At 46.7% G+C, this 131802-nt stretch overlaps 2 protein-coding genes across 2 annotated transcripts; one reads left to right on the top strand and one right to left on the bottom strand.

Moving 5' to 3' along the window:
* The first annotated feature begins 10165 nt into the window (after positions 1 to 10165).
* Positions 10166 to 31090, top strand: LOC106857469 (potassium-transporting ATPase alpha chain 2). The gene is made up of 23 exons (XM_014883571.2): positions 10166 to 11749; positions 13503 to 13649; positions 14991 to 15050; positions 15845 to 16048; positions 16616 to 16729; positions 17251 to 17385; positions 17897 to 18014; positions 18526 to 18794; positions 19532 to 19730; positions 20146 to 20255; positions 20976 to 21110; positions 21427 to 21619; positions 21845 to 22020; positions 23023 to 23159; positions 23772 to 23922; positions 25759 to 25927; positions 26599 to 26753; positions 27334 to 27457; positions 27730 to 27875; positions 28479 to 28612; positions 29709 to 29810; positions 30345 to 30436; positions 30650 to 31090. The coding sequence occupies exons 1-23, from the start codon at positions 11741 to 11743 to the stop codon at positions 30676 to 30678; spliced, it is 3108 nt and encodes a 1035-aa protein (XP_014739057.1). The 5' UTR covers positions 10166 to 11740; the 3' UTR covers positions 30679 to 31090.
* Positions 31091 to 47833: 16743 nt separating this feature from the next.
* On the bottom strand, positions 47834 to 90554 carry LOC148221348 (uncharacterized). Its single transcript, XM_088177878.1, has 59 exons — positions 90387 to 90554; positions 90164 to 90304; positions 89383 to 89565; positions 88918 to 88989; positions 88442 to 88568; positions 88090 to 88229; positions 87134 to 87337; positions 86070 to 86219; positions 84004 to 84183; positions 83707 to 83823; positions 83255 to 83404; positions 82293 to 82508; positions 81279 to 81383; positions 81053 to 81197; positions 80754 to 80968; positions 80572 to 80671; positions 79388 to 79554; positions 78424 to 78657; positions 78008 to 78105; positions 77257 to 77434; positions 76386 to 76613; positions 76077 to 76169; positions 75723 to 75896; positions 74256 to 74411; positions 73887 to 74007; positions 73303 to 73517; positions 72496 to 72747; positions 72205 to 72396; positions 71133 to 71282; positions 70913 to 71016; positions 70088 to 70305; positions 68512 to 68732; positions 67900 to 68046; positions 66943 to 67107; positions 66636 to 66787; positions 65706 to 65874; positions 64966 to 65074; positions 64318 to 64463; positions 63856 to 63981; positions 63001 to 63180; positions 62222 to 62446; positions 61720 to 61846; positions 61222 to 61421; positions 60651 to 60863; positions 59164 to 59309; positions 57506 to 57633; positions 55286 to 55418; positions 54918 to 55050; positions 54344 to 54496; positions 53022 to 53148; positions 52649 to 52860; positions 51811 to 51973; positions 51606 to 51688; positions 50722 to 50882; positions 50038 to 50173; positions 49524 to 49702; positions 49322 to 49430; positions 48688 to 48825; positions 47834 to 48321 (listed from the first exon to the last, which is right to left on the bottom strand). Exons 1-59 carry the CDS (start codon positions 90514 to 90516, stop codon positions 48278 to 48280), a joined length of 9180 nt encoding a protein of 3059 aa, XP_088034004.1. The 5' UTR covers positions 90517 to 90554; the 3' UTR covers positions 47834 to 48277.
* Positions 90555 to 131802: the final 41248 nt, after the last annotated feature.

Raw genomic sequence — 131802 nt, 5'->3', positions numbered from 1 at the left:
CTGCCAGACCTTCAGGTGCCACCTGCTGCTGCAGAAAAGGGACTCATTAATGTGAGGGTTGGCAGGAGCTGATTTCCCTGGCTGGTTCTGTGTGGTTTGTGTGGACACCAAGGCTGCTGCTGTCCTGCAGGGGGCTGGAGAGCTGGAAAAGCTCCTGGCTTTTAATTTGAATCCACAGTTCAGTGCCTGAGGTAGCTGAGGTGATTTGGCATAAGCCAGGGACTTCTCCAGGGATAATCTCTCTCTCTCTCTCTGATGGATCAACATGAAACTGCTTCATTTCGGTGGCCCAGCTTCCTTTGGAACCACCCGAATTTCTGCCTCTTCCTCAGAGAAGCCAATTTCACCAAGGGCAGCTGCAGAAACACAGAGTTTTCATTTTTAGTGCTTACCTTGTGCTTAAACACGCTCCCTTAGGCAGAACCAGCCCATTCATCATCCTGATGAGAAGAAATACCCAGAATTACTTCTCAGAGTACAAGACAATTCCCACAGGACTGGTAATTTATTAAGCCCGATTTTCTTTATGATGCAATTTTCCTTTTCTGAACTTTGCAAAACTGTTTCACTGCTGTGTTCCAGCCTTTGTTTCCTGCTAGCATTGCATATAATTTCTCCTTTCTGCTGTTTGGTTTCACATGGTGGTAAAATTATGCTCATTTTGTAGTATCACTTCAGTAGCTGAATAAAATCCTTCAGGGTGATACTGCAAGACAGCAATATCTGAATGCAATGATGATTTTGTGCAATAACCTGATAAAACCAGACATTGTTCCAAGGAGCTGTTCTCTTGAATGGATGCCCAGGAACTTCTGAAATTATTAATCTTAAAATATATTATGTTAAAGAGTAATCTGCTTCCAAAAGATGCATCAGCCTAAACTCCTACATGTTGGGAAGCCAGTGCCAAGTAGTGTAAATTTTTAGGATTCTGAAACAGCTAAATTGAAAGTATTATTCTGTGCACATGAAATATTGAAGTATCTGACTTCCCTTCTAAGGAGGAAATGTATTTTCATTTGTTGTGATTACAGTTTTCATAGGAGAGAGGAATAATAATAATAATACACATTTTATATCTTTTTTAGTCATCCCACCACACTCTCTGTGCTGCTCTGCAATTTCAAGCAATCACAAGGAGATAAAGATGGAGTTTATCATTGCTGAGAAGTGCATGGTTTATATGCAATGAATCCCTGGGTCAGTAACTGAGCTGTGCACGTCCCCAAAATTAAATGGATGTCAAACTCCAACACTGCAACCCTCACAGCACAAGAGCTCACACAGAATTAACCACAGGCATGGCTCTTTCCGTGGCTTTTTGGGCACTTTGTGGAACCACGATCCCCAAATGCTGCACGTTCCTCTCCTCAGAGTTTTCCGAGCCCAGCTACTTCTGAAGGGGAACGAGCCCATCCAGCCAGACCCCGCTGTCACGTATTTCATCCAATCCCATATTTCCCACTCATCCCAAACGCCTTCCTGCCTCATTAGCAGAGAGGGCAGGCTCCAGAGGCAGGCTGGGATCCAGCCAATTTATCACTGGCATTTCAGCACTGCTGTCCAGTTTGCAGAGCAAACCCCGGTCAGTGCCGGGAGGCAGCGGGGCTGGTGAGGCTGGGGGAGCACATCCCCAAGCAGCTGCAGCTCCATCCCTGCCAGCAGCCAGCTGGCCCGGCCCTGTCACACCCCCAGCACCTCACACTGCCCCGGCAAGGGTCTGCACTCAGAGGATCTCAAAAATCATCCAAACTGGCATGCAGAAATGGCCCAGGCTGGATGGTGCAGCGCCCTGATGTCTGTGCTGCACTGGAGCTCTGCAGGACAGGCTGCAAAGCAGCAAGGGAAACACAGCACAGCTCATTTGACCACATAACTCAGTTATTCCCCCTTTTCCCATGTTTCCCTAGGATTATCAGGAACATAAACACCCTTTGCACCTTTGCCTTATTAAGCCCAGAGCATCTCCTGTGCTTTGGTTTTCTTTTGGCTCCTCTCCTCCACCTCCAAAGCCACGGAGCACCCGGGATTTGTCCCAGGAGAGGAGCAGCCTCCTGCACACTGGGAACCACCAAAAGGACTCTGCTTCTTTTCCCTCTTGTCAAAAGCCTTAAGCTGAAGGAGAGCAGATTGATTTTGGATATTCAGAAGAAATTCCTCCCTGTGTGGGTGGTGAGGCCCTGGCACAGAGTGCCCAGAGCAGCTGTGGCTGCCTCATCCCTGGAAGTGTCCAAGGGCAGGCTGGAACAGCCTGGGATAGTGGCAGGAGGTGGGGTGAGATGATTTTTGAGGTTCCTTCCCTCCTAAACCAGCCTGGGATTCTATTTTAGCTCGCAGCTCCCAACAGAGTCACTTACTCATCACAAACTTCGCACACGGAGATGGATTTGGTGACACACAGGGAGCCTCTCATTCACCCTTAGCTTTTCCACAAATCATCTCACCCCAGATGCACGCAAAATATTTTGACTCTTGGAGCAAAATTTGATGGGATTTACCAGATCCTCTTTCAGTAAAAGTCAGCATTAACTGCAAGTATTTCTGCAGCAAATCAGTGTGACCAACACAAGCTCAATTCCCAGAAAAAATGTGTTCCCAGGAAGCCCAGGGAGCACTCGTGCTCCTGTCTGGGGCTGGCTCAGACATGTCTGAACACAAAAACCAAATCAGAGCTCGTTTTAATATTGAAATGATGTCATCTGGGCTCATCCCTATGTATTTGTTCCTCAGGACAGGAGTGTCTGCCTGCCCTGAGAGCAGCTCTTTCATCTGCAGTGCTCTCCTTTACCCGGGCAGAGGACAGGATGCCTCCACAGGGTAATTATCATCTCATCTCTGCCTGCCACGCTGAGGAAGTGCTGGCTGGAGGTGCTGCTTTCTTCCTCTTGGCTACAGAGACAGCCTGAGTGATGAGTGCAGAGTTAAATGAGATGAGCTGCATCCCATCCCAGGCAGTTCTGTGCTCGTGTTTTGCAGCTCTTTAGCAAATTAAACAGGCAAGGGACACACAGAAATCGGGCAAGGAGGAGAGTCAGGGCTCATCCTTCCATGGCACCCTGCTGCTGAGGTGGAGGGGACACAATTCTCAACCTGGCTGATCCTGCACGGGTCCCTTTCTCTATCTGCAGGGTGGGGATGATGCTCCCAACATCCTCTGCCAATTCCTCATCAATCTACTGATGAAAAAAAAACCAATCTTAACACAGATGTTACTTCTCACTCACTAAGGGCATTTAAAGATGCTTTTATTAAAGCTTGACAATAAAAACCTGTGATCTTCCCTGAGTTGTGCATAATAAAAACAGATCTCACTGACATGATGTATATAAAAAAAGAGCTACAGGGAGAAAATCTAAACCCAGATAACTTTTTGTTTCTATTTAACGTTTCAGGGCTGCTCAACACAAAATGCTTCACTAAAACAAGGCTAGGAAAACATATTGCAGCTAAAAATTTTGCATTCTTTGTGGGTAGAAGAGCTTTACAAAACATTATCCACGCTATCCTGAGCCATTTCCAAGGCCAGGCCAACTGAAAATCAGAGAATTCAATGCTAGCCAGGCCCCAAGCCTGTAGCTTTATGTATTTCTTACTTAACTGTCTTTATTCTGGTGTGCATGGAGCAGGTGGTTGGACTGGTTCTCAGCAGCACTCAAACAATGCCCAGTGTAAATCACAGTCAAGGGCATTTTCCCAGGAGGAAAGGAGGGGAAAGGTGAGGTTGGATTTTCCTGCAGCACGAGGGGCCTCAGGATTGAAAGTGGGAGGTGAAAACTGCCCCTGGATGGGGCCAGTCCAGGTTGGCATTGCTGGGCAGGGCTGGGAGCTCTTCCTCTCTTCAAACACCTGGCTGGGGCACCCCTGCCACCTTCCAGGGCACTGGCAGGGAGCTGGCACTGCAAGGGAGTGGCATTCCCAGGGAATGGCAGCGTTAATCCCTTCAGCTCTGTGTGCAGGGACCCACAGCGCCTAAACCCCCTCCCTCCCTGAGTGCCAGGAGCTGTTCCGTGGTGATTCCTGCACCCTGGCACCACTTGGGGTGCCCAGCCAGAACGTTTGGCCTTGCAGAGGCAGGGGAGGATTTTCCCTGTGGATTTCTCACTCTCATGGCTCCAGCCTGTGGTCACTGCACTGCAAAGAGAGAGAAAGGACAGCAACACACACGGAATTATTTTGGGGGAGAAAAGGCCAATTTATTGTACAGACAGCCCGGATTTAAAGTGTGTAAGTGCAGCCAGGACAGGACAGGAGCTCATGGGACAATTGGGAAAAACATCCTTGGGACAGCACCTCAGGATGTGTCCCACGGGAAAGACACCAGGGGTTAATGTTGGTGATGAATTCCACTCTGTTTGTCACCGTGTTCTCACCCTGGGAGACTCCTCCCTAACTGAAGCTGCAGTCAGCTTGTCAGCCTGGGAATGGAGCTGAGAGTCAGGAGAAATCCAGGCCTGAAAGGAATTTCCAAGCTGTGATTCCCCAGCTCTCTCAATGTGTGTGTCCACGCCAGCCCTTTCTCCACATCCCCACTTCACCTTTAGCTGCTGCTGTCCCACCCCAGGCTGTGGCACCTGAGCCAGGCTGAACTGGGTTACAGCATGCTGTGGCACCTTTGGATGCCCTGGCAGCCACCATGGAGATGTGCCCAGCCCCTCCACGGCTTGGACAAACATGAAACAAGTTTTTCTTGACCCCAAGTATTTTCTGCAGCAGGCTGAGTGCAAGTGCAAGGTAGGATTTCACACTGAGCTGTGCAACGAGCCCATGTGATCCTCAAATTCCAGGCAAAATGCTGTTTGCAAGCTCAGATCACAGCCTAGTTGTGCAACACCTTGAACTATTTCAAGGCCATTTTCTCTGACCCCAAGAGCCTTTTCTGAATTTTGCTCAAGAGCACAAACGTGACCATTACAGTGATTTCTAGAGAACAGAATTTCTAAAGTTTCTAGAGGGTAGGGTTTCAGGAGGAAATACAAATGAAAAATAAAACCTAGATTGCCTGAAACACCTTCTCAGAAGGTATGAGGAGCTGAGTGGAGAATGTTGTCCTTCCGTTCCTTGGAAGCAGCCACAAGAATTCCTCTGTGATGATAATGCATCGAAATGAGAAAAATAAATAATAAAAAAAAGGAAAATGAAAGAGAAGGGGGAAACAGCCTCCTCTTGAAATGCCTTCCACACTGCCTGCTCCAGGAGCAGCTCCACAGAATCCACCCACTTTCCTGGGAATGCAAAACCACAAAAAATAGCTTTAAAGCAGTCATTCCTAAACGTGGCTCACTTCCTTCTCCCACTGAGCCACTGAAACCCACCGTCCTCAACACCCCTTTCAACTCCTGGCATTTTACCTTTGCTTCCTCCTGCAAAGCTGGCAGTGCCAGGGCTGGGGGTGGCACAGCATTGGCAGCTCCTGGGAGCCACGAGCCAGCCCTGGGCCAGTCCCAGCCTCTGCAAACCGTGACTAAAGCCCTGCCTGGCCCTGCCAGCGGCTGTTGCAAGCTGTGAGCCAGGATTTTGGCATTCCCAGCTGAAACCCTGGGCACCTGTGCCCTGACAAAGTGACAAGTTCAGCGGGGTGACACGGCAGGACGGCACAGGGGGGCAGGGGATGGTGCTGGGGTGACCCACATCCAACCCACTGAGTCAGGATTAATCCCTTTCCAGGTCATGCAGCTGGTAAACATCTGGCTCTGGCACCTCAGCCACTTCCAGGGGGAATTATCCTGCCAGTCTCGTCCTGCTGAAGCAGTTGGCAATTGTTTGTGCAGCCACATTGCTGCACTGACCTGCTTTCCATCACAAAAACACCCCCAGAAATCCACAGAACTGAGATTTCATGGCCAAATCCTTGTCAAATAACGCTCAGTTTGGTTCAATTGTTTCACCAATTGTTTGTGCAGCCACATTGCTGCACTGACCTGCTTTCCATCACAAAAACACCCCCAGAAATCCACAGAACTGAGATTTCATGGCCAAATCCTTGTCAAATAACGCTCAGTTTGGTTCAATTGTTTCACCAATTGTTTGTGCAGCCACATTGCTGCACTGACCTGCTTTCCATCACAAAAATACCCCAAAAATCCACAGAACTGAGATTTCATGGCCAAATCCTTGCCAAATAATGCCCAGTATGGTTCTACATGAAATTAGGAAGGAATTCTTGCCCACTCAAAGTGATTTTTGGTGAAAAATGGATGTGGTTCTTGCAGAGCCTGGATATGGAAAATTTGCTGAGCACTAACAGTTGTTTCTAGAGAGCACCTGGGACAGGGAAGTGTCCCTGCACATGGCAGGGTGCAATGGGATCAGCTCTCATGTCCCTTTAACCCCAAGGATCCCAGGATGCTGGGATAGCTCATCACACATACCAGGCCTTTTACAGCCTGGCCACTTCCTCCCCCGGATTTGCAGAGGTGCTTTGGGGTCACCACACCCCTGAAAAAAAAATATTTTCTCTTCCTGTGTGTCCAGATTCAGCTGCACAGAAGCCCAGACTCAAATCCTCTTTTTAAGCATCCCATTTTCCTGATTGCATCCCCAAGAATTCCTGCCTGTGCCACTCTCCAGGCTGTGATGCCTGTCAGGAATGAGGCTGGATGTGTTCTGGAGCAGCAGATTCTGACTCCCTGAGTTCCTTATCCTGCACATCAGATATATTTTTAAAGGAAATTTTATTTTTTTTTTCACCTGATAATGATCAAAGCATCAAGACAGCAGCTGTTTGAAAGTCTGGAATTTACAAATTCCTATAAATCATGAAGTGTTGGGAGTATCACCATATTTAAAGAAAGAAGTTCTGTGTTTTTGCACCAATTTCCAGTCCTGGCTGTTCCTGACAGCTCCAGGAAGTTATAAGGAGGAAAATCAATTTTCTTTACTGTTTTTTTAAACCAATACGAATCCAGTAATGGTTCATATTTAGGAGCACAAGGAAGAAGGAAGATAAAATATTAAGAAGATTAAGTCTTGGATGCTGGGACTTCCTTGTGATTTGTTTTTCTTCCTCACAGACAGAAAACATCGACAGAAAATTGATTCTCAGTGATATTCCTTCTAACAAGAACTGTGCAAATTCTGACTTTTGAGCTGTCTTTGGGCAGGCAGCAGCGAGCTCAGCATCCTCTGATCTAAAAAATAAAGACAGCCATGGATTTTTGATGGCCCACATGAAAATGTTTGGAATGAGCAGCTTTCCACATCAAAAAAGTGACCAATATTGCCGTAAAGCAAAACCAAAAAAAACCCTCAGCAAAAAAGATGCAAAACCAGTCAGGATTCACCAGCTCTTCTTCAGCTGATGGGAAGAGATAAAGGATATAAGAAAAATATAAACATGAAATCCTGAATTCTACCTGTGCCACCTCTTTGTGAGTGTTCAGAACCCACCTCAGCTTCAAAGGCTGAGGGAGAGGCAAATCCATTTGGAAAATCAAAACCTTGCCCTGAATTGACCTAAAGCTGTGGTGGCTGTGCCAGGTCTGCAGGGACACCAAGCCATCATTTTTAGTGATGTTATAACATAGTTCAGCATTTCAAACGCCAGCCTAAAAGCTGGGAATGAACCTCTTTGCTCCTTAGCATTCCCTACTCATCTTTGATTAACAAGAATGGAGAAATTAGGAGGGGAGAAAAGGCCAGGAATTGAGGTTTTCACATGCAGCATGTAAAGCAGAATGTGCAATTCCCCCTCTGAGGAGGTGAATGCACAAGGAGTGGTTCACAGGCAATGTCTAAATTCCCACTGTCCAAATACCACTTAAGCTTTGTCTTAATTTGGCTCCTGGGAGGTTTTTACAGGTGCTTGGCTCGTTTAACATCTTAGGGTTAAATTAAGGGGAAAAACAGGTGAGATTTGGCATTGGCACTTAGAGGAAAGGGAGTTTTTGCTCTCCACTGAGCAGAAAAACAAGGAACCCTCAAAACTTCTCTCTTGGGTAGTGGATGCACCCAGAATAAATTCTTGTCTGACCCTGGAGAGCTCAGGGTTGATCTTATCCTCGGCCTTGAGGGAGGGAACAAACGAACAAACCCCAAACAAAACCAAACAAATCCTTTCTCGTAGAATCACAGAAGCCCAGGACGGTTTGGGTTGGAAGGGACCTTAAATCCCATTCAGTGATGGGATGACAGGGACACCTCTCACTGTCCCAGGTGGCTCCAAGCCCCAATGTCCAACCTGGCCTTGGGCACTTCCAAGGATCCAGGGGCAGCCACAGCTGCTCTGGGCACCCTGTGCCACCCACACAGGGAAGAATTTATTTATTTAAACCTTCCCTCTTTCAGTTTGAAGCCACTCCCCCGTGTCCTGCCAGTCCAGAGCATTGCAGAAATTCTCCTGCGGGCTCACTTCACGCACAGGAATGTCACAGTGATGTCACCCCTGGTCTCTTCTCCAGAAAGGCTGAATAATCCTAATTTTTCTCATCATCCTGGAGCCTCCTGTGGCTCCTCCACATCCCTCCCGTGCTGGGGCAGCACTGCCGGGATGTGGCAGGGATGTGCCGGCACACCCAGGCATAGTCGCGCTCGTTTCTGGGGAATTTTTCGGGAATTTTTCGGGAATTTTTCGGGAATTTTTCGGGAATTAGCGTGGGAACCGCTGAGCGCAGAGAGTCGTGCGCCCTCTCCCGACCAACCTCGGGAAAACCCCCGAGAAAAACAAATTTAAACAAACTGGAGCAAATTCAAACAAATTTGAGCAAATTCAAGCAAACTTTAGCAAAATTTGTCACCGATTTACCGCCTTCTCTGCGTCCCCAGGTCCCTCCACCGCTCATGCTCGTCCTGCTTCACCCAAGACCTGTAAAGAGCCCAGCTCAGCAGGCAGAGGCAGCGCATTCACCTTACCCCAAAATGCTTCACAAACATTCACACTTCCGAAACCTGAAGGAATTCGACAATCTGAGCGTTGGGATCAGCCCCCACGAGTTTAAAAATGTGGCTTTTCGTTGTTAAATAACATCCAAACACTCTCCCTGCTGTCACTTTTCACATAGGATCCAAACAGGTCTTAATTCCAGTGAGTAAATGTGAGATATTATAACGCAGAAGGGTCACATTATTTTTCTAGATTGATCTTTAGGAAGCAGCAGAGTGATAACTCGTTCTGCCTCCTCAGCAGGGCCCGGCTGTGGCTGTTGTGCCACACCAGGAGCACATGTGACAATCCCAGCCCTCAGGTATGTTCCTCTCAGGACATGCCACGTCTTGCCAAATCCTGCTTGCAACCAGGATTTGGTTGTGGAGCAGCCCTTGCCCAGAAATTCAGCCTGGGTTCACATCTCTGGGTTCTGCTCCTGGGACTTTTTCAGCACAGCCAAGTGACAAAACACAGATTTTGTCATGACAAGTGACCCCAGCTAACAAGGAGGATTCCTGTCCAGCCACCTTATGCTGGCTCATGAAAAACAAGAGATTTGTCTTTTTTACAGTGTTCCTCATCCTTGCTTTGTAACTCACTGAAAAAAAAAAAAAAAAAAAAAGAAAAAACAGCCCTTCAGCTGACAGACTGAATGGAATTTTGGCCACAGAACTTTAATATCAAATTTACCCTTTGAACTTGGCAGCTCCACACAGGTGCTTTGCCAGCAGCAAATTCTCTAAACCCTGAGCCACGGAACTGTCCAGAGAGACTTTTCCAGCTCAGTTCCTTGGCCACAGAGCACATGGTTCAGCAGGCAGATGTGTCAGGGTAAATATCCCGTGTGCAGCAGGGTTACCCGGTGCTCTGTTGCCAAACACTTCTCTCATTTGCATTTCTAACATTCGTCCCCAGGCAAAAGTCATCGAGGTTTGTAGAAGGCAAATGCAAAAAGTGCCCAAATGACCCAGATAAACGTCCTGAACCACAAACCATTGCTGAAAAGCACACGGTGGCTGCTTTGATGGAGCTGTGAATTGTAGGATGCAAATCCTTGTTTTCCATCCAGCACTGGGTTAGAGATCTCAGTGCCCAGTTCAAATCTGTAAAAGGGTGGCATGTGCTGGGTGACATGTGCCCACTGCTTTTACCCACAGAGCTGATGTCATGTGAGCACATCCCTGGAAGGCATTTGCCCATCTCCAAGGCCATTTCCCATCTCATATCCCCCAAATTCCAGCCTGAGCAGTCCAGCTGGATGCCAAATATGCTCCCATTGCCTCTCCATCACCCTGCTCTGGATCATTTCCAGAACAGAGGGGAGGATCTCAGTGCTGGGTATCACACAACACAGATTCCCTGGGCACAGCCAATACATCCCTGCTCTTGCTCACACTGGGAAACCTCCAGCACTCACAGACATAGGGAAAGGTTGATATTCCAGGACAAAACCCAGCTCTGAGTGGATCAAGCAGCAGAAACTGAACATGAAACCTTTCCAGACCCACTCCTGCACCTTGCACAACATTCCGGGTTAAAGAACGCCGTGGGAAAAGACCAACACACAGAAACTGTGAAGTGGGAGCAGCTTGAGGAGGGCTGACACTCACATTTCTGTGAACTTGGTTTCAATATAAATTATTCCTGCTCCTGTTGAGGTAATAGATGATGTCTTTTGGATTTTCCCTCCGCTAACAGCTTCTACCTATGGTTTGATAAAGTCGGCATTGATTATCTCCGTTAACACGTCATATCTCTGACCACAATTTGAGTCATTTGCTGGTGGCACCATACAGTATCTCCAATGGATTTAATGTTTTTTAATAGCATTAAATACTATTTATAATAGCAAAGAGTAAAGATTATAATATTAAAGGCCAAATGCTGTTGATCAGCAAGGTCAGATGGCTGGCAGACAAATCTTTCCCCAAATAATATTAAACTACAGGAAACCATTCCCCGTGTTTCACTCAGCTTTTCATCAGTTCAGTCTCAGAGGTGAAGAAGCAGCTTTAGTCCTTTGTGATGAGACCAAAAGTGTCACAAATCTCATTACCACTCCTACCTGGAAGCTGGCAATTGGTCCAAGACAAGCCAAGAACTGTTCAGGTAAATGCCCTGCTGGAAAAGCACCAGGAAGTTCAGTTCTCCCAGCTCAGCATGAAAGTGGAAAACACATGAAGTACATGGCAAGGATTAAGAGTGAAGTCCAAGTCGTGAAGTTCTAAAGAGAACCACTCCACTAAATCCCTGCCAGCACCCAGGTGAGGCAGGGTTTCACCTGTGAGGGACCTCAGGCAAAGAAAACATCACCTGGGCAGGTGAGACAAAATGTGCAGAGCCCTCCTTTAGCCCAGGACAGCTGGGATCCCCAGGGGAGCCTGGAGCTGGAAAATCTCTGGAGGAAACTCCTTGCTTCCAGCAAGATGAATAATACACCTGTTCCCTACTTGTGAGCAAACACTACAAAGGAATAATTAGAACCTATCTGACCTGAAACCCACATGCCCATTACTGTGGTATTTTTCCACCTACTCCAGGTGAAACAGAAGATGGGCTGGACCTGGAAGGGGAGGGGTGGAGTGGCAGCACAAGATGCTGATTTATAAAGCAGCAGCAAGCAGAGCTCTTTCTCCACAGGCTTGGGACAGGGAGCTCGTCCTGCCTGAAGGATGCCGAGGTGGGAGCAGCATTCCAGCTAACACCTGCTGGCCACACCACGGGGAGCCAGCACCTCGGGGAGCTTCTGCACTCCAGGGCTGCTCTGAGCCACCACAGTCCCAGCTGGGCTTGGGCTTTTCATCCAGAGATTTTGGCTTCTGATCCAGAGGCTTTGGCTTGGCTGCTTGTCTCCATCAGGAAAGGAATAAACTCACCAAGATGCTCAAGGTGGGTACAATGCCCAAGGAACTGCTCCTTGTGTTTCTTCTTAAGTTTTGTTTTGTGAATCTATGCTAAAAGTGCAGGCTGAGTGAAAAACTGAATTAATACCAGGCACTCTTGGGCATGAACAGTTTGGATTGGGAAAAATTCTTGGAGCGGCTGAGCCAAAAATCTCAGCCAAAATCTGGGATTTTCTGAAACTCTGAAGGTTAAAGGCTTACAAGTGAGCAATAGATTTTCCTAACTTCATCAATTTTCTTTATTTTTCTCTTCCATCTGCTAAGTTCCCCCAGTGGACAATTGTTGCCTTTCTCTCCTGGTTTCTGGGCTCTATAAGGATTTGAAAAGCTGAACAGATATTTTGGGTGGGGCAAGTTAAAGAGAGGAGGAGGAGGAAGGTGAAGAGAAAAAATCCCAAGAGATAAAACAGATTGTGAATCTTCAGCATGGCAGAAAAACAATCAGAACTTAAAACAGGCATGCCCTGTCTCTGGGATGTGCACCACTAAGCAAAATCAATTTAGGAATGGGATTTCAGTCTTTAAAGTCCTCAAACTGCTCAGCAGCTCTTTGCTTTCCCCTTCATCAAGTGGCAACATCAAGATTCAAATACTGCTTTAGTTACAGGACAGCTGAAGATAAGATTCCAGTTTTGAGTTCAGAACAGTGTTAAATAATAAGATTTATTTACTATTTAATAAATAATAATAATAATAAGAAATTAATAGTAATTTACAAAAAATACTACTTATTTTTGTTTAAAAACCCATTATTATTGTTTTTTTCTTGTTGTTTCTGCTATTTGAGCTTTCTTTATGTTATGGAGAGATCTTCCTTCATTCATGAGATCTCATAGGAAGCCAAGCACTGGCAGAGCCCTTTTGTGCTTTATCCCACCAGGGAACATCCAGGGGGGGCTCTGCTGAATTCCTGGGGTTTAATCCACAAGGAAAGCTCAGGAATGGGGTCACCCAATGGCTCTGGCACGTGGTTTCCTGGATAATTGGGAGCTGTGGTTATGCAGCTGATAAATCAGCAGCATGGGAAGGAAGTTTGCCCTGCTCAGTGCAGATTTACCCAGGGTTTGGAAACAGCACAGCTCCCGAGATATCACTGAAACAAAACATTCCCTGAGGTGCAGCAGCCTCCCTGGGTCAACAGCTCCCTGTGCCCGATATTCCACTGGCAAAAACCATTGGATTGATGGCAAATCCCTGCCAGCTCCGAGCTCTGTGTGAGCAGGAGCAGAGCAGCCTCTCCTTGGCTTTCAGTCTGGGGTTTGCCTCCATTCCTCGCTTTGATTCAGTGCAAATATGTATTTGTAGGTGTTAGTTGTAATTAGAATTTAAATTAAAATTAAATCTTGAAGTTATGGATCTGAAAAGCTCCGGGAACAAGCAAGTTCTCAATGGATAATTTTCCCCTCCCCTTTCCTTTCACGAATATTTTGCTTTTCCACTGATCTCTTCTTGGTGCTGATAAATAAGTTAATAATTTTCAATGCTGAGGTCCTGGGCAGTATTTTCCTACACTTGTTTTAGATCATAAACTGCTGGAAGTGTTGCACATCCCTAAAGGAATCCCTGTAATTTGCACCTGATGAAGTCCTGACCACAATCACAGGAACACAAACGGGATGGATTTCTGCATAAGACAGGAGAAAACACCTTAAGTAGCCAGGAGAAAGAGACAGCAGAAATTTGTAACTTGTCTAAAAAAGTAGATCTGCAAAATTTGACTTTCTTGTGGTGTTTTACAGAAAAAGTCTGATGTTTACTCGGTTGAGGTCTATGGGACAAAAGATCTGCATAAAACAGAGACTGAAGATGAAGAGGAAAAGCACAAAGACTTAAAAGGCAACAAGAAGAAAAAGAAGGCAGAAGAACTAAAGAAAGAACTGGACCTGGTGAGTGTTGCTGAGCTTCCATTAGATATTCCATGAAATCCTGCACTGAAAATCCTGGCACAGGGAAGGATTTGATTCCCCACACTCCTGGAGTGTGCCAGAAAAATGCTGTGCAAGATTAATATCTAAAGTTATTAACATCTAAAGTGAGAGGATAATTCTGGTGTGATTAAGCCACCAATGGTGCAGAACATGATCTGCCCAAAAAGGAACCATTCCCCAGCTGCAATCACTGCCATCAGTGGTTTTTCAGATATTTCCTGACAACTGGCACAGCCAGCCAGGAATCAGAGGGAGAGGCAGAACTAAATCCAGAGATTCCAGAGCTGAGAGCATTTCTCAGCTTCAAACACAGGGCTTTTCACCCAAACCAACTGCTCAAGAAATCCGTGTTTTCCTCCTGGCTCCCCACTGACCTGCTGGCTGCTCTTGGAAATGTTGCTTCCTCTCCACACATTCCAGTTTCCCAATCTGAACAGAGGGTAATTATGCTGACCTCTTTTTGGGATGGCTGTGAGAGCAGCTCAGAGGAGAGGCTATTTACAGGCTGGATGGCATTTCAGAGCTCCAAGAACACCAAAATAAGCTATTGATTCCGTGATTCTCTCATCCATTCACCCACCACATTGCCAAGATCAGCAGGTAAACATTTCTCAGTCGTGCTGTCCTTGCCACCGGGGGATGTAACTCCACTCCCTTGTTTCTAAAGAGAAACCAAAGCACAGACAGGAGAATTGACTCACCCAAGTACCCATGAATCACTCTGAGAAAACAATTGGGAGATCTCTTAAATTCTTGGCTTCTAAATCCCTGTTCAGCATAAGATATAATTAGGCCAGTGATACCACAGAGGTGTCACTGCAGGCCAAGGAGAAGAGCTTGGAGATTTCCCTCTCCCACACCCTTTTTAACTGTGCTTAGAACCTCTTTCCATCAGACTGAGGAGGATAATTCACATTCCCTAGCCTGGCAATCAAGGGCAGGGGTTGCTGTCACACACACTCTGAGCCCTGCAGTATGCAGAGGGAAATGATTTATCCAAAAGCAGCACAGCCCCTCGTGGCAAGCAGCAAAAACATGAACACACCACCCTGTTCTTGTGACAGATTTGCTGGAGGAGGGAGCTATTTACAAAAGCACTCTGCAAATCAAAAGGAAAAAAATATCATCTTCCACTGGAAGAGATTTTGCTTATCAATATGCAGATTTGTCTAATTAATGAAAGTGGGGTGTCATACAAGCAACTTCATCCATGCTCCCAGATCCAGGCAGTTTGGAAATAAAAATGTCAGCAGTCTGATGCTCTGCTCACTGTCATTTTCTGTCTCTCCTGGCATGCAGGATGACCACAGGCTCAGCACCTCGGAGCTGGAGAAGAAGTATGGCACCAGCATTGACAAAGTAAGTCCACAGGGCTTCCTTAAGGAGCTGCCTCAATCAGGTGCCTCTGGCCTCCCCAGAGCTCCCCAGGAGCAGGAATTTCATGATTTGATGTGTGTGGGTGCCTGCACTGATGCTCCCAGTAAAGCCTAAACCAGCAACCAACTGACCTGGATCTAAAGTGGAGTTTCTCTCCAGCCTGGAGAAGGCTGAGCTGCTGCTTTGAAATCAAAAATGGCACCTCAGGCTTTTGCACCAGGATCTCATTTTTTTCCTAAAGCTGTTATCTGATCTTTTGATTTCACCACAATTCACTTTTCACAATTTATAGCCAAAGACTGCACGGATTGAGCTCATTTTGAAGGAAAATCTAGACCTGAGAAACTACACCTGAGTCCCTTTGACACCTGACATTTGAATATCAAAGCACTGAAGGTGACCAGAGCACAGACAAGAATTTCAGAAGCCCCTGAGTTACAAACACCTCGTGGAAATGCAGAACCAGCAGCAAAAAATGTTTTTCCCTGGCTTTCCAAATACTTAGTCCAGGTCTATTTGATTGATAGCCAAGAGAATGGAAACTCCTGATGGATGTGGCCCCAAATTCAGTGCTCCAGTAAAGAAATTGCTATTTCTCCACAGCAAATAATGAATAACAGCCACTCTGAAATCAGGAGGTTTGGAAATGAGAGTTGCAGCTCGTTTGTGACACAGACACCCTTTAAAGGAGCAGCAGCAGGTGCATTCGGTTCTGAGCTGGGGTAAAAGCCTGTTTTATTGTGATTCCATTGCAAATGTGTCCCCTCCTCCTGCAGGGTCTCTCGAGTGCAAGAGCAGCAGAGATTTTGGCTCGGGACGGCCCCAACGCTCTCACTCCTCCCAAAGCCACCCCCGAAATCGTCAAGTTCCTCAGGCAGATGATCGGGGGCTTCTCCATCCTGCTGTGGATCGGGGCTGCCTTCTCCTGGATCTCCTTCGGCATCCAGCTGGCACAGGGGGTGGATTCAGCCTTTGACAACGTGAGTGGATGAGTAGCCACGCCATGGTCCGGCTGATCCAAATACTACACGGTTACTCAGTAACTACAAGAGGCCTCTCCTTCTCACGGGACTCTCCTGCTGCTGAGCACTTCTGATAAAAACTCGAACACCTCGGGCTTAAAGAGTGCCTGGGCAAAGGTTTTATAACCACGGGGCATAATCACAGTTCTTGAGTACTCTGGGAGCAGTACAAAAGTCTCAAGGCTGTAGACTCTGACTAAAGAGTCTCTGACTAATTCCCTTTGGAGTTATGCTCTTTTTTTTCTTTATTGTATTTGTTTGTTGCGCTCTAATTTGTTCAGGATTGTGGCACTTTAGAGAAGGATTTTAGATGGGAAAATCACTATTAAAAACCCTTTGTAATACACACACAAAAAAAAGCTTTAATTGGTCGTTTACAAGCCAGCACCTGAAAATTCTTTTCTTAGCCTGTCTTTTAACCTGGTCAACATCTCATTTTAAAACAACACAGAACTGATTTATTCTAACAGAGGAATTGCTGATAACCTGTCATAAATTAACCAGATTATATCTTTTATTAATCAGCTCTACCTCGGAGTGGTCCTGGCTCTGGTTGTCATCCTCACTGGTATCTTTGCTTATTATCAAGAAGCCAAAAGCACAAACATCATGGCCAGCTTCAGCAAGATGATCCCACAGGTGAGAACCAGCAGTGCCTTTCAAATGAGGCAAAAATTCATCCCAATAATGCAGGAGGGAAGCCCAGCAAGCCCAACTTGAATTTATCTCTTGGCAAATGACCCAGATAAACGTCCTGAACCACAAACCATTGCTGAAAAGCACACGGTGGCTGCTTTGATGGAGCTGTGAATTGTAGGAAGCAAATCCTTGTTTTCCATCCAGCACTGGGTTAGAGATCTCAGTGCCCAGTCCAAATCTGTAAAAGGGTGGCATGTGCTGGGTTTCACAGTTTGCAGCCCACTGCTTTTACCCACAGAGCTGATGTCATGTGAGCACATCCCTGGAAGGCATTTGCCCATCTCCAAGGCCATTTCCCATCTCATATTCCCCAAATTCCAGCCTGAGCAGTCCAGCTGGATGCCAAATATGCTCCCATTGCCTCTCCATCACCCTGCTCTGGATCATTTCCAGAACAGAGGGGAGGATCTCAGTTTAGAGAGTGGCACAAAGTTAATTTTTGTTCCATTTCTGTCTTCCAGCAAGCTCTTGTCCTCAGGGATGCCGAGAAGAAGGAGCTGCCAGCAGACCAGCTGGTGGTTGGGGACATTGTGGAGATCAAGGGTGGGGACAGGATCCCTGCAGACATTCGTCTCATCTTCACTCAGGGTTGCAAGGTAAACAGGGCTTGGAAGAGAAAAGGAATGAGGGAAAACATTTGGAGCAGTTTGGAGCAGTTTATTACATAGGAAGAATTTCTAAACATAACCAATATGGGTTATTAGAGCTTTGATTGGACAGAATTAATGAAGTCAGAGATCAGAAGCCTGAATGTGATGCTGAGCTCCTCTAGGACTGACACCTCTCTCCCTGAACACCCAAAAATCCATGTTCTGGCTCTGCTCTTTGCCAGCATAGGGCACATGCTCCAATACACAATTGAGAGTTTCCACTGGAGGCAGATCCTCAGAATTGTGGGGTTTTCTCAGCCTGCTGCTGAAAATCCCAGTGACAGACACACAGCATTGGCTGAGTTCCCACAGGAACAGGTTCTGTCAGGGACAGAGCAGCTCAGAGCACTGAGAGGTGTTGATGTCACTGATGATGGGAGAAGCCCCCTCCCCTCCCGGGCTGGACACCACTGTGCACTGCTGACTTTAATCTGGGCACGTCTCCCTTTCATTAAAGGTGGACAATTCTTCACTCACAGGGGAGTCAGAGCCACAGTCCCGCTCCTGTGACTTCACCCACGAGAACCCCCTGGAGACCAGGAACATTGCCTTCTACTCCACCACCTGCGTGGAAGGTGAGCTGATCCTGAAACTGGCCATGGAAATCCCATTTTATCCTCTTTATCTGTTTCTCTGCTGCCTCCAGCCACGTTTATCATCAGTGTGCACACCTTTACATCCTTTTATCTTTTTTCTAACTAATCTTTGACCTCTACTCATCAGCTTCAGGGGAACTGAACGTTCCTAGTTTTTATTATTTACCAGGGTGCAGAGAGAAGGGCCCCCAAAAAGGCATGTGCAGAGGTGCTGCTTGGTCCTGCTAACTCATTTGAACAATTCTGCTTTGAGGAACTTCAGAGAGGTTTAATTACTCACATGAATTTTGACCTGAGCCGATTAAAGCATGACCTTGGGGGTGGTCACACTTAGCATTTGTTCCAAGGCTCAGCGTGGTTATGGCTGCACCAATCCACGAACTGATCTGGATTTGAACTGACAGTGCTTTCCTGGCAGTTTTTCCATCCATACCTGCTGGGATGCGAGGCTGCAGCCGCCTCTGAGTGGTGACAGATGTTGTCCCTGCAGGCACCGCCACCGGCATTGTCATCAACACCGGGGACCGCACCATCATCGGCCGCATCGCCTCCCTCGCCTCGGGCGTGGGCAACGAGAAGACGCCCATCGCCATCGAGATCGAGCACTTCGTGTACCTGGTGGCAGGAGTGGCCATCTCCATCGGGGTCCTCTTCTTCATCATCTCCGTTTCCATGCGCTACAAGATCCTGGACTCCATCATCTTCCTCATCGGCATCATCGTGGCAAACGTGCCCGAGGGGCTGCTGGCCACGGTGACGGTGAGTCTGTGCCGGGTTCTCTGCTTGGGCTGGCTTTGGAGACGGGTGGGGGTTCTTATTCCGAGGATAAGCACTTTATTTGGAAATTCTGCTGTAACTGAGTCACTCATCTCAAACCCAAATCGGGTTTAAGTTCAAGTACTGCTCAATGGCTGCTGAGTGCAATGATTCATTTCATCACCACCCGTTCCCACTTGGAAGTGGGGACATTGTACCCTGAAAGTCACATGAAAACTCCATTGAATTCCACATGTCCAACACTGAAATCCCTGCCTGAGGAGCAGCACACCTGCTGGCTCCAAAGCACCCCAGCAGCAAACAAGGAAGGGAATCATTGCAGGATTCATGGGAGCTCCCTGCCCATTGCAGGCTCTTCCATCTCAAACAGCCTCTTGTTTAGAAATAAGACATCTTAGATTTACTTTCTAAGAAATAATAGAATTATTAAAATAATAGAATTCTTTTCTCTTAGAAATAAGACATCCTTATTTCTAGCAGCAGGTTCCTATCAGCAGCAAATCCACCTGTGCTAGTTACAGCCAAACCTCAGATTCTAAATTAAAATAGGGAGAAAAAAAATACATGGCGGCCAACAAACATTTAAAAATATTTAAAATATTCTCTTAAATAAACCAACCAAGCACACAACAAAGCCCAGAAAAGATCTCCCAGGAGAATGCAATCTCGTTCCACCTCACCACACCTTGGTGAGAGCTGGACCCCTTCCCTCCTGCCAGGTGAGCCTGTCCCTCACGGCCAAGCGCATGGCCAAGAAGAATTGCTTGGTGAAGAACCTGGAGGCCGTGGAAACCCTGGGCTCCACCTCCATCATCTGCTCTGACAAGACAGGAACCCTCACCCAGAACAGGATGACTGTTGCCCACCTCTGGTTTGACAACCAGATCTACTCAGCTGACACCAGTGAAGATCAGACAAGTAAATGGGAGAATGGGGGTGTGGGAAGGGGCAGGTCCTTGGAGCAGTCCTGGGATGTTCATTTTGATGGCTAAATCAGACCTGTCTTCCTTCTAATCCCTCTTTAGCTATGTGAAGAAGTGAAAAAAAAAGAATTAATACTCGAACTCCTCACAGGAAGTAAACTTGGAGGAGGTTCTACTCCAGAGCCTTTTGCCAAGAGTACATTTAATAGGGAATTAAGCAGAGAAACATCATCCAAACCCCTTTGCCAGCACTGCTAGAGGGAAAATTTATATCACTTTTTTCCATAAAAGAACCTGTCAAAAGAATAATTTTTTTCTGCAAATAAGTAAATTCTGTTTTTTCACTCTTAAGCTTTCACTTGTCTCATGCAATGGGCTAAAGGATGCAATGTGTGTTTTGCTTCTCTCAGCCCAGCCCTTTGATCAAACTTCCCCCTCATGGACAGCGTTATCAAAAATTGTCACTCTCTGCAACCGAGCAGAATTCCGGCCAGGACAGGAAAATCTCCCCATCATGAAGGTACTGCTGACTTCACACAGTTCCCTTCCTCTGAAAAGCAATTTTCTCTGTTTGTCTATAAAAATCTCCATTTCCTGTGCCAGCCCTCTAAGTTCTTACTGACAGTGGTTTTATTGCTGTACACTCACACAAAATCTAACACAGGATAAAAAAAACCTGCACAAAAGCATAGAAATGCAGATTATCCTGAATTGGAAGAGATCCACAATGCCAACTCCTGGTCCTGCACAGGACAGCCCCAAGAGTCTCTGTGCCTCAGAGCATTGTCCAAATCCAAGTGTGCTGCCAGGAAAAAGGCAACACAAATAGCAGGAATAGTAATTACTGCACTGTTAATTTATTATAGCAAAAGTAAACATGCCTTAATTGAAGTCTTTCCACATGACTGCTTGAAGGTAGTAAATTCTACTGGCTGGACTACCAGAACAAATCTGCTGATTACTCATCAATGCCATCCTCAAATTAATTTGGGTTTGTGCTTCAGCTCACCTGCAGTGACCTGAGTGTGACCCTAAATCTGCTTTACAGCAACAAATGCTCTTTGTCTCTGTTTGCTGTGCTCAGTTCTAACCCCAAGAGCAAAGCAGACATCCCCAAATTGTATTTCAATATTTTTCCAGGATTAGTTGAACATAAAAATGTAGATTCCTTGTTGCTGAGGTGTGCAGCATGTCATGGACTTGTGGAAAAGTAAAATGTTTTCTTCTTTTGTGCACACAGAGGGTCGTGGTTGGAGATGCCTCTGAAACAGCTCTGCTGAAATTCTCTGAGGTCATTCTGGGGGACGTGATGAGCATTAGAGCACAGAACAAGAAAGTGGCTGAAATTCCTTTCAACTCTACCAACAAATTCCAGGTGTGTTTCTTTTTTTTTTTTTTTTTTTTTGGGAATTGTGCCAGATTGATTGTTTCTGTCACTGGGCCTGATGAAACAATGAGTGACCTGGAAGCCTTAATGGGATAATTCAACAACAGAGGAAATTCAAGTTCTAATAAATACAGTTAATTCAAGTTCTAATAAATACAGTTATAATACAAGTTAAAGTTATAATAAATTTCCATTTGATGGAAATTACTGTTTCTTCATGGAAAAGAACATGAATTCCATGGAAAACTAGAAGCAGATGAGGACAATCTGAGCTCTCCCAACCCATTTCCTATTTGTGGCACAGCTCTCCATCCACGAGACCGACGACCCCCACGACAAACGCTTCCTGCTGGTGATGAAAGGAGCCCCAGAGAGGATTTTGGAGAGGTGCAGCACCATCATGATCAATGGCAAGGAGGAGCCTCTGGACAGTGAGAAGGCAGAAGCTTTCCAGACAGCCTACATGGAGCTGGGGGGCATGGGGGAGAGAGTGCTGGGTGAGTGCAGCTGCAGGGACTGCCTGGGAAAATGGGAGGGGAAAAATGAAAATCCAGCTGTAAAACCTGTGAAATGGGGTTTAAAGTCTTGGCACATCCAGCATGCCTGGAAAAATGGTTAAATGCTGGAGTTCCACGGGCAAGGGCAAACCCTGGTGTTTTATCAAGCTCTCCTCTTCCTCCCACATTTTCCTGCCCATCACACCAACCTAAACATCTTCCCAGGTTTCTGCCACTTGTACCTGCCTGAGAATGAGTTTCCAGAGACCTTCCAGTTTGACACAGATTCCATGAACTTCCCCACCTCCAACCTGTGCTTTGTGGGGCTCCTGTCCATGATTGACCCACCTCGTTCCACGGTGCCTGACGCTGTCTCCAAGTGCCGCAGTGCTGGCATCAAGGTGAGGATTTTACAGAGAAAAACACAGTGGAGCCACTACAGAAAGACTCCTTAGGATTATTTTAGGTATTATTTAAAGTATTTAAAATTTAAGATCTTCCACCACATAGTCATGGATTATCTTTCTTGCAACAGCTGCCAAAAATCTCAACCTTAGTTAAGACCATTCTGTGATTTCAATTTAAAGAGTACTCAGAGACAAAACATTCTCATTTAAGTGTGAATCAGACTATAGGAACTGCACAAAACCCTCAGACCTGGAAATCCAAATTTAACAAAAGCTCAGATACTCTCTCATCAAATCCATTTCTAGAATACAGAACCCACACCATCTGGAATTACTTGCTTGTAAACAGAGTAAGGTGATAAAACAATTCTAGAGAAGGAATCAGGTCTCTGTTTTGAACATTTATCCAAAGCAATCAGTACTCTCAAAATTACTCAAGTGGAACCTGAAGCAGTTATTCCCCTAATTGCACTCCCTGGGGACCCACAAGTAAACTTTCAACCCTAAGCAGAGGTGAAATCTATGTAAATCTAGGAAAATCATATTTGGGATTACAGATCTCAAACCCCAACCCTGATGAAATTTCCCATAGCCTGAAGACAGATCTGCCAACTTTTCTTCAAGAAAAGCAAGAAAAGGCTGTGCCTTATCTGTCAGGACACCTCAGTCACAAGGATCCATTTTAAGATGCAATATTCTAACAAACCCTCCCCACTGAACATACCTAATATAGATCCTTACATAAAGGCTCCTTTATTCTGCATTATTCTAATCTGGCTGCCTGTGACGAGTTCTTCCCTCAGAGTCCTGATCAAGCAGCCTCCAAAGGAGAGGCAGAGCCCAGATGTTGATACAGAGCTGGGCAATTACTGCCCCTAATCTCCCTGTGCTGTGTGCACAGCACTGCTCTGATCCCAAACTGCTGCCTGCTCCTCAGCAGTGCACATTGCCCCTTACCTCACTCCATCGTTTGTCCCTCACTTGTGCCTTGCCCAGGTCATTATGGTCACTGGTGACCATCCCATCACGGCCAAGGCCATTGCCAAGAGCGTGGGCATCATTTCAGCCACCAGTGAGACCGTGGAGGACATTGCCAAGCGCCTCAACATCCCTGTGGAGCAGGTCAACAGGAGGTGAGAGCCAGGCCAGCACCCTGGGCTTCATTTCCCTGCTCCATCCCCGCTGCTTTCTGCTTTTTCCATGACACATTCCCGTTCTTGAGTCATCTCCAGCTAAATGTGTTCCACTCACTGGCTTTCATCTTTGCTGCCCGTGAAGAAAATCTCACAAATTATCCTTTGCAGTTCATGTGGAAGTCGCTGTCACTGCCTGTTTGACAAAACACACGCACACACACAAAGTAAAATTCAGCATCACACGACCCAGCTTGGACCATCGCCCCAAATTCCTCCTTCACCTCTTAAATATGGAAAAAATAACATCACAAGGGAAGGATAAAACTCTTTGCAGAAGCGATGTCTTCCCCTGTCCCTCCCAATGAGAGACCTCTTTAAAATGCATTTTCTGAAGCTTCAATGAGACCCCTCTGTATCCAGCACTGCGATCCACTCTGGATCTCTGCAGCACCTTTCATCCAACTCCCGCTGATTAACAACAACTCCCTCCGCAATTAACCCCATTTCCCGCTTCCCCCCCGCCATCCAGCTGCACGCCCACCCCATGAGTGCCCCATTCCGCCCTTTTAACGTGACAATCCCCCCCGTGTCGGGCTGTGGCCGTGGCAGGGAGGCCACGGCAGCCGTGGTGAACGGGATGGAGCTGAAGGAGATGAGCCCCGAGCAGCTGGACCAGATCCTGCGCGAACACGCCGAGATCGTCTTCGCTCGCACGTCGCCCCAGCAGAAGCTGATCATCGTGGAGGGCTGCCAGAGACAGGTGAGGCACAGGTGGCAAAGGTCACACACACACACACACACACACCAGAGCCAATTTCCAGGCCTCCCGAAGCCCTGTTTATACTCTTTTCTACTCCCCGTGCCAGGACATTATCTAACAGATTGCCACAAACGCTGCCTGGACTCCGTCCAAGCCGAGCAAATTCCTGCTGCAGACACAGCTCCTGGAGCTGTAGCCAGGCCATGGATTGTCCCTGTCACTCTGAGAAGCACAAAAAGCCTCCTGTGCCCTGTCTGGGAAGGAGAATTCCCTCGGGAATTCTTTAAACCCAGATAAAAGCAACGGTGCTGCCACATCCTCTCCTCTTATCTCTTGTGGTAGAGCCGTGTCCTCCTGCTCACAGGAATATTTGGGAGTGGAATTGGTTAGTGCTGGGTGAGCAGGTGAACTCACAGCTCTTTTCCAGCCTAGACTATTTAGGATTCTGAGGTATGAACCCCCCAGAATGCCAGAGCATGATTTATGTACCACCAAGCCTTATCTGTGTTAACTTCCCAGGGCTGTAAATCAGGCAGCAGGATTTAAAGAGAGTTTGTCCCATCCATGGGCAATATTATGTAAAGCAGCCTGGAGTGCAGCCAGGAGGAGAAGAAAAAAAAAAAAAAAGACATTTACAAAGCTCTGTAAAAGATGAAAACTGCCATCAAAAGACTCTCCACTCAAAAATGACATCTTCCAAGTAGATTTTGTGAATTAAAGCCACACTAGTGCTGTGCCTGGATTTAGTAGAGGAGAAGATGTGGCACAAGATATTATTTTATCTTTGTAGTCGTGCCAGCACTAAGCTTCCCAATCAGCATTATCAGCTCGTTGGGTTTAACCAAAGGGCTCTCCAGAGAGTAAAAAAAAAGAGATAAATTTTTTTCAATTTCGTGTGGGTTTTTTATTTTTTGAATGGTCTCTGTCAGGCACACGGTGGGTAAACGTGCTCTGCACTGCTCAGACTCCCACACTCCTGGCAGATTTGGCTCTTCAGGGATGAAAGGAACACCCTCCCCCAGCCAGACTCCAGCTATGTTTAGCACTTAGAGCTTATAAGCCCTTCTGTACATGGCATTATTTATAGGTAGTGACACTGAGCTCAATCCCCCCAGGGACTGGAAATTCAGCATTTTATTAATCAGTTTGCCAGGCTTTGTCCCCACTCTGAACACCAGAAACTTCTGCATCAGCCAGAGCAGAGCCTGGAGCTGCAGGAGATGTTCAGGAAGATAACAAAGAAGCTGAGTTGGATAATCAGAGTTTCCCATCTTTTGGATTAGTAGAGAAATTCTGGCACAGGCTGAGGATGGCCAGAAGCTGTTGGGATAGGATGAGGATGGGCTCTAACTCAACAGTTACATAATTTATGATTCAGATGAAGCCTGGCTGTTTGTGTAGCACTTCATTAAACAAAGACAGGACATTTTGTGTTAATCAAACTTCCCCAGATGTCAGAGGTGAACCTGGATCTGCTCAGACGGGGATGAACACGTACACAGAGCAGAAAATCCATCATCCAAATCTTAAATCCTTTTTCTATCCAACTATCAGATTAATTGCATTTGAAATGCATCTAATTGAGATGTCCACTCTTTAGGATGCAGTGAATCACATCCCTGAATTTTCCTACTCCAAAGGGAACCACACCAAACTCTGAGGTTGCTCTCCCAGCCCTGCCCACCACCCTCCTGATCCCTGGCTGTGTTTGATGTGGGTACAGAGAGGATTCAGAACTTCCAGTCAGCATTTTCCTGCTGGAAATGCAGAGACTGGTGATGGCAGGGTTCTCCCTCTCCTCCCAAGCCCACACCTGGATGCTTTTGTGTGTTCCAGGGAGCAGTGGTCGCCGTGACTGGAGATGGAGTCAATGACTCCCCTGCCCTAAAAAAAGCAGATATTGGGATTGCTATGGGGATTGCTGGCTCTGACGCAGCCAAAAACGCAGCTGATATGGTCCTGCTGGATGATAACTTTGCTTCCATTGTCACAGGAGTGGAGGAAGGTAAAGATAATGTTGTTTCCCACTTTTTGAGCTGGAATCTGCTGGCAGGGCCTCCTGAGCCTTCCCTCCTCTCTTCTCTTTCTGGATTTGTGGATTTGATATTTGGGAAAGCTGGGAGTTAATTCCATTTCTACTCATGACAATCAGAGAATGAGGAAATCATCTCCCTCAGATGATTTATAAATGCAGATTTGCTGTCTCTGTTTGATCCAGCTTCAGGTAAAAGCACTTCCTGACTTATTCCAATGCAGTTTGAGGCCTCACAAAGATATAAATTATTTTCTCCACCTTTTCCCTCTCTTATTTTCTCACACATCACCTTCACTGTGCTCCACCTATGACAGGAACACTCATCCCAGTCTTCTTGCACTGTAAAGAGCTTGTGGTTTCCATTACAACCACAGCATTTTGGGGAACAGGACTTTTCCCCTCAAACTGTCCCATCAAAAGAAATGTTTTATTACACTTGAGTTTTCAGAGGTTTCTAAGGGAGGGTAGCTTAAAAAAACCCAAACCAACAACAAAATTACAAAATGCCTGAGGAAACACATGAGGAAAGTAGAAACAAGCAGTAAATATTTTTCACTTCATTTAGTTAAATTTGAATTTTTTTTCTTCTGGAAAACACAGAATAAAATTCCCTCTGACAGAAGTATTTTCTCTTCCCCCAGGCCGCCTGATCTTTGACAACCTGAAGAAAACAATTGCCTACACCCTGACCAAGAACATTGCTGAGCTCTGCCCCTTCCTCATCTACATCATTGCCAGCATCCCCATGCCCATTGGCACCATCACCATCCTCTTCATCGACCTGGGCACGGACATTGTGAGTTGGGAGCTCCAAAATCATTCCCTGCTGGAATTTCCTGCCAAGGAGAGGGGCTGGGGGCAAAGGCACAGCCAGAGCAGGGGGTTTTGTCAGCTTTATCCTGCAGCTGAGAAAGGCAGTGGAAAAAGGGAGAAAAAGCAGCCAGGTAGAGAGAAAAAAGAGTAGAAAACAACAACCTGCAGGGAGAGGAGGGGACAGAAAGCAAAGACATCTGATCCAGGCTAAAATCAGCAGTGAGCAATTATCAGTGTGTTTTAACCAACAGGTCACAGGGATTTCTGCAGTCACACCTGACATTCCATCCAGCCCAGCCCAGGGGACCTGAAACACCCTTTAATTTGAAATTAATGTTAAATTATTGTCACTCTCCTCTGGCCTTTTGTATTGATCACCAGATCCACTCAAGTTTCAGATTCCTCCCAAACCCCTCACGCATTAACAGGAATCCACAGAGATTCCCCCTCTCCTTTCCTGCCCACATCCACCAGAACCACTTGGGAACTGCAAATTGCTGCCAAACCTCTGAGAACCAGGCAAACGCTGCCCCCCAGCCCCTGAGGGCTCGTTTCTCTTGCAGATCCCCTCGGTGGCCCTGGCTTATGAGAAGGCTGAGAGTGACATCATGAACAGGAGACCTCGGAACAAGAGGAAGGACCGGCTGGTGAACGAGCAGCTGGCTGTGTACTCCTACCTGCAGATCGGTACGTGGCCCCCCAAACACTCTTTGTGTCAGCAAAGCAAGGCAGACTCAAGCTGATTCATTAAAAAAATTAATAAATTAGGAGATGAAACTCAGCCCCTTCCTCTGCAAACCCGCCAGCCCCCTCCTGTGTGTTGTTATTCAGCAATAAATGAGGTTTTATCTGCAGCGCCAAGAACTCCCAAGCTGCCTTTAGCACGTTTCATACACCCAGCACATCCAGTGCTCCTTAACTTTGGTTTTTCCTCATTCCTGCCCCTTTGGTTCCTGCAGGAATCATGCAGTCAGTGGGGGCCTTTGTCACCTATTTCACCGTCTATGCTGAGCAAGGGTTCCTCCCCTCCACGCTGCTGGGAGTGAGAGTGGACTGGGAGAGCAATGCCATCAACGACTTTGAGGATTCCTACGGACAGCAATGGGTAAAGCAGCCCTGAAAATTCCCTGCCTTGTCCCCCACCCACCTGCTTGCTTAAAAATTCTCCCGAAATAAAGGGACAGGGAATGCAAATGAGGTTTAAATGCAAATAAAATTAGTTTCCATCTGATGTTCCCTCAGGAGAGACTCTTTAGGGCTTCCTGCCACCCAGCTTTCATTCAGCCTCTGCTCTTTCATTCATTCTTTGACAATTTGCCACCTTCTCACTCACAGCCTCTGCAGATGCACCTTCCCCTCTGGTCTTGATGTTTAAACCTCTCAGAATGAGCCATCACCATCCTCTCCCAGCCCTGCTAATGCACAGCACCTCTGCCAAGCCCTTTGCAGCCTCCCCCTCCCTCACCCTGCAGAATCACATTGATAAATCCAAACAAACACCCCTCACCCCCAGCTCGTGCTGCAGCCTCGTGACTCAGTCACAGAATAAAACTGGGCCCAAATCTGATCATTCTGTGCCTAAATCTGGAGTAACTCTGCATTCACACCTTGGGAACTGAAATAAAGCCTCCCACCAAGGTTTGCAGTCGCCTGTGGGAGATGGGAGGGTCTGATTTTAAAACGTTTTGGCGTTTCCTTGGCTCTGCAGACCAAATACCAGCGCACATACCTGCAGTGGACAGGCTACACAGCGTTCTTTGTGAGCATCACCATCCAGCAGGTGGCTGATCTGATCATCAGGAAAACTCGGAGAAATTCCATTTTCCGCCAGGGCCTCTTCAGGTGAGTTTGGCAGATGCACAATCCCTGAATGGTTTGGGTTGGAAGAGACCTTAAAGCTCATCCCATCCATATTCCCATTCCCATCCCATATTCCCATCCCATCCCTGCCCAGGCAGGAACACCTCCCACTGTCCCAGGCTGCTCCAGCCTGGCCCTGGGCACTGCCAGGGATTCCAGGGGCAGCCACAGCTGCTCTGGGCACCCTGTGCCAGGGCCTCACCTGGGAAGAATTTCCCTCAGAGGGAAGAATTTTTTCCTATCTAATCTAAAGCTGCAGTTCAGGTTACCCTCCTGCCCTGCTCGGAAGCAGGTGAGCTCAGTGATTTGGCCCTCTCACTTTCAGTCTTTGCACAGAGATTAAGTCTGGCCTTAAACAATTACAAATCTCAGGCAAATATTTTATTACACCTCCCCTCAGCCCCTTTTCTACTTCAGGATAGGGATTTTCTTTAAAGACATTGTACTGGTTATTCTGAAAATGCACCAGCTTAAAACCGACTCTCCATTCATTAAAATGTTTACTAGGAAAAATAAAAAGGGGAGTTTCTCTTCCAGATTACTTTCTGAACTCCTTATCAAGAGATAGCAAGTCTGGACTTCCCTGAGATAACTTGAGGCTCTGAGAAGGGAGATACCAGCTGGCCAAACTCCCCCAGACACTGCTGGCCACCCTCTGCAAACCACCCTGCAGTCCCAGGAGAATTCCAAATATCAGCTGGCACAGAGGCCAGCAGCAGAGCTGGCCTTCACTGCCCGGGTTCCTGATAGCAGAGCAATTAGTTTTCCATCCTTTATCTGCTGGTACAGGGCCTACACCTATGTGTGCTTCCTCCTTGCATTAACACCTGAGTCACCCCCAGCACATTCCCAGTGCAACACCAGCCTGCAGGAAGTGGAACTGGTGCTGGGTGTCTCCCACAGCTGGATTTGGGCTGGGAGTGCTGCCAGGAAAGGCAGGAGCACGTGGGATCCAGGCCAGAGCTGCCCAGGGCTCACCTGGAGCAGGGAAGGCAGAAGGTTCCTGCAGCCACAGAGGGGTTGAACTCTGGGGTTAACTCTCTTGGGGTTTAACTCTTCCTCTTTGCTTTTCCTGCAGGAACAAAGTCATCTGGGTGGGGATATTCTCCCAGATAGGAATTGCTTTAATTCTCACCTATGGCCTTGGACATGTTACAGCCCTGAACTTCACTCCTCTCAGGTGAGCTCTGGTGCCACTGAGCTTCCCCTGCTCTCCTTGTGGACACAAAACAGGAGCAGGAGTCTGTGCAGCACCACTGCAGGATAAATATTTTAAAAAATTCATTATGTTCATCACTATTTCTTGGCCAAAAAGCCCATTATTGCCATAATTTCTACATTATCCTATTAGATTTCCTGCTGAGGATCCAAAAGCCCACTTGTGCAAAACCAACATTTAAATATTTCTTCCAGCCTCTCCAATGTTTTGATGAGCACAGACAGCATTTAACTTTTATTTTAAATAGATCAGTCAAGTGATTTATTGCTGTGATAACACCAGGCAAAATTTCCTTCTGAATAGGACCTGGAATTAATTAATCTGCTTAAGATTGGGAGGCTTTACATGCACATCATCAATTTGAGAGACTATTTAGGAAATAGTCAAGAGGCCCAAGGGGGGCAGGTTTGTTTTAGTGACATTGAAGAGCACAGACAGAGAGCCCAGAACTGCAGCTGAGTTGTTTTCAGAGGTTTCTTTTGCCCCCACCCCCAGGTTCCAGTACTGGTTTGTGGCTGTACCTTTTGCCATCCTGATTTGGGTCTATGATGAAATCCGAAAGCTGCTCATCAGGAGATACCCAGGAAGTGAGTGCATTGTTCTAATTAAATGTTAATTGAATATTTTAATTTCATGTGTCTTTTCCTACCCTTTCACTGCCACCCCCAACCTCAGCTGCCACCCCCAGGTGGCTGCTGAAAAATGAACCATTTTTCTCCAATGATCACTTTTCCTTTTTGAGGAAAAATAACCAATTTTTTTTTTTTTTTTTAATTATTATCCCCTCCCTTCTCCTGCAGGTTGGTGGGACAAGAACATGTATTACTGAACAGTCCTGAGCACAGGAGAGCTCCTTCCCCACCTGGCCCAGCCTCTGCTGCTTTCAAGTCCTGCCTGTGCAATATCAAGCATGGATCCACCCCGTGCTGGGGTGGAGAGATTTCATGAATTCAATGAAGAAATGAGGACTTTAGAGGCTGAGAAATTACCTCCCACTGTACTGTAAAGCCTGGAAATTGAACTACTACCTATTTTTGTAACTACTACAATTTTCCCTCCTTCAAAGATGGAGCTGGAGAGCACTCTGAGAGGGAAAGAATCCAAAGACAGGAACTCCACACAACCCAAGGCATTCATTTGCACTGAAGGAGTTGTTTGCTGATTTTTGTGCTGGTAGAACTGAATTCCAAGTGGGTGCATACCTAGTTCTGTTTTACCTTGCCACGGGTAATTGTGCTGTATAGGAATAATTTGATAATAAAACTTTTTTTTTTTCCAGAAAATTGTTCTCGATCTAATTTTTTTTTTTTTTTTTTAATAAAGACTGAGAGAAACTGAGTGGAATGGGGTCACAGAGGAAAGAAGTGCAGCCCTGCTTTTGTTACCCCCATTAACAGACCAAACACTCGACCCATTCTGATAAAGGTGTCTTGAAAACCAAGCCACAACCAGCAGATGTGAACACTTTGAAATTCGGTGCTCACTTCCCAAAGGTGACAATCTCCAGGGTGAAACAGATATTAGAGTCATTAATTTTAGGATTACTTAGGTATAGATAAAGTTCTTTTTGAAACCAGGCCTTTAATATGGTCATTTCAGCAAGAACCAGTAGGTCCCACTTCTTGTTTAGACAAAGGATTTCCCAATTTTAAAGCAAAAAAATAAATATTTTACTTTGCTTTTTCATTTTTAAATACAAGTTTAGACAAGTTTTACAAAAGAAATGGGGCAGAAGGAGAATTCCTGTGGCAGCAAAGAGAAATTATCCAGGAGAGAGAAACCACAGAGAGCTGAGGGAAGAGAAAAGAGGGATTTTTTCCAACCTAAAGCTGTTCCCTGAAGTGCACACCCTTCCCTGCTAGGAGACACTTTGCATTTCGTGACCTTCTTTCCCTGAAACCTCTCACTTTAGTGCCTGGCTGGGTGTTGCACACAGGTAGAAATATTATAAAAGAAATGTATGCTCTGCTGAATTACCAACCTGTAAATTCCCATAAGAAGAATGAGAAGCAGTTAGCACAATAAACTGCTCTTGTAGAGAAAAACAGTCTGCACCTGTAAAAAACAAAAAATCTGTCCCATGGGAATCAGGGAACAAAATATGTGAATTATCCAAGGACGGGAAGATTTGATGGACATGTAAAATGTAATTTACTAAGCAATGAATTGAAGAGCAAGTAAGTTATGAAGCAATTGGAGTTATACAGGGGGTCTGGGAAGCTGTGTAAAAATGGGCTGTAACATTAAAGATTGGACAAACTGAGCCCCATCTGCTTATTACTGCACCAGCTGGGCATTAATTAATAATTAATACCCCGAGTATCAATTATCCCGGGTATCAGAGACTCACGAAGAAGAGGAATTACCAAGGAAAGGAGGAGGCAGAAAAGGAGCCTGTAAACAACGGGCGGGCCCAAATTCCAGATAAATGTGGAATTTATCGCTGCTTATCGCTGGTGATGCAATCCTGGAGCAGGGCTGAGCTGCCAGCCTGACTCATTTCACACCTTGGCACTCGCCAGCAGCCAGCACTGATTTATTTTATCTTCTGTTAAATGATAGGAGAGATAGAGAAGCTGTAACACAACCTGCACCTGCGGCTTGGCCGAAATTCCTGCTCCAGCACGGGCAGGAAGAGGAAAGGAAAAAAGGAAATTCAGTAGGAGGGAGAATTTGCTGCACAGAGCCAGGAGAGAATGCAGCTGCTTTTGGTTTATTTCTAAACCAAAACACATTTTCTTGAAACAGCTCTTGGGAAAGATGCCTGGAGAGGTTTTGTGGAATACCCCTGGGGAGGTTGTGTGGAATATCCGAGATTAAAAGCACAGTGGCTGCTCTGCAAAATCATCTCTGGAGTCAAAATCTGGTTTTTTCCCCGCTGGCTGAAGACCGAATCTACAAAGAATTCTTACAAAAAGGACTTGCTTGTGTTGTGCTCTGTCTCCTGGCAGTTATCACCTCATGAGCACATCCCTGGGGAAGGACAGGACGGGTTTGGCTCCTGGTTCTCCCATTGTCACCTGGATAAAACCTCAGCGCTGCTGGCTGCAGCCACAGCCAACAGATTTTGCTGCCAAAACTAAAAAAAAAAACAAAAAAACCCAAAAACCAAACAAAAAAACAACAAAAAAAACCCCCCAACAACAAAAGAACCCCCAAAACCACAAACAAACAAAAAAGAACCCCACACAAAAAAAAAAAAATTAAAAAATCCAACATATTCAGGAGGTTCTGTCCTCAGGATCTCCCAACAGAGCAGGACAAAAGCCACAGGAAAGGGATTTGCCAGGATTTCAAGGCCAAGGGACAGCATTGCAGTTGTAACACTGGCAATAATCTGGCTTCATGGTTGTATTTCCAGGAATATTCTTTTCAATGCCACAAACCATTCAGTCCCTGGGAAATGCAGCATCAGAGAGAAGAATTTTGGCTTCTGTGGGCTTGAAGAAGAGTCAAATAAAGCAACAAGCAGAAACAAAGCAATTCAAGCTGGAAAAAACTCAGCAGCAGAAGAGGAGAAAAAAAGGAAATTTTGAGAGGAGAACTTAAACGATGGATGTGATCCATCCATTCAAACACCAACAGAAGTTCCTGAGAGGAGAGCAGAAGAATTCTGTCTCCTGTCATGGCACCTGGGAGCTGCCAAACGAGAGTCCCCATGTCCCCTCTGTGCAAGGGTGATGGGCAGGAACTGCAGGCTCACATTTCCCATATCTGTAACCATTCTGAGGGGGAAAAGCCACTTAGAAGAAAAGTAACAGCAAAAAAAAATAAAAAATTAAAAATAGTAATAAAAGGCAGGTGATTATCCGGAGTGAACACCTCAAACCCAGCAAATGCTCCTGAAATAGTTTGTACCTGTAGGGTCGGTTTTGTTTTTAACAAGGATTGACAACAGATGCTCCTTTGTGTTTCAAATGTTTCTGTGTCTCAGCTGTCTTCAAGGGCTGAGAGAAATCTGTATTCACCCTGAGAGATCTGAGTGCACCCCAAGGGCTCCGAATGCTCCCTGAGAGCTCCAGAGCTCGGCTGCCTGTGACTCAATCACACCAAAATCTCCCTGAGATGACAAAATGTTCTTTGCCATCTGCTTTACCCTGTCCACGCCTGAGCAGAAAGCTCAGATCAGAGGTTTGCAGAGAAATCAGAATATTTACATCATTTTCAACAAGGGCAGAGCCCGTGAACGCCTAAAGGCAGATTGGCTGTTTCTAAATCTCAGAGACTTTCCAGAATTACAAAAGGAGAATGGACAGGAAGGAACTTTCCAGAGTTACAAAAGGAAACCAGGCCATGGAAATGAACCCTGCACTTGCCCCTGGGGTTTTACTGGGAATTTCTGCCCAGCACAGGACAGGTCATTGCACGGCAGCACAACAGGGAACAGCAGCAGGACCTCCCTGCCCGGTGTTGACACGGGATTAGGGCAGGAGCTTGTGGGACCTGATGCAAGAGAATGTGGAACCAAACCCGGTTTTAACCCCATGAACTCAGGGAGCACTGAAATCCTCAGGTTAATCATGAGAAAAGTGCAGGAGAGGATCAAATCCAGCTGCAAACTCCAATACAGGAGACAAGGGAAGGTACAAAGGCACCTTTCCCCCCAGGCTCACGATGAGTTTTTAAGTAGCAGCATCACAAATCAATTCTCACACTTAGTGCTGCATCATTTATTCCCTTTAATCTGCTTTGCCTCCCATTTGTGAGAAGGTTAAAGATGCTCAGCGTGGCATCTTCACGTCCTGGTGGCTCCCAGATGAGAAATCTTAGAGAGGTTTAGTTAAATTCCAAATCTGGGCAGAATAAACACATTATAATCCAAAATCTGAATAAGTGAGCTGGCAAGCTCCTTATATGATAGCTGGGAAGGAAGAGAATTTGTTTTTCAGGTCAGGTTTTTCATTCAGCCTCACACAGAACATTCAACTTTAGATGGGATTTTTACTATGAGAGACATTTATTATTATTATTATTATTATTATTATTATTATTATTATTATTATTATTATTATTATTATTATTGTCATCATCATTCCAAGGGTGGGAAAATATGTATGAATCATATCTGAATGAATCATCATGTTCTAAATAATAATAAACAGAAAATGTAATTCCTCCACTCATCTCTTACTTGTAAACTCCTCAAATCAGTTCTGCAGCCTCAGCAGGAGCAGCCATTGCTCTCAGCCAGGTAAAAAATAATTTGTTATTAAGATGTGCAGTGGAGTACAGCAGATTTTGAACCCTTCAAGCAGGGTGAGGTTTTTTTTTTCTGCTACAATTGCACTCCAGGCACGCCAAGAGTTAATTCCCTACCTCATAAACTGAGAAATCTCTGCTGAGCAGAAATCCTCTCTTGCTCCAGCCTCAGCCAGACTGGGCAGGTCTGATGTCCCTGCTGATTGCCCTGAGCTTCACAGCTTTCCTTCACCTCCTTTTGCTGAACAACATTTTCCTGACACAGTTTCCTCCAGTCTGAACCAGCTCTCACCCTCTTCCCCCTCCCAGCTCCAAAAAAATCCCAGCACTTTCCCCTTTCACCTCTCTGTCACTGACAATTCCTGCGGGCTGCTCAGGAGAAAAGGGACAGCTGGCTAAGGGCAAAGGGAGAATCTGAGGCCAAAACTTTGTGCAATGCAGCTGTAAAATTCTGTGTAGGGTGGTGAGTTGTGCTCTGGCTACTCTCTCTCGACCCTCAAAAATCTATTTATAACAAGATTTCTTGCTGGAGTTGGTGAGATTTTGGGTCCTCCTTCCAAAAACAGATTTTGAGCGACTCAGAGTTGTTGAGCTGTGTGTCCTGGAGGGAGTCAAGCTCCAACAAAATAATTCCTGCCTCTGTCAGAGCTGGGGAAGGGCTGAATTCCCCGTGTGTGGCAGGGCCGGATTTCCCCCCGTGGTCAAACCCCAAACGGATTTTGGCAGCAGCAGCAGCAGCGCCTCGTGTGCTATCTCAGTGTGATGTGGAGAATTTTCAGTGGCATCTGCAGGGCACGTTCCCTTCCCTGGAAATCCTCCTGTGGGACACTGAAAACGACTAAAAACCAGGAATTCCCTGGATGGCATTTTTAACCCCGGAATATGATTCAAGAGATGAAGAGCTGAGAGAATTTGTGATGTTGAGACTACAGGAACACAGCCAAGGTTTGTGTTCTATAAAGTGAGAGTTTCTTCAATGTCACGAATTTGTAGGGAGGAGTTCCCCTTTGCAAATAAAAACTGCAGCCAAATTATACATTGAAAACTCTTCTTTTTTTTCTGATACATCACCCCCAGTGTAAGAAATCTCCTTGGCAGACACCAGGGCACTCCTGACCCCTGTTTATCTCTGCCAGGAGAGGAAGGAAAACACAGAAATTCACATTCTCATGCAAACGTTTGCAGACATCTGTTCTCACTGTGGTGACAGCAGGCACTGGAAAATAGAGCTGGACACAGGGATGCTAAAAAGTCACACCCAGCTCACAGCCTGGATTTATTCCTGCAGTTCAGGAGGTCACTGGGATGGCCCCTCCCGAGGGCAGCCCCTTCTCTGTGCAGCAAAGTAAAATCACACCAGCACGTGGGCAAACTGTGAGGAGAGAGACAACATTCCATGGAAAAAAAAAAAAAAAAAGGATTATTTTGCCACTCTCTAGCCTTCACACCTTGTCAGGAATTTTTTTAGCATCATATCCTGCTTTAGAGAGACCCCACTGAGCTGTTCCAGCCCCATCCTCTGGCAGCTCCCCCCAAACTTCTCCATTAATTTCTCCTGATTCCTTTCTCCAAGGGAAAACCTCTCCTCCTCAGCCATGCCCTATTTCACCTGCTCACACCAGTCATGTTCGTGAACTTTTCCCAAAACATTATTTTGCAATGAGTGAAAAACTGGTCCAGACCCACCAGCAGGAAGGACCTACCTCCCCAGGAGCAGGAATTTTCTGGCAGCTCTGCACACCCCATAATCACCCAGCCCATCACATTCCAGCAGTTAGTTTGCATTTGTAATAACTCTCGATTCCTTGCTCAGACCACGACTGAGCTGCCTGCAGCTCCACAGCATAAAACTCTTCTTTCAGCTTGAAAATGAATTTCCATCTGAAGGTGCAAAATATGAATGAAATTTAGAAATTCCAGATGTTTTCCCCCAGCAGACTCCCTGCATGAACCCCAATCCCCATAGCACAGTTAACTCTGTAACCTGAGAGATGCTATCTTCAAAGCTCATTTAAATGCTCACATTTCTAAAATGCTATTTAGGAAACAGAGCTCAGCTGGAATCAACTTCAGCTGGTTTGGTGCTGCTAAAAACCCTTGGGATGTTTTCCTAGGAATTTCAAGGAGAATGCCCATACAAAATGTTGCACTTAAGGACAAACGTGATTCTTTTTCTAGAAGACACATACAAAAAACCAGTCTAGAAATGTGTCTTTTATTTAACAACCTACTCTAAAACACCACTGTGGTTTTTAACTAACAACCCTTGAATTGGAAAATGAATTGCAGCAGGTGATGACTTTTTTTTTGCAAAGATTTGGAAGGCTGATTTCTTCTGTTTCATGAAAACTCCACGCCAAAAAAATCTAAAATGAACAAGAATTTTTTTTTTTCTCTGAAACAAAAGGAAGTATCTGGAAAAATAGCCAGGTGTCTACGAGAGGGAGTTTAGGAGCACAACTGCTGAAGGTTTAAGAGTCTGTGCCCAGTTTGGGTGGCCTGTGCTGCCCATCCCAGCCAGGACTTCCACCCCCTCACTCTGACAGGCTCCTGAGCCTTGTTTCCCTGAATAAACACCTTTTGGAATAGATACATTTCAGTATTTATCCTCCTAAACCCTCCATGCTAACAGGAAATTTTATAAAAGACACAAAAACCTTCCCAGGAGGAGGGGGCAGGACAGTAGAGCCCTTCCCAAAGAGCAGCAAAGGCTGCAGAGATGGGCAATGAGCAAATCCAGCCTCTAATTCTGTTTAACTCCCTGCCAGAACACAATCCCTGGAGCTTCCAGCAAGGCCAAAATCAGAATTCTTGCACCAGCAAGACTCAGTAGCCCTAAAGGAGAAGCTTTTCCTGTTGCCAAGGGGAATGGAATAAATATTCTTCAGGGCAAAGGATGTTCAATGAGGTGCAAAATAGGCAGAAAAAGAGAAAAAATTATAAAAGTAGTAAGAGATTTCTCTGCCAAAGGAAGGGGCTTGGGCAGCTGTGAAATCTCTGCACTGCAAGGCACCAAACTCAGGTGCTGGCACCACCCCTGGGGTGTGTGCAGCTGAGCTGGGCCTTTTTTAGCACCAAAACCCACAGATTTGGTAATGGCTCTGACAGAAACAGCAGGGCCTGCAGCTCCACACAGAGCTCAGTTTATTGCTGAGCCTCTGTCCCTGTAAATGTCACCCCAAAAAACCCCATAACTGCCCTTTCATAGATTATGGTGGAACCCCACTGTTAGATCTGTAAGCCAACCTCATTCCAGGCTCAGGGAGATAAAATAAATGTATTTTATCAGTCACCTGCTGCCAGCAGGCAAGAAATGCCCTAATCTTAAACTATCTTGGCAATAAAAATATTGGAAGTGGTTGCATTATTTATTTTTCCAAGCTCGGATTTCTTCAGCCATTCCAGCCCTGCATATTCTCCATGCTTCTGCAGCCACCACTCTCGTAAAACTGGAAAAAAAGGACAACTTTTGGGGCTGTGTAACTGAGAAAGGACAGGAAAAACCACATTGTTCTGTTGCTTCTAAAGCAGAAAATCCAACCCTGGCCAGGCCTGTGAGGTTGCTCCCCTCTCCCAGAGCAGGATTTCTGATGGAGCAGTGAAACTTATCCAGGTGTAAATTCAAAATCGCAACGATTTTCTCAGAGGTTTGTAAATCAGAGTGAGCATTTAAACAGCAACAGTCCTGAAGTGTGAATCCTAAATGAAGTCCAAAATGTCTAAAATGCATTTAGCTCAGCTGTGCCTGCAGGGAGGGCTGGCAGCAGCCAGGCAGCAGCAGCAATGCTTCTGTGGCACAAAGAGGAAGAAAAACACACAGACTGCTATTTTGGAAGATGCCTGCAGCACTGCAGCCTTCTCCTAATTTTTTTTTTTTTTTCCCCCTAGAAGAGGCTGCTAAGTGAGAATTTCAGTGTGTGAGACAAGAAATGTGAGCACAGCCTGACCAGGGTAATGCCAAAGCAGTGGCAGGCTGGGCCAGAACACAGAAATCACATCAAAACCTTGCAGAAAGCAAAGTGGAGACAGCAAAAGCTTTTGCAAACTCCCCTGGTCACAAGGAGCACAAGAATCAGGTCACTGATTTAACCAAAAAACCACAAAAACGACAGTGCAGGGCATCCTTTCAAATTATTCCAGTCTAAAACTGCCAATTCCTACATTAGAGCCATTTAGGACCTTCCCTTGGATCTCACTGGATCATTTCCACCATTTTCACTGTCCCTAGCAACCCAAACCTATCCAGTAAAACCATCTTTTCCCCCCATGCAGTGTTTTACTTTTCCCCTACAAACAAAGTCATCCCAGATGAGTGATTTAAGGGCAAAGTACACTTTAAATGTCATTTCCTATGGGATTATAACATGAGATAACTGAAGTCCAGACAGAGATTTTATAGCAGGAAAAATTATCTGTGTGTGCCTGGCACACAAAGAAGGTGCCTGTGAACTGAAAGGTCTAAAACAGCTTTTTTATGAGTCCTGGGAGTTGCAGTGCTGTCACACAGAGTTCACTGGGGGTGCTGGCAGGGACACTGATGGCTTGGAGATCCACCTGCACGGAGCCTTTCATCTGAGCTGTGCTTCCAGCACGGAATCCCTGCCAGCTTTGCAGCCACAGTGATGTCATGCTGGCACCTGGCTCCATTCACCTAAAAGCCAGCTGTGAACCTGTGCCAACAGTCCAAACAACCCAGTTCCAGATGCTTCCAAAGCACAAACAGGGACAGCTTTAGCAGCAGAACCAGAGAGAGCAGCTACCAGGAGCAGCTTCCCTCCTGCAGGTGCAGGTCCTGCACTGACCTTGATGCCTTAGGATTTTTATTTTTTTTTTTATATTTTTCATCCATTTGTAACCCTGCAGTTCTTTAGTGCAGAACTCTAAACTCCATATCCAGTGTGAGCTGCTGCTCTCCCATTTGGGGCACACACAACAATTCCTCTCCAGGCCTGGCAATCAAGGACACCTCACTGCCTCAGGCCTGAGAGATGGAAACAAAAGGGAGTTGGGGGCAGCAAACTTGGGGTAAATGACTTCATTACCTGGAGCTGGAATTGGAAGATGAACCCCCAAAATGCAAATGGCCCAAACTTATCAAAGTGTGCAAACCTGTGACCCATTGTCCATTTTGGTTTGTCTGCCCTAAATGTACCTGAAGGCCCTTCAATAAATAGAACTGCTTTTTATTCTCTTAATTTTGTCTTGTCTCTGTTTTTAGGTAAGCCCCAAAAGGCATCACCAGTTCCAGATGCTCCCAAAGCACAAACAGCTTTAGCAGCAGAACCAGAGAGAGCAGCAGCTTAGAGCAGCTTCCCTCTGCCCAGGTGCAGGGGGAGGTCAGAAGTGTAAAGATATTTAATTATTATTGCATTTCAGTCCAGCTCAGTCATTGTGGGAGAGCTGGGGAGCTCTCTGTGCTTTAAACCTTCACCAAGCTGGGAGCAGCACAGCCCTGGCCAGAACCAGTCCCTTCATTGTGGCTGAAAGGAATTTTGCCCTGAAATCCCAAAGGTCCAAACCAGCTCTTCCAGGTTAGTTTTGAATTTCCCCGTGTTTCTGTCAGGTCTGAGCTGCTTTGGAGCAGAGTTCATTCCCTCCTGAACACACAGAACGTTCCCAAGACCAATCTCCCAGTCCCCAGCTGCAACTGGGATTTCTTGACAGTTTTGTTCCTTGCCCCCAGCACCACCCAGCGAGGTTGAAGAATAACTCAGAGGGGAAGGAGCTGCTGGGTCCAGCTCACTGCTGAGATTAAACCTCTCCACAAGGTGAATTTCTCCTTGAGTGCAGAATGTCCTCAACCCAGCCCCAAATTTCCTCCCAGTGCAGAAGGTGAATGTGTCAGGAAGTGAAATAAAAAAGGTTCACAAAAGAATAAAACCCGAGAGAGGTGATTTCCTGCCCAAATACTTTATTTCTGAGCTTGGCTAAGGGGTTGGAACCTGCAGTTTGCTAAGAGCTTATGGAGAAGCCAAGGTAAGCAAAGGATTTAGAACACTACAAATTCTTCCTCATTCTTACTTACTGCTGACCTACAAAAAACAGGAAAATAGGCTCCAGGAAAGGTCCTTAGGGGGGTAAATCATTCATTGGAGACATTTGCTGATGGACTAATTCTGGATAAAATAACACTGACATCTTAAATTAAAAATTATTTCCCCAAGAAACAGGTAAAGGACTGTCTACTGAGCAAGCAACCCTCCTTTAGCTAAAGGAGTGAAAACTAAATCTGGAGCCTCTGACAGGGACCAAAAAACCTACACATGTGCTAACCTCATTTACAGTAAAATACATGTCAAAATTTCATGCCCGTGGAGTAAACCCAACTTCCCAACAACAATGAATGAGAGAAGGCCGTGTCTTTTTTAGCTCCAGTTCACAACTTCTGACCCTTTTCCCTGGGATACCTCCCTGAGCATCTAATCCTAACCCTAGCCCTAACCCTAACCCTAACCCTAACCCTAACCCTAACCCTAACCCTAACCCTAACCCTAACCCTAACCCTAACCCTAACCCTAACCCTAACCCTAACCCTAACCCTAACCCTAACCCTAACCCTAACCCTAACCCTAACCCTAACCCTAGCCCTAACCCTAACCCTAGCCCTAACCCTAACCCTAACCCTAACCCTAACCCTAACCCTAACCCTAACCCTAGCCCTAACCCTAACCCTAACCCTAACCCTAACCCTAGCCCTAACCCTAACCCTAACCCTAACCCTAACCCTAACCCTAGCCCTAACCCTAACCCTAACCCTAACCCTAACCCTAGGCCTAACCCTAACCCTAGCCCTAAGCCTAACTCTAAGAGAGAGCCATGTCTATTTTTAGCTCCAATTCCCAACTTCTTCCCCTTTTCCCTGTGACACTTCTCCAGCATCTAACCCGAAACAAAACCTAACTCTAAGAGAGAGTCATATCTTTTTTAGACACAATTTCCAAATTCTGCCCCTTTTCCCGGGGATCTCCTCCCTAGCCATCTAAACCTAACTGTAACTCAAACCCAACCCTGACCCAAACCTAAGCATAAGAGAAAGCCATGTCCTTTGTTAGCTCCAATTCCAAAATTCTGCCCCTTTTTCCTGTGATACCTCCCTGAGTATCTCATCCTAACCAAAACCTAACCCAAATCTAACTCGAATGAAAATCGAACCCTAAGAGAGAGCCATGTATTTTTTCAGCTCCAATTCTCAACCTCTGCCCCTTTTCCTGATACCTCCCCAGGCATCTAACCCTAACCCAAACTTAATCCTAAGAGAAGGCCGTGTGATCTAACCCTAACCCTAACCCTAACCCTAACCCTAACCCTAACCCTAAACCTAATCCTAACCGTAACCCTAATCGTAAAGCAAAACCTAACCCTAACCCTCACCCTAACCCTAAGAGACAGCCATGTCTTTTTTTAGCTTGAATTCCCAATTTCTCCCCCTTTTCCCTTGGATCCCTCCCTGCATATCTAATCCTAACCCAAACCTATCCCTAAGCAAAACCTAACCCTAACCCAAACCTAACCATGACCCATACCTAACCCTAACCCTAACCCTAACCCTAACCCTAACCCTAACCCTAACCCTAACCTTAACCCTATCCCCTAACCCTAACACTAACTCCTAACCCTAACCCAAACCTAATCCTAAGAGAAGGCCATGTCTTTTTTCGGCTCCAGTTCCCAATTTCTGACCCTTTTCTCCATGATACCTCCCTGGGTATCTAACCCTAATCTAAACCTAAGCCAAACCTAACCCTGACCCAAACCTAACCCAAACCCTAACACAAACCTAACCCTAAGAGAGGGCCATGTCTTTTTCCGGCTCCAATTCCCAGGTTCTGCCCCTTTTCCCTGTGACACGTCCCCAGGCATCTAACCCAAACTCTAAGAGAGAGCCATGTCTATTTTTAGCTCCAATTCCCAACTTCTTCCCCTTTTCCCTGAAATCCCTCCCCAGGCATCTAACCCTCACTTAAACCTAACCCCGACCCAAACCTAACCCGGACCAAAACCTGACCCTAAGTCTAACCTAACCCTAAGAGAAAGCCATGTCTTTTTTCAGCTCCAATTCCCAATTTCTCTCCCTTTTCCCTGGGATCCCTCCCTGGGCATCTTTGCTGAGCACATTCCCTTCTGTCGGGTCGAGGGCTGTGGCCACTCACCCTTCCTGCCCTTCACCTCACACCTGCAGCCTGGACAGTTTGGTGCTCCAGGCTTTGGGAAAACAATTCCAGCTGCCCAAAAGGGCCTGACCCGAGCTGCTGGAAGCCTTTGACCCACATTTTGATTTCCTTGTTGACCACAGCCCCGTTATCAGCTCGCACCTCCCTGGCGCCGCTGGCAAAGGTCATGCCCAACACCTGGGGCTCTGCAGGGGAATTCAGGAGGAGCTGGGCACACGGAGAACCTTTATCTGTGTTTGCCTTGTCAAGAAATTGGTTTATTGGCAGCTTTTCTGCCCGTCTGGCTCCTACAGGTGTGGGCTGGGGGATGGCAGGAAGGGTTCTCTGCTCTGGTTCTGGAGGAGGAGTGATGGGCTGCAGCAGATTCCTCCCAAGGAGAGTACAGATTTCCTTTGGAAGTATTTTTGGGCTTTGATTTGTCAGAACTTGCACTGGCTGACAGATGGGTGAGGGGGAGATTGGGAATAGAGGCCTGCTGCTTGTGGTGGATAAAAGGAATTTCCAGGCCTCTCTTTCTCAGCTTCTGATGCTCCCAAACAGCACAAGGCAACAAGGAAAACCAAGTTTCTTCTTCCTTAGTTTGTGTTTCTTCCAGTCCTTCTAATGATTGGACTGGAAACCTGATTTACTTTAAGACAAGATTTTCTCCTGCTTGATTTCTTCTTCTTTTACAAAATATGGACACCACTTTCCCAGGACGTGAACAGCTAAAAACTTCTAAGATTGCCCTGTAATTTTCACATAAACACAGAGAATTCTCACCAGCATGTGAATCTTACTGGGAAAACCCAACAGCCCTTTGCTTCTTTGGGTACCACAGTGATAAAACATATTTTGGGTAAGTTTTTGTTCAATTCAAAATGTTTACAGCAACAAAAGGGCCACAAAGAGCCAAGTGCTGCAACTTTAAAATTGCCTGTGAGTATTTCTGAGCTCAATGAACACCTGGGTGGTGTAGAGAGAAAATCTCTGCCCTTGATGATTATGTTTTATAGCCTTTCAGGAGAAGCCTTGAGGAAGAAAGGTTTTGCACCTTTACACACAGTTTTACACACATTTCTAATCGTGGTGGGTATTCAAGTGCCCAGCACAGCAAATCAGCAGGACTGATGAATCAACAGGTCTGTGAGTGCTGGGCCAGGGTTCATCCTGTGAAGATAGGAGCTATCTCAGGGGTTGTAAAGAGAATTAGAGAAGCTGATGGAGTAAGAGATAAAAGCACTATGAACCTGTTAATTAAACAGTGCCAGAAATAGAACTGCTGTGTTAAAGATGAATCAGCTCAGGGCTGCAGCTCGTCCTTGTGCCAGTGTCTGTTCACCAGACAGGCCCTGTGTCTGTGAGCCCCATGGGGAAGTCATCAGGGATATTCCTCCCTCCAGGCTGCTTTCCTGCTGCTCTGGCTCAGTGAGACCAGAAATGAGGCATTGGCTGTCTCAGGGTTCTGCCAGCTCCCCAATAAAGTCAGGGTGTCCCCACGGAATGAACCAACAAGGCTCCAAGCTCAGTCCCAGGCAGCCCCTTCCATGTGGCATTATCAGTGTTTCCCAGCTTCTTTGGAAATTTTATTCTTGCTGCCCCATGGACAGTGACTCTTTTTACCTGTGAGAGAAACACAGAGCACTCATGGACATGTGCTGGGAAAAGAAAATGTGAGCATTGATTTCACTCAGCTCAGGAGCTCACCTGCTGTGGATAGAGCTGACAAAATCAAGTTGGTTTTTATTGCTGTCTTTTCTGATTTTCCCTCTGGTCAGGGACACTTTGGAATCCTCTGACTTCCCCAGTTTAGCTGCAGGGGGCAGAGCAAAAGCAGCTGAAAGGGAAATCCAATGTAATTCTTGTGTCTCCATGGTTCACACCATGCCATCCACAGCTCCAGGACTTCACACACAATGGGAAGGGATTAAAAAGCAACTTTAGGAAGAAATTTCATCTCCAGTTTTTAATTCTGGAAATAAAGATTTCTCCTTTTGGCTGTAAATTGAAAACCATCTTTACTTCATGCTTTTATTTCTCCCACAGGAGCACAACTAAAAGGTTGTTCTTTCCTCTCATGTTTGAGAACAAAGTTGTGGAAACATTTATTTCAGGCTCATACCCAGGAATTTTGGAGTGACAATGCTCTGATTTTTCAGCAGTAGTGTAAAAACAGCTTCTTGGGAACCTTCTTGTCCTATGAGGGATAAAAGCATGATGTTAAAGCCAGAAACTTCCAAAACAACTTTTGCTGGAGGTACAAGTGGGGCCATCAGGAGATTTCTGCCCTGTGGGGAGGCAATTTAACTCCCAGCAGAGCAATTTCAAACCCAGCCTTGATTTCAGAGCCCACGTCCTGGTGTTTGGCTCTTTTTTCAGGAAGAGCATCAGGTCCTGAGTGGAGCTAAGGATGTTCAGATTGGGAATCCAGGACACAAATCCTCTTCAGTAACTTTCCTCCTTCCCCTGTGTGAGGGCATTTCTCGATTTACAAAGGCAAGAAAAGTGATTTTAGGGCAGAGATTGGCACACTGGCCTGTGTGACACTGAGGAGGACACAGAACTTCCTCCCCATCAGGAACTGCCACCCAAAGTGCTGCTGGTGCTGGAGCAAATCCTTCACCTGGCCACACTCATCTGCCAGCTCCATCTCACCTGTAAAACCCACAAATCCAGCTCAGGGGGCTCCAAAGTAATAAAATGAGACATTTCTCAGCCATACAGAATGACCCAAAACCCCAAACTCATGCAGCATTTTTGCTGACCAGCTCAGAATATCCTCACTGGAAATTTTTTTCAGGTGGATGCTTTCATTGGGTATTTTTATTAAACTTTTCCTTCTCACAGCATTTAAAACTCTTCACCTGCAGTACCCAGCCTTTAAGGCAGCACCAGGAGCTCTCTCTGGCAGAGGTGATGCTCTGCCAGGTGGGACAGCAGCTTCAGCCTGAAGGATAAATCGAGCAGCAGCTCATTGCACAGCCCAGAGCTCCCTCCCCAGGGAGCCCAGCCCTGCCTCCCTCCTCACAGTGCTTGATGCTCACCAGGAGAGGCTGAACTTGGCACTGGATGTTGAAAAGGGCTTTTCATTCTCTGTAAGAGAGGCACAACTCAAAGGAACCCAAGGAAAAGCCGTGAGCCCTTCTCCAAATGCCAGATTAATTGACCCTGCTCTCCATCTCTGTTATCAGCAGTCCCAGGGAACTCCTGATAACTTCACTGCTACTCCAGACTGTGCTGGACTTTCAGGAGCTTCCACAGCAGCCTGGGAACTGAGCTGTCAGCAGCAAATACTTCACCAGTGCAATAAACCCAGTGCTTGCTCCACTCCTCTTTTTATTAGATCTTAGCAAGGAACTGTTGAGAGAAACTCTGTGAAACTCTGCTCTTTGTATTGATATCCTTTGGGTTTGTGGTGGGGGAAAAAAGACCCAAAATATGATTTTTTTACTTACAACTGGAGCTAAGAGAACAAGAACAGGGGAAAAAAACCCCCTAAGAGCAAAATTCCACACGCATCTCTTCGGTTTGGTTTAAAACAAACCAATTTACTCACTGAAATATTGCTACAATAAAAATTTGACATATTTTGTTTACAGCTGCCTTCCACCCTGCCTTTTACCAATAGGATCTGGAGCCACAAGTCCCAGAGATAACTTTGTCACCTGTTGGGGCCCAGATTTCCCTTGGGTCTCAGAGAGATTCTTACCTCCATGGAGGGCTGTTATGAACATATCTGCTGAAAACCTAAAAAAACAAAGCAAGGATGGGTTTTTCCACTGCCACATTCCCAACAGGCAGCCACAGTGACCTGCAGGAGTTTTGCAGTGTTTGCCTGCCTGTTCCCATTCCCAAAAAATCCCTTGGAGCTGCCAGGAAGCCCCAAAATTCTCCCAGGGTGAAACTGTAAAGGAAGTTGAACAAACCTTTTGTTTTTTTGGGAGCAAGCTTGGAAAATATGGAACCACCAACAGGAGTGACAAAATCCTGGAGTTCCTCTGGATCCAGGAGTGGAAGCAGAGCTGAGAGCTTCTGTCCTGGCTCCTGGGGACCCAAATCTCATCATGCTGTGAACTCCCTTTGGGGTTATGCAAGGAGCAAACACAGGAACCAGCAAGGAGCTGGCTCAGCAAGCTCCTCACACAGAAACAAATCAGCAAATATTGCTCTGAGAGGAGAACTGGCTTTGCTGCTGCCTGGAGCCTCCCTGGGGGTTTGTGCTGCCTCCAATCTGGTGTTGTTTCCCTTCACCTGGAGATCAGGGATGTGGAGCAGGGGATTCTGCTCCTGGACCTTGGAACAATTCCCTCCTCACAGCCCTGCTCTCACAGACAGGACAAGAGGAGCAGAATGGTAGGAGGGATATTAAAGAATTAAAAATCAGGCTCACAGAGCACTGGACACCAGCAGCTACCCCTGCAGGAACAGTTTCAGTGTATCTTTGCTCAGAAAAATCACATTTGTAGAGACCTTTGAGGTCTCTGCCAGCAGAACTTACTGAGTGTGTTGGAAACATGCACAGCCCATGTAGGGGTGCTGGGCAAGGCTTGAAGGGATGGCTCTAAAATGCTTGAAAAACTCACAAATATCCTTCACATCAGAGATCAGAAAAGCTGCCCAGAACACATTGGTAAATTGAGGTTCCTATGCCACCTGTGGTCTTCTATTTATTGCTTTATTGACTTAACAACAAAACCCACAAAATTAGCAACACCAAGAACTTCAGCCTCATTCTCCAGCCTAGAAATTATTGATAATCCACAGCAAATATGAAAATACTTCAAGATTAAGCAAAAAGGATATGGATTCCTCATCAAATATTTGACCAAATACATCCTTAATTAAATCTGTGTGTGTTCTGATATTTCAGGTAAAGCTGCTCTGTCCCAGACACCCCCTCCCTCCCTCCCCAGTCCAACTTTATCCACTGCCCAGGATAAGTCCAGCTCCTCCAGGAATGAGTTGGTGACTATTTTACTGTGCAGAACATGAAATACTCCAGCTTCTGTCCCTTCAGTGCCCTGAGAATGCAGCTCCTCTTTTTTCCAGCTGCAGGCCTTCATCCCAGGAATCCAGCAGTCAGAAGAGGGCTGAGCTCCTCAGGCTGGTTGGTTGATTGCTGCCTGATAGAGAAATTCAGAATAAAAGCTGAGTGGAAATTCAGTGCACACCAAGAGCCACCAGTGCAGCCAAATCCGAGGAGAATAAACCAGGACAGGACCTGCAGCACTGCCCAGGGGCTGCAGCATCCAGGCAGGTTCAGGCCTTTGCAAATTTTCTGCATCTGAATTTCAAAGTAATGCAGATGATTCTCCCCTAATTACACCAAACCCACACCATTATTAATTTCAAACATTGAGCGTCACAGGCTGAAAAATTCATCAGCTGCTGGAGGAAAATGTTCAGTTCAGAAGAAATCCTGCTTATTTTAACTCCTGGTTTATTTACTGCTCTAAACCAGCACACATGAAGGAAAAGAGCTGAGTTACCTGAATTACCAGGGGCTGAGGGTTGCTGCAGATTCACCAAAGCTTCCTTGATCTCACACAGGGTCTTGACAAGGGGGGAAGCTGCCACCAGACCCTCCACCTCCAGCTCAGTCAGATAAACCAAATGGAGATCTGAACCTGGAACAAATGGGGACATTTTTGAGCCCAAAGAAAGAGACTCTTCATGGCTGCAAAAGGAAATATTGTCCTGGGCAGAGGGAATGCTGTGAAGATCACAGAATGATGGTGTAGAATCTTCCTGGATTCCCTAAATTAGCATTTAATTATTATAATGACATCCAGACTCTTCCCTACAGGTGGCCACTTAATATAAAAGTGTGAAGGGTCTCTAAGGATGGAAATTCCTTGACCTCTCTCCTATAGAGAAGGATGCAAAGGGATGGAAACTCCTTGATTTCTCTCTACAGGGGAATAGAGGAGGCAGAAGTGGCTGCCCTGAGCTGGCACCTCAGCAAAAAAAAAAAAAAAAAAAAAGTGAAAGTAAAAAATAGAATAAATGGGGAAAAGTAATTCTGCACTTGCTGCGTTAGCAAACAAAGACACCCCCTGTTATCCCCTTAGCACAGAATCAGCCTCCTCTAAAAGCTCCTCCCAGCTGTGGCACTGCCCTTACCATGCTCCTCGTGCCCAGGCAGGCTGGAAAAAGGCAGGCTGGAAAAAGGCAGGCTGGAAAAAGCATCTTTCCTGCTGAACAGCTCCCAGAGCTGAGGCAGCTCAGGATCCTGTGGGATAAAACACGCTCAGAAATTAAAGAAATAGAAAAAAAACTCCCAGAAAGGTGAGAGATGGCCTAAAACCAGAGACCTGCAGCTCACCTGTCCTTCTGATCTGTTTTCACTCTCCAGGCTGTGCTGGGAGGGTACAGCTCCCACTGCAGCCTGTGCCTGCATCCTGAGCTCCATCTCTGGGTTTGCAGCTCTGTTCCTGTCAGGAGTGTTCCCAAGCAGCACTTCCAGAGCTCTCATTAACTCTGTCACCTCTTGCCACGGGGCACCTGGTGAACCCAACACAACATTTCAGTGGGATTGCCCAGAACCGCTTGGAAAACTGATTAAATCCAGAACAGCACCAAGAGCAGGAGCCTTTCTGTGGAAATTTCTCAGGCTGCCTCATCTCATACAACATTTTTAAATAACTCCGTGCTCGCCCCTCGCTGAGCTGCCAGACCTCTCCTCTCACTGAGCCCAGGTGCAGACAGGCTGTCAGCTCTTACAGAACAATTTTTTGGGCTCTCTTGTGCAGATGAGTCAGGTCTTTTTTTGGCCTCTCCAGTGCTGCTGCTGCCCCCACGCTGCTCCTGTCCCTGGCTCTGCACCCTGCTCCTCTCACCTGGCTGGGAATTCCAGTGTGCATCCCCCAGCTCAGCACCCACTGCTGCCCAGCTCTGCTCTGTAGCTTCCTGCTCACAAACCCCTTGCCTGGAAAAGGTTTTCAGGGCTTCCCAGTCCAGAGCTTGCACCGTGTCCTGTTCACAGAAAGCAGCAGTGTTAGATTTTGCAAACCCCAGGATCCACATTCAGCCCCTCGTATAAAACCATAGAAAAATTTATTTTATGCCAAAACAAACCACTGAAAGGAGTCAGGAAAAGATGGAAATACCCATCCTTCTATAGACTTTTGTGGATGCTGGTGAGAGTCAGGGAAAAACAGCATTGTGATTTTCCCAAGGTACTCAAAGGAAAACAGAAGGGAAAGAATTAATAACAAAGGTTGCACTTGGTGTTGTTGACAGCAGGAGTGTGTGAGGAATGTAATGGTTTGGTAAAAGCATGTTTACAAGAGATGTTGCCCTCCTTGAACCAATGAGTTTATTTTATCCTTTGGTTCAGTGAACCAGTCTATAAAAATGTAACTACTTCTGCAATAAATCTCTTCTGCTGCTTTCAGAAAAGAATCTGTATTGCTGTGTTTCTTCGTTGCTCCCTCGCCTTACAGCAACTCCAGGGCAAGCATTTATCTTAAAATTTCCGTGGTTCCAAGGCTCCCTTTCCTCACATGCCTGTCCCCACTGACCATGAGGCTCTGGATGCTCTGGCTGACCCCGTTGTGGAACACCAGCACGTCCATCCTGTGCTTGGCCAGCTGAGAGGCCAGGTGCAAATTCTGATCCTCCAGCTTGTCATAGAGGGTCCGGACACTGAAATCCTCCAGCAGCCTGGGTGCAAAGCTGTGTTCTGAAAAACCAGGGGAAGGTTCACACTCAAACACTCAAATGAGCTTATTTGAGTTTATTTCCCACACAAGATGCTGCCTGTCCATAGGAATTTTGTGTTCTGTGAGGAAGGAAAATGGGTGAGGCAGGAGATGTGAGAGAAATCTCGTTCCCTAGAGAGGGGGAGGATGACAGAGCGTTACTATCACAGCTCCCGAATTGTCCAGAAATCTGCCGGGATGCTCCCAGAGCTGCTCCCTGAGCTGTTCCAGCATCACCACCTGCTGCCATCTGCTGGGCTGGGGCTCTGCCGTGCTCTGAGCATCCCGAAATTCCCGAGCCCAGCTCATTCCCAGAAAGCAAACGAGCCCCAGGAATCCCGTGCCTTCAGGGAACAGAATAACCAGGAGACAAAGCCAAGGAAAACACTCGTAAATCTTTATTTTCTTTACTCTTCACCTGGACTCGCTGCTGTTCTAAAGGGTTTGTCAAGGCTGGGAATTCACTCAACTCCTCAGGGAAAAAAACTTCAACCTATCCCAATGACAGGGGGTTAAATTCCCTGGAATAAACCCAGGGTGGAAGCGTGTGTGCCTGTGGAAATGCACACAGCAAAGGGCCTGTGTGGCCTCCTGAGAGTGCAGGAAATTCTGGATGAGCAGGTGTCAAAATATTGCACCAGAGAGAAGAAAATGGGGGGAAAAAAAACAATGGGAGAACACCTGGGGCTGGCCCAGCACTTCACCTGCACTGGGCACTGCTCCTTTCTCTCCAGAGCCAGCATCTTCTCCAGATCCACGAGGACCAAGCGTCTGATAGAACTGGAGGCTGGAGAGAATGGCAAAGAGGGTGAAGAGCTTCTCATCTTTCTCAATAAGATCAGAGCCCAGCCCAGCTCAAGCAGAGGATGGATTTCTTGGGTAGATTTTTTTGTAGAGGCTGGTCTTTACCTGTCCTTTAGGAGGATGTACTCTGGTGGGATGTGTGGCTCCCCCAGGCTCCTCCATCGTGGCTTCCAGCTCTTCAGGGGACTAATTTTGGGGTTAGCAGGCTGGAACACGATGGCCAGGGTGGTCAGCACCACCACAAGGAAGCCCAGGACAAAGAGGATTGCTGGGGAAGGCAGGAGGGAGGGAAAGAAGTGAGAAACACAAAAAAACCCATTCAGCACCTTTCTTACTCATTTCACTTCTGCTGCTTCTGGGAGAAGCTGGGGCAGGTGGATGAGGAGCAAAGTGATTTCAGGCCTGAAGGATCCAGTTTATAAATTTTATAGCTAATACATAAAATATATGTATTTTATAGAGCCAGGATCGTGCTTGCACACCACACTTTAATTTCTGCTGTTTCCTGGCTCCCACTGAAGGACTGGTGTGTGCACAGTGCTCACACCCTGGCTTGGAGCAGAGACTTTACCTGACCTTGTGTTTAGCTCTTAGTCAACTTTGAAATGATGGATTTAATTTCAGCTGGGTTTATCATGGAAATACATTGTCATTTTCTGCTCTCCAGCCAAGGAAAACAAAACCCTTGGTTACCTGAACTCTTCAAACAGGGTGTGGGGAGGAGCACGACTGCTCCTTCCCTCTCCTCCTGTGCAGGCAGGTCCTTGGCCAGAGAGCAAAGTGAACTTTGGGAAGCTCCACAGGAGCAAGGGGTTAAAGATGACAAAGCAGTGCTTGGGTGGCATTTCCAAAGAAAATGCTTGTTTAAACACACTTAGAGAGGACAAGACAGGTCAGGGTGAGAATCGAGGTTGAAGGTGGTGCCTGAGAGTTTTGGCTGTACCTGTGATAGCAGCCCAGTTGGGAGCCAAGTTCAGATCCCGCTGCTTCAAAATGCCATGTCTGGCCAGCTGGAACAGGGAGGAGGGCTGCAAGGACACGAACCCAGGGTCACAGCTCACGTTGGCTTCCTGCACTGTCACAATCAAGAAGTGTTCCTGAACGGAGCTGTCCCTGAAAACAAATGTCCCAGGCTCCAGGAAAACATGGGCAAACCTGCAAGAGAGAAGCGAGGAGGCACCAGCTGATCCGAGCTTCCTTCAGCTCCATCTGCGAGGATGGTTAAACACACCAAAATTTGGTGTTTTCACCACCGAGGACCTGCCGATTCTGTCAAAAACCCCCTCCCAGGTGCTGTTTCCCCCAGCAGGTGTTACCAGGAGATGTTGAGCTGGGTCTCCTGGACCAGGTGCTGCAGCCTCCGGAAGGCTCCGAAATCCCAGCCCGGGTTGCTGTTGTAGAGATGCTGCTTCTGGTACACGGGGAAATGGCTGGAGACACGGGCTGGGGGCAGGGCAGCACAGGGACACAGCTCTGAGCCAGCTGGGAAAGCTGGCACTGGGCTGGCACCGAGCTGTGCCACTGCTCTTACAGGGCCATGCAGAGAACATACATATATATATATATAAAAAATATATATATATAATATATATTTATTTTTATATAAAAAAATAAAAAATATATATTTATATATAGGATTAAAGTTATACAGAATATTAAAATTAAACAATCAGTATTAATCTTCATAGCAAAATTAAACATATAATGTCAATATTACTATTACTATCACTATTAATATTAATGATGTATTATAATATATTATACATATTAATGTGTTGTATAATACTAAAAATATATTATACATAAACATTATATATATAACACAATATATATAACATTATATCCATATATAACATTATATGTATAGATAATGTTATATATGTGTGACATTATATATAACATTTTATATGTAACATTATATGTATGTAACATTATATATGTGTGTAACATTATATATATATAACATATATATGTAACATTTTATATATATATGTAACATTACATATATATATATTTCTTCTCAGAAGAAAGAATCTAAGAATCTCAGGGACTTAACAGACTTTTTTTTATTTGTTAATTCAGCTGAGCAAGGTCTGATTTTATAAGGCCTTTCTTTCATAAGGCTTTACCTATATGCAACATCAGCTCATTTAATTGATTTTAATTACTGCCCCACAATGATTGATGCTAACACTGGACCAGTTTTATCTCACTCTACAGAAATTCAGTCAAAAAGTGAAAACCTGCAGGTAAGCCCCTGGCAGAGCCCAGCCTGCATTTCTGGGATGCAGGATGGGAAGGGATGGATCCATGCAGGATGGGAAGGGATGGATCCATGCAGGAGGAGAAGGGATGGATCCATGCAGGAGGGGAAGGGATGGATCCATGCAGGAGGAGAAGGGATGGATCCATGCAGGAGGGGAAGGGATGGATCCATGCAGGATGGGAGGGGATGGATCCATGCAGGATGAGAAGGGATGGATCCATGCAGGAGGAGAAGGGATGGATCCATGCAGGAGGGGAAGGGATGGATCCATGCAGGATGAGAAGGGATGGATCCATGCAGGATGCCCAGCATGGAGCCACTGCTCTGAACAGGTCTGGACACACAGATGTGCTCAGCTCCAGCCACACTCACCCTGGGAATTGATGCTGAGCTGGAAAAGGATGGTGTCCCCTGCTTGCAGACACACCACTGGGTTAGGGATGAGGGGCAAGGCCTGGCTGTCTTTGGGGGAACTCCTCTGGGCTCTGTGCCCTTTCTGCAGCAGCTGATCCCAGGAAAAATCTCCTTCCACAGGCAAGAGAAAAAACCAGAATGAGCTTTGCAAAGTGGGCAGTGTGTGGTAACACCCAACCCTCGGCAAGGAAGAATTATTTATTTTGGTTTTGTGGGTATTTACAGCTCACAAAGCCGAACCCATGCACCTGCCAACAGATTTGTCCCCAAATGGAGTTTCCTTCCAGTTCCCTGGAAATCCAAAATCCTGCAATCTCCATCTGACCCATTGCCAGGGAGTCACCCATGCAGTCAGTGAATTCCCCACTGTTTACTCCCAGACAGAGCAAGGTATTTCCCTTCTTTCTAAATAATTTGGGGCATCTAATAATGAATTCCCTCTGTGCCAGCCTGCTGTCCAGTGGCTGAACCAGCATGGGAGGAAATGGATGGCTTGGTGTGGCTGGAATTTGGGTTCTCTCTCAAGCCTTACCCGTGAGAAACACATCCAGAACTTCAGTGCTGGAGACAATGAAACCCAGCACTCCCTGGGGACTGAACAGCACCAAATGCACCCTCTGGCTGCTCTGCACGTGCTCATCTGGGCCCAGAACGTTTGACAGCTCCTGTGGGAAGCAGAGGGAACTCTGATCACTGGTTCAATCAGCCCTGGTTTGTGGTCAACCTTCAGTGCAGCTGTAAGAGGCTGCTCTAGGAGTTTCCCCCTATAATTCAGGAATTGTCGTTTCTCTGTAATGCAGCAACCCTTAACTCACCTGGAGGAGTCCCCTTACCCCACTGTGATTTCTGGGCTCTCCCAGACCTGCACGTTTAGGAAGCAACCCCTCCCTCCACACCTACCCTGACTTGCCCCTCGCTCGTCCTCAGCAGCAGCTCTCTGTGGCTGCCAAAGGCCAGGGAGATGCGTGGGGCTCTCAGCAGGCACAGCTGGTCACAGAGCTCCTCAGCAGAGATGTACTGCTTGCAGTGACATCTGCAAAAGGGACAAATGTGTAAGAGCCTGACAGAGAGATGGAGGCTTTCAGCCAGCTTTTATAATGCTGTTTATTGCACAGACGAGGTCACAGCAGCTGAGGGTGGTGGGTGAGCCCAGAGCTGCTGGCTGTGGCCAAGCTGTGTGTCCTGAAGCCCCTCTAGTTCTGGTTACAATGCATTATAAACTTTTCATTGCAGAGCATCTGAATACATGACTACCAATCAACATCATACACAATGCCTTTTACATTTACATATAACCCATCCAAACTTCTAAAATTACCGTATTATATCAGTGACTAGTCAATCATCAGAGTTAGTAGTCACATGTTAAACTTTGGGACTTGTTCTGCAGTGGAAATTTCTGAGATCTTTTCTCTACTTGCAACATTGGCTTTCTTGTTTGCCTGTGAAAATCCTTTTGTTTGGTAGAAACATCTTTTGTTGGAGGTGGGTTTATCCTTTGCTCAGAGTCATAAAATTCCCTTCCAATTCACTTGCTCTTTGCCTTCTAGTTACCCAGTCAGACTGGCTCAGCAATTCTGTTCTTCTATATCAAAACTTGCTTTTATTCCTATAGAACCTTCTGTACATCTGCAAAACTCCTCCATTAAATTATTGTCCTTTCCAACACAAATCCTTGGTCAGCCCTGACCCCTCAGCAAACAGCTACAACAGAGCCCTGCTCTCCCACAGCCCACAGGGTGGATGATCCTCCTCTGTATCCATGGAAAAAAGGATGGAGCAAACTCCCTGTCCATCAGCACCGTGCCTGCTCTTCAGGGCCAAAATGTCACACTTCAGTAACAGTGCTTGGTTGGTGTCTAGCAGAAACCACCTTCACTCCTGTAACAGAGCATTCCACCCCTCCCCAAAGCTCAGCTCCAGGAAAATGGTTGAAAGAATCAGAATACGATTTTGACACGCCAGATTTCTGTGCAACCCAAGCCAGGGGGAGGTTTTGCAACGCAGAAATTAATTCACAAAGAGGAAAAATGTAACATCATGTGACAAGAACTGGTTTCAGCATCTCCCTGCCCATGGCAGAGGCTTGGAACTAGAGGGTGTTTAAGGTCCTTTCCAACCCAAACCATTGAAGATGTGAAATGGGGGATAAGGATTGATTTCTAGTTGGAATTATTTTTAAGATCCCTTCCAACACATACCATTAAAGATGTCAAAGAGGGTGGGATAGGGGTTGATTTCTAGTTAGAAATAGATGATCTTTAAGGTCCCTCACAACCCAAACCATTCTATGATGATTAAAGGCGTGTGGGGAGGAACAAGGATTGATTTTCTCATTTCTGGCCTGAATCTAACAGAGCGACCATCCACGTTAGAGGGGCTCAGCCTGAGGTTTGTGGAAAAGTCACACACCTCAGAAAATGTGAGCTCTGTCCACCCTCCCCTTGTCACTGGGTGATTGTGGAGTCTCCACCCAAGACACAGAACCACCAGGTAATGTTGAAAATGCAAGAAAGATACAAATGTTGAAATCCAGGGAGATGAACAGCACCAGTGACTGAGGACTGAAAGCACGAACCTCCACAGACAGGAACTCAGACAGGGGGGAAATGATGCCTTAAGTTTTAACTTTCACATTTTCCAGATTCTCTACTGCATTGGTATATCACTCTGAACTTCATACAAAGCTCTCCTCAACAGCTCAGTCAGATAAAACAATCCTTTTCCAGCCACCTTTACATCTCCAGGCCCAAAAAGTGCAAACAGCACCGAATTGAGGAGAACAATCTGGGAGGATGGGACTGCAGAACCTGGAGCTGGAATTGGACAATGAACCCCAGGATGGAAATGGACCAAAACTGATAAAAGTGTGAAACGTTGTGGCTACACATCTTGGGTGTATTTGTACTGCCCAAGGTGAATCCTTTGATGGTATTTTAATAAATATCTGCTTTATTCCTTTAACACTGTCTAACCTCTGTTCAAGGCAGCCTCTTTAGGCATCACAATCTCCCAAAAGAAACCTCCCGCAGCCCAACCCTGCCACGACCTCATGGGATCAGCAGCTCAGGGCTGATCTGAGGGGTGTTTTTGGGGCGGGGCTGTGCCGGCAGGACTCACATGCCCAGCTGTGCGTGGAGCTGCCCTCCCGCTGGCCCGCAGGCGGGAGCGCAGTCGTGGCGCTCGGGGATGGCGCAGCGGCGTGTGGATGCCAGCCGGACCTGGCCAGGGGCACACAGCTCGTCCACCTGCAGGAAAACACACCCAGACAGGCTCCAGAGCTTCACATCCCTAAGTTTTCCTCCTCCCCACTGCTGGGCTTCACACATTCAATGTAAAGGCAATCCTGACGCCTTGAGTTTGAGCTTTCGGGTTTTCCAGATTCTGCACTGCATCGGTGTATAACTCTGAGAAACTCCATATCAAGTGTTCCCAGCTCTCCTCCCAGCTCAGGCACACCAAACAATCCTTTTCCAGCCCCACAACCAAGGACACGCTGCAGCTTCAGCCCCAAAAAGTGCAAACAGCAGAGAACTGAGGAGAGAATCTGGGAGGATGGGACTGCAGAGCCTGGAGCTGGGATTGGACAATGAACCCCAAGATGGGAAGGGACCAAAACTGATAAAAGTGTGAAAACTCCTGACCCAGGGTCCATCTTGGGTGTAGCCATGCCCAGGCTCTTACACTGCCCAAGGTGAATCCTTTGAAGGCTTTTAATAAATCCCTGCTTTATTCCTTTAACTCTGCCCAGCCTCTGTCCTAGGTAGCCTCTCCAGGCACCAATCCATCAAGGAAAACATTGAAGAAATCACACAACCATTCCACCTCCCAACCCTTCATGAGGTTCTAATTTTCTTCAACTGTAAGAAAATACTTGAAAGAACCAGGATAAAATTTTGAGCCTCTAGATTGCTGTGGAACCCATGCCAGGAAGGAGTTTTGCACTACAGAAGTTCTTTCAAAAAGAGGAAAAAAGTGGCATCATGTGAGATACAAACAAGAATTGGTTTTAGTGTCTCCCTGCCCATGGCAGTCTTAAAGAAGATCTTCATATTAAAGGAGATTTAAATTCCTACATCTGTCATCCATGTGAGACACTGTGCTCCTCCCATTGCCCTGGCATGGAAGGATCCTTTACCTCCATCCCTTATTAATTTAAATTTAACCTCACAAGGTCCTGATAAAGAAAACTCCTACAAGAAAGAGCAAAAAAAAAAGTCTATATTTGGGTTAGCTCCAATATAAATGTCAATGATCACAGCTTAAGGCTGTGGGAAAACCCTTTAATAGTGGTGAGTAAAAAATGACCCCCAGAATCCTCCAGTTCCAGTATGTTGATGATTGAAAGTTCTCTGCTTCCATTGTTATCATTGGTTCCTTTTTGCTGCAATAATTTTAATATTCCCAATCACCCTTCTTTATTGGAAACCCTCCCTAAACCCCACCCTAATTCCTCCCCTCCTCCAAGTTTATAAATACCCCTGCCATGCCCTAACATCTTTGGTTTTTTTACAATTTTGTCCTCATGCATGGATCAAGCCTCCCTGTACCATCTTTCCCAGGTCGTCCAGTACAAACTGCTTGACTTGCTGTTTGTTATTTTCTAGTATTAAAGTTTGTCAGATCACCGAGTTCAGTGAAGCCTGCAGCCCTAACAGCTGGGCTAGGAAGGACCAAAGGACCACCTAAAAAATTTTTTTTTTGGCTTAGCTTGAAGCCTGAGCACTCCCCCTATGCTGCACATCACAAAACACTTTTGGTTCAGAGCCTGATTTTACCTGAGGTCGGCAATCCTGATCGCTGTTGCTGTCGGGATCTTTCTTGCCTCTCTCATCATAATAAACATAACCAGCCTGGCAGATGCAGGAGGCATCTGAGGGCTGGAAAGCCCTGTTCAATCCATGGCAGCTACAGCTGGTGGCACCTGGGGGAACAGGATGGATTTGGGATGGGGAATACAGCCTGGAACAACTGTGCTGGAACCCTGGAAAACTGGGAATTTTAGGCTTTCTATGCTAACAGGCACTGATCCACAAAAAACCACAAGTTTTGACCTGAGGCTGTAGAAAATGTTCCAAAACTGAATAATAGAATCAGTATTCAAACTACACACTTGTGGTCCAAGTGTGTAATATCACATAGTAAAAACTTTAAAGTTTGAAGTTTTAGAATATAACAATATATATAAAGCAAGATAGAGGTTTTAAAACAGAAGTTTCCTTCTTTTTCACTTTCTTCTTCATGAGTCTAAATAGTATTTTTGTAATTAAATAGCAAAATCCACATTGCAAATCACGAGTAGTTAGTTATTAAATTAAAAGTAAAAATAATTTAAATGTTAATTCTTAATTTAACAGTTTAACCCTTAAAAGGTTCTGTAAAAAAAAATACATCTCCATTTTTAGCTTGTTAACTGAAAGTACTGTAAAACTCACTGTAATATAAACAAGAATTAATAAACATCTAAGTCCAAACAAAAAATACTGTCTCTCAGACATAAGAAAAAAAAAAAAGGCAATAGGAAAGGAGCAGCTCCTATGCTCAGAACTCTTTATCAAACCCCACAGCTCATTTCAGGCCACTGTGGAGTCTGTGCCCCTCTGCCAGGGCAGAGCTGAGCCAGCTGGGGCCAGCCTGCACCACCACAGCCTTAGAGCATCTCCTGCAGCACCCACTCAGGCAGAGATGCAGAAAGGCCTCGTTGGCAGCAGGGGTTTGACAAGGTCTCCATTAATTTGTAAATTAAGGCTCCGGATGGGGAAAGGACCCAGCCAGGCAGGGCTGCCCAGCCCCTCTCTTGTGCCCCAACAGCCTCAAATCCACCTGATTTGAAACACTGGCTGAGGAATAAGCACTCTCTACTTTCCCAGTTTCCAGCCTTATCCCACTTTATCATGCTCTCAGTGCCCAATGTTGGCTCAAAAGCACCCCTAGATTTAATTCAATATTTAATACAACCCCCCCAAATCGTGGCTAAAGTGATCTTGGTGAAACTCCACCACTTTCAAAGCCATGATAGAGCAAGAATTAGTAGAGCTGCTCAGCTCTCCTTTCCTTTAAGGAGATCAAACCCCCTTGGGTAAGAGGGGCAAACAGAGAGCTTTGGGATTGGAATTTGGAATTGGGATCCTCCTCCTGGGTGGGACAGGGGAAGAACAGCTGGGCATGGGCAGCACCCCCAGCTCCGGGAGGATCCCAGGGCTCGTGGAACATCGGGAAGCACATTGAACAGAGGGGAAAATCCCACTCACACACAAAAACTCACCTGGCTGAGAGGAAGAAGAGCTGCCACAGGGGAAGCAGGCAGCCTGGGCAGGGAGGTGGTTGAAGGTGCCAGCAGGACAGGCCTGGCAGTCCCCGGGGTGCTTGGCCAAGTGGCTGCTGCCGTGGGTGCCCGGGGGACAGGGCAGCGGGGCAGGGGACAGGGCAGGGCAGTAGTGGCCACGGGGACAGGGCTGCTCCTGGTAGCTGTCACTGCCTGGGGAAAAGGGTGGCATTAGGGACCCCAGAAAGTGCTGAGAGAGAGGCAGAGAGCACTTGCTTGTCCCAGTGATCCATCTACACACGTCTCTCTATACTTAGCCTCGAGTCTATATAAATACACACGTGTGCAGATCAGTGTTTTTCAGTCTAATTCATATTCAAATATAAATCTCAGTTTTTCTTTCCCTCAGCTCTTCCACCACCTAAATCAGCAGTGAACCCACGTGACAGCCCACACCAGGGTTTTATAACTGCAGAGGATTCAGAGCTTTGCCCACACAGAACTCAAAACTCTCTGCTCCAAACTGCAGCTGCTATTTGCTGCCCCACTCCCCCGTGGTGGCTGAATTTACCTGGTGGGCAGGTGAAGCCAGCTGGGCAGGGCTGGCAGGGCTCTGAAATGAGGGGGTCACTGCGGAACGTCCCTGCAGCACAAACCCTGCAGAATCTCTCGGCTGAGCCCCTCAGGCCAGGCAGGCTGAGGGCCATGTGCCCTCCTTCACAGGGCACCGGGTGGGCACTGCCCGGGGGGCAGTAGTATGGGAACACACACCTGGCAGTCACAACAGGGCAGGGAAAGGAAAAAAAATCTCTGAAAACGATTTCTGGTTCAATGGTCAGTGAAAACACAGAGCAAAACTGAAAGTGATTCTCATCTGATTTCAAGCTAAGCAGAAACTACAAATCCCTCTCCCTGTTCAGTCACCAAATCCGTGACTGCAGCCACCAAGATTCCTTTGCTTTAGCAGCATGCACAGAGGTCATGGTTTAGGTTGGATCCCAGGCACAATTCCCAATCCTGGGTGTTTTTAGGAACTGGAGGCTGGCTGTACCAAGCCCCAGGTACTCACAGCTGCTCGGGACTGGTGTAAGTCCAGGATCCCTCAGGGCAGTGGTAGCCAGCAGGACACAGGGGAGGCTCCCCTGTCACTGCACCACAGTAAGAGCCAGGCCTGCAGGGCTTGGGGTTTACTGACCCTGGGGAGAAATGGGGAACAGCATTGGTGTGGCATTCCCACAGCAGGAGAATCTGTGTTTGGGAGGCACAGAACAAGGAGGCTTTTCCAGAAACTCTGTTTTTCCTACAGCTCCCAGAAGGGCACAGAACTGTTGGGAACCAGTTTATTTTTCAGCATGGCATGCTGACACCTCAATGCCCAGCCCTGCATGAAAAGTTCTCCTTCTTTTCCAAGCCCAGACCACTTCCTTGGCAACCTCAGCGAAAATAAAACAGGGAGGGCTGAGAGGGATCATGGCCATGGAGAATGGGATAAGAGTCACTGCTAAATCCCTGCTGATCCATCATCTAGGCTCAGAAATGGCTGGGAATAAAGAAAACAAAGGTGGTGTCACCTGCTGGGCACTCATAGCCAGGTTTGCAAGGAATTCCCTGGGTGTTGGGGAGCCCTGTCTGTGCTGGATCCGGGCAGTAATATCCAGGTGAGCAGGGATCACACTCTTCCAAGGATTTTGCACCAGGCTGGATCCTGGAAGTGCCAGCTGGACAGAGGAAAGTGTCCCCTTTGCCAGGGCACCAGTAACCAGGGGGGCAGGGAAAATCCTCAAAGCTGGTCAGGCCTGTGGGGAAGAGAAGGGAGTGAGGAGAGGAAAGGAGGGAGGGTGGCCAGGGGGAATTTGGGAGAAAAACTCATAGGTGGCTGTGAGCAGGAATTCTCTCTCCCTTTTCCTATCTTATCCTGGGGAATTTTGTCACCCAGAGGAGGGAAAGGGAAGGAATTTTGTCACCCAGAGGCTTGAGAGGGAAGGAATTTTGTCACCCAGAGGGTGAAAGGGAGGGAATTTTGTCACCCAGAGAGGTTAAAAGGAAGGAATTTTGACACCCAGAGGCCTGAGAGAGAAGGAATTTTGTCACCCAGAGGTGGGAAAGGGAGGGGATTTTGTCACAGAGAGGAAGGAAAAGGAAGAGGAATTTTGTCACCCGGAGAGGTTAAAGGGAAGGAATTTTGCCACCCAGAGGGTGAAAGAGAAGGAATTTCTTCACCCAGAGCAGGGAAAAGGAATTTTGTCACAGAGAGGTGGGAAAGGGGAGGAGTTTTGTCATCCAGAGGGTGAGATGGAGGGAATTTTGTCACCCAGAGGAGGGAAAAGGGCTGGCTTTGCCCCCCACTCACCTGACAGGGGACAGTGGTACCCTGGCGGGCAGGGCTGGCACTCTGCCAGGCTCCGGGCTCCCAGGTGCCCACGGAAGGTGTGGGGAGGGCACTCCTGAGGTGCCAGCACACTGCTGTGGTCACTGCCATTGCTCCCAAAGCAGAAGTGTCCCAATGGGCAGGGATGGGCTTCAGAATCCCCTAAAAAACAGAAAAAAAGGGTTTGAGGGGTGTCCCCAGTGCCACTGGAAGATCTCTGCTCTGTGCCCTCCTGCACCATCCCAGCCCCTCCTCTGCCAGGTGGCACCCAGGGATGTCACTGCATTCACAGGTCACTGCCTCTCTTCTCTGCAGGACTCATCACTGCCACGACTGCCCCACAATTCCACATCTGACATCCAAGCCATCCTCTGGGACCGGGGGAAATGGGGTGGGAATGGGGGAAAATGGAATTGGATTGGGAAAAATGGGAGAAAAAGGGGATGGGATGTGGGGGAAACGGAGCTGGAATGGTGGAAAAGGGGATGGGATTGGGGAAAATGGGATGGGATGGGAGGAAATGTGGGGGAAACAGGGCTGGAAAAGGGAAAATGGGGCTGGGATGGGGAAAATGTGGGGAAAAAGGGGCTGGGAGGGGGAAAATTTGTGAAAATGTGTCAGAAGGGAGGAAAATTTGGGAAAATGAGGCTGGAATGGGGGAAAATTGGATGGGATCAGGAAAAATGGGATAAAAAGGGTCTGAGATGGGTGAAAAAAGGGGAAAAACAGGGCTGGAATGGAGGAAAATGAGGCTGGGAAATGAGGGATACACAAAACTCTCCCTAAAAGCAGCTCCCATCCCCTCCCCTCCCTTCCCTCAGTGTTTCCCACCCAAACCTGCTTTGCACCAGTGGCCTGGTGGGCAGGGCAGGCAATCCTCCCTCCTGCCAGCCCCTGGGAGAGCCCTGAGAGTGTTGGCAGGACACGGTGTGGGCACCTCAGAGCCCTCCAGGCAGTAGTAACCTACACAGATGGGTGGAAAAGGGAGAAAAGTAAAACGTGCAAATCCTCCAGTGGCAAAAACGACTGAGCCAGAGTCTGCTTTGCTGTGGGATGAACTTTTACAGCTGTTGGGAAGCCAAGAACCTTCAAACTCTTCTGGATTGGCAGCTCAACACCATAAATTCCTTTTTGATCTGGCTCACTTTGGTTGGAAAGAGGCGAAAATGAGGAAATCGATGAGCAGTGCTAATTTTAATTAGCTATAACGCAATAAACGATGCAATATATGATCTAATCCACGTGGTTAGCAGCAAGTCAATATTGTGAGCTGCAGATATGACTGAGCTCCTCACCCACCTGCAGGACACAGCCCTGCACACACCTGGCCCCAGCGGCAGCCGGCCAGGAAGCGCCAGGAGAAGGGGAGGCCTTGGGGAGCAGCCTGAGAGCTGCCAGCCAGGCAGAAATATCCAGCTGCACATTTCCCTTCCAGCTTCCCGTGCCTGCAGCAGAGAGGAGAACAAGGATTTGTGAACAATGGTCGGTGTAGCCTGAGCTGCTGCTGCTGCTGGGTCGGTGCAAAAGCAGAGCGTTGACGCTGTGTGAGGTTTGCAGTGAAAAATAACTTGTGGTGTGAGAGAGAAAATAGACACATTTTCCACGTAAAAAGTGGCTGAAGTGAGCCAGTTCAAACGTGAACGTGGCACATTGCTGTAGATGGAATTGTGGGTGATTTTCCACCAGGCTGGACTTTCTGCATTTCTGCCATGATTTCAGAAATGCCACCCACACGTCCTGCAGGTGCTGCTTTGTACCACAGCAATGATGCCAGGCTGCTTTTGCCCCCCAGGATTCACAGATCCAGAGCCTCTGTCCCCAACACTGTGCTAAGCTCGTATTTCTTTCCTTTGTGTGAGAGAGGAGCTGGGAAGAATTTGGATGAAACAAGGATGTCAAAGTGCTCCAGAGGAAGGGAAAAAATGCCAGGGTGAAGTGAATCCTGACCTGCAGTAGTGGCCAGGGAGGCAAGGCAGGCATTCCTTCTCATTCCAGAGGCCAGTCACGTTTTTATGAGTGAAGGTGCCTTCAGGACAGGTGAGAGGAACTCGTGTCCCTGAAAGGGAGGGCACAGAGACAAAAGCAAACCTATTTAAACCTGTCATTTTTTATACATAAAAATATAAATATAACATGTAATTCATTTAACCTATATATAAAATAAGTATATGTAATGTATAAGAGATAATACATGAGATAATACATGAGATAATATATTATAGATAATATATAATAGATAAGAGATAATAGATAATACATAATGGATAATGGATAACAGATAATAAATAAGATATTGCACATTATTTATACTATATTATATATGAAAATAAACATATATTTTAATGATTATATTAAAACATATTATATATACAAAATATATATATTTCGACTAGAATTTATTTAACCTATATTTAACCTATAATTTAAAATAAATAAATAAATATTACATAACTAGATAGAGGAATGAATGAATGAATGAATGAATGAATGAATGAATGAATAAATAAATAAGAGTGTTGTGGTGTGACAAGGCTCTGGGGCTGTAACAAGTGACTCTGAGGTGGCCACTGTGCCACGCTGGCTCATTGCCACCTCCTCATCACCTGGCCCGGGGGAGGCACTCAGGATTGCACATGGCTGGGGTCCCAGGCAGGCACACCTGAGCCCTTGGCACGTGCTAGAGTTACCTGGGGGGCAGTAGGAATGAGGTGGGCAGAGCCTGGGGTCCCCTGCTACCAGGTCCTGGCAGTAGAATCCTCTGTGGCACGGGATGCAGGAGGCAGAGCCTGGGGCAGGCTGGTACTGCCCAGCAGGGCATGGCCTGGGCAGGGCTGTCCCTGAGCCACAGAAGTGACCCTGGAGAGACAAGGGAGAGACAGAGATGCCTTTTGGGCTACCTAAAAACAGAGATAAGACAAAATTAAGAGAATAAAAAGCAGTTCTATTTATTGAAGAACCTTCAGGTACATTTAGGGCAGACAAACCAAAATGGACAATGGGTCACGGGTTTGCACACTTTGATAAGTTTGGGCCATTTGCATTTTGGGGGTTCATCTTCCAATTCCAGCTCCAGGTAATGAAGTCATTTACCCCAAGTTTGCTGCCCCCAACTCCCTTTTGTTTCCATCTCTCAGGCCTGAGGCAGTGAGGTGTCCTTGATTGCCAGGCCTGGAGAGGAATTGTTGTGTGTGCCCCAAATGGGAGAGCAGCAGCTCACACTGGATATGGAGTTTAGAGTTCTGCACTAAAGAACTGCAGGGTTACAAATGGATGAAAAATAGAAAACATAAAAGCTAAAATCCTAAGGCATTATTCCCCCATTTAGAGGCTAAGCAAGGCCTCTACCTTGTCAAGTCTCTATTCTAAATATCTACTAATAGTATGTATCCAACAGCAGCATTTACCTAACACAGCAAATATCTCCCAAAATTATGGTCTGGATAAATTGCAGAATGTCCCAAAGCTCTGTGTGGATGTGACCAATGTCAGAGTCAGCTGTGGGTGACCCTGTGGGACAGGAACAGCCCTGCCCAGAGCTGGGTTACCCTGAGCCAGATAGGGTTACCCTAAGCCTAAGCCTAAGCCTAAGCCTAAGCCAATCCTGAGCCCAGCAGTACCTTGGGGCAGGGCAAGGCCGTGGGGCTGATGGCGCTGGAGTTTGCTGGGCAGTAAAAGCCCTCGGAGCAGGGCCCAGTGGGAGAGCTGAGCCCCGCGCTGGCACAGAACGCCCCGGGGTAGCAGGGCACACAGCTGTCCTGGGAGCCACCTCCTGAGGGGACACAAACACAGGGGACAACACCCAGGGCACTCCCAGCACCAGCACATGCGGCCACCGTCACTGGCAGCACGTGGCCACTGACCTCAGGGCAGCTGGCCACCGCTGAGGTCACCCCAGGACAAACCCACTGGGGAGGTGACACTCACCTGTGGCGTTGTTGAGGGTCCCGGCTGGGCAAGGAACTGGGGAAGGAGTCCCCTGGGGACAGTAGTGGCCCAGAGGGCAGGGCCCGCTGAGGGGGAAGGCGGGGGTCCCTCGTGGGGTGGCGTGGGTGGCTCCTCCTTGGCAGAAGAAGCCGGCCGAGCACAGCCCTGGGCACACGGGGAGGCTGCAGCACCCGGGGCCGCTCCTCACGCCCCGCACAGAACCCAGAGCCCGTCCTTGTCCTGGGTTATCTCTGGGCTGCTCACCTTTCTTTGCCTTTCCTTCTCCCCATTAACCCTTGGCCTCCATCCCTTTCTCTGCTCTGGCCTCAGCTGCTGTTTGCTCACCTTATCTCCTCCCTGACTGCTTCCCTACATCTGCTTCCTGCAGCAACAATTCTGCCTCTCTTCTTTCCACCTATCCGGCCTGCAGCTTTGGCCCAAGGACAATTGCTCCGTGCATAAATGGGAGGGGAAGGATTTCAGAGGACAGAAATAGCAGAGATAAAATGTTAAGCAAAGAAAGAGAAAGCAGAAAAAAAACCTAAGGGAGACAGGGAAAAGCAATGCAGTGACAGAAATAACTGTTAAATAAAAATAATAAAAACACCAGATAATAATAGTAATAAAACCAAAATAAAATAATAAGTAATAACAAGTAATAACAAATCATAACAAATAACTACTACTACAATAAAACGTTAAAATGTAATGATATTCTAATAGATGGTACAATGATATTATAAAGATAATGATATAATAATAAATAATAATAATAAAACCAAATATAATAGAACCAAACTAAATGCTCAGTGGGAAGAATGAAGCCGAGAATAAGAGGAGGCTGATAAGCACAGCCACAGGGTGCCCTGCAATAACCTTTACCCCATTCACAGAGATGTTCCCATTTCCCCACATCCCCCAGCCCCACTCTCCACCCCTGGTACGACCCCCACTCACCATCAGGCTCCCAGTTGGCCTCTCCCCTGCAGAACCTGCCCACGGGGCACTGCCTGCAGGCTGTGGGTGCCACTGCCCCCTCCAAGGGGCTCAGAGTCCCCTCGGGGCAGGGCACAGGGACAGCAGTGCGGGCTGGACAGAAGTAGCCTGGGATGGAGAGGGCCAGGAGATGTTCATACAGGTAAAACCTTATCAAATAACAGCCTTGGTACCCTGGTAAAATCACGGCTCAGGCCTGCTGTTCTGGCTAAGTACAGCTAACAGCTGGCCTGATCAGCTCCTGTAAGAAAAGATCTGCAACTCTGCCAAGGAAAACTTTACCCCTGTGAAACATCTTCTGTTCAGGAGACAAGAATGCAAACATGGTTAGAGAGGGAAGTTTTTGGCAGACATGAACACTAGTTAGTAGTTACTAACCAATGAACTGAGTTGCAGTAAGTTACTAACCAATTGGAATTAAACACGATGCCTTCAGAAAACCATATAAATATAAGCGATATTGTGCATGGAGAAATAAATATCTTATCTGTCCTTACAACGAGGAGACCCTGCTCACAACCAGGGGGAGAAGGGGGAATGCTGGGGAGAGGACTGCCAGTCCCCAGTGCTCACCTCTGGGGCAGGTGAGGGGCTGCACGGTGCCAGCAGTGCCACACGATGTGCCAGCCGGGCAGGGCAGGCAGGTGCTGGCCCCGGGCACGGGGCTGAAGGTGCCAGGCTCACAGGGCAGCTCCAGCCCCGAGCCTGCCGGGCAGTAGGAGCCGCTGGGACATCGGTACCCACGGATCCCATCCGAGGGGCAGGGAGAGGAGTTTCCTTCCAGGCAAACATAGCTGGAGAGAGAGAGAGAGAAAGAGAGAGAGAAAATCCACCTGGAACAAGCGATCCCAGAGCCAGCCCTGGGAAATGCAGCTTGGTTCAGTTATGCCAGCAACTTCCCCCCTACTTTGTGCCTTGAAAATCCTGGGAAAAGGGTTTTTTTTACACCACGCTGCCTGGAAAGTGTTCTCATTCTTGAAAAAGAAAAAGCCTTTGGAAATAAAAATAGTTTTACTTCAAAACACAAGGCCCAGGTGTTCAGTCCCTGGTGCCTTTGCTCAGCCTCTTTTTATCCCCAGTGCTCTCTTACTTCCCTCCAGCCCCTCACAATGAGCAAAGATGAAGAAATTCAGAATCCACGGTGGTTCTAAGAGCTGAGCAACAAGGAAAAAAGAGCTGTGATCCCATTGCAAGTGATGAAGTTTCTGGAGAAAAAAAGTTCCCACTCCTGAAGGCAAATGAGTGTGAAAGGAATAGCACTGAATGAAAACCAGAAAAGCAGCTTTTTTTTTTTTTTTGCCTGAAAACAAGGCCAATTCCAACTGAGCAGCAGGATGCTGTGTGATAAAGGTACTGAAAAGCATCAAACTGCTCCCTGTTGAGGGACACAGATTTTGGAAGTCAAGGGTCATTTATAATTTATAATTTGCATTTCATTACCATCCAGCTCAGAAAACTTTGATCATTACTGTTACAGCTAGGCTGTAATAACTTTTAGGGTTAAATGAAATTTTGGGAAGGTCTAAGGTTCTGCTAGGACAGGTCAAATCCCTCATATTCCCAAGAATAATAATTTTCAGTCCTTATCAATGTAGCCCTCATTGTATTCTAAACAAATTTCATTGTGATTTTCTCTGCTCCATTCAAGAGCCAGCTGCTCCCAGAAATCTCATGAAATCTCATTACACTGCACTAAAATCACTTCTAAGACTCTCTTACACTTATAAAACAAATCAGATTTCTGCAGCCTCTTGCCCTGAGGAGCATGAGATGGACAGACACTGCTCAGGGCACTGCACACAGCCTGGGAACGTGCCTTGTCCCTGGTTCTTGCACCACCTTGTGGGAGAAGAGGACTCAGAAGGGAAAAAAAAAGGTTAAAATTCCCAGCAAATGTGATTATGGGGCTAAATAAGAGATTTGCACCAGCAATTGATTTATAATAATGTTTTTGTTTCACTGAAAACAGAGAAAGAAGATTTGTAAGAATGTCAGGTAAGCGTGAAGAGAACAGAAGTGTCTCTGAAACACCTACAAGGAGATGCCACACCCTCACCAAAGGGCTGAGGATTTGGAAATTTGGATGTCCCTTGACTAGAGCACGCAGCAAGGCTGTGCTTGGTCACTGAGCAGTGCCAGGGCCACTCACCCTGGGTCACACAGCGACGTCTGGGCCAGCTCAGCCAGCCCTGGGCCACTGCAGACCCTCCCGGCTGGGCAGGGCTGGCACTGCTCCTGTGCCCCCAGCCCCAGGGCGCTGGACAGGGACCCGGGGGGACACGGCACGGGGTGCCCAGTGCCAAGGGGACAGAAGTGGCCCACGGGGCAGATGTCATTGCCAGGCAGGGCGAGGCTGGAGGATTCCACCTGCATGAGGAAAATACAGGGGGAAAGGGTCACCAGGAGGAGATTTGGCACAGAGAGAGATTCTGGGCAGGGCACGCAGGGGCTGAGTCCTCCAAATTGCCTGATTCTGAAACTAAACCAAGACTATGGGCATAAAAAGGGTCCTGGCCCCTGAAGGGTGGTTGTCCTGTCCCTGGTGGCATATTTTGGAGGAGATGTCAGACCTCGTCCTCCAGTGCAATGTAGAAATGAAAGTGTGGCCAGAATTTATCCATGGTATTCCAGCAGACATCAGGAGCAGCATCCCTGCAGCTGAGAGAGCAGAAATGCTTGGAAAACATCCCACCAGCAGCCAGGAGATGGTGACAGACCAGTTCTGATGCCACCAGCAGGCAGGAGATGGTGACAGACCAGTCCTGATCTCACCATTAGCCAGGAGATAGTGACAGGCCAGTCCTGGTGCCACCAGCATCCAGGAGATGGTGACAAGCCAGTCCTGGTCCTACCAGCAGGCAGGAGACGGTGACAGACCAGTCCTGGTGCCACTATCAGCCAGGAGATGGTGACAGACCAGTCCTGGTCCCCAGGTGCCCAGATCACTGTGCTCCTGCTGCTGCCTGGCACTCACCCTGTGCTTGAAGGGGGCTGGGCTGATGGCTGCCTTGGCACAGTGATAACCTGGGTAACAAAATCCAGAGGGCTGGGACAGCCCTGGAGCTGAGCAATACATCCCTGAAACAAAGAGAGAGCCATGTCAGGGGGAGGGGCTGCAGGGACCGGCAGGGGAGGGGGCAGTCGTGTGAAAAGAGAAATCATTTGCACATTTCCTGTGCCCACTCCCTTCTCACCTGCTGGGCAGGGCTCGCAGTCAGACTCGCTGGTGGCACCAGTCCTGGGCCCAAAGGTGCCCTTGGGACAGGGATGCTCCGTGCTGAAGGTGGTCCCTGGCAGGCAGAAGTGGCCAGCAGGGCACAGCTCAGGAGTTTGTGCTCCAGGACCTGGGATACAAGGGAAGCAGCTTGTCCATGAGGGATTGTGACAGGGAATGACGTTCTCCATCAGAACCAGCCTCCCCTGGTTGTCCCAGACACAGGGCACAGGGAAGCAGATCCCCTGGGCCAGGAGGATCCCCGTGGGTAGCAGTGGGGTCTGGCACATGATGATACAGAACCTGGTCCTTCAGAACTGCTTTTGCTCACATCAGACACAATGGAAACCCAAAATAATGATCTCCTTCCTCATACACTTCATTGCGAAGTGCCAATTCTCTGAAGTTCAGCTCAGAAAAAAAGAGCATTTTACTACACAGGTGAGTCAGTCCTGAATTAAATGCCTGGGGAAAACAAAGGCTTCCCATTAAAAACCTCAGCTGGGATTCTGAGGCTCTCAGTTGTGGTTCCAGCTCACATTAGCTCAGCCAAGTGATTCCTTCCCTGTTGCTTCAGCTGCCCACCTGAGAAAGGAAAAGCCCCTGTCCCCAGGAAGGTGATGGGTGAATTTGTTACTGTCAGAGTGACCACAGAGGTCTCGGTGCTGGGGGGAGCAGACAAACATTTTGTGCAGGCAGATGGTGAGAACCTCTGAGCAGGAGCATCTCTGGCTCATGGCCAGACCAAGAGCTCCCTGCCAGGAATATTTGTTTCCCTGCGAGGCCAGAGCCATGTCAGACATGCACAGGAGCTGCAGAGGAGGTTTTACAGCAAACAGGGAGTTCTGCATGACCTGAGGCTGCTCCCGAGGACCCAGCAGGACTTTTGGAATTAAAATTATTTGAGGCATTTCTGCTTGATGCAAGAAACCATCACTGACTAAAAACGATGTGGGGCACTCAGTTTGTTCTTGCTGGACCCAAAGCTGTCAGAAATGAAGCTGTGGTGGGTGATTTTCTTTCCTCCCTCTGTAACCCCAGCACATCCTCACCGCTGCAGGAGTGCCCAGCTGGGCAGAGCTGACAGTCTGCTGCCTGCCCTTTCCCACCAACAGGGCTGAAGCTTCCAGGGCTGCAGGGAATTGGGAATTCGGAGCCTTCAGGGCAGTAAAAGCCAGCAGGGCAGTGCCTGTGGTCTGGCTGTGTGGAGCCAGGATCACAGAAATACCCAGCATAACATGGTCCTGCAAGGAAAAAAGCTTCAGTGTTAGACTCGAAACAGAGAATAGAAAAAAAATCCAAACTGGGAGAGAAGAAGGGTGTTGGATGTGTGCAATACCCACCAGAAACAGCAGCCAGACCTTCTCCTTGGCAGAACTTCCCAGCAGGACAGGGCAGGCAGGAATTCTGGAAACCCATCCCAGACTGGGGCAGGAAGGAGCCGCTGGGACAGGGCTGAGGCTCGGGGCTCCCTGGAGGGCAGAAATGCCCTGCTGGGCACAAACCCCCTGTCCCATCACCCACAGGGTCGGGCACACGAGCCTGGGAAGTGCAGAAATGCCCAGACCAGCACGGGCCACTCGGGGCTGAGAGTCCTAAAGGCAACGAGCATCAGGTCAGATGAGCCAGAGGCAGCCTGGAAATCACAATTTGGGACTAAACCAATCCTAGAAATCCTACAAATAAATTTTAGGACTAAAGCAACCAGACAATCCTGGTCACCACGGTGATCCCAGAGCCTCCTGGCCAGTCTGGAGCTCTGTTAGTTGAAAGCTCAATCTGGACTCTCAATATTTACTCACACAGCTGATGAGCAGAAAGATAAAAGCCCAAATTGTTTCCTAAATCACCATTTTAGAGGAGGCTGATCATTTTAAGTCTTTCCACTGAGAGACAAACCCAAATGAGTCCTTGCCCCCAGGCTGCTTGATTTCTGGTTTCAAAACCTCGGCTAGAATAAAACCACCTTGATCTGCCTTTAATTTAAGTTTCAAAAGATGGTTTGCAAAAAACCCTTTAAAATCTGCTCAAGGGATCCCAGAAATCCCTGCAAATTCTCTGTACCGCTTGGATGAACTGCACAGAACACTTCCCTCACTCCCAGACCCAAGGCACACGAGGATTTTGTTTAACCCACACACAATTCCCACCTGCCCTGGCACAGAATGTGCCCCCAGGACAAGGCTTGCAGTCCCTGGGGTTTGCCAGCCCGAGCTGGTGGCTGTAGGTGCCCTCTGGACACGGGTACTGCTTGGCAGCCCTCGTTCCTGGTGGGCAGTAATGTCCTGCTGGGCATTCCAGGGCTTTGGCCACACCATGGATGTTCTGCTGGGCATCACCTGGGTGCTCCTGTGGGGCACAGAACCTGCCAAAAAATGCCAGTGCTTGTGTTCGCCCTCTGTTCTGCCAGAGCTAAAAAACTTGGTGCTCAGCAGTGACCACACAATGAAAGGGAAGGAAAAACCCGTGGAGAGCTCAGGTGTGACCTGCCAGGATCACCCTGCCCATCCCAGCAGGCAGAACTGCCAGGATGGATTCCCTGGGACACTTCTGTGTGGAGCAGAAAATGACACAGGGAAGGGAAAGGTGGTGTGAAAACAGAAACAGGAAAACCGTTCTTGTGTATCCAAGTGTATCTTGTGTGTCAAACACAGAGCAGCCTGAGGCAGGGGGAAACACTCGTGGTGATTCCTCAGAAAGCATCAAGGGCAAGGAGCAGATCCATGTCACTCACATTCCTGCTGGGCATGTCTCACAGTGGCCTTTCCCAGCCTGCTCCTGGTATTCTCCAGGGGGACAGGGCACGGGCTCTGGGCTGCCAGGGGGGCAGTAGTGACCCACAGGACACAAATAATCTGGGAGCAAAACGAGAAATACCACAGTCGTGAAAATATCTTTATTTTTTTCAGCTTTTTTAAATTTTCTTTATAAGATCCCTTATTTTTCATACTTCTTACTATTACTCAATAATTTACCCCGTGCTACTTGGCATAATTTTTGGAAAATGCTTTTCACCTCAATAGTAATTTCTAAACTGTAACTAAAACCAGATTTTAAACTGCTGCTGAAACTCCTGTAGGTAAAGAACTTAAGGAATTCCTACCTGAGTGCTGGTCTGACACAGAGCCTGCAGGGCAGAACCATCCTTCCTTACACAAACCCTGTGGGGATCTCAGACCGTGCTGGGAGCAGAACCAGCCCGGGGAGCAGGGCTGGCAGTCCTGTGCTGAGTGACCACCAGGATGAGGCAAGAAGGAGCCTGATAAGAAAAAAGAAACAAAAAAAACCCCAAAAAACAAAACCAAAACCAAAACAAAACAAACAAAATCACATTACTGCATCCTCACCCACCCCTCTGAAATGGTTGTGGGGGGATTATCTGGATCTCAAAGCAGCAGCTCACACAGGAACTTTCTGGCTGCACTTGTTCCAGAAGATGCAGAAGGATGCTGGTTTAGGGAATTCCCAAAATCCCTGAACTCCCTGGGATGAGAGCTTCCTATCAGAGGGGCTGGGAGAGGCTGCTGCTGACTGCTGAGGTGAATTCCTATTTCTTTCTGGACTGAGCAGTGCAGTCCCTTGCTGATACAATTACAGATTTAACCCAGGAAAGAAGCAAATGTTGCACAGCCTCTTATTTAATTGACCCTCTGTGTCATTAGTGATGCTGTTAATGATCTCTGCCTGTGCAGGGGGGTGCAGAGGCTGTCCCATGTGCTGGCTGGGTGACCTCCTGTCCTTCAGGAGGGCTCAGCAGGACCTTCCCTCCCCACCAGCAGCTCCAGGGACACTTCAGCCATTGCTGTGTGATTTAGGGCTCCAATACAGCAGCACTGGATTCCCATGTTTGGGGAATACAGGAAAGCTTCAGCACAGCCTGGGAAGGGGCTGCAGAGCCTCAGCTGGGCTCTGGGGAGGGGAGTGGCAGCAGGGACCAGCTGACACCTGTTGGAACCCAGAAACCTGGGAATTTTGAGCTTTCTGTGCTTTCTGACACTGACCCCCAGGAGAACACTGCTTTTGACTTGATGCCTTGGAGAAGGCTCCAAATTTGAGTGATGGAGTTAAAATCACGGGTGTGGAGTTAAATAGAAGTGTGTGATTTCACATGGTGAAGGGTTTTAAATTTGAGGTTTTTAGAATATAGTAATAGGTATGAGACAAGATGGAGGATGTTGGGTGGTGTCTCTTTCAGTGTTCTTCCTCCTTCTTCATGATTTCAGGTTGTAGTTTCTGGTTGGACAATTAGTGTCACACTGAGGGTAATGGGAATTTGGTTATTGGGTTAAAAGGATAAATAATATAGGTGTTAATTCTCTATTGGACTGTTTAGCTTTCAGAGACCTTGTAACCAGCTAAATTCAGGTCTCCATTTTGCTCACTTTTAGCTGGTAGCTGGAAGTGTTGCTGAACTTTCTGCACTTTAGATAAAATTTAATAAACAACCAAGCCCAAACACGACAAAATCTGGTTTTTTTAATCCTGGCTCACAGTGAAGACAGAAGAGACTCCAGACAAACCATTAATTAAGTGATGTAAAACACCACAGCATTACAGCCACCAAACCTACCTGGGGGACACGGAGATGGGGAGTGACTCCCTGCAGGACAGAAGTGGCCTTGGGGACAAATGTCTCCCACTGCTCCATCCCTGGGGTCTGGGATTGTGGATCCTCCCGTGCAGTAGAACCCAGCCTTGCAGGGCCCAGATGGAGCTTCCAGCTCTGGGCTGGCACAGAACCAACCTGGAGCACGGGGCAGAATCAGGAGCAGCTTTTGGACACAGCAGCAGCACTCCCAGCATGAGGGACTCAGGGATCCCAGCACTGGGGTCACCTGTGGATCCTGGAGAAGGGGAAAGGGGACACAGGCACCAAAAATCTAACCCCAAAAACTGTGGCATGCAGGAAAGACTCAGCTCCTACCTGGAGGGCAGAGAAGAGGAAGGGATGAGCCAGCAGGACAAAATGTTCCTGCTGGGCACAACCCAACAGGGCCTGGAGCTGGAGCTGCCTTTCCTGTGAATGGGAAAGACACAGGGTGAGCTGAAACACGAGAATTGCAAACAAAAAATTCTATTTTATTGGAATAGCTCAGGAAGAAGAGAGCTAGGGCACTGAACTAAGGAAAAAAAAAAGGGAAAGAAAACCATCCTGAACCTGGCTGGTGACCCTAATATCCTTTAGGTGACCCCAATAACCACAACCATCACCCTTTGCTGTTCCACTCCCTACCAGAGAAATTTCCAGGATACATTGGTTTGCTTGATGTGGATCCAGGTGGACAAAACCACCCAGGCATGCAGAGTCCATCTGGCCTGGCCAGGCCTGGCCTGGAACAGACCCTTCCAGGAGGGCACAGCTGGCACTTGGAAGCATCCCAGAGATTCAGGGCTTCACTGTAGGTTCCAGGGGGACAAGGATGCTGCGTGGCAAATTCTGTGCTCCTGGGGCAGTAGTGACCTAGAGAGAAAAGGTGATTTCATAATGGATAGGAAGGCTGGGAACAGCCTAGGAAGGATTCCCAGCCTGCACACGAGGAATTCCCTTCATCTCTTTGTGGGAAGTGAGGCCTTTTCAGGGCTACTTAAAAACAGAGGCCAGACAAAATCAAGAGAATAAAAAGCAGTTCTAATTATTGAAGGGCCTTCAGGTACATTTAGGGCAGACAAACCAAAATGGACAATGGGTCACGGGTTTGCACACTTTGATAAGTTTGGGCCATTTGCATTTTGGGGGTTCATCTTCCAATTCCAGCTCCAGGTAATGAAGTCATTTACCCCAAGTTTGCTGCCCCCAACTCCCTTTTGTTTCCATCTCTCAGGCCTGGGGCAGTGAGGTGTCCTTGATTGCCAGGCCTGGAGAGGAATTGTTGTGTGTGCCCCAAATGGGAGAGCAGCAGCTCACACTGGATATGGAGTTTAGAGTTCTGCACTAAAGAATTGTAGGGTTCATAAATAGATAAAAAATAGAAAATTTAAAATCCTAAAGCATCAGAAGGACTGACCCCAAGCCATGAGTGTGGGCACATGCTGCAATTTGTCACTGCTCTGACAGCTACATCCCATCAGGGGTGTCAAATGCACCAAGGTGCAGCCAGACCCACCTTGGGGACAATCTGTGTAGTTGCTGGAGGCAGAGGTGCAGTAAAATCCCTCTGGGCACTCCAGGCACCGTGTCCCACTCCAGGATGGGCTGTAGGTCCCTGCAGGGCACGGCTGGGCTCTGCTGCTCCCCTCCTCACAGAAATGCCCGGGGGGACAGGGACCTCCACTGGGGCTTGGCTTGGAAGGAAAACACCACAGTTAGAGCCTAAAAACTCCTTGTGTGCAAAAACATCTGAGTCAGACACAGGTTAAGAGAACCAGACAGTCACCATGAAATCCTGCTCTCACCCCTCGCTCCTGAGGGCTGCACAAAGCCAGGGCTCAGTCTTGTCAACGTCTTTAAAATTTCCTGCTGAATTTTGCCTCAGAGGAGGGCTGGCAGATGCAGCGTTCTAATCAAACTCATGAACCATTAACCTCTGGAATTTTAATGTGATGTGGCATTCCACGCTGCTGCAGCAGCATCAACATGCAAAGACAGAGCTACTTTTGCTTAGATTTTAAATGTAAAGCTCAAGGAAAGCCAGATGTGTTTTGTTCTCTCTGTTCCCCTTTCACTAGCAATCAGCCACATGCACCTCATGAAGGAGGCAATGCTGAAAGGGAGAGTTTAATGCAGGGCAGGAGAACTCAGGTGACCTCAGTTCCACAGATATTTTATATATTTTATATATTTTATATATTTTATATATTTTATATATTTTATATATTTTATATATTTTACATTATTTCCACCACAGCTCAGCTTACCCTGGGAGGTCTGGGGGAAAGGCTCCCTCCACTGCAGTAGAACCCAGGGTCACACAATCCAGTGGGAGACACAAGTCCAGTCCCATTGCAGAAATAACCTGAAATTAAATCCAGAGAATGATGTTGGTCACTCCAGACAGCAAATTTGGGATGGAGAAATATTCATCGTGTTTGATTCAGCTGCAGAGAGCAAGCAGCACTTGTGTCACCTCTGAATGTGGGAACATCCAGAGAAAGGGTGGAAAGGAAACCTCTCCATCTCCACTTTACTGAGGTGGAAAAGTGGCAGATTGAGTCTCTGTCCTCTGCCCAACACCTCAGATCAGGAAAGCTGCTCAGGATTTCCTGCTCCAGAGCCACAGGAGCCCTAGAAATGGCTGAAATCTCATGAAGGAGGATTTTTTTCAGTGTTTTACCTGCATCACACAGGAGGCAGTCGTGCATCCCAGTGTTCCCAGTTGAGCTGCTGTAGCGGCCAGGAGGGCAGGGCAGTGGGGAGGCAGAGCCCAGAGGACAGTAGGATCCTTGGGGACAAGTGTTCCCCACCACAGCATCCCTGGGGGTTGGACTGGCAGCTCCTCCAGTGCAGTAAAACCCGGGCAGGCAGGGTCCTGTCACCTGGGACTGCCCAGGGAGGGCACAGAAGTGCCCTGAGAGAGCAAACACGGTCATCAGGCAGGAAAAAACAGGGCTGGAGTGGGGGAAAACGGGGCTGGAATGGGATGGGATTGGGGAAAACGGGGCTGGAATGGGGGGAAATAGGATGGGATTGGGGGAAATGGGATGGGATTGGGGTAAAACGGGGCTGGAATGGGGAAAAACAGGGCTGGAATGGGGGGAAATGGGGCTGGAATGGGATGGGATTGGGGAAAACGGGGTTGGAATGGGGGGAAATGGGATGGGATTGGGGGAAAATGGGATGGGATTGGGGGAAAACGGGGCTGGAATGGGGAAAAACAGGGCTGGAATGGGGGGAAATGGGGCTGGAATGGGGAAAATGGGATGGGATCAGGAAAAAATGGAATAAAAAGGGTCTGGGATGGGTGAAAAATTGGGAAAAAAGCGGGGAAAACAGGGATGAGATGGAGGAAATGGGATGGGATTGGGAAAAAAAAAACAGGAGAAAAAGGGGCTGGGAGAGGGAAAATGTGGGGAAAACGGGTCAGACGGGGAAAATTTGGCAAAATGGGGCTGGCATGGGGGAAAAGGGGCTGAGATTGGTAAATCAGGGATACACAAAACTCTCCCATCCCTTCCCATCAGTGTTCCCCCCAGCCTGCTGTGCAGCAGAGAAGACATTTGAGGGAGAAAAGCACCCTGTGGACATCAGGGACACTCAGCACCTGCTGTCACCACCTGAGAGAGGCTCCTGTGCCTCACCTGGCTCACAGGGGCTGCACTGGGACCTCAGGCTGCTGCCAGGCTGGGGGCTGTAGGTGCCTCTAGGACATGGGAACTGAGCTGCAGAGGCAGTGCCTGCAGGGCAGTAATGCCCAGGGGGACATTCATTCTCCAAAATGGAAGAGGAATTCTTGGGGCAGAAGAACCTGGGCCAAAGAGAGAATAAAAAAAAATAAAAATAAAAATGAGGGTTTTGGCTTCTGTGCTGGGTTGACCAGAAAAGGGACTTAATTGTGCATTTCACTGCACTCTGAGTTGATTCCTCAAATGCCAAATTGATGGCATAATTGCAAAAGCCACAGAGACGTAATTTTCTTAACTTGAATCATAACACATCCAAGCTGTGATTCATCAACTTGTAAAAGCTAATCAAGTTCAAATCCAGGCAGTAATTGGAGATAAATCCCCCAAGGAAAAGCCAGGCTCAGCATCAGGTGATTTTCAAGATTCTCTTCTCCTTCAGCAGGTCAGTGCCAGCCTGTTGCCAAGGGAACCAGCTTTTACTCCAGACATGGAATAAGTTGATGGTGCCAATGGTTTCTGTGCTCTGAAGAGCCTCAGTTCTCTTCCAGTGGGGCTGTGTGTGGGACTGGGGCTTTTCCTGGTCCCATAATCACTGTGTGCTGCTGTGAAACAGCTCAGCAGCTGCTCTGCTGCCTCACTGGTGCCTTAAGTTTTAAGTTTTTCTGTTGTGCTTGGGGGGTAAAGACAAAACAGTTCCTGTTCCAGCTGGGGACTCCAGGACAATCCCTTCAAACTTCAGGCCCTAAGCAGAAACAGTGTGGAAAGAGGAGGGCGGGCAAGCAAGGAGGATGAAACTTCATTATTTGAGGTTATTAATTGGACAGTTCTGTATGCAAATGGACTAAAACCTATAAAAATGTGAGATCTCGTGGCCAAGCTCTCTTTTGTTTCCATCTTGGAGCCATCTGGACAGGGGCCACGACTGTGGCACTTGTACTGCCTTTAAAGATCTCTCAATAAATATTCATTTTATTCCTCTTAACTCTGTGTAGCCTCTGTTCCAGCTCCTCTAGGCAGCATCACAGCACTTCCTCAGGTGCTTTCCAGTGGTAAAATAACTAATTTTCCCCCCATACACTGCTCCAGGATGCCTGGATAAAGAATTATCTCCAGCAGTCCCTAAGCCCCCTGTGTCTCACCCTTCAGGACAGGGCAGGCAGCTGGTTTGGCCCTGTGAAGGGTTGTAGGATCCTGCAGGACAAGCAATGGGCAGAGCTGTGCCCTGGGGACAGAAATACCCTGGAAAAGACAGAGCAGGTCAGAATGAGCAGGGTTGGGAGAGTCACAGACCAACCGGGCAGAAAGTGTGACTTTAACTCACCCTGGGGACACGGCCGTGGCTCCTCACCAGAGACACAGGAGTGACCCTGTGGGCAAGGTTGGCACTGCTCTCCGTGGGAATGGGGCATGTGGGAGCCAGGGGGACACGGGACTGGGCTCCTGGAGCCCTGGGGACAGAAGTGACCCACAGGACACGGCGCTCCTGAGGTGCCATCGCTGGGTGCTGGGCTCCGGGCACCGCTGGCACAGAAGAACCTGCAGCCAGCACACACCTCTGCATTCCAGCCGGGAACAACCCCCTGGAGAGCACCCCTGAAATGGGGCTGGTGTGCTACTCACCCAGGGCTGCAGTGCCCCGAGGGTGCCCTCTGCCCTGAGCCATTGCAGAAATGTCCCCCGGGACAGGGCTGGCAGTCCTGCACGCTGCCCCTGCCCTCCCGGCCGGACCATGTGCCAGGAGGGCACTGCAGTGGCACTGGGGCACCTGGGGAGATCACAGCAGCTGAGGAAATGGCTCCCAGCATGTCCAGGAGTGAAGGGAAATGCTGCTCCAAGGCTCCCCTACCTTCAGGGCAGTAGTGCCCAGCAGGACAGGGCAGCCCTGACTCTCCATCCTGGGGGTTCCTCACTCGGGCACCACTTCTACACCAAAACCCCTCAGCACAATCTCCTAGGAAAACAGAAAAGAAAACCCATGTAAATACAGATTTCAGACACAGCCATTTGCCATCCAGGAATCCCTGATGGAATGGTCAGCACAGGAGCTGCTCTACCTGCCAGGAGGGCAGGACTGGGGACAGCTGCCACAGTGACAGAGAAACCCTTCAATGCCTGGGCACTGCCTCCACATGCCAATAAATATCCCACATTCCAATAAATATCCCATATTCCAATGAATATCCCATATTCCAATAAATATCCCATATTCCAATAAATACCCCACGCTCCAATAAATATCCCACATTCCAATAAATATCCCATATTCCAATAAATATCCCACACTCCAATAAATACCCCACACTCCAATAAATATTCCAGCACACGTTTCCCTTCAGAATCATATTCAACACGTCCTTAAGAGGATACTGAATTATTAAGAATTCTATCAAAGTGCTTTGTTGAAATAGGGCCTTTCAGGATAGGGATCAATGAAAAGTCATCAGATGTGGGGGAAAAAAAAGTCTTGAAAAGAAATGGAGAGATATCATTGCTGGGTATTTTGACCTCTGTTTCTCTGCTAGACCTAATCATGTGCACATCAATTACATGAAAGGAACTTTGGGAACCAGGCTAAAAACCCAAACTAATTCTAAATAAAATACCAGATACTGAAAAACTTCACACTGGATTTTTTTTTTTAAAGTATCACACAGAATTCTGGTTTCTCCAGTCCTTCTCTCATTCCCTGCTTAGAAAAATGAGGGTTTTTTCCTTCATTAAGAAGTTCTAGACAAGTAAAATGGATCATTTTACCTCAGCTGAGGTGAGAACCCTGGAGCCCAACTCCAACCCCTGCACTAATTATCAGCCACTGATGATCTCAGCAGGAAGGAGGATGCTCAGAAGAATATCAATGTACCTGTTGGGGCAGCCAGGCCAGGGAATTCACAATATTTTCCTGCTGGGCACCTTTGACATTCCTGCAGAGATTTCAGTTTTTGCTTGGCTCCAAAGGTGCCTGCAGGGCAGCTGTGCTGAGAGCTCCTGCTGGTCCCTGCAGGGCAGTAAAAGCCCCGTGGGCAGGGGTAGAGGGTGACATCGATGAGTGGCCCTTGCTGGCTGTCACAGTAAAACCCTGCAGGGACAGAGGGAAGGGCTGAGTTAGACACAGAGAAGCTGCTCATTAGGGAGGAACAGCTTCTCCAGGCACACAAAGCATCTCACAGGCCACTCACAGAATAAACCTTAAATAACTGCTGCCTTAAATAACTATTGATCTGATCCTCTGCTGCTGCACTGCACTCTCAAAGGAAATTTAACACCCAGTGGTCCCCAAGAAGACTTAGAGCTGACACAGGAAAACATTTAATGACCCAACATTGATCTCTCTGTTTCCCTTCAGTCACTGAAGCACTTCGAGTCAAGTTTTCCCTCTGAACATCAGAGCTTTTCCTGCTCAGTGTCCAAATTGCTCGGAATACACAGATGTTGCTACTTCTGCTTTCACATCTGAGCTGCCTGAACCTCTAAAGGGATTTTCAGAGAGAGACACAAAATGTTCTCCAGTACAGAGAAAACACCAGGTGGGCAGCAGATCTTTGATCGTGGGAAGGCTCAAACGACAACAACAAGCTGCCATCTCTTGTCTGTGGAAAGCACAGAACAACATTTGGATCCTGTGAAACACAGCTCCTGTTTGCTGGATGTGCAGCACCTCTGGCTCCTGCCAGATCTCCCAGCAGGGAAATGGCTTTTCCACTGCAGACAGTGACTCACAGAAAGACATTTCTTTTGAATTTATTTTGAATTTGTCACCCACAGTCCTTTGGGCACATCCCCGGGGACTGTGACAGCCTGCAGGACACTTTATTCCCCACTCACCTTCCCTGCACTCCCCAGTGGGGGCACTGAGGCCAGGTTCCTCACAGTAGAAGCCAGAGGGGCAGGGCTGGCACTCAGAAAGTGCTCTCCTCCCTAGCAGGTTGGAGAAGGTGCCTGCTGGGCAGAGCTGGGGTTCTCCTGATGCTGCAGCTGCAGGGGGAGAAGCAGGAGAGAAATGGAAAATGAAAGAATGAGTGAGATGGCTGCACAAAACAGCAGCAAGGAAATTTTCTTTCCCACTCATAGATCCAACAGTGCTGCGTGGGAGTGGGACAGGAATTATTGGCTTCATTCTACCCACAGATAAAGCCAATTAAAGTTCAGATATTGAGACAAAGATGTCACCTCCCACTCTGAAAGGAAGGGGAAGAGTCTGAGGCTTTGGCACCGTGGTCAGAGCCCAGCCTGGGAGTGTTTCAGGTGCCATGGAATGGTCAGTGCTGGATACCCACTGCAGTAAGAGCCCACGGGGCAGATGTTCCCAGTGACACCATCCGTGGGTTTAGGGCCAGCAGCTCCCCCTGCACAGTAAAAGCCAGCAGCACATTCCCCACTGGGGACAGGCAGCCCTGCAAGACAGAGAGCATGGTGGCACTCAGGGCACCCAGACCAAGGGGCAAAAGCAGGGAGAACAACTGCTCACAGCCTCCTCCCTCTGGGAGACACCACGGGCACCTGGCGAGCACTGCTGCATGCCATGGAAACACCAGGAATATCCCCCCAAAACTGCTCCTCCCACAAACACCAACCTGAGGCATTGCAGAAGAGCCCTGGGGGACAAGGAAGGGGCTCTGGGCTCCCCTGGGGACAATAGAAGCCAGCTGTGCACTTGCCCCCGGTGGCAGTGGCTGGGCACAGGCAGTTGGCACTGGTGTAGTTGTCCAGGTCAAAGGGCTGGGAGGTCCAGGCTGCTGAGATGCAAAACCAGCCTGGGGACAGGAAACGGGACTGAGACACTCTGGGAGTGACAGAGCCCCCAAAAACATCACAAATAAACCAATTAATACAATAATAAATTGATTCATATAATAATACAATAAATATTAATATAATAACATGATAATATAATAAATTAATTAATATAATAAACCAATAAAACATCACAAATAAACCAGCTGGGATGGCTTTGGGTGTGGGACAGGTTCATCCCACCAAAGTTTAACTCCACCAGGCCATCATTTCCTATGCAAGAGTACATCCACATTAACACTATAAATACCAAATAAACAAAGAGATCTTGCAGCACTAAGTTCAGCTCTTTTGCTCTATGGTGACAGGGCTGAGCTCAGCTGCCTGAGCAGGCTCAGAAGGCAGAGACTGCTCGTGGCTACCAGGCACATCCTGGGGGCCACCTGACCAGCAGAGAGCCCAGCAAACAGCCTGGAAGGGCTGTGGTGAAGGCTGCAGGGTGACAGCATCACCCTCCCAACCAGCCTGTCCCCAGTGCCACCCTGGGGAAGGAGCAGAGACCCGAGAGAGGAGAGGGCCCCTTGGAGAATGAATGATCCCTTAGATAAGAAGCTGTTTACTTAGAATGACTAATACTAAGAAATATTTTGCCCCTCTGCAAACTCCTGCTTTATCTCTTTGTGATTTCATTGGTCTGTTTTCAATCCCTCAAGGAATTAGTTCCTTTTAACCTAAAATCCCTAATAATTGGCTAATTTCACAATCCCCTATTCCATTGGTCTCTTTCCAAGACACCCTAACCCTACAAAAGTCCCCTTAGGACTCTGCCCATTGGATTTGCTACCCTGGACCCCTTCATAGAAGAAATAAAGATTCTGTGGAACTCCTTTTGCAGCTCTTCCTGGTCTCTTTCTGTGGTGGCTAAGAAGGGATTTTGCAAGCTGAGCAGAAATCACAATAAAAGCTGATAGCTTTGACTTTAAGCATTGCTTGTGTGAGGTTAGGTTTCAGCACCCAACTTGTTGGGTTGGTTTTTTTTTCCATGATCCAAGCAGCTAATAGTTGCTACAAAGTTATTTATTGCAGAAGTGTATCAGTCTCAAAAGCAAAAGTCATAGACAGTAAAGTCCATGCTAAGTTTTGGTTTAGAGTTCTAAACAGAAGCAGAAGCTGGAAGTGATGTTGCTGTAGTTCTTCTTCTTGGGGGTTGATCATGGTGGTGAGGGAGCAGGAACAAAAATAAAGCAAAGCAAAAGCAATGGCAAAAAGTAGAAGGCAGTGGCAAAATGACCAGCTCTCCCTAATGCATGTTCTTATATAGAAACTTTCCAACAAGCTAAGACACAAACTCAAGCCACTGCTTTTTAACCTCGTAGAATTCTAATTTCTTAGCACGCCAGGCTAAGTATAAACTACGTACATGATCTGTCTTGTTCTGTCTGAAAAATGTAAGCAATATTCTTACTATAGCTTTATTATGTCTAAAACGATGTTTTTGGAGCCTCCATGGAATCCCTGGTATCTAAGAATATGTTTTTCAACCTTCACTACAACTCCAATTTCTACACTGGTATCTAAGACCTTTACTCACTAAAAGCACTTAAAACTTATTCTATTTACTTACTTACTTGTTTACTTATACTAAAACTTAAACTTTCACCTCTGCCTTATGTGTGAGTGGCCTAACACATTTCAATCCATCCAAAGGCTTTAATTCAATCCCTGCACTCTGATTTCTCTCTGAAAAATTCAGACTCCTGACTCAGTGACTCCAACATCCTGCATCCTCATACCTGAAATCTGCCTGTGACACCAGGAAAAGCTGTTTTGTTTTTTTTTTTTTTTTGATGGGATATCTGATCCAGGCCAAGCCCAGGCTCTGACAGCTCCACCACCCAACACTCACCTGGCTCACAGGTGCCCGAGGCAGCTGCCAGCCCCTCCTGCCCACAGTAGTGCCCAGGTGGGCAGGGCAGGCAGCTGTCCAAGCTCTGGCTCATGGGGTCAGGGTTGTAGTAGCCCCTGGGACAGGGAAACTCCCTGGCAAACCTGGTGCCTGTGGGATAAATGGAATAGAAACACGATCCTGGCTCTGAATGCTGCCCATCATTTATGTCCTCCTTGCCAGTTTATCCCACTGCTGATCCCTTCACGGCCAAAATTGTGTTTGGGTGCTGTTTAATTTTGGTTATAAATAAAATGATATAGAAATAAATATAAATAATATCAAATAAATAAATATAAATTATATAAAGAATTTAATTAAGTTGTTTAGTTGGGTGCTGTTCATAGTTAAGCAACAGCCACATCTACAGCTTAAAATATTGTTTTGGTTTGGTTTTGGTTGTTTGGTTTTTTTTTTCCTGTGAACCACCAGGCTGGTACTTAAACATGTCCAAAAATACACTTAAACAAAAAAAGACACTCAAACATATTTTAAAAAGATTTTGGGGGGTATATTTCTGTGAAGAACCAGGCTGACACTTAAACAAAAGACACTCAAACATATTTAAAAAATATTTTGGGGGGTATTTTTCTGTGAAGAAACAGGCTGGCACTTAAACATGTGAAAAATACACTTAAACAAACAAAAACCAGACACTTGAACATGTAAAAAAATATTTTGTGGGTATTTTTCTGTGAAGAACCAGGCTGACACTTACACATGTCAAAAAATACACTTAAACAAACACCAGACACTCAAACATGTAAAAAGATGTTTTGAGGATATTTTTCTGTGAAGAACAAGGCTGACACTTAAACATGTCAAAAAATACACTTAAAAAAAGACACTCAAACATGTAAAAAAAAATGTTTTGTGGGTATTTTTCTGTGGTATTTTGGTGGTATTCTTCTGTGAAGAACCAGGCTGACACTTCAAACATTTTGTTCACAAAGAGAGTTTCTTGTCTTTAAGGAGGATGTTTGAGCCTGGCCAAAGGATTTCCCTGTTCCCTGGGCCCGTCTCACCTCTGGGGCAGTAAAATCCAGCTGGGCAGGGGTTGGTGCTGTAGCTGCTGCTGTTCTCTGGGCAGAAGTGTCCTGCAGCACAGGGGGAGCAGGCAGCTTGTCTGGACAGGTTGTTGTAAGTCCCTGCATGGCAGGGCAGGGGAGAGCTGCTCCCTCCTGGGCAGAAGTGGCTCACAGGACAAGGACCTCCCTTCTGCCACTCACCTGGGACACAGACAGGGGAAAGGGGTTGGGAATCTCCCCTGGAAATGATTATTTCTGAGATAATCAAATGGCAATATCACAGGCAGACAGCCATGTGTGGAGGGAGCAGAAACCATCTGTGAAAAGGCAAGTTCCCAAGATAGGGCCCCGTGGAAGACAATTAGATAAGAAATTGTTTATTTAGAGTGACTAATACCAAGAAGCATCTAGCCCCCCCTCTAGACCCCTGTGTTATCTTTCTGTAATTCTAGTGGTCCATTTTTCTCTTAGATAATTGGTCCCTTTTCCCCCTAAAGTCCTTTGTGGATTGGTTAGTTACAGAATTCTGTAGTTTATTGGTGCAAAACACAAAACCCTTAAACCCTATAAAAAGTCCCCTTAGAACCCCACCCATTGGATTTGCTGGACTGGACTCCCTTTGTAGAAGAAATACAGAATCTAGGGAACCTCCTCAAATATTCTCGATCTCTTCCTCTGCTGGCTCAAAAAGCAAAACGTGAGCCTGATTTCTACCCAGACAGGGCTGCAAGTGTGCCTTGAGAGCTGCCTGGGCAGTTTTGGGGTCTCACAGATGTTCCCTTCACCCATGACTGCCCAGTGCCCATTTCCTTTGATAACAATCTCATGGATGGGCACAAAGCCCTCCAAGAAAATTCACACAGGGGTCTGGGTGACTGGCAGGGACACTGGGAGGAAAGGTGGAATTTTTAGAGCTGCCTGTTGCCCAAACCCATTCACCCAGCACTGCTCACCCAGCGGGGATGGTGAGGAAGCCCCAGGCTGGCAGAAGTAGCCAGGTGAGCAGGGTCCTGAGGGGGCTGTGAGGCCAGGGGAGCCACAGAAGTGGCCAGGTGGGCACTGTGTGCAGCTGGAATCCTGCCCATTGTGGAGCCTGGGAGGGACAGAAGCACAGTTTCAGCTGCTAAACCCAGCACTGAGGCATCAGCCCTGGAGAAATGAAAGCAACCCCAAAACTTCTCTAATCAGTGCAAGGACGTGTCTAATGAGCCTCACTGAGCTGCACCTCATTGCTTAGAGGGCTGATGGATAAATAAAAACGAAAAGAAAATAAAAATTAGCATCAGCAGATGCACAGAGCTTCACCTGTCTGAGTAAGTGCCCACAGGGCATGGCTGGGGGATGCTGGTGCCAGCTGGGCAGAAGTGTCCAGGTGGGCAGGGGCCACCACTGCTCGTGTTGGTGGCTCCACTGGGGTTTGGGACACTTGCTCCTGTATGAGGAAGATAAAGCAAAAGTATCCTGAATTTTCTGGGTTGTTTGTCATAGGCCAGTTTGCTCCCCATGGCTAAAGGACCATTTCCATAGGTGAAAGAAGAGAGGAGCTGGTTGTAGCTCATAAATAAAGCCAGAAATCCATGGTGGAATGGAATAATTAACAGCAAGGACCATAAGGACCAGAAAATCATTTCCATAGGTGAAAGAAGAGAGGAGCTGGTTGTAGTTTATGACAATAAAGTCAGAAATCCATGTTGGAATTGAATAATTTACAGCAAGGACCATAAGGGCCACAGCTCCTCACCTTTTCACTTTTTCTGCCCCCTGAATCCTAAATTCTGTACCTGCTGTGCAGAAGAATCCTGGCCAGCAGGGACCACTGGGAGAGGATAATCCCCATTCTCCACAGAACATTCCTGGAAGACCACAGAGGGAAAAAAAATCAGCAAACTGGGGAAAAAACAAAAACAACCCACCAAAAAAAAAAACCCACCAGGAGAGCTGCTGTGCTGCCTGCACTGTTTGGAAGGCAAAGGGAAGACTTTGGGAAATCAAATCCCTCAGCATCAGCACAACTGGGACAGAACCCCATCCTAATTCAGCTCATGCTCCTCTGGGAACCCCTGAGTGTGAACCAAACCCTTCTGCAGAGCCTCCAAAAACCCACGGGGACACCAGCGTCCTCCTTTGACTGTGGATTTTTCTGTTTGCATTTCCTGGAGGCCAAAAGGCATCAGAGGCTGGGGAAGAGTGAGGCTGCAGAGAGATCATCACCCTCTTAGACAGGTGATAAGAGAGCATCCCCTCACCTGCAGGGCACTGCTGGCACCTCTCAGCCTGGCTCAGGCCATAGGAGGGGTTGTAGGTGCCAGGAGGACAAGGATAAAACGTGATCCCAGTTTTCTGAGGGCAGTAGAACCCAGGAGGGCAGCGCTGCTGGATCCCCTTGGAGCAGTGAAACCCAGCAGGACAAGGCAGGCATTTGTCTTGGCCTGTGATGGAAAAATAGGAATTAAAAGGAAGAATGGAATGGAATATACCACGTGCACAGCTTCCCTCTGCCTGGCTGTGCATTTAAAGAAGCAGAAATTGAAATAAAGCTATTTTTTTAAGCTCTCCCGCAGTAACTGGCCTCAAATGTGGATTTATTCCAGAAGAATTTGGTTCAGCAAACTCCACTCCACCAGCCTGAGTCACTCCCCGTGTCCCCATTAGGTGGCAGGCAGAACAGAGGGAAAGCTGGAAAATGCTGCCAGCCCTCCTGTACTGAGTGTCACTGCCACACACCTAAAAACACAGGAGCTGCTGCAGGGGGAAATATATTCCTCATGTGACACCACGGGAAAAAATAACAAAAATCCCTGCTCGACCCCTTTCTCTACCCCACTCCCTGAAATATTGAATATTCCCCATGGCCAGCAGCTTTCAGGACCTTCGTGGATACAGACAAAAGCTACGAGCAGTGTTTCCATCTCCCCTGAGCCACATCGGAGTTGTAAAGCTGCAGCTCCTGACCTGTGACATCCCTGCAGCTCCTGACCTGTCACATCCCTGCAGCTCCTGACCTGTGACATCCCTGCAGCTCCTGACCTGTGGCATTGCTGTATTCCCCACTGGGGCAGGGGGAAGGTGCTGCTGAGCCTGCAGGGCAGAAATGTCCTGGAGGACAGAGATCTCCAGTGATGCCATCCTCTGGCTTTGCAGTCTTGGTCCTCCCCGTGCAGTAATAGCCTTAAAACACAAAACATTGGAGTTCTTCCCCCAAGTCAAAACCCGTTTCTAAGGAGCTGCACGAGTTCTGTTCTTTTCTCACCTCGTGCACAAAGTCCCATGGGAGCATCCTGGCCAGACACATTGCAGAAAAACCCAGGGGCACAGGGCAGGCACCAGGTGACATCCTGGGCTCCTCTCTGGCCATTCCAGGTGCCAGCAGGACATGGCATCTCTTTGGGGTGCCCTGTGCCAGCTGGGCAGTAATGTCCTCGTGGGCAGAGATCTCCAAATGGAAGCCCCACCTGGAGGGAGTTGAAATTCAATTGATGATGGTTTAATGAAAGCTTCGGCAGAGCTGGAAGGTCCTGAGCAATGTAAGATGTTCATCACTCACGGGTGAGGAGGTGCTGGAGCCTTGACTGCAGTAATGGCCAGGCTGGCAGTGCCCCTCTGGCTCAGGCAGCCCAGCCCTGCTGCAGAACATCCCTGCAGGGCAGGGCTGGCAGGATCCTGCCCTCTCCACAGCTGAGTAACTTCCCTGCACACAGACACCACTGCCGAGGCATGGGGGACCTGGAAATCGCCTCTTTACAAAACAAATCTGTGTTTGACTCTTACCGCGGGGCACGGGAGAGGCAAGGAGCTGCCAGCCGGGCAGAAATGGCCTTTGGGACAATCCCGGGGCACAGCCAGGCCTGGCTCACTGCAGAAAGTCCCCTCAGGGCAGTCCCTACAAAGAGGTTGAGCACGGCCCTGAAAGAGAGCACAGACCTGGCAGGGCTGGGGAATCGCTGCTTACCACGAGAATAAATAAACTTTGTGTGTTCTACCAGCTCCCAGGGAGTCTCTGCTGCAAAACAAACACTGGAGGGAATAACCTGCAGTCCAAAAGCAACACATTTGGAGTACCTGCACCCCTAAAGCAGTGGCAGCACAACTCTCATCAAACACAGAAGTGAGGGAAATGCACAAGTTAATTCACCCCTGCCAGGCCAAAGACTCAGCACCCTTCCAAATTTGTACTGTGCAAGAAAACTTAACAAAACCTGCCAAGTGAGGTGTAGGCAGCAGCCCTGGACTGATGGATCTGGAGTCTTCACCCAAAGGCTTTTGGTTCTTCTTCTGTTGCAGGGTAAAAGCAAAGCAGGTGGTGATAACCCAAATTAGCAGAAATCCCCCAAGCCCCCTTTGTTCAAGCTGACCACTTCTAAACACCTCAGGAATTTCTACTCACAGGTTTTCCCAGTTTCCAAGGGCTCTGCTGAGCCCCCAGGTTGGCACCTCAAGGTACTCACAGGCTGGAAGGTGCCAAGGGGACACGGCTCTGGTTTGAAAGCTCCTGCTAAGGAATAATGTCCCTCCATCACCACGTGCTGGAGAGCACTTTTGGCCCCTCCTGTGCAGAAGTATCCAGGTTCACAAGGTCCTGAGGGGGCTTGGTTGTTTGTCCCATGACAATACAAGCTAAATTGGAAAAAAAACCAACCAAACAAAAAAAAATGGGATAGTGAATTTTTTTTTTCCCCTCACTGGATAGCAAAAAAGTCCCTGGAATTTTAGAAACCTGATTCCTGTTTGTTTCCAGACCTGGAGGACTCACCCAGGTGGGCAATCCAAGCACTCCTGGAGGTTCCCGAGCCCACTGATGTTGCTGAATGTCCCTGGAGGGCAGGGGATGGGGAAGGCAGAGCCAGGTGGGCAATAGGACCCAGCAGGACACACAGCTCCTGTCACACCATCCGTGGGCCACTGAAAATGGGAAAAGGATCATTAAAACAAGGGAGAAAAATGAGGTTAAAGTATACAAGATATTAAATTGATGTAAACAATGAAAAAAAAAAAAAATAGAGACATGCTCTTGTGCAGAGAACAGAAAACACTGACTTAAAGGAATTCAAAGAGAATAAATAGGGGTGAAATTTTACAGTGATTCACACCCACTGGACTTTTTGTCTGGTGACCTTTTAGTTAAGAGGGTTGAGAGGGGAAAAATATGACACGGTCACACTCCCTTTGAGGGTCCTCATGCCATAAACTTGAGTGTGAGCAGCACAAAATTGTGGCTGTCCAAACCACTGGGTTAAAAAAAGGCACCACAGCGGGGAAAAGGAAACAACACAGCAGAGCACAGTTAGAAAAGGAGGAACAAAACTCATCAGTGGGACTTACTGGAGTCAGAGCCCTGCCCTGGCAGTAAAACCCAGCCTCACAGAGCCCACTTGGGCCAGTCAGTCCTGGGCCAGCACAGTAGGAACCCCGAGGACAGGGGCTGCACCCCGAGGGTCCCGACAGCCCCTGCCTGTCACCAAATGTCCCCTCCGGGCAGGGCTCAGGCTTGGAGCTGCCTTCAGCACAGTAAAAACCCTACAAAACACAGCCAGATTTACACAATCAAGGCTTTTCTATTAAATCGATCCCATGGAACAGCTTCTTCCATGGAAGAAGGGAGAGCACTCACTGCTGGGCAGGGCTTGGGCTCTGTCAGGGCAGGGGAGTCACAGAAGTGCCCGGCTGGGCTTGGCTTGCAAACCCCTTGTCCCCCCGTGCTGGAGTTGTCCCAGAAGCTGCCTGGCATGCAGGGGAAGGAGAAGGGGAATCCAGTCCCTGGAGGGCACAGGTAGCCAGCTGGGCAATCCCCTGTCTGGGAACAAAACACACACTCAGGCTTGGCTCTTCTCTGTCCGGAGGGGAGGAATCTGTTCAGCTTCACCTGCAATTTGAATAACCTGGTGTTTCTTCACTGCAAGCAAATGGGGTAGGGAAGAAGGGAAGAAAGGGAATTTACACTATTACCAGTAAAATTCTGACCATGTGGGGTAATTATTGTAAGCAAGGTGGGTTTAGGGTAAACTCTTGGCATTGAGACAAGCCCTGCAAGTTTTGGGGAAGATGTTCTTCCACACTTGGAGAAAAGCTGTAACTGAGACAGAGTTATCACCTTTCTCTTCAATAAAACCATGCATTCATCCATGTGGAAGAGAATACATCTACATTCTTTTATTTTTTTTAACAGCTATTAATATTTGATGAGTTCATTCTTCCCCGAGACAAAACGGCTGCAATGAAAAATCCCAAAATTCATTAGATGAGGAGCAGCAGCAATTCCTCACCTTTGAACTCTCTTTGCCAGCCTGCACTGACAGGCAGAAGGCAAAATAAAGACAGAAAACATGGACAAAGCACAAAGCTGCTTCCATTAACAGATGCAGCCCGGGGTAAGAATTTCGGGGTAAAAATCTGGGGGAAGTTGGGCTGTACTTACAGGGTGAGGAATTCCTGGAGGCTCTGTCCCATCAGTGTAGCAGAATTTCCCTGCAGGGCAGGGTGAGCACCCAGCAGCGCTGCTCAGCCCCCTGTGCTCACCGTAGGTGCCATTGGGGCAAGGCTGAGCCTGGAAGTGGAATAGCAAAAAGGATCTTTGACACCTTAAAATGAGTCCTGCAGCCCACAAGGCCAAGGTGCAGCAGTTAAAGCTGTGAAAACAACTCAGAATAATTGTGCACAGCTTCTCAGAAAGTGTTATCCTGATATTATTATCATTATTATATATCATTAGATTATTAACAGTTTTGAGTGGGGCAAACACTGCTAAGATCTGTGGGCACACAAAGAGTGCAGAAATCAGGAACGAAATATTACTAGGGAAGGTTTTTGCATAGCAACGACCCCAGTCAGAGAGAATGGCGAGTCCCCAGAGCAAAGTCACTCACAGCATCTCCCTGGGGACAGAAGTGTCCCTGTGGGCAGGCGTTGGCAGTGGCACTGGGGACATCAGCCTGTCCCCCCGGGCACAGGAGCCCTGCTGGGCACACCATGGCCAGCAGCATCACCTCCAGGCTGGTGCTGTCACTGGCACAGAAGTGCCCAACTCTGCAGGGCGAGCAGGAGGCTGAGCCTGGCTCCTGGAAGGGAAAAGGATCCTGGCTCACTGCTGGAGCACTGAACAACCTCTGGCAAGCCCAAAGCAAGGCTGTGAGTGCAGCCACAGCGCTTGTTTTAGAAACGTTTGTATTGAATGCTTTATAAAACATTCCCTGCTGTGCTCAGGAATGCAATAAAACCTCTCCCATTTCCAACCTGCCCCCAAGCTCTGACAGCAATCAGGGCACAACTCAGAGCCTCCACCCTGCAAAAAGGAAGCCTGTGCTCCACAAATCAGCCCTGTCACTCCTGTGGATTATCCACACAAACTCAGAACAGGAAATCCAACACCCTCTGCCAGCAGGAACAGGGGAAATGCAGAAATATTCCCTCATCTTTCCTTGTTACACCCAACTCCAGGTGCAAACCAGGAACAATCTGGGTCTATTTGCCATGTGTAAGTCCCTATTTGTGATTTATTTCCTCTCCAGTCTCAGTGGAGAGTTCCAGTGGCAGCTCCCAAATTTTTGCAGGGATTAAAACTGGTCAGGACAGATGTGCCAGGGCCCTTCAACAGGAGTTTGTCACCAATAGTAGCAATTATCAGTACAACAATTAATTAGAGGTTTGGGGCAGATAAATATGAATCAAACCTTAGCACCTGTTTGTGGAAATAGTTGTGCCATCACTGTCCCCTTTTGTGACTCCACCCTGCTGCTTTCCCTCCCCTGGCCACCTGAGAGTTTAATCCCAGTGCCACCCAGGACCTCCTTTTGAGCAGGAAGGAAACAGAGCTGGCTGCTCCCTGCCAGGGCCAAATGTGCCACCAAAACCTGAGGTTTCCAGCCAGCAGACACAGGACAGGTGAACTGGGATGGGCTCTGGTGGGAGCAGCAGCAGGAGCAGCACTGCACCCCTGGGTGATGCTTTTTGTGTCTGGAGCAGCCCCAACGCTGCAGTGGGAACATTCCCAATCTCTGGAATAGCAGTTTAACCCTTTGTAGAGCCAGCACGGGTGGCCAGTGGTATCCACCCTAAATTCCCAGACTCATCCCAGAGCCTCCCTGGGGCACTCACAGCCTCCCCTGGTGCCAAAACCCAGGTTTGTGCTGAAGGGAGGGCAGGATGAAAGGATTGCTACGTACTGAGAAGTTTCCAGCCCCACAGGCCCGAGGGGTGACTGTGCCCAGCTCGGGGCAGTGATGTCCCCCAGGACAGGGGGTGCAGTCTGCAGCCACCTCTGCTCCAGGGGCCGAGCGAAAGGATCCCCTGAGAGAAAACACAGCAGAGAAACTCCCAGAGAGCAGCCAGGAAAAAAAGGAAATGCACTGATGCTTTTTGGGGCTACCTAAAAAACACAGGCCAGGCAAAATTAAGAGAATAAAAAGCAGTTCTATTTATTGAAGGGCCTTCAGGTACATTTAGGGCAGACAAACCAAAATGGACAATGGGTCACGGGTTTGCACACTTTGATAAGTTTGGGCCATTTGCATTTTGGGGGTTCATCTTCCAATTCCAGCTCCAGGTAATGAAGTCATTTACCCCAAGTTTGCTGCCCCCAACTCCCTTTTGTTTCCATCTCTCAGGCCTGAGGCAGTGAGGTGTCCTTGATTGCCAGGCCTGGAGAGGAATTGTTGTGTGTGCCCCAAATGGGAGAGCAGCAGCTCACACTGGATATGGAGTTTAGAGTTCTGCACTAAAGAATTGCAGGGTTCAGAATTAGATAAAAAATAGAAAAGCTGAAACCCTAAGGCATCAGCAGTGCACCTCTATCCTGAATTCCTGGTGTTCTGATTAGAGGAAATGTGCTCTTTCTGCAACAAAACCCAATTCTGACAAAACTTGCCTGGTAACACGAAAGGTGAAAGGCACGTTGAACACTCCAAGTGTAGCAAAACAATCATTAGAACCAGAAGAGCCGTGAGATGCCCCCCACAGACATTTCCCCCTGTACCTGCACAGCCCCACAGCGTTGCCCTGCACTCACAGTGGGCACAGCACTGGTTTGGAGGTGCCAGGGGGGCAGAAGGCTCCAGCAGGGCAGGCAGAGCAATCCTCCACCCTGCCCCTGCCCAGCCTGCTGCTGTAGCTTCCTGCAGGGCACGGGATCTGTGTGCTCCTCCAGCTGCCTGCCCAAGACAAAGAGAGCAGAGAACCACCCCAATGCAGCTTCAAACACAAAAGGCAGGAAGGTTTTTTTGGTGCCTATTAATTGTTTACGAGGTTTGCTCGTAAATTCATATTAAAAAAATCACTGCTCACGGCTTAGATAACAACAAAATATCAGCATTTAGCAGCACCTGCAGAATCTTTGCAGGAAGATTCAAATTTAGAATGGTTGCTTCTAGCAGGCGCTTGATTGGGAATTTTCATTCTTTGCAAATTAAGTGGGGAAAAAAATAAAAAAAGAAGAGACAAAAATGCTTTGTTCAAAGAATATAAAATAGTGACTACACAGAAAGGACAGTCTATCCATGGTGCAAAAAATCCGCTGATAAAGCCAGTGTGGGGCTTTATCAGAGTCCACACAGCCCAGAATTAATGAAATCTCCCTGATTCCCATGAGGAGCTGCCTACCTTGAGGGCAGTAGTGCCCTGAGCTGCATCTCCCCGTGGGCACACGGGCTCCTGGCACACAGAACCAGCCCCTGGGGCACGGGGAGCACTCCTGTGCTGAGGCCAGGCTGCTCCTGTTGCTCCAGGTGCCCGGGGCACACCTGAGCTGGGCTGGGGGCTTGGTGCCAGGTGGGCAGTAGTGACCAACTGGGCACGGGCTGGGAGGCTTCTGCTGCCCCCCGGTTCCTGTGGAAACACCAAGGGAAGTTTAAGAGCAGCAGTGTTGGCTTCACAGCACCCAATTCCCAGAGTTTTCAGCTCTCTGTGAGTTAAATCTCCCCCTCGTTTTGTGCCTTTTCTCTGTGTTAAATGGGATAATAATTACTGCCTCTGCTCTACCCCAGAGCTGGTTACTAAAGCAATTATTCACCAACTCCAGTTGGTGCCCCTGCCCAAAGCTGGTGTGGAGATAAAGGTAAAGAGGCCACAAATAAGCTAAAAACACTTGGCAAGCTGTAAAAACTGCCTGCCTCGAGGTCAGGAAGTTAAAACAGCAACCAGGCATAGCACAAAGAGAGAATTCAGAGCAAAATTACCTCATCCAGCAGGCACAGAGGGTATATAAAGGGAAACTTTTTTTTCCCATTGCTGTGATACCTCACTGCTGTGTGGGCTGTGTGGTGACCAAAGAACTCGGGTCATTTTTGTGCTAAAGCCACGTACCTCTGGCACAGACAAATCCTGCAGGGCAGGGCTCACACTGGGACTTGTCAAAGAGGTCGAGGTGGTTGCCAACAGTTCCTGGAGGACAGGCATTGCTGGGGGCATGGGGGCTGGCAGAGCCCGTGGGGCACACGTACCTGAAAACACAGCACAACACACCTGAGAGCACAGAACAGCACCTGAGAGCACAGGACAACACACCTGAGTGCACAGGACAGCACCTGAGAGCACAGCACTGCACCTGAGAGCACAGCACAACACACCTGAGAGCACAGCACAACACACCTGAGAGCACAGAACAGCACCTGAGAGCACAGAATAACACACCTGAGAGCACAGGACAGCACCTGAGAGCACAGCACAATGTTGGAATTAGTAAGTTAGGAGTTTTTTTTTAATTCTTTAGAGAGAAATTAGAGGAGTTCAGGGAGGAAAACGGGAGCACGAAGTGATTCCTTTGGGAGCAGACCCATCAGCAGGGCCTGAAGGAGGTTTTGGAGGTCACCACCCAGGGGAAAACAGCTCTGAAAGCTGCCAAAATATTCCTGGTGCAAGGAGACAGCAGCACCCCCGTGCTGTGTGAGCTGAGGGAAAGGCGAGTGGGAAAAAAGCAGAAAAAACTGCTCAGAGCAGAAGCTGTGGAGGTGAAATACCTGCACAGACATGAAGTGGGCAGGAAATAATCCAGGCTTACCCTGCTGAGCACTGTGTGTCAGGCTGGGCCAGGCCAGCCTGGGTGCAAGCCCTCCCTGCTGGGCAGGCTCTGCAGTCTGCAGCCTCATCCTGTCCTGGCAGAGGGTTGTGTGTCCCTGGCTGGCAGGGCACTGGGGAACTGGCTCCAGCAGGGCAGAAATACCCAGCAGGGCACTTCAAACACAAGCCAGATCCTAAAGAAAAAGATATTTGAGGTCAGAAAGGGTTTATGACCTGCTGGGATCAGAGCATCCTACAAAATCTTTCACCTCTGCTTCCACCTGCATCAAGGAAATTTGATGGAGGTTCATCCACACCAGGAATAAAGTTCCTGCAAAGCCAGGAGGTGGTGGTATTGGATTAGCTGAATTTAGTCCTGGAAGCACTAAAACCCCTCTGCTCTGTGCTCTGAGCTGCTCTGATAAGAATTGAGGTGTTAAAACACAAACAAACCCATCAGCCTGAACACAGCCTCCGATGTACAGATAATAATCGCCGTGCCTGGGGCTCAGCTGGCAGAGATTTCCAGGAAAACCAGGCTCTTTCCATGTTTGAATTCAGGGAGATGAAGGGGTTTTGCAGGCTGGAGATAAACTCAGTGCAAAGCTGCTGGAATGACAACCAGCCTGAGCTGTGATCATCCCTAAAATCCCACGTGTTAAACAAAAGATGCTCGTGTTGCAAGCTAAAGCAAGATCAATATGTAATAAAACAACGATTCCTGGCTGTTGTTAGCATGTTTAGAAAGTGCATTTCATTAGAAAACCTTTCCAAATTAAGGAAACACAAATTCAGCCCAGGAGTGGATGCTCTCCTCCTGAGCCAGGCCTTTCTAAAGCAAACAGAGCAGTTCCAGGGGAAGGGAAAATGGAAAATGCTGCCTGAGGATGGAGAACTGCCAGGCTGGACACTGGACAAAGCTGAGTTTGTCCAGCCTCAGTCATGCCCTGGTGTGTGTGTGTGCAGGCTGCAACAGAGCCTTGCAGCTCCCCTGAAATGTCAGGATTCATTAAATTCAGGCTTCCCCCTCCACAGATGGAAGGCACAGGGCCAGGCTGGGATTCCTCAGGGTGCAAAGTGAGTTTTGGGGTCGTCTCCCCTTCTTCCTTCCACCCACTTGCTCCCTGTCACCCCTCAGAGAAACCTCATTATTTCCTCCTTACATTTACACCACAGAGGAGCACAGGGTGGGGAAACCTCAGCAGGATGAAATCTGAATTTCCCCAGACTATAAAACTCCCCAGCACTGAGCTCAGCTGAACCAACACACCTGAGGGGGCTGCAGACTCATGGAGCTGTGGGACAAAACTCAGCCCTAAGCTGGCAAAACTTCCTGATGTGGATCTGCAGCCCCAGCAGATCCAGCAGGATGCTGATTTTACAGAACCACGTGGGGACAGGGGCAGAAAATCCCCAGTTCTTGCTTGACTTAATGGAGATGATGGAGTTCAGAACAGGCTGAACGGTGTGGCTGCCTGGACACTTCATATGGGATCAGTGAGATTTACAGCAGAGAATCCCAGCATGGTTTGGGCTGGAAAGGACCCTGAAGCTCATCCATCCCACCCCAATGTCCCAGCAGGGACATTTCCACCATCCCAGGCAGCTCCAGCCTGATCTCAGACACTCCCAGGGCAGGCACAGCTCCTGTGGCCAAGCCAAGCACGTTATCTCTGTCCCAAGCTTTTATCTGTTCAGGCTGGACCTGTTGCTGTGCAAGAAATGTGACACGAAACTTGAGTTTCACTGGAAAACAAGTTTGTCACACTCGACACACAGCAGTGCAGGGGGTGAGCACAGCTAAACCAGCAGGGCAGTGTATTTGGAATATCCTGTGGCTTCAGGAATTATCCTGCCTTTGCCAAGTGTTCCTTGGGAGAGATGACAACATCATTATATGGAGCAGCACGGGCACAGCACAACAGCTTAAATTATTAAACCCAAAGAGTTTTAAAACTCTAATTTACTGTGCAGCTCCTACAATGATTTTGTTTTCAGATGCCACTGGCCCTGTCTGTTGAATTTGGCTGTCTTGATGAGATGTGAGGTTTGCTCCTTGCTGCACCACGGAAATGCACTCCTGGTTTTAATTCCAGGAGTGGGTGGAAGGAAGCAATTTCCTTTTGGGCAAAGAAAAATCATTCAACAGTCAAGACACTTTAGCAGCTGAGTCATTTGCTGGGAAAGAAATGAACAGATAGACAAAGATATGGCTTGATTTGAATGAGATAATTATTTTCTTAGCACAGGAGGGGAAGAACCCAAGAGATGCAAAGGGAGACCGAGCACCTGAACTCCAGGTTTGTGCTCCTGGCTGGGATTTGTGACCCTGGATAAAACATTCTGGGCTTGGGCCAGGGTTTAATTTGGTGGATTGAGCTCATTCCCTCAATCTCCCTCTAGTTCCCTATTTGTACAGTGTTTTTAAGGACAGAGAGGGATTTTTATACCTTTGTGAGAGACACTGAGATTCTCAAACCCAGGCAGAGAGAGCCTCAGCCATGTGTGATTATAAAGCCAGGGCTCCCTTTCCATGCCCAAGCAAAGATCTGATTCCAGAAAAAACTGACAAACCTCTCTTATTCTGCCTTTTAAACTTATTTTCACCACAACTAAGCTAAAATCTCCTCTCTTTTCCCCACATTTCCCAGTCATTAGGGTGACTCAGTGCTGTGTGTACAAAACAAAAGTTCTACTGGCTTAGAAAACCAAACCAAACCGAAAATATTGAGAAGGAAGCATCACAGCTGGAAATCTGGGGAAGCCTTGTGCTGCTGCCTTGCAGCACTTGGAACATTGCAAACATTACAAACTCCTTCATCTGCTTGGCACTTTTAAATTCAAGGGCAGGGCCTCAGCAGCTTCTGAAGGCAGAAATTCCAGTGCTTTTTTTAGTTGTTACAATAGAAAAGTTTTCCCTGATCTCTAACCTCATTTCCCCTGGATGCAAGAACGGGATGAGGACTGTTGTGAGTGGTTCAAACACAAATAAAGAACTCCTTTCCCAAATGGGTTCAGCTTTCATTGTGTTCCTCCTCTGTTCTCACTCAGGAGAGAGCTTGGAAAGGAGTCTGAGTGAAGAGGCTGTGCTGGAAAAGTTCACTAAGAGTGTTAAAAAGTGTCCCCTGTGCAAAGCTGCTGTCAAAAAAAGCTTGAAAAACAGAAAGTTTCTGAGTTTTTCATCACAACTGACCTGCTGGGTCACCTCAGCCAGCCCAAAATTAAAATTTTAGGACACAGACCTGGCAAGAGCAAGGAGTTGTTGCTGGCTCTGGGAGCTCCATCCTTGGGCTTGAAGCTCCCAGCTGGGCATGGAGGGACCTCGAGGCCATCAGGACAGAAATGACCTGGAGAGAAGTTAAAAAAAATAAAAATCTCAGCATTCTGGGCAGCTCAGGCTCTACCTGCCTAAAAATTTCTTCTTTTTGTAAAGCTGAGCTGGCAGAGGAAATTCAAACATTTAACACAAAATGATGTTTTTATATTCAAAACATACAGTGGAATTTCTGGCTAAATTAGTTTTATTAGCATGGTTAGAGTTAATTGTTCTCTCTTTCTACTCCAGTTCTTCTGCTGTCTCCAAGCTCAGCTTGATTAAAGATCAGCTGAGGTGTTCCTAATATTTTCCCAAGCACCACATTCCTCTCCCCAGTTCAATACATGATCTTTCACTTAAAATCCTGCTGCCAGTTGTACACTGAGACAAAAAGCTGCCATCCACCTGGAATTAATTGCTCTTCCCAATTAAGGCTTTGCAGAACCTGATCATCAGATGGTTTCCTAAACTCCAGATGGATGTTTGAAGAGGAAAAGAAAGCAGGATTAACTGAGGCACTGCTATGCTGAAATCCATCGCTGTGCACCTCTCTCACCAGGCAACACTAAATACACAGATTATGTGTCATTAAAATCAGTCAAAGCACGGAAAAGAACGTGGGAATTTCAGGCTGGTGATGGAATCCCAATTCCTTATCACCTCAGGGCTTTGGGGTTGGTCTGGGGGATTTAAGAACACAGAATTCCAGCGTGGGATAGGCTGTGTTTGTAGTGAACCCCATAACAGAAATCCTGCTTCTATTCCCTCGCCTGTGTTTTATAACTGAACCACTGAGATCCTGACCTCCTTAGCTTTTCCATTCACCCTTTTTCTGGACGGCAGGTGAGGTACCCAGAGCACAGGAATTCATTATTTAATAGGAGGGGTTCTAATTACAGACATCAGAATTGAGTTACTGAGCTTGGTTACTGTGCAGGAGGCTGAGCTGGAATCATCTCCTGTGGCAATCCCAGCATGGGGGGCTGGGATTGTAACTGCTCATCCTTTTCCACTACTGCCCAGTCTCCATCAGGCTCTTCCCCAGGGGTTCAGGTGGGCTGGGAAATGGGGATTAAGCTGAGGCTGTGTGCAGGGAGTGCTTGGTGATATTGCTGCTCCCTTTAGCCCCAAATTTCCCTTGCCAGGGGCTGCATTGAAGGACAGGACAGGATTGGCTTGGAGGGAATAAGCACAAAGAATAAACTCATTTTGGACTACCAAATCCTCACTGGGCTTATCTCATTGTCAGGGACATGTCAGGATTTTAATTCTGCAGAAAACTCTCTTTTCATAGGGAAGTGATGGCCCTTGGCCTTTCAGTACTGGAAGGTTTTTCCTTCCCTCCTGCTGAAGAGGCAGAATTTCAACAAAACCTTCTCAGTCTATTCCCCTGCTGCCTCATTCTGCATCTCAGTGACACCCTCAACAACACACAGCAATTTCCTCGACATGGGCTTGTTTGGGTTTATTTGAGAGTGTGGAGCAGAAAGGGAAATTAGGTAAGAAAATCAGTGTTCCCCTCTTTGGTTCCTAATGCCTACAGCTCTCCCAATAAATGGGACTTGTGCTAGCCAGTGAATCAAGGCCTGGAGTGGAGGGAGCTCTGACTGTACGTAAATCAATTTTACAGATGATCAGTTAAGAAGCAGAGAGTGAGAGTTCTGCTTTCTGTGTGACAAGAGAACCCAAAGGCTTCCCTCGTTGCTCAGCAACATTTGCACTCTCTGGTTTCCATCCCAGGGCTGCATCAGCTGCACCTCTCCCATAAACCCCCAAAACCAGATGTGATCCTTGTTCTCTCACTTCCATTTCTTCATGAGCTCTTTGCAGCTGCTTTGTCTCAGGAATTAATTTTAACCTTCAGTTTTACCATAACACAAGGAGCCTCTCTCTGTTCCACTAAGTCAGAGAAGTGTTAAAGCAAAATGTCACCACAGTCTCCTTAAATTCTGTGTTTTGGTGAGCACAGAAGAGCCCTGTGAGATGTATTTACCTGCTGGGCAGGGCTGGCAGGGCCTGGTGTCCTCAGGAGTGCAGGTGACACAGAGGGTGCGAGAAGGGTTGGGCTGCTGACCTGGTGAACAGCGCTGAGGGGAAAAAACACCAATTCACAGCAGAGAAAAGTCTAATTTGGGCCCAAAACCAGTGTCCCAGGGAGACCTGAGTCAGGAAAACCCCATTACTGTGTTCTTTCTTCTCTGCCCTTCACACTATCCTCTGATGACAATTTCTAGATGCAAAAATGGTACCTGAGCCTCCAAGTGTGAGTGCTCATCTGAGGGCTTTCATGGTGGCAAGGGTGACAGGAAAGCTGAGCCCTAACATTGCCAGAATTCAGATGAGAAGTATTTATTTCTTTTATTAGAGGGACATTTGTGTCAGGGAAAGGTTCTTCCCCCAGAGGGTGCTGGGCACTGCACTGGGATTGTTGGGGCAGGAGTTGAATTGATGATCCCAGAGCTCCAGGAGCATTTGGACAGAGCTGCCAGGGATGCCCAGGGTGAGATTTTGAGGTGTCTGTGCAGGGTCAGGAGTTGGAATGGATGATCCCTGTGGGTCCCAGGGCTCCAGGAGGGGTTGGACACCACTGCCAGGGATGCTCGGGGTGGGATTGTTGGGACAGGAGTTGAATTCATGATCCCTGTGGGTCCCAGAGCTCCAGAAGCTTTAGGACACTGCTGTCAGGGATGATCAGGGTGGGATTTTGGGGTGTCTGTGAGAGCCAGGAGCTGGATTAGATGTTCCTGATGGGTCTATTCCAGCTCAGGATATTCTGTGACTCTCCAAGTCTTAGATCTACATCATGAAGTGCCCTGAATGCTTTTTCTGATGAATCAAGACCCACATCCTGCTGTTAAACCAGGGAATTCTCTTTCCTGCCAAGGCCCTCCTGTGTGTCAGAGGAACAGAGAAGGACTTTCTGCCCCTGTACCTGAGTGCTCCGTCCATCGGGGCAGACGTGTCCCTCGGGGCACTCCCTGCAGCCCAGCTGGCCCTCGGGCGAGTGCTGGCCCGGCCCACAGCTGCTCTGGGTGCCCGTGCCTGGGTCACAGGAGTAGCCCTGGGGACACGGCCGGCAGCCAGCCCTGCTCTCCAGGCTCAGGTAGCCATGGGGGCAAACCTGCAGGCACAGCAGCACAGCCACACAAACACAGCATTGGACACAAATAATGCAAAGCAACAGCTCCAGAGATCCCCAGCGCCCGTGGCAGGAAGGATCTTGGACCATTTTCAGCCTCTCAGTTTAGGGAGGATGTTTGAGATGCTTGAGCACATCCAGAGGAGGCAACGAGGCTGGTGAGGGGCTTGGAACACAAACCCTGTGAGGAACAACTGAGGGAGCTGGGATAAGGAGTGGATAGGAAAGTCTCACAGATGAGTGTGTATAACAAAGATGTTTGAATGTAGAATCTGAAGAAAGAATAGAAATGAGAGCAAGTTTTGATATAGAAGAACAGAATTGCTGAGCCAGTCTGACTGGGTAACTAGAAGGCAAAGAGCAAGTGAGTTGGAAAAGGCTTTTATGACTCTGAGCAAAGGATAAAGCCACATGAAACAAAAGATGTTTTTACCAAGCAAAAAGATTTTCACAGGCAAAAAAAAAAAAAAAAAGCCATGTTGCAAGTAGAAATAAAGGCCTCAAAAATTTCCACTAGAAGAAAACTGAAAAAAACCTTCTTGTTTAAACTGTAGCACACTAACTTTTTGTGATTGGAAAATAGTACCATGAATATGGTAATGTCAGTAGTTAGGATAGGCTATAGGTAATAGTAAAGGTATGGATTGGTTGTCATGTTTTAGATGCTCTGCAATGAAAAGTCTAGAATGCATTGTAACCAGAACTAGAGCTGGTTTCAGGCAAACCAAAGCTGAGGGTGACAGGCTGTGGGCTGGGCTCTGTCACCCACGACCCGTGAATTGCTGATTCATTGAAACACAATAAACAGCATTTAAAATAACAAATAAATGCTGTATCATTTGAATACAATAACCAGCATTTTAAAGAGCCACCTGGAGCCCCCATCCCTCATTTCAGCTCTAACAGCTGGGGTTGTTCAGCAGAAAAGGAGACTCAGAGTGACCTTACCACTCCCCACAGCTCCTGAAACGTGGCTGTGCTCAGTGGGGTTGGTCTCTGCTCCCAGGCAGCACTGACAGGACCAGAGGACACAGCCTTAAGCTGCATCGAGGGAAAATTCGGTTGGATAATAAGAAAAAGTTCTTCACAGAAAGAATAATAAAATATTGGAATGCTTTTCCTGGGGAGGTGGTGGAGTCACCATCCCTGGGTGTGTTTATAAAAAGCCTGGAGGTGGCACTGGGTGCTGTGCTTTAGTTGAGGTGTTAGGGCTGGGTTGGACTCAGTTTTGAAGGTCTCTTCCGGTGATTCTGTGAATTTTCAGCCTCTCAGAGTTCCCCACAGGAGCTTTTTCCACCTGCACAGAGGCAGAGCTCCTTGCTGGATACCTGCAGGCACAACCTGCTTTCCTGATTTCCTGATAAACTTCAAAGCAGGCTGCAAAAATCTCCGGAAAAGCCCGAGTTCAGGTGATTCACAATACACGGGAGTGGGGGCAGAAAGAATTTTACCTGCTCTCTGTTCTCAGCTCACCTGGCAGGCTGAGAGGTTTCCCTGAGCAGTCAGTTCATTGGCAGTTCCCAGTGGGCATTTCCTTGGAGCTGCTCGGCCTCCAGGGCAGCTGGATCAAAAATGATGATGTTCTAAAATTAAATTCTTTAATTCCTTTTGAATTCCATCCCCAATCAGCCAGCGTGGGGGTTGTGTAAATACAGGAACATCCCCCCCTTGCTCTCTGCTCAAAAAAAAAAAAAAAAAAAGTTTTTTGGCCACAGAACCACGGATTTTAACCCAAATAACCTGGTTTTCCTGCTCAGCTGATTATTCACATATAAAAAAAAATTACATTATATGGGTTTTTTGTGTTTTGTTTGTTTTTGGTTTTTTTTTTTTTTTTTTTTGTTTGTTTGGGGGTTTTTTGTTGGTTTTTTTGGTTTTTGTTTTGTTTTGTTTTTTGTTTTGTTTTTTGTTTTTTGGTATTTGGTTTTTGGGAGTGTTTTTTTTGTTTGTTTTGTTTGTTTTGGGTTTTTTCCAGCCCTGCATTCCAACCCTCAGAATATTCAGAATGTCAGATGCCCTGAGTGTTTAACTCTCTTTTTTTCAGGGACTTACTAGAAGCCTGCTGGGCACTCCAGGCAGTTGCCAGCAGTGTAATAATGGCCCTGGCTGCAGTCTATGAGGCAGTGGCTCTGGCAGTCCAGGCTGCAGTCAGCTGAGAGGGAAGAAACCCCTGAAAGAAAAAAAAAATCAAATAAATTTCAGGTACAATTAACAAATATTCAACACTCCAAGCTAAACAGCCATTTATTATCACACCATGGTGCAATATCACTGCCTGTTATCACACTCAGCCTGAAGTGCTGATGGCTAAAATGAAGAAAAAGCCTCAGATCTGCTCCCTTGAGATTTCTAGGTAGATTTTCTAAGCACAAAATCCTGAAGGAAACCCAAATTTCAGATGCTTTATCAAACTGAACCATTCACCTCTGGAAAAGGCAGCAGGGAGACTCTTCCATGCCTTTCTCAGCTTTAGGAAAAATCTTCTTTTGTGGGCCAGGAAGTTGAAACCCTCAATTTTCAGAAAGAGCCAAGGGATAAAGGAGGTGCTGTGTGTTTTGTAATTTCAGAATTTCAACCAAATCCAGCTTTTTCTTCACTATTTCAGCTGTCCAGTCCACACAGTAAAAGCAAATTTACCCATTTCTCTTCAAGACATCCCCTGACATCACATTCTATGAGAGGAAGGTGATAAATTCTTCAAAAACAGGAAGACACCCGGAAACTGAACTGAAAAATCTGAACAAACACTGAATTATCTCCATTTTTGCATTTCTTACTCTCAGGTTTAGGTTCTGTCATGCCTCTGTCCCAATGAATTACTCTGGATTTTAAAAGTGAGTTTCAGCATGAGGATTTCAGAGGGATTTCCTCACAAGGAGCCAAACCTGAGTGTGCAGGGTGGGGAGGAAAGTTACAGAATTTTTCCCCTTTTTTTCATACTCAGATAAACACCTTGGGATTGTTGTTATAACAGCACACTGACATTTTCGTGGTTTTTTTTCTCTGTTTATAAAATTAAAGCTTCTTGGTGAATGCATCCCCCACCTGCTCTGTCTTCTCTCCTGAATGAATTCCTAAAAAGATTGTGCAGCCACACTTTATCACCAAAACGAGCTAAAAACTGCCATCTTTAACGCTGTCTAGCTTTGAGAAGGAAACAGCATCAACAACAATTAAAAACAAAGACAAAACAAACAAAAAACAAAACAAAAAAACCCCAAACCAAAAGAAAAACAACAAACGAACAAAAAAAAGCACACACAAAAAAACCCCAACAAAAACAAACCGACAAAAAGCCAGCAAAATAAATCAAAAATGAAGTTTGCTTTGCAAAAGTCACCCACTCACCTCTGAGGAAGGTCCTCAGGCTCCAGAACAAAACCAGGCAGCTCAAAGCCTGAGCCATGGGAGCTTGTGAGCAGTTCCTAATAAAAAGAAAAGCTCAGAGCTTCTGATTAAAATGTTCCTTGAGCACCAGGTGCTGCCTCTGTGGAGGCTCAGGGTAACCCAACCCCTTCCAGGTAATCACTTTCCAACCCAGCCCCAAAGAAATGGAAACCGAGCAGCAGAAAGAGGAGATGGACAAAGAGCTCATCCCAGGGGAGCTCCCTGCAGCCCTGCTGAGGATAAAATGTGAGAAAACTCCTTTAAATGGGACATAACCAACACCCTTGGAGCATCCACGAGGAAAACTGGAAGTACACTTGTCACCATCTCACAGATCTGTGTGGCTGCCCAAAATCACCTGAGGAAAGGGCCACAAATGTCTTCTTTTCCTTCCACATCCAGGTGAAACATTGCAGGTGAAACATTGCAGGTGAACCAAACATTGCAGGTGAAACGTTGCAGGTAAAACAAACATTGCAGGTAAAACATTGCAGGTGAAACATTGCAGGTGAAACATTGCAGGTAAAACAGTGCAGGTGAAACATTGCAGGTAAAACATTGCAGGTAAAACATTGCAGATAAAACATTGCAGGTGAAACATTGCAGGTGAAACATTGCAGGTGAAACATTGCAAGTGAAACATTGCAGGTGAAACAAACATTGCAGGTGAGCTCTCCCCCTTTGCCAGCTGTTTGTTCTGCACTTTGAGGTTTTTGCTGGAATGTGAAGTCCCAGGTGAGCTCCTATTGAAGCAGGGTTCTCCCTTGGAATGTTCACTGTCCACTAATTTTTCCCTTTCCAAGGTAACTCTTTGATGATGCTGGGCACTGGGGAGGAAAGAGCTCTTCCAAATTTTGTGGGATCCCAGAATGGTTTGGGTTGGAATGGAAATTAAAGATCAGTTCCACCCTCTGCCAGGGACACCTCCCAGGCTGCTCCAAGTTCCATCCAGCCTGGCCTTGGACACTGCCAGAGATCCAGGGGCAGCCAAAGCTTCTCTGGGAATTCCATCCCAGCCCTCACCACCCTCACAGGGAGGAATTTCTTCCCAATATCCCGTCTAAACCTTCTCCCTTCCAGTCTGAAGCCATTCCCCCTTGTCTGATGACTTCTGACCTTTAGAATTTGGAGCAAAACATGAATTGTGCATTATCCTTGAATTGTCCAAGTCCCCTCGTGCAGGTGGTGGAGAACATTTCCAGGCAGGAGGGAGGAGAAGCTCTGACCATCACATCCACAGAGAACTCACACCTCTTCCCACCCAGCAAAGCACCATCTGTTGCACTTTTAAAAGTCTTCAATTAAACTCCTCCAGCAGAACTCAGATGTGTCTTTTCTTCCTATTGTAGAACTATTCCTGAAAATCTCTGCAATTATCTTTTATTACAGGCAAGAATTGCCAATTAAAACCTAATCAACACAGCATAAAGGCAGGCACCAGGCCAAGTGCTTCTGATTTTCTTCTCATTTTCGATCTGCTTGTCCCCTTGTACTTCAGAAAGTTCACAAAAGAGGGAAGATGCAATAGGAGGCAGAAGAGATAAGAGGGAGGGTTTGATTCGCTGTCTCTGGTTTCCAGTTCCCCAATTAACTCCGAGATACTCAGATTTATGCAGAGATAGCTCAGGGGTCAGATTCCCTCCTGTTGCACTGCAGAGTTCTCAGATCTATGCAGGGATAATTCACAGGACAAATTCCCTTCTGTTGCACCTTCTGGGGCACGGGGAAGGGTCAGCTGTTTAATTGTGGTCTCATTTGAGGGATGAAATGCTGACTTCTCCTTCCTCTGATCATCCCCTGGAGCTCTGAGGGGCCCTGACTTGCTGCATGTCACACCCTTATCTGGGGTAGCACCCCAGAGAATTCCCAATTCCCAGCACAAAACCTCTCAAAGCAGGTCCTGACCTTCTTCATCCACATCCAATTTGAACCTTCCCACTTCCAGTGCAGTCAGCAACAAGGAAAATCTGCCCGGATTGCTCCTCCCCCAGCACAGAATCCATCCAAGCCCTGTGAGGCAGCAGCGACCTGGGACTCACTCCAGGATTTTTGGGATTTTCTTCCACCCAGCAGCAGCAGCAGCAGCATCTATCCCAAACATCCCCGACCCCTCCACTTCACACTGAGCTTTCTCTTCCTGACTATAAAGAAAAGCTGCTCTGATTTCATCCTCTTCCATCTGCAAACAAATGGACAGGGATTGAATTATAAATCGATCCACGGGGATGGGAGTGTGGCTCCAGCGAGGAAAATAAATTGGAATGTCTTCTTCTCCCTGCAGGTGCTGGAGGATGACCAAGGATCAGCATATTCATCCCTCTGGGATACAAATAGCTCAGCTCCCAGCACTGACACACTCATCTCTCCTCCTGACACTGCTCCTGCTGCCCTGACTGTGTCTGGAAAGCTCTGACTTTTCCTGAGCTCTTTGGTCAATCCTAAAGGAACCAGGCAGCCATGAAATATTTGGAGTCCTTCACCATTTTTCTTGATTTGATCCCCCCCCAAAAAAACTGATTCTGTTCAGCTCAGTGGCACCTCCCAGGTGTGGAACCAGCAGCACTCCAAGGGCAGGAATTCCTCAGAGCAAGAATTTTGGGTGTGAACACACTGGAAGGGCCAGGAATGAGCTGGAACCTCGCAGGGAGCTCCAATCACTCATCCTGAAATTGGTTTCCATTTCCACACAGGCAATTTTCCTCAGCCATCAAACCTGATAAAATCTCCCTTTCCTAAATGAAAAATATGCAAATGGCCCAAATTGCACATCTCATTTCACCCACAGCGAGTGTGGAGGTGAAAAGGGGAAGTGGGGAAAGGACAGAGACAGCTCAAAACTGGGGGAAAATTGGGAATTATTTCATTACTTATTTGTTTAGATAGAAATTTCAATAGCAACAACAGCTCACAGAGGCAAAAATCTGTGATTTTGCATCCAAACTTCTTGTACAGCAGCAGGAAGGACATTTCAACTTCAAGCCACCCATTTGATAAAATGCCAGGAGTGGCAGGGACGGGTGAGGGTGGAGCCTCCCCTCCTTTGCTTCCCTCTCCCTTCTCCTCCTTTTTTCGTTCTTTTTATTACACAGGTAGATTTCTGTGGATTAATACATTAAAATTCCCCTTTTAAGGCTGTAAAGTCAGGACTACAGGGCTGCAGGCATTTGTATAAATATTTGTATAAATACACATCACCCCCCCCCATAAAAAATAACTTTACAAGCTAATGACACCTATAAAACACATTGATAATTCACTGTGGGATTTTGGGCAGCTCCAGTGCTTCCCATATGTTCATCCCAATGACCTGGAGAGTAAAAAAAAAATAGAAACAGAAGAGCAAATATCACAATATAACACCACTTAATAATATATAACCACTTAATAATATACAACAACACTCCAATGCAAAACCCTCCAGATTTACTGAGAGGTGCTGCAGTGATACAGAGACCCTTTACTGTTGGGCAGTCCTAGAGCAAGTTAGGAAAAGAGGACAAAAAAACCAGATTTAACATTAATTAAAAAAAAATTAAAAAAATCAGGGATGTTTTGGGTTGGAAAATACCTGAGAGATTATTTGGTTTCAAACCCTTGACCTGAGGGTGGCATGAACAGGATGCCAGCACACACCCAAGACATAACTGGAAATTTTTCCCCTTTTGGAATAAACTGCAGCAGTGTAAAATCACAGCACAGCTTTATTATTCATATTAAACTCCATCCTTACTAAGCTTGCACAGTTAAATACTGAATTTACAAAGGCAATACAGGATGCAGAGGAAAAATCAAATGGTGCAGCACAGAAAATCAGAGCTTCAGGAAATTTCAGATGAAGATGAAGATGAAGATGAAGATGAAGATGAAGATGAAGATGAAGATGAAGATGAAGATGAAGCAGAGCTTTCCCAGACATCTCCAGCAGCACAGCACGGAAAGCTGATGGAGATGGGGAGTGAAAATCTTGAGGAAGGAAGGAAAAAAAAAACACAGGAGGGGAATTGTAGATCCAGAGAATCCAACAGCAAAACATTCCTGGATTTCCACAGGGCTAAGGTTTGATATAACACTGATATAACCTGTATCAGATGTAGTCACATTAAACCCAGCTTTGACACAGTGGTATAAATAAAATAACGGTAAAATAAAAAAAATTATAAAATTTGCTGTGCCACCAAACCCCTCCCAGCACGGAAATGCAGCCCAGACAGACAGACAGACAGACAGAGGCACTCCCTGGGAGTGAGCCCCAGGTGCTCACAGCTCCAGTGCCAAAAGCTGCTAAAAATTCTCATTAATCCCTCTCAGGCAGCCAAAGACTCCCTCGGTTTTCTTCACACCTGTGGATGGATCAATTCTGCCTCCTGCCCCACTGCAAATGGAACTTTGTTAAACGCTCCAAGTGCTGTTCATGATACCAGAGCTTTTATTCCACTTGGCTCTGAGCAGGGGGAGCAGAAAATTCTTCTTTTCTGCAAAAGAGACAATGAAAATTATTTTCTGAAAAAAAATAAAAAAATTCCTTCTTTTCTGCAAAAGAGACAATGAAAATTCTTCTTTTCTGAAAAATGAGATGGGCAGGGCCAGACTGACCCTTCCTTGGTGCAGCCTCCCAGAACTTTGGATTTTCCTCTGCTAAAGCTGAAACACAGCCCAGGGCTGTCCCTGGATGTTGTCACAGGGCAGGCAACGCTTCCAAAATTTTATAAATCCCACTTCAACACAGGATGGATTTCTGTTGGTGCCACCTGCACCCTGAGAAAATTCAAGCAACATTTATTAAACTGATCACATAATTATACTGCAATTAATGAAAACTGCACCGAGACACTGCTGAAAATCTCATATTTCTTCATATTGTCCCTCATGAGGAGGGCAGGAAAATTCAGTCCCTTTTGATCCCTGCTGCCCACAACCATTCACATCCAGTTGTGCCCAGCAGCAATTTTAATTCTTGGTGTCTTCCAGCTCCTGAGTCTGATTTGCTGTCAAAAATCACATCTGAAATCCCCCCAGGAGCTGATGCTGCCCTCGGCTCCCACTGCTGGAAGGCTCAGGGGGATAAATATGGTTTGTGCATCACTGGAAAGTAAATAAATAGGCAAAAATGGGATCATCGATGTTGGATCCACACTAGTGATGTTGGATCCTTCACTACAACAGGGGGATTGGGTCATAAAATCTCCAAAAAGTAGAAGCAGGGCCAGTGCTTTGCTCCCAAGCTCAGCTGGTGCTGAGATAGCTGGGGGAAGCAAAGGGAAATGTGCAGAGGCTTTGCCAAGGGGAGCAAGGGAGGCATTTTTGGGGCGTGGAGAATGACAAACAGGGCTGGCTCCAGCTCTGCTCTGTGCCAGGACACTCCAGGCTGGAATGAGAGCAGCAGCACAGCCAACATTGTGGAATTTCTGCAGCCTCATGATAAAACCTCTCAATCCCCGCTCAGACCTGTGGCCAGATGTTTGCTTCTCCCTGAGCAGCCTCCAAAGGCCCCAGTCCTTTGCTGTATTCTGCCCAAGCTGAGGCACAGAGGTTTGGGAATTCCCTGGGATTCTGACAGGCAGCAGTGCCCAGGTGTGACACAGGGCACAGCTCAGGATCAAGGAAAGGCTGAGCTGGCCAAGGCAGCTGAAATATCAGCTGTGACTCCTGGGCACAGGGATGAATCCCTCCCGAGCTCCCTCAGGCTGGCATTACAAAGCACATGGTGTCACTGATTTATCCCACCCGACCTTCCCCATTTCATATTTACATCCCAGAGCATTCTGGTATTGCTGCTAGCAATAAAGCAAATTTATGGGATGGAACCCCCATCCCCAGCTTCGAATGAAAACAAAACAAAACAAAACAAAACTTGAAAATCTCTTACAGAACTGTAGCATGCAATGGGGGAATTATTTTGGCTTGGCTTTTGTTTTCAAAAAAATTAAAAATTGCTCATGTGGAAAACCAGAGCAAAAGAATAAGTGAAAAACCCCCAAAACTGACCCTTGAGAAGTTCTTCAGCCTGAATTACAGAAAAAAAAAATGAAAGGTATTAGACCTACACAGTTATTCTACTTCCATCACAGGAGATATCTGCATTCTCCAGTGCCCAGATGGATTCAACCCATGGGGAGGGAAAAATGGGCAAAATAAACAGCAGGGGTGTAAAAAAGCATGGATCCATTTAATCCAAGTCCCTCAGGCATCTGTAAATAGAAAGTCTTTATGGTGAAGGAATATTTCAGTTGTAGGGAAGGAATTTTACCTGGGTGTGGATTCTCATAGCCTGGCTCCAGTGGGCTGCATTTTAAACAGAAATAATGGAAAGAAATGGAAATAAATCTGGCAAATAGATATGGATGATGTCAATAAATTCTTCTCTACAGGACTAGAAACAGGTACAGGAGAAGATAATCCAGGGAGATGTGGCCACGTTGTAGGAATATCCAAGAATGGAATAGGGATGGAACAGGAACACCAGGGTAAGAATGTGACAGGCAGGGTGTTTTTTCTCCTCCCAAGAGAGGGTTGGCCACAACCCCAGGAGGGTCTGAAGTCTGTAAATACCAACAGAAACTTTCGTGCTCTACCTTTGATTTAATCACAGAATCCTTCAGGTTAGAAAAAACCTCACAGAGCATCGAGTCCAAGCTCAAAACACACAAAAAAATCTCACAACACCCAAGAACTGGAGTCCAGATAACCCAAATCTTTCCATAGACTGATAAATTAGCAGACAGTGCAGAAATATCACAAGTTTAAAGGCTCCAACCAGCACCAGATCTGCTTTTGAGAGACCCTGCTCTGCATTTTATTGGCAAACCAAGCTGCTGCCACAGCAGAAAAGCAGAGGTAGCTGCTGACTCCAACAAAATTGCACTTTAATTTCAAAGTGCCCCCCGCCACTGACATTATTTATTTGCCTCATTTCTTAATTAATAAAATCACAGGAGCAGGTAACAAAGCAAAGGCATCAGCATAAGCAGCACAGATTTAAATCTAGATTTGAGTGTGGCACTGACCCTTCAAAAAACTCCTCTTCTTGCAGGGGACAGGAAAGTTTAAAGCCTCGTACATCCTCTCAAAACCAGGATCAATTCTGTCAGCCAGCAGCAGCACAAGTAACTCTTTTTAAGCCCTGCCAAGACCTCGCAGAAGATTTTAGCAGGGAAATTGGTCTGTGAGAAGTCTCCAAGGCCAAGCTGGCAGCCTAAGAGCCAGAGTCTAGAAAGAGGAAAAGCCTGAAGTGAGTGCCAGCAATAGAATATGAAATGATTGAAAGGAGCTCTGGACAAGAGGAAAAAAAAAAAAAGCCTTTCAAAACATCAGGCTGGTAATTTATCAAAAGCTGCAAGTGTTGTATTGAAGGAGCTCACATAACCCATCAGAGGCTCTTAATGATTGCTCCCTCTTCATCCCGAAGTCCTGACAAAAAGAGAAGTTTCCAGTGGGATGCTCAGATCCAGATGAAAGCAGTGAGTGGCTCTGACAGGACAGGAGACATGAAACCAGCATGTCCATCCAGCAGGAAAAAACTTCAGGCTAGCTGGATCCCACCAGGAATTCATTTGAAAGCTGGAAATATTAAATATTCTCACAATGTCTAACTGCAACTAAAGGGCATTTATTAAAACTGAATTCCTGTCAGGAAGCACTGTCTTTATAAGCCAATATGATCCTGATTTCAGGGGTTTGTGGCTTGGACTCAGCCCTGAACACAGCTGCTTGGATGTTTATTTATCCCTGGAAGCTTTCTTGAGACAGCTTTGTACAAGTTTGAATTAGAGGTGCCTTGCATCCACTAGAATTGTGGGGGAAAATGAGCAGGGGAAAAAAAAAAAAAAAAGTGTTAAATCCACATTCCTGATTTATTCTCCACAACGTGCCCAAAAATCATTATTTCTCATTTCTAAGCTTAAACACTTGAGCAGCCTCTTTATCTCACTTTTACCTGCTCCAAGAGTGTCAGGAAGCTTTAGCAATTATGAAAAAAGCACTTGAAAACCAAAAGATTGGCCCAGTCGTGCTGACTCCATTCTTCCAAGCATCTTTCACATCCCATTTTCCACTGCAATATCTTCTGTCAGTTGAGTTTTTGGAGCTCACCCCTATTTCCAGGGGGAATTTTAACACCAGGGCTGCATCCAGGGAAGTGAAGAGATGAAACTTCTTCCCTCACTGTAGAGAAATCTCTAAAGCTATTGTTAAAATCCCCTATTCCTTGGAACAAAGGCCGTGCTCCATATAATGGTTTTTTTTCTGTGCTGGTGAGTCACTGGCGCTCAGCAAGCAGCACTAAAAAGTTCATTTAAGTTTTTTTTTTTTTTTTTCTCAAAGATTCACTTTACAGGCTTAAAAAAAAAAAAGAAGAAATTTAAACAGAGGATACATCTCTGAATGGCAGCACTTCTAATGGAGAAAGCTCTGGAAAATTCTGCCAAGTGAGACATGACCAAAACCATCTCAGTTTCTGAACTCTGGTGCTTCTCAGTGAACATTTCTTACTTTTTCTTTTTTTTCTTTTTTTCTTGTCTTTTATTTTTTTTTAGCAGAACGAAAAATCAAGATCAGAGGGCAGGGTGGAGCATTTCAGCAGATTCTCAGAGCTGTTTATTACACTTATTAACATATTATATTTATTATTTACATACTATATTTATTTACAAACTCTCTCCTGTCACCCAGTGTATTCCCCACAGGAAAATCCTCGTGAGTCAGGGCACCAAATGTGTTTTACACCTGGGATACCGAGGCAGATTTGATGCAAAAACATGAAGGAAAAGCTTTTTGGGAGCTTCTGTTCTGTGCTAACCCAGCTGCTCACCCAACCTTTGGGCATCTGCAATATCCTGTGAAATAAAACAAATTTCCTACTGGTTTGACTGGATTTGGCTTAAACTGAGAAAAGTAACCTGGAATTGAATGGTTTCTGCTCCAGTGGATGCCCAGTTCCCTTCCAGAAGTGGCAGTGCCTTAGGATGGAGCCTTAAAAGCTTTTCCAGACCCTCCCTTTAGTGCCTTGCCTAAGGCCAAAAAGAATTTAAAGCACAACAGGGACCAGAGCCCCAGAATTCCCAAGTTTAAAACCCTCCTGCTCCATCTGATCAAAACATTTTCTGCAGGCACCCAGTTCAAGCTGCTGTTTCACCACAGAACCTGAGATTCAAGCAGGCATTTCCCCATTAACTCCTTCAGGAAAAGCTATTCCCATCCAGCCAGGAAGTTTGGATGGATTGTGGATTATTCCCATCCAGTCAGTAAATTTGGATGGATTGTGGATTATTCCCATCCAGTCAGTAAATTTGGGTGGATTGTTGATTATTCCCATCCAGCCAGGAAGTTTGGATGGATTGTGGATTATTCCCATCTAGCCAGGAAGTTTGGATGGATTGTGGATTATTCCCATCCAGCCAGGAAGTTTGGATGGATTGTGGATTATTCCCATCCAGCCAGGAAGTTTGGATGGATTGTGGATTATTCCCATCCAGCCAGGAAGTTTGGATGGATTGTTGGTTATTCCCATCCAGTCAGTAAATTTGGATGGATTGTTGGTTATTCCCATCCAGCAAACTTGGGAAAAGCCCCAAAGTGGCCACACATTTAATCCTCAAAAATGCTGCATTTCAGATCCTTGTCCCTCTGCTCCTTCAGGTCAGTGCAAAATAAAAATAAAACCATGCAGCCCCAGGTTCAGACACTCTGCAGGATAACTGAACTTGGTTTTAACCATCTGGACTCTGGATTACACCCTGATGTGCAAGGCACTGACAAATCCTCCCATTCACCCCCTCTGGATGCTCCCCCATTATCCCTCCTTCCCCAGGCACTCAGGTTGCAGATGTCCCCCCAAAAATACTGCTTAATCAATTTATAATCAGCAGCCAAGTGTCCTGTAGATCTTCAGGCCACCCCAGCCCAGGTCTTGTTTACAGGACAGATTTGTACTCACACCTGGACATAACTCCTTTATTCCTCTCCAAACCCAAAGCTTGGCTTGTGAACCAGCCCAGAGAGGGTTTTTTAAAAATTTTTTTAAATTTTTTTTTAATCCTTGTTTAGCCTAGCATGAAATTGTTTCCCAGGTAGAGATTAATTCTGCAGCAGCTTCTCCCCTTGTTGGGTAATTTTCTGAGCTGGAGAGCCCCGTGCTGAACCAGGGCGTGCCCTTATCAGCAGTGTCACCACAGCTGTGGCACACGAGCCCTGTGGCACCTCCTGTCACTGCACATCCCCTGCTCCAGGCAGAGCCTGCACTTCTGCTCAACAAACCAGACAGCTGCTCACAGGCAGGGATGCTTGGCAGCTCCCTGACTGCTCCAGACAAAAGGTTTTGCTGCAAAAAAAATAAACCAACCTTTTTGATTTCACTGTTTGTCATTTCAGGTTTGCTGGACAGTGCAAACTGAAGAGCTGCTCTTCACTAATCTGCTTTCTTTCCATTTTGAACTGCTTTTTTTTTTCCTTAGAAAAACAGAACCAGGCACCTTTTAGAACAATTCATCTCTTTTACCAGGTGAACTAAACGTGGGGATTTTTATAAAGTGAAGGATCTGTGTTTAATTTTGTACCTCTCAGTGCTGGGGCAGTGTTTAACCCTCAGCTAAGATTAGTTCCTTTGTTCTACTGCAATTCCAATTTCTAAGTTTCCCTCATACTTGTTTTCCTTTGTCTCCATTCCTCATTTATCTTCATTTCTCTTCATTCAGCTCCTTCTTCTTTACAGTTCTGCCATCCCTGTCTGTTCCCTTTTCCCCTGATCCTTGCTCCTTCCAGCCACCATCACCTTGCTCTCGTTTTCCTACAACTGGAACAATTTCAGGAGGTTTTTTCTGACTGGAGAAGGACTTTACAGGAATCCCATCTCCCTCCTAGGAGATCACACAGCCGACTTTTCATTTGTTGATCATAATTTCTGCTGGACAAAGGCAGCAATGAATTTATTTCCTACACTTCAGGGTCACTTGGAGCTGTTCTTACCCATGAAAATTTTCTTTAACACTTGGTAACTCTATTCTGGGCCAGGAATCCAATTTTACTTATTCTTCATCATGAGCAAGAATGGCAGGATTGAGCATTTAAAGTCCTCTACATTAAAATATTTTTCATCCAAAAGAACCCCAAAAGTTACAGATGTGACTTCTCCCTCACCTTGACCTTAACTTCTCTGCAAATCTGAGCCCTGGAAGACTTACAAGTGTTACAATTCTGCACAGAGCCAAGCTCTTAGAGGAAGAAATGTCAGTGTCTGATAGCTGAGCTCACTTCAAATCATCCAACTTGCCTGGAAAAACTGTTTGACCAATTTCCAAGAATACCAATCACACGTGAAATTCTCTTACTGGAAATTCAAGGAAGAGAAAAGAGATTGCTTGGTGAAATGTCACCAAGTGAAAAGCATTTGGTAGAGAGGAAAAGGACTGAAACTTGTTTTCTCTTGGTATTTATCCTTTTTGTTTACATCTGAAAAAAATGAATGTCAATTCCACTCCAAAATCAAAGCATTTTGTATTTATGTTTTTTGTACTCTGTTTTCCAGGAGGATATTCACAAAGAATTTTCTGTGAAAACGATGGTTTTCACTTCCATTGTTCTCCTGTCCCCATTGCAACAGAAAAGAGAGATAAATTCAGAGCCAGCTCTAAACAGAATTTGCATTCAGAGCATTTATTGCTTTAATTCTTGTTTGCATATGGAATTTGGGACAGCAGCCCTCTTAGGGGCCAGCTGCACTCACCAGCTGAGCACCTGCCTGGGGGACAAGGCCCAGGGGTCTCTCCTCAGCTCATGGCACAAATTCCCACCCAACCCTCCTGAAATCAGGTCCTGAGGGTGCAGTGGATGAAATGAGGGTGCAGTGGATGAAATGGGGATGCAGTGGATGAAATGAGGGTGCAGTGGGTGAAATGGGGATGCAGTGGATGAAATGGGGATGCAGTGGATGAAATGAGGGTGCAGTGGGTGAAATGGGGATGCAGTGGATGAAATGAGGATGCAGTGGATGAAATGAGGGTGCAGTGGGTGAAATGGGGATGCAGTGGATGAAATGAGGGTGCAGTGGGTGAAATGGGGATGCAGTGGATGAAATGGGGATGCAGTGGATGTGTCCATCCTGCACCATGGGGGATCCAAACCCAAATTTAACAGGGAAGGATGGGATTGTACAGATAAAAAAACCAAGGCTCTGCTGGGCTGGATGACACAGAGGGGCTTCTTTAGCAGCAGCTGGAGAATTTTGCAATATGATTTTGTTCATTCTGCAGGGGTAGTGAAGATCTCATTCAGGAGAGAAAAACTTGCCCACACTTAATGAAGCAGATCAGGCACCATCCCTGTCTTAGAGCCTTTCCACTGCTCAAACAACAATAATTCAAATATTCTCAATAGAATTCAGCAGAGATTTCATATCATGAGACCACAACCAAAATGTTTAGCACCACCAGCAGCTGCTGTGGCTTTTGTTGTGGAAACCAGCTTGGCTTCCAAGCCAGGTTTTCCCCTGTGTGATCCTTGGATTACAGCTGGCACTTCACAGCCCCAGCAGGAATAAGGAAAACACACCCAGGAGCCACAGGTCTGCCACCAGCACCACCAGGTCACTGCATCACCTGTTGATACTTGGAGGAAAAGGTGCCAAAAAAGTGAAAGTGGATTAAAATAAGCAGAAAATCAGGTGATTTTTGCAGTAATTCACAGACATGGGTTATTTTCTCAAAAATTAGCTGTGCCATTAGCAATGCCACAGACAGCAGTAAAATCTGAAGTGGTGGAAATGTTGATGCTTGAACGAGTGGGAAGTTTTTCCCAGTGCCAGTTTGCTGTCCTGGTCCTTGGCCGAGCTGCCCTGACAATCCCAGAGCTCATTTTCATATTCTGCCTCCCTTTTGACACTGCAATCATGGCAAGGTCAGGGCTGGAGACCCTGCAGGAAATGGAACTGCAGCTTAATTTTCATCTCAGAGAGACAAAGGCAGAAAAACACGGGTTGAGAGCTGGGGCTGGGAAATCTTGGCAGGGAAAGGACCTGGAGAGAACGAGTCACATTCATGAGCTGTACAAGAGAATCATTTTCCAAGCAGGAGGTTTCATTTTCTTCTCCATTCTGGGCTTTCATTTCCTTCTTCAATCTCTGTTTTTGAGCACCAAGATGTGGCACCAGCTCCAAAGGCATTTCTGCACTAAGTAACCTCAGAAGAGGGAAATTACAGCTCCAGCTCCCCCCAAACTGGATGCAATGTGAGTTCAGGAGAAAGGTGTTTTATTTTTGGGATGGCACAGCAGGTGTGGAAACCCATCTGGCTTTAAGGTAATGAGAACCAATATTAATCATCAAAAGAACACAGTGGCTGGGGAAAGAGCAGCAGCAAGGGAATTTCGAATTCTGCTTTTGGGGAGTGCTCTGCATTTTAGCTGATACAGAATAAAACACGTGAGGTCGTTGTAGAGCAGTGAAACTTAAGGAAATTTTACCTTGCAGTTCTTCTTTAAGGGGAGAATTAAAGGTATTGATCAATTCTTACCCTGCCTGGGTGTGAAGGCACAGGAAAAATCCCAGATCAACTCCAAGTGCCAACACTTCAACAGCTGCACAGCTGCACTTCAGTGCTGAGCTCACTCCGAGGATAATCCTGGAGCCTGAGGGAGAAAGAATGAGAATATCCCTACAATTATATTCCCTCATGGAGACCTAGAGCAGAGGAACTTATCCATGGGCTCAGTAATGTGATTTATTGACAGGAAGAGGGGATTATATCAGGCCAACCTGGCTGGGGAGGGGGAATAAGTCCCCAGAATGATTCAATCAGAATTTCCCTCTCAGTCCCTTAAACTTCTCCATGTGGCAGCCAGGAGTCCAAACCTCCCTCGGGGCTTTCAGCACCATTATTTCAGAATAAATCCTTACTCAGCTCTAGATCAGGCTTCAGGCAGGAATTTCCAGACCCCTCAGAAGCCAAGGGAAACATTAAATAAATATCTGTCCTGGAGAAGGTTCCTCTCCCCACTGCTGCAAAAAACCCAGTGAAGTCATTTTCTGGTGAATGAATGGTTTAGTACAACACCACAGAAACATAAATGAGAAAATACAAGCACCCAGAGCAAAGCTGAAATTTAAACAACTTCCCAAACCAACTAGAAATGAACCAGCAACCAGCCAAGAGAGACTGAAGGAAGTAGAACCCAATATAATCCCCAAAACAAACCATTACAATAATCAATTCTTTCAGCAGCAAAGGCCTGAGCTAAGCACTCTGCTTTGATAACATTTATTCAGGCCATTATTTCTGAGATATTGTGTCAGCAGAGGAAAAGCAAGCTGGGGTCTGATATTTATCCACAAATACTTGCTCTGTGCAAGTGTATATTTGTAAATTGTTGGGTTGGGGTTTTTTTTTCCAAATAAATACCGTGGTAGAGGCAGCTGCAGGACAAAAAAACCCAAAAAAACAACAACAACAAAAACAAACAAAAAACCCACCAAAAAACCCCAAACAAACAAACAAACAAACAAACAGCAACAACAACAACAAAAAAACCAAAAAAATCAGTAAAATAACCAGTCTCACACAAGAAATGGATGGAAGAGAAACAAAACCTGTATTATATTTCCTACTCCTACCAATGCTCTTTCCAAGCATTCACAAATGAAGAGGTTTTTTTTGGAATTAGGAATTCCTGCTCAATTACCACCCGTTAGAACAACTCCACATTCTCATTAATGAACTTCTGACCACCAGCAGATTTTCCCGATATTTTCTGCCAGCAATATGTGTTGCCTCAGCTGCTGATTTTCCAAGATAGTGTGAAACATCTCTGAAAAATCTACATTTTTGGAAGTGAACACAGCGATATTCAGGGGAGCCATGGATTTATTTACACCCACACAGAGGCACAGGGAGAAACCACACACACACACACACACACACACCCAAGAATTTAGGCAGTGCCTGGAAAATCTGTGTGGTTCTTATTTTGTTTTACATGACAAAGAATTCTGATTGCAACAAAACTAAAAAAAAAAAAAATAAAATAAAGTAAAATAAAATAAAATAAAATAAAATAAAATAAAATAAAATAAAATAAAATAAAATAAAATAAAATAAAATAAAATAAAATAAAATCAAGCAGCTTCTGTTTCCTTCCTGACTGTCCAGCATTCCCTCTGAAAATTAATCCAACTGAAAGCAGAGAAAAATCAGAATAAAGCAGTGCCTAAACTGAGTGACACCAGACGAGCATCAGCGGGGTTTTGGCACAGGTTTCTGTGTTTGTCACAGCTTTCTGTGTTTGTCACAGGTTGGCTGCAAGGGCAGCAGGGACTGAGCCTTGCCAGGAATGGCTCACCCAGAGATGTCACCTGGGCTGGGGAGGGAGGACAAAGAGCCCTCCGTGCTACAGGTGAGCACTGCAGGCACCTGCAAGGTCAATAGAGCAGCAGAAATGTCCCCAGGGGAACTTGGATCAATTAAAGCTGCCCCTGGATGTTCTGTCTCAGTTGGTTCCCGCTGGTTTTTTGGTGGCTCTTTTTTTGGTGAGGTTTGATGCCTTAAGTTTGAGCTTTTATATTTTCCAGATTCTGCACTGGATTAGGATATAACTCTGAATTTCATATCAAGTGTTCCCAGCTCTCCTCCCAGCTCAGGCACACCAAACAATCCTTTTCCAGCCCCACAACCAAGGACACGCTGCAGCTCCAGCCCCAAAAAGTGCAAAGAGCAGAGAACTGAGGAGAGAATCTGGGAGGATGGGACTGCAGAGCCTGGAGCTGGGATTGGACAATGAACCCCAAGATGGGAATGGACCCAAACTGATAAAAGTGTGAGAACTCGAGACTCTGAGCCCATCCTGGGTGGAGCCATGGCCAGGCTCTTGTGCTGCCCAAGGTGAATCCTTTGAAGGCTTTTAATAAATCCCTGCTTTATTCCTTTAACTCTGCCCAGCCTCTGTTCCAGGTAGCATCAGGTTCAACAATTCAGAGTTTCTGAGGCACTAAATGCTGTCACATTTTTATTTTTAAGTGTGTTTTTCACTCCCACTCAAAAATCAAGCAAAAACTACCTGTGACCGAGTTGTTTTTGTTGTTATTGTTATTTTTAAAGGAGCACTGAGCGTTTCAACGAGGGGTGAAATCGTGACATCTCTCCCTGCTTCTCCATCCCCATCCTTCCCCTCATCCTTTTCAGGAGCCCTGCTAATGGCTCTGCTTTTTAACAACAATTTAACAACAACCACCACCAAAAAAAAACATTTGGGGGAAGATTTTAATGCTTTAATTGGAAAGTGTTCATTAGACAGGCAGCACTTTGTGCCTGGTTTTCCAGCCCAGCTGCCCTGGCAGGGGCTGGGATCAAGCAGGGACAGGAATTAACAGGAATTAATCAGCTCTGGGTCACCTGGGTCACACCTGGGTCACACCTGGGTCACCTCTGTCCTTGCAGACACATGGAGGTGCTGCAGAGGCAGTGTGCAGAACAATTAAAATTATTTTTCTTCCCTTCTCTCACCTCTGGCAAGGCAGCTCAGGGATGGATTGCACAGGACAGCACCTCCAGCCAAGGGATTGGGAGAATTCAGGGAAAAGGCTCTGAAAATGGAAGGATTTTTGTTTTCTGTTCTGTTCCAGAGCAGCAGGAAGGGAGCACTCAGGAGTCACCTGCTTTATGTTGCATCTCTCCAGTGCAGAGCTCGAATCCCAAGCGGTTTGTGATGGGTTGATGTTGGCCGAACACCAGTGCAACCACAAAAATCATTTCTTCATTTTCCTGTGCTGCAGGTAAGCAGAGGAGAGGAAAAGAAAATTCATGGGGTGAGATAAGGACGAGGAGAAAACACTCTAAGGGCAAAACAGGCTCAAAACTTTGAAAGTTATCAAGGAAAAAAAAATCATTAACAGAATTAAAAGAGGATAATGAGAACTAAAATAAACTTTAGGACACACCCCAGCACTTCCTTCCTTCCCACCAAGAGTGCAGGGAGACAAAAGATGGGATTTTCTGTCAGTTTGCCACTTCTTAAGATCTCTCTTTACTTTGCTTAGAAAGGGGAGTCTGTTTTGCTGTGCCATGGGGTCTTTCATGTGACAGTTTTACACAAATTATTGAGTTTTTCTAGGGATAAAATGGGATGGAGACGAGCACATGATCACTGTCAGCGTGGGGTGAATTAGTGCTCAGGGTTTTGGGGATCTGAGCCTCAATCCCAGCTCCAACATCCACTCATGGCAAGAATTGAGGATGAAATCTCTGAAATCTCTGCCCCAGCCTCACTCCAGGGGATTTTGGCCCCTTCTGAGGCTGTGCCACGGTCTGGAGCTGCACTCACTGACCATAAATGATGCCAATTTTCAGGGCAGCTTTATCTGTAATGTTCCCTGATGGAAACCCCACACCTGGCCACAAATCCAGAAAAAATTAAATGAAATGCAACTGTTTCAAAGCCCCAAGTCTCCCATGCATCTCTCAGTCTTGTTTCCCTGAGGTGTTTTTGTGCTTCTTTGGATGATGTTTCAATTTTTGGTAGGAAAAACCCCAAAAAACCCATTCAACTTCACATTAAAAACCGCCTTCAAACCCAGCATAAACCAGACCTCAAACGAGCTGGACTCTGAAGGGATCAGCTGACATTCAACATCTCTACTAAATTCCAGAGTGAAAAGGGATATTGTGCAAATAAACCATGCAGGAAACAGCACTTTTGGAGCTGAGACAGGAAGGTTCAGCCTTGCCATAACCACTCAGTGTCAAAGGAGTCACAGGAGAAGCCAATTATCCCAAAAACGGCAGCAGGGGAGCTCATCCCTTATAAAAACAAGCGAGGAAATAATTTCCCACGATGGAAACAGATTTTCTTGGGGGAAAGCAAAGGAACTGTTAAGAGTTGCAGCTGTACAGTTCTGGCTGTGCAGCAGAGAAGTATCAGGTGCTCAGGCACAATCTTGAAACTCTTAATTACCCAGTTCTGTGAGCTGGAGAAAATTATCACTGTTGGAAAAAAAGAAAACAAAGCAAAAACCACTCAAATTATTTTCCTGCCACTGGACAAGAATTAGGGCACGTGAAGAGGGAGCACCTGAGCTTCCAGTGTTCAATTCATAAATCCACAGTAAAATTAACATTTTACCTCTCACATTTCAACTCCAAAAGCTTTTGTTCTGCAGGAATATTCACTTCCCTCAGGAAGGCTCCAAGTCCATGGAATTAAATGAAAATTAAGAGGTGTCTCCTCCAAGGTGCTGGCAGCACCATCAGAGCTCAACTCCTGCTGCATCATTTCTGCATCATTTTTAATGCCTGGAATTGGGAGCAGAATGAACATTTTATAGATCATCCTGAAGCCACGGGGGAAGATTTTGGGATATTTTTAAGGGTATTCCAACTCCTTTGCACTGGCAGTGCCTGGTGGTTTCCTCCAAGAGGAATCATTGTCCCACAAGGAGCTCAGTTGGAAACTTGACCCTTTTTAACCTGAATTTTAATGCCAGCCCAAAACTGTTTGGCCTCCCTGAGCAGATGAAGAAATAAACAGAATATCCACTCTGAACTATTCCATATCAAAGCAGATACAAACCAATATTGTGACACAATTCTGAAATGCAAAACAACGGGTGAGGTTCAGCCAATAACCTGCTGAGTTATTTCCCTTTTTTCTCATTGCAGGGGGGGAAAATGAGGGGCTGTGTCCAAGGGAAGAACTGAAAAAGGATGGGAGGGGGGAACAGGCTCACATGTGAGGGATGCTGAGCTCAGGGTCCCTTCTGGATTCTCTCCCATCTCCATCCTCACCCTCCCTGCTGTCACTTCCCTCGAGATCTCAACACCCTCCTTTTCCAAGCTCATAATGAAAAGTGAGACAGCAGAAATTTAATCTCTTCACACTTACCATGGCATTAATTTCCTGTTTAATCAATTATAATACTCCTCACAAAAGCCTTTTTTTTTTTTTTTTTCCCAGGGAAATGCATAAAGGCAGAAAGATGTCCCCAAACACTTGGAGCCATACATTTGGCAGGTTCAATTCTTCAATAACTGCCTGGGAAGAATGGAAGTGATGCTTCAGTCTTAATCAGAAAAGAGACACAAAATGCATATTGTGGAGATTTAATAGCAGCTGTGAGGCATCACAGACATGAGGGTGATATTCAGGCTGAAAATAACTCTTATTCCAAGGCAAATACAAGTTCAGAGCAGTCCTGAAAATCTCCCCTCACCTCCTCACTCTGATTTTTAAGCACAGATCCCTCCTGTTGAATTTTCAGAGCTAAGACTAAACCCTCACCCTAACCACAGCACTCATGAGTTAAGGTAGGACCAATTTCAGACTTTTAGCAGCTGGAAATAATTCTGAGCACGGGAGGGGCATGATTGGACACCTCACAAAGAGCATCTGCAGAGCGTTGTTTGGAAGTGATAAATTGGGATGTGCTGCCTCATGAATAATGCAGCTCCATCACAAAATGAAATAAATCCAAGTCCTTGGGCATTTCAGCAAACGCTTTTGTGCCTTAAAGAGGGAGAAAGGGGAGAGGTAGATGAAGAAAAGATTCAGAAACAGCTCCTGAGCTGCCACTGGTGGCTTTTTAGGCTGAGGATCCCAAAAACTTCACTGCAGAAACAACTGGCAGCAATTTTATGGCTCATTTTGGAGCCATTCAGCTAAAGTCTCAACTCGGGAGTTTTACCAGCTATTAAACTGTGTTCTCACTTATTTCCAGGGAACCTAATGACATCAGGGAAGATAACTGCATGTATGAAGGGTGTGGAACTTCGCTTGTGTTTAAGGCATCTGAACTCTGCCAGAGGAGATGAAGCTGTGAATAGTAAAAATAAAAGTTCTAAACTGCTTTACCAGGATCAGTTCGAACATTCTCCAGTTTAGGGTTGTTATTTAGTGTGTTTTCTAAGTGGAAATCCTCTGTAGAATGTGCACTCCACGTGATCTCAAATAGGGCGATGGTTCAAGAAATGTTTTCTTATTCAGAGAATTGTGTCGAAGTGCTTTAGGTACCTGAAACACTTCTGAAACTTCAGCGTGAAGAACACTTAGAGCAGGTCCTGGAGCCATTTCCAGAAGGCAGCCAGAATGTGAATTACCTCCTTTCTTCTGAGCTCCAATTCCTCAAGAGAAGCCCGGGGCTGTAGGAGGTAAAACACAATGGCTGTGCAATTAGAGAGGTTTCTAATGAAAAGTTCCTCGCTGTGGTTATTCCAGGCTTTGATCATTCCTTTTTTTTTTTTTTTTGCACGCACAGGAAACAGGATCCATTTAAAGCCTCACACCCATCGTGTTCATTATCCAGCACCAGGAAAAGCTGCAATCCTTTGAGGGATGCCTGCAATGCTTCCTCCCATTTCCCCCCACAGAGCACCTCTGCATTTCATTTTTATTTATGATACTTAATATTCAGCCCAGATGATAATTTCAGGAACTCTCCCCCAATTAATAACATGGAGATTTATGCAGTTCTCTCGTTTGCATACTTAATTTCCCCTCACAGTTTGTCTGCTTTACTATAATTCCTCTGATGTTTACTTTGTCTTGATAATGTTGCAAGGTTAAGAAGGAACTATCACTTGAACATTCATTATTAATTTCTCCTAAGTATCTCCAATTAATTTCCTGAATAGATTGGTGCTTTATGACATTTGTTATTGATTGTTTGGAAGCAAACTTCCAATTACCAATGGAATTTTCCGAGGTCAAAACTTGGAATATTCTTCTGCTAAGCACAGCAGCCTTAAAGAGGCAGAAGCTCTTTCAGAGTCACAGCTGTAACACAAATGATGAAAGAGCCCCCAAATCCTCTGTTTTTTCAGCTGTATTTCAATTGACAGGCACAAATATAAATAAAGACAGATCCCTTTTGGCAAAGACAAACAAATTCTTCAGGTGTAGAGTCATCAACACAGTGGGACCTGAATTACAGCAATTCTGTGGCAGAAATACAAACTCATCACACACACACAAAAAAAAATCAGGTAAACAAGAGACAGACAAAAAAAGTTAAAAACCAAAGTGATTCCTTCTCCAACAGCCAAAGTCAAGGGAGAAAGACACCAAAAATACTGCCCAAGAATTGAAGATTCTTTATTTCAGCACCAGCGTTTTCCTTCTCTCCCTCACAAGAGCAGTACCTGAGTGCTGGCAGGCTAAAGGAACGCCACTGTGAATTATCTGTGTTTTTTTAATTGCCCTCCTATTTGAATGCTTGGTAAAGAATTGAGCTCTGAGCTCCAAAAGCAGCGAAAATCTAAATTAAGGATATAAACACACCCAGCTGCTTCTGATCAGGTCACACCTAGAGCAAAACAAGCTCAAATCAGGTTTTTTTTAAAGTCCCAGAGGGGAACAATTCTAAAATAACTTCCATCTCTCCTTGGCCATTAAATCCTGCCCCTCAGATGAAATCTGAGCATCTCTGTCCACTCCGTTTTTCTGATGGAAAAATGGGAAATGGAGATGGGAAATAAAGATCCCAAAGCCCTTTAGAGCTCTTAATCCAGGCAACACAAAACCTCTTTGTGGAAACAACCATGATTTGGGTTTGTGTCTCTCTCCTCTGCTTCATCAACACGTTCTTGTTAGAGAACAAGGAATAAAATGAAATTAAGTTGTTCTCATCCAGATATCCGTGTCAGTCAGGAGCTAAAAGCTTCAAGGTTCTCCTCAGCCCCCTTTGCTTTCCTGCCCCTTCTGCTGCACAAACCACGTCAGGCAACGCTGGGCTCCTGAAATCATCATTTACCCAGGGAGATCCATGATTGGCACCTCCAGGAAAGGAAGGATATGCAAATGGGAAAGGAGATGCAAGTGTGGCAACCTGCTCAATCCAACTGAAAAATAACTCATTTAGCAGAAATCGTTGGGAGAAATAAATGCTGTCAGAGGCAGGAGTCAAACAGTAAATAAGCCTCACCCAATTTCAATGTGGAGCTGCTTAAAAACATTCCTCACTGTAATGTGCAGTTTAAACATTTAGGAAAATTGCCAGGAGGTGTCAAAACAGCCAAAAAGAGTCTGAAAATAAAATTGCACTTAAATAAATCCCCCTCAGACCTGCCAGGTTCACTAACTACCACAAAGCTGAGGGGAAAGATCTCTTCAGCCATAGGTGGCCAGAGGATGATGATTTTTCCTTTTCCATGAATAAACTGCCTTTTTCTATACCCCTTAACCCAAAATTCCAGCCCCAATTTTGTGATATTTGGCATCTTGGTACCTTTGCACTTAATTATCCTTCAAAACATCTGAAAGGATAAAGACAGGTGTGTTTTGGGTTTTTTTTTTTTTAATTGTTATTTGTCTAGATATAAACACAAATACCCCCTCAGATATTCTTATTTCTCATCACTTCATTGGGAAAGCTGGGACCAAACACTGCAGAGAACATCAGAGCTTCACTGGGAAAGTCTCAGCCAGAGAACTGAACTTCAGAGTTACTAAATCAGAAGAAATCTGTTGGTTTCCCACTCCTCCTCCCCAGTTATTCCCTCCTTTCCCTTTCCTCACTCCCTGGAGCAGGTGCCCACCCTGATTATTTCCCTTCAGTATTAATTAATATTAATATTATTAATAATGCACTAATTAATATTTCACAACCAACCTTCTCTCCAAAGCACTGTTTCCACTGCAGGTGGGGTTTAAAAGGCAGCACTGCCCATCAGAGCTGCCAAATTTCCTTTTCCATGCCCCAGCACTGCCTGAGATCTCCTGAGCTCAGCCTTGCCCTAAATCACTGCCTTGAGTGGGGAATTTAAAAGCTCCTGTTCCTCCAGAAAGTTCTGCTGGCCAGAGGGAGGGGACAATAATCTGCATTTCAGCAGAGCCTCAAGATCTGCAGCTCCTGTCACCTCCCCTGCTCTGTGCTCTGGAGGTTGCAGCTCTGGCACTCAGCAGAAACATTTTTTTATCGTGGCTGTAACCCCACACTGACACAAAAAACACTTTCACAACTGTCACTACACAGATACGGCCATAAATACTCGCCAGGCTTTGCTAAAAGCTCGTGTTCCCTGCCAGGCTGAGCAGCCCTGCTGTGGGGATGTGCCCAGGAGACACATCTGGTGCCCAGCCACAGCATCATCCTGCACAAACACAGCAACAGCCACCAAGGAGCACAGAAACACCTCCCCAGCTCAGGCACCACCTTCTCACCTGCCACTTCATGTCTACAATGCCATTTTTACCTCTGGATTGGGAAGTCTTACTCTGCAATCCTGCTTCACAAGTGAAGCGAGGTGATGCTTTCAAATGTTTTTTTAGGTTTCCACATGTGACAGGAGTTCTCAGCGTTTCTGCAGAACTGGAAACACGGGCTACAAGGGAACAAGTGCAGAGCAGCTGTCAGAAAACTTCTGGGGGCTCAACAGCTGTGGTTGGAAAAGCCCCCCAAGGGCATGAGAACTGCTTTTATCTCTTCCTCCTGTGCCACCACTCTCTCCTTATGTTGTGCTAATGGCATCCAAAGCAGGAGTGGGATTAAATATTAAATATTAAATCACCCTCTGCATGTCAATTTGCTGCGGATAAAGCTGGTGAATGTGGCCAGTGAACATCAGAACCAGTTCAAGGAATCCAGAACCAGCTCCTGGCAGCACCCGCTCCTTGTTGGATGCAGGATTCTCTGCTTTGCAATCCCATGGAATATTCTCCAGCTTTTCAGAGACTGAAGTTTCAGCATCTCAAGGTAGAAATGCTGATGGGGCTTTCCCCAGGAGCTCAGGGTGTCCCCTCCAGGGTCTGAGCACTGCCAGGCAGAGCGAGATAATTTTATCACCCCTTGGAAAATGCTCCTCCTTGTCCCTATCCCTCTGACGCCTTAAGTTTGAGCTTTTATATTTTCCAGATTCTGTTCTGCATTAGGATATA

This window comes from Sturnus vulgaris, chromosome 23 (assembly GCF_052056855.1).
Source record: "Sturnus vulgaris isolate bStuVul1 chromosome 23, bStuVul1.hap1, whole genome shotgun sequence".
Classification (NCBI taxonomy): domain Eukaryota; kingdom Metazoa; phylum Chordata; class Aves; order Passeriformes; family Sturnidae; genus Sturnus; species Sturnus vulgaris.
This window is presented reverse-complemented; position numbering and strand designations above follow the sequence as displayed.

What these genes read in the sequence shown, in the direction of transcription:
- LOC148221348 (XM_088177878.1), bottom strand. Translation starts at nt 90,516, where the DNA reads ATGCCATGTCCTGCTGGCACCTGGAATGGCCAGAGAGGAGCCCAGGAT. An exon ending in CTCCCTGGCCACTACTGCAG is followed by an intron (nt 64,464 to 64,965) that starts GTCAGGATTCAC and finishes TCTCTGCTGCAG; the next exon opens with GCACGGGAAGCTGGAAGGGA. An exon ending in TGGCTATGAGTGCCCAGCAG is followed by an intron (nt 61,847 to 62,221) that starts GTGACACCACCT and finishes ATTTCTCCCCAG; the next exon opens with GGTCAGTAAACCCCAAGCCC.
- LOC106857469 (XM_014883571.2), top strand. An exon ending in CTCCACCACCTGCGTGGAAG is followed by an intron (nt 18,015 to 18,525) that starts GTGAGCTGATCC and finishes TTGTCCCTGCAG; the next exon opens with GCACCGCCACCGGCATTGTC. An exon ending in GCCGCAGTGCTGGCATCAAG is followed by an intron (nt 22,021 to 23,022) that starts GTGAGGATTTTA and finishes TGCCTTGCCCAG; the next exon opens with GTCATTATGGTCACTGGTGA.